At 44.2% G+C, this 134,675-nt stretch overlaps 5 protein-coding genes across 5 annotated transcripts; 1 reads left to right on the forward strand and 4 right to left on the reverse strand.

The window, feature by feature from the left end:
• Positions 1–4,093: 4,093 nt before the first annotated feature.
• Positions 4,094–14,827, forward strand: LOC149273300 (bcl-2-like protein 13). The gene is made up of 7 exons (XM_089506483.1): positions 4,094–4,218; positions 4,800–4,839; positions 5,687–5,756; positions 6,275–6,431; positions 6,896–6,965; positions 7,760–7,903; positions 14,072–14,827. The coding sequence occupies exons 1-7, from the start codon at positions 4,094–4,096 to the stop codon at positions 14,825–14,827; spliced, it is 1,362 nt and encodes a 453-aa protein (XP_089362609.1).
• A 4,015-nt stretch (positions 14,828–18,842) lies between these two features.
• LOC149273301 (BH3-interacting domain death agonist-like) lies at positions 18,843–21,720 on the reverse strand. The gene is made up of 4 exons (XM_089506461.1): positions 21,555–21,720; positions 21,084–21,238; positions 20,473–20,673; positions 18,843–18,848 (listed from the first exon to the last, which is right to left on the reverse strand). Exons 1-4 carry the CDS (start codon positions 21,718–21,720, stop codon positions 18,843–18,845), a joined length of 528 nt encoding a protein of 175 aa, XP_089362587.1.
• Positions 21,721–31,904: 10,184 nt separating this feature from the next.
• On the reverse strand, positions 31,905–74,417 carry LOC149273302 (F-actin-monooxygenase MICAL3-like). The gene is made up of 30 exons (XM_089506462.1): positions 74,154–74,417; positions 72,922–73,129; positions 72,301–72,417; positions 71,611–71,712; positions 71,364–71,519; positions 70,697–70,797; positions 70,361–70,618; positions 70,076–70,191; positions 69,392–69,518; positions 68,829–68,922; positions 68,461–68,608; positions 67,123–67,316; positions 66,774–66,886; positions 65,638–65,694; positions 65,190–65,363; positions 60,069–60,255; positions 58,936–59,024; positions 58,226–58,316; positions 53,340–53,535; positions 52,096–52,319; positions 48,835–48,987; positions 46,047–46,148; positions 45,633–45,743; positions 42,806–44,533; positions 42,580–42,674; positions 39,174–39,281; positions 38,956–39,049; positions 32,917–33,016; positions 32,479–32,552; positions 31,905–32,089 (listed from the first exon to the last, which is right to left on the reverse strand). Exons 1-30 carry the CDS (start codon positions 74,415–74,417, stop codon positions 31,905–31,907), a joined length of 5,766 nt encoding a protein of 1,921 aa, XP_089362588.1.
• Positions 74,418–74,420: 3 nt separating this feature from the next.
• LOC149273303 (putative ubiquitin carboxyl-terminal hydrolase 41) lies at positions 74,421–116,026 on the reverse strand. Its single transcript, XM_089506463.1, has 9 exons — positions 115,900–116,026; positions 115,636–115,732; positions 113,776–113,921; positions 113,138–113,217; positions 111,916–112,062; positions 111,475–111,573; positions 111,112–111,282; positions 110,769–110,900; positions 74,421–74,492 (listed from the first exon to the last, which is right to left on the reverse strand). Exons 1-9 carry the CDS (start codon positions 116,024–116,026, stop codon positions 74,421–74,423), a joined length of 1,071 nt encoding a protein of 356 aa, XP_089362589.1.
• A 5,775-nt stretch (positions 116,027–121,801) lies between these two features.
• LOC149273304 (tubulin alpha-8 chain-like) lies at positions 121,802–124,529 on the reverse strand. The gene is made up of 5 exons (XM_089506476.1): positions 124,508–124,529; positions 123,630–123,860; positions 123,186–123,334; positions 122,282–122,962; positions 121,802–122,095 (listed from the first exon to the last, which is right to left on the reverse strand). The coding sequence occupies exons 2-5, from the start codon at positions 123,745–123,747 to the stop codon at positions 121,802–121,804; spliced, it is 1,242 nt and encodes a 413-aa protein (XP_089362602.1). The 5' UTR covers positions 123,748–123,860; positions 124,508–124,529.
• Between the last annotated feature and the right edge of the window lie 10,146 nt (positions 124,530–134,675).

Genomic DNA, 134,675 nt, shown 5'->3' on the forward strand with positions numbered 1-134,675 from the left:
AGTCTTTACAGCAAAAGAAACGGGCAGACTAGACGGGGGCCGATCTGCCGGCAGATTCTATGTATTTTCAAAGTTTTCCAGAAGAAAAACAGGTATTGTCGTATTAGCGCAGGAGAAAATAAAATATTTACACACAGGCCTATACCTTTCTTTGTGTAGCTACATAGTTTAAGAACCTCAGAGGTCTCTTCTTCAGATGGAACCTGTTGGCCTGATAAAAGTAATACAGGAAGCTATACCTAAATGCATTGTGTACATGTATGTAATGTATGGGTATATTTACATATTAAGGTTATTTATATAAAGGCCTTTTTGTCCATTTACGTGACAGCAGCTGCTGAGAGAATAAAATTTATTTAAAAATTTATATATTTCTTAAAAATCACATTAGGTGACAGTCAAAGGTGACACTGACAGGCAAAGGACGTGCCCCTTTAACATCTCAAGCCCTTGCTGCCTAAGTCACAATGCCCGGCCAATCATATGAGAATATACTGGTTTTTGCGTTCCACGCCTCTTCTAGAACCTCAGCACCGCCCTTTAACTGGTCTTCTGGTTCTTTGTAACACGCCCACTTTGCGCCTTCTGAGAGGTGATTGGCTTCTGCTGCCAAGGTCACAGGACATATACAACAAAGTAGGTGGGGACCGACGTGAGGGCGTGGGTGAGTCGCTGGCGTTATGACGTTTTCAGGCACGCCGTCGCGGTTGGCTCCGCCCCCTTTCATGGCTGCTGCTCCTGTGTAGAGCGGGAGCCGGGAGGGAAGGACCCGCTTAACCCGAGCTGCAGCCGCAGGTGAGAGGGGGCAGGGGCCGTCCTGTGGGTCCTTGGTGTAGCCATAGTTATGCACCTCATAGGGGCTTTTATGTGTTATATACCCCACTGGCCACTAAGGGTGCTGCTGAGGTACCCCACAGCCCAAATTTTACCTCAAGTTGCTCTTCCTCACATTTACCCCCTTTGCATGGTCCTGAGTGCCTCTCCCCTCTAGTGCGGGACACTTGTGGTTCTGTTAAAGGGTTGGGGCAGTTTATTTTACATACTCACAGACCCCCATGGTACTTATTTGCACTTGCCCTCGCCCTCTTTGGCCCCCCCATGGACAGCCTGTATCCTGCATCCCGAGACTCCCATCCACACCCAGCACTTAACCCAGTGCCCAGGGTCCTGCCAGTCTGCATTGTGTAGGGCAGGGAATTTTTTCTGAAAAGTACTTACTCTTCCACACAATGTTATAAATGCAAATACAGCTCGTGCATTTTAAGATTATATATATATATATATATATAATTATATCATATAATAAATTCAGATTTTTTAAATATTTTAAATATAAAATGTTTAAATATATATTATAATTTTTAAATATTTGCATTTGATATATATATTATACAATTATGACTAAGTATTTGTGCATTTTTATATACTATATATAATAAAATATTATGGCAAAATATTTAAAATTATATTTTAAAAATATGTACATTTTTCTTATAGGTATATATTGGTCCTGTGTGTGTGTGTGTATATATATATATATATATATATATATATTATTTTTTTATTTTTTTTTGTCTATCTTTTTATGGCTTATTCAGAACTTTTCGGAATTCAAAGTGCTCTTAATGTATACGTTTAGCTACATCTCGGAACGCCGGTTCCATCCAATAAAGACGCCGTGATGGAAAGAACCGGGCTCTGTAAATGAATATAAATCTGTCCTTTGTGATCTTATTTCTCCAAGCCTGTTCTGTATATTGTTTGTTACATTTCGAGAAATTAAATATAATTGCAAGCAAGTTTTCTTTACTGAGAGGGTGGTAGATAAGTGGAAGAGCCTCCCAGCAGAAGTGGAAGAGGTTAATACATTTACACTGGTTATCGCTTTCTCTATGTATAGAACCTATATGCGCTCCTGATTAGGTATGTTCCTTGGTGAGAGTTTCGTGACGAGCCGCTACGTGATGGCAGTGTAAGCAGCGCTTTGTTATCTCGCACAAATCCAGCTCTTTTTTTTTTTTTTGCCGACAGTAGCGAAACTCTCTGTCCGGAGTAACATAAAGCATTTTACGCTCTGTCTCTCTCTAGATGTCATCCCAGTAGATCTTTTCGAGGGAGCCGGGGGCTGCACCCAGCTTTGGGACTCCCTCCGGTAACGCCTCGCACATTCCAGCCCCGCGTTTACATTCAAGGCCCATTTATAACCCGCAGCCAGAATGTAATCGACTGCTGGCTGTTTGTGGCTTCTCGCCTGGGCATGACTTTAAAGCGTTACACAGCAGTTTTTTTTTTTATTATCCGTCTGCACTATAACCCAGAACAATAAAGACGACGGAGAGACAATCGCTTATAGAATGTAATAAACTATATTGATCCCTTATGGAGAAAAAAATGCTTAACGCTTTTATCAGGACTGAGTCTCCTTTAAGGATTGCCGTGCTAGTTGTCGGGTATCGCAGCCCCTTTGTGTGCGTTGATCATATGGTGTTTACATGGACCCCCCCCCCCCAAAGAGTTGTAGCCAGATGACTAATTTCACTCCATTGCTTCTGTGCTGGAAGATAACAAATATATATTTTTATATATATATATCGATGCGACACGTGTTCTGCACGTATTCTGGAATATCGCTAAAAGTGGTGCAAAGATAAGCCTTCATTCCCATCCGTGTTATGACATCACATGCGGTGCCGTATGCAAATTCACCACACGTGCATAGAGTGCCATGTGATGTCACAGACGGACCCTACAGGTTTTGAATAGATATTCAGTATATTGATCCAGTGACCGATCAGGTGACTGGATCTGCTTTATGACCGAGTTATTAGAGTTGACTCTCTAAACAGAGGAGACTAGGTGTGGAAGGCTGTCATGTGCGGGGGGCCAAAGGGTCCTTAGGTCTCTCTAGCCTTGTGGGGTGGCTTCCACGTGACCACGGTGAGGGGTCTTAAGTGTTTAGGGTTCAGTTGCTGAAGGTCACGTGGTCATTGAAGCCTAATGTCTTTGCTCACGTTGGGGTTCCCTAGTCTGCCATGAGACAAAAAAAAAAAAGTTTCAAAACTATGGATTATCTGTCCGGTATAAATAAATTTGCAACATGATAGCACAAACCAGACCACAGGCTTTATTTTTAGCCTCTCTTAAAACCCCACCGGACCGTTGTAGCGTTGGCTTTTGTCTGCTTTGGCATTTATAAAGTTAATTGCCTCTTTAGCATCGAGTAGCTGGTAACGGGCAATTAAAAAAAAAAAAAAAACTTGGCGCTGCAAACAGCTTCAATATTCCGTGACGGAACGGCCATATTTTGAATTCTAGCCGTTTAGTTACAGTCACGATAGGGAATTGTATGGAAGAAATCTGAGCCGGCGTGGACTTCAGCCAGGGATGGGACTCTAGGGGCCGGAATGATTCTTCTTTTTTAGAGACGGGAAGGTATAGAATTCTATATGGGAAGATTTGGGCCACCGTGGCTAGCTTGCTTTCAGAATATGTCCAACCTCAGCATCTTGGCCCTCAAGGACTGAGCTGGACATCACGGCAGTTGTGAGAATTTATGATTCCAACATTTTATGATTCTTTATTTAAAAAGAAGGTTCATTAAAACCTGTATATGGTATTGATTTGAAGAAATGTACGCTTTCCTGCTGACCTCAAGGTCACTGTTGTAGTCGATCATGTGATAGAACTTTCTAATAAACCGAAGTTGATCGCTTTATGGCAGTGTTTAAGAAGTCCTCATGACGTTCTTCCCTGTAGACCTTCAGCAGTTGGACGAAGATTGGAAGTCTCGGTAGGAAAAGGATTTAACCAAAAAATACCTGTTTGAAACATTGTACGTTAAAGCGGGAGGGATACTGTATCTACGGATTGTACAGTACCTCAGGAAACAATTGTATCAAGTAGGACTAGTAAAATAACGAAGGACTTATTTTAGGACATCCTCTTTTAACCAATTTCTGCCTCTTTCGTGGTGTGTTTTGTTTGTTTATCTGTATTCATTTAATTCCTGCGAACCAATAATTCTGATTGAGATTTTTCCGTTTCCTTCCCAGGAACACTGTCTGATCTTCCCTGGTATCGCCTAAAGAGGCTAATGGCGTCATCAGCTACCGTGCCTACCGGCTTTCACTATGAAACACAGTATGTCGTGCTCAGTTATTTGGGGTTCCCCCCGCTAGAGAGGACGGCGGGACAGCCCCAAGCAGCCAGCGCTGGTGAGTAACGGGACGAAATCCATGGGAAGGGGGCTTCCCGCTGCTGTATGCTTCTGAATCGAATATGGACATTTAAGAAACGCCCCAGGACAGGCAGGCGTTTGCTGTGAAAACATCTGAACTGGATTCCTCCTTTTAAAGCTGCTGTTCCACTAAGACAAGCCATCGATTGCAAATAAACCTCATCAGATCTGAAGTTTTAATTCCTTCCCCTAATTGTTTAATCACATAAACTAAATTTTTAAGAAGCTTTTTCGGTTACTATGGCAACAATCAGTGGCTGCTTTTTGTGTCAAAAGTGGACCAGTCAGTGGGAACGTTCCACGGGTTGCTTTGGAGATTGCACGTCTTTTACTGCTGCTCCTTATGCCAGTCTCTCTGGCTCTTAATTGCCCCTGCCTTCCAATGGTCTAGATACAGTGTGGGTAGATATTGTCACCCCCTCCAAAGCGTTGTGCAAGAACGTTACGCCGCCCTGGCGTTTGGAAATCCTCTGCGCATGCACAGATGCGACAGCAGAATTAGTTCATGCTTTGCGGCTGCTTGTAGATCGCAGGTCGCTGTTTGGTGTTCTCCAGCCTATAGAGACCTGCGTTTATGCCCACGCAGTGCGTCTCTGGCTCGTGTTACTAACTGAAATTGAGGGCGTTCAGGGTTTTCTTTAGCCAACCGCAAACAAGGCTCTTTATATTCGGTGTGGCGGGGGCTTCTGTTCTCCCTGCGTTTTCTGCTTGGCTTCTTATTCTGTCTGACAGGCTGTCGAGTGAAATCAGGCTCTCCCGGCTCGTTGAGCAGTGGCACACAAAGGCTTCCCAGCCTCGCAGAGAGCTGCTTACTTCTTTACCGATGCTCAGGTTTCAAGCCGTCCTCCATCCATGAAACATGGCATGCAGTGTATGCGGACATGTCCTCCTTAGAACGGAGTGACGGCAAGAGGTCGTGGCTATACAATATATTATAATCTGCGACCCTTCATTCACATCTGCCTTTGTTAGACTCCCTCCATTTCTTCAAATGTGCATATATTGTGACGCAGAGGACAATGAATGTTGGAAGAGAAGGGGTTAAAGTAACAGGTTGTGTTTAGTTACTAAACTGAGTGTTTGAACATTCTTGGATTCAACTCGGGCCTAATAATCCTAATAGAAAACAAATCCTGTTGAGCTCCCTCTGCCAAAGGGGCTGTGTTGGCCCCGTACAATGCATAGATCAATTAGAGTTCTTAACCTAACTAGACATTATACAGGGCCAGCCTGGTTCTCATTGCTCACTGGGGTTCTCAACGCAAAAGGGTTCAAGTGCACAATCTCCAGCTTTAGTGCGTAAACCTCACAATGTAATGTTTAACCCCCTCAATACTGTTTGTTTTTTAATTTTATTATTTTTATATATTTAAGTTTTATGTTTTTTTAGGTAATGTCGATGCTTCCATTGCAGGAGCTGCGCACCCACCAGTCCCTCCTGCAGCCAAGGAGGAGCTGGAGAAGATTAAGACAGCGGTAGAAGAGGAGCTGAAACGTCTGGAGGACGAAATAGCTGCCGGTAGGTGAAAGGACACACGGGACCGGTCATGCCTGACATTTTATACAGTATATGAAACATATATCCTTATTGTGTTTATAATAACAGCCTCGGGTGGAAAATGTTATACATTAAAAGGCATTTTATTTTAAAATCTCTTGCCTTTTAAGAGACAGCTGTCTACATATCGCAACCTTCCTGTAAGTGCCAGACTTTGAGTATTAAGCGTTTGGGTTAGATTATATATATATATATATATATATATATATATATATATATATATATATATATATATATATATATATATTTGCAGCAGATGTATAGATCAGAGGTTAAACGTAAAAGTGTATTAGGTGAATAGGTTGGGTTGTATGACTACCATTTGTATTAAGGTGTATCGAACAATTAACTTCTGCACTCAGAGAGCGAGTTTGGTCTTAGCCCAAGCTTTCGGAAACCAGTATTGAGTTTAATTTATTTATTTTAATGTGCGCCGAGCCAATTCCTTAAGTTGCTTTGTTTCTCGGCTTGTCATCCAGCCTTCCCGACCACAGGGTTTGACATGCACACCTCCCCCGTCTTTAGCCCAGCAAGTCCGGAAAGCTCCATCGAGGAATGTTTGTCCCAACTTTCTGAGAAACTGAGTCTGGAAATCCGCGATCCGCTGGACAAAGCCACCGATGCGCTCCTGAACACGTAGGTTCCTACAGCATGAGTGCCTGTTCTGTACCTTGTGCAAAATATCCCGCGCTCGGACTCCTTGTATGCATAGTAAACTCTCAGAATATACACTTCACGCATCTTGTTAGCTGGGCATTGTATCCGTTACAGATGATTAAAATAATGGCTAATTTTTTTTTAAGAAAAGACACAATTATGGTGAAAATCCAACCTGCAGTTTGTCACACCCAAGCATGCTTGAGTTGCGCCAGACAACAATAATCCGAATCATGACGTGATCCACATGACACACTCAAAACTACATAAAACTCTGTACCCCTATACATATTTCTTCATAATTTGTTTTTTTGTCATGTAGATAATTTCTAATGCAGAACTGTTATTTTTAATGAATAAAAAAAATACATTTCAAGCTATAACGGCTGTCCTAAGTTTATTAGCAATGAGCTCAATCAAACGGTGTCCTAATCTCTTTACAGGAGTCTGAGCTACAAAGTGTTCAAGAAGGAAACGGAGGACGCTGCCGCGCTAACCGCCGGGTGGAATAAGGTACCGCGCCATCTTGGGACACTTAATCCCCCTTTTACTTTTGTCCCTACGAGCAGTGACATTAAGTTTCTGCCTCTATCAGGAGGTCACTTAAGTTTGCAGACTGGGAGGGGGGGGGTGTTATGGCCTCAAGGTAACTTTATTGGGTCCCTTCCAATGGGTACGTACACTCTTGGCAGTTTAACCACAGGGTTAATATTGATTAATGCATGGTACCTGGTGCAATACTAATTTACAGTACCTATAAACCACTGGCTAGTTAGACAGCAGGATTAAAATTTATAACCCAAATACCTGTAATAATTTTTTTATTTTCACTTGACGTGCGCATTCTTCCATGCCAGTGATTACTGACCGTGCCTTTCCCTCTGGTGATAGAAGTATAATCGCTGTCCTGGGGCTAAGGAGGTGCGCGCGTTCGGCTCATAATTAATTGGATTAATAAGAAAAATCAGTTCTCTCTCAACCTAGAAACACATCACACACACAGCAGTCCTAGTTACTTTTCTGTTAAAAATTAGCTTTATTAATGGGTTTAGCTTACGTTTGCTTTTTTCCCACTTATGATAATATAGTGTTTGCGTCAACGAAATACAATATATATATATATGAGATAATAGCATAATCTTCTGGCGTGTTGCCACGTCGGCTATATCATGGTTAAAAGCGTTGGCTCCAGAGGCAGCAAAGCTATTTGCAGTTCTTTTGGATAGTTTGTTTTGTGTGGCATTCTGTATAGCCGGTGCTTTTGATTCATGTGAAGATGCCGCCGTCCCCCTTCTTTTCCCGCGTAGGTTCTGGTCCCGCTTGTCCTCTCGCAAAGACTTCTCCTGGAGCTCACAAGACGAGGCAAGCCGTGCCTGGAAACCCTGGTGCAGCTCAACGTTACGTACATAGAGGAGCTGTGCGCGGACTTCGTTATACAGCAGGGAGGATGGGTACGTGCTGCTACTCAAACTAATCAACGTGAAAAGTAGACTGGGGGGGGGGCGGTTATTACTTGATTTTTTATAGACAAACCCCTTAAAAACAAATTGCAGACCTTAGTGTGAGTGGTGGAGGCTACGGTTTAACAGTGAGTGTGAACGATACAGAAGCCATGTCTGCTTTTGATGCATACAACATGCAGCGCGGTGCAGGTTTCATGAACGGTATAAGACATCGGTCATCTTCCCCCAGTATGGGGCGACGCATGTCGTTACTAAGGTTACTGGTTATTTTTTCTTTGGTTATATTGCTTGCTGTAAAAGGGAAAAGGTGGAAAAAGCCTCCCCCGTTCAGAGGCTGTCTGCTGGGAGCACGCATGTGACATGTTAGCGTGTTCTCCAGCCGTGACTGTACGTACGCCGCCGGCTTCACCTTCATCCCCTGCAGATTATACCGGAGGATTAGGGCAGCGATTCCAGCAATCTGGCTTTCACTGCGCAGAAGGTAAAGCCCCAGATGCGAGGCAGTCATTCCCTGATGGATTAAGCTGCGAGCATTTGATTTTTGAGATACTCGGTAGCGCTGTCTCTTGCGCAGACCCTCTGCTTACACCAATGCGCTTCGGGGCATCCCTTCTTCGGACTGCGCTATAGACACTCTCACCTCATCCGTACCAATCGCCAGGTTAGGCTACGGCATGCCGAGGGTTAAGTGCAGCAGAAGACACTTTATATATAATATGGGCTGTTTGATAGTTTGAACTCTTAATTCCATAAAGAAAATGTTTTGTTTACTTCCAGAAAGAGAATTCCCTCTGAATATAAAAAGTGAAGCAGGGAAGGAATTGGCAGAAATGGCATTGCGGGTTCATCGGGTTGTTGGGGGTTAAGAAGCCCCTATGACTTATTTATACGACTAGACTAGAATGATGAAAATTGGAGAGTTGCAGCAAAAAAAAATCCTATTTTAAGCTTTGTACACACTTAGGAAAGATTTTATTTAAAATGCTTGAGAAATGCGTTGGGGTTTGGCCTGAAAGGCGTGAGGTTCATCAATTAATCAGAGATTGTGCGGCTTAAACGGGGCAATTCCTTCTTATCTGGCGTTTTTAATCTACAGCCACGCGTTTCGACTTCAGCGGCAACTTCCCGTAAAAGACTTCAGGTTATTGCGGGTTCTTCGTCTGCCGCCATCGGCTCAGAGAAGGCAAATTATCTTAGCGTTTCCTATTTTTTTTCTTTTCTTCTAATGGTCTAATTTTGCTTTAATGTATTCCGAAGGGTTCCAGTCTTGCGCATGTTCAGTGCTGCGATTACCATCATTCTCGGCCAGCAGCTGATATAGAAAAAAAATTCAGACATTATGTGACAGTTTTTTTTTTTGTTGTTGTTTAATTTTTATTTCTGGCTGGCCGGTGCTTGCTCTCTAAACGCCGCTTCCCAGCACTGCTTTGGCATCCGCTCGTTGTTTGCCCTGTAGCTGAGTCACATCTTAAACAAAAGTGGGTCGCCGTGCACGTGCCTGCGCGCGCTCGCCTCCCGCACTCCGCTGCTCCCGGGTGCAGAGCAGACGTATTGCTGCTTCTTACACTTCCACTGGAAGCCACAGCCGCCTGACCTGGTAAGAGAACACTTACTACCGACTGTCAGCTCTTGTGCTCCAGTCTCATGGTATGATAAAGAGGAAAGAATTCAACACCAGCCAAGGAAATATTAAATCCGCCGCGTTCTCCGACCTTTTACGTTTTCGGTAACGCGGTAACTCTTTAAATGCCGGATGGCATTTCCTCTACAGCTTCAAGCTATGAAGCGGTTAAAGGCTTGTTGACTAACTTCACGTCGGTGCCTCAGAGCTGCCGTTCGCATTAATTAACCCTTGCTGCATGTTTTTGTACATAAAGTTTTTTAAACGGATTTCATTTTTTTATTTAGACCAATGTTTTTTTGTTGGTTTTTTTTTTTTGTATTTTTTTTTTTTTTTTGGCTGCTTTAGGTTTTTAGAATGTTTCCGCGTTTCGTCTGCCCGGGTGTTTTTATTAGGATCCGGTCACATGCATTAAAACTGTGACCGCGTCAAGGTTGGATACGACGTTTTCCCGTATAGAAAGGTTAAGCCCGTTTTTTTTATCTGTTATCTCCCAAAATATTACTTTATTGTTAAGGCGACTTCACACCCCGGCCCAAAACTCTGCTTTATTTCTGCTGCTGTGTTGCTCCTTAAACACCCTGCGTAGCTCTTTAAACCGGTGGGTAATGAATACATTTGGTGACGTTAAGAAAGCTCTTCTGTGTTTGCGTCGGGTCTGTCCGAGCGATTTATTTATTTATTTATTTTCATGGCGTGTAGATCTGCAAATACAACACGGATAAGCAGAAATAACATGTGAGACTTCCCGTGGAGGCAGCGTGTACACAAGCCTCAAGGTTAACTAAGGGAAATTGCCTTTTAATGGTAATGTAACCCCCCCCCCGTTTAACATTTTTACCGCCTCTAGAGTGTACACGGATTCGCTTAATCACCCTTCTTCCCATAAAAGGGTTAATTTTTCCTTCATTTCATTTAGTTTTTTTGCTTTTAATACTTCCTTGACCTTCAGAGAGTTTTCTCACGGTTGGGCGGCAGAAATAATGTGACATCCCAACGGTTGCTGCATTATAGCCCGACAGAGCTAAACAACTACTCCTTTAGCCAGTTCGCGAAACGCGTTGCCGTTATACGCGGAGAGAAGTTTAACCCTTTAGCTGTTGCGTATTTTGCAGACTAACGGCAGGTCCGAGATCCGGGCTCTGGTTTTAACACGGTCGGCATGTGCGTCTCAAGCAAAAAAAAAATGACGGTGTGGCTGTTATCCGTATAAAATATTTATTTGCCCCCGATTTGGGGGGGGGGGGGGGGAGTACAGTCACATGGAAACAGATTGGCACAGATTGAAAATCCTTACCTGGGTCAAGGATGCAAAGAAACTCTGACCACCACCGATCAATCAATTAAGTCAAGGCCTGCAAAGTTGTCTGAGTGGCGTACGAGCCATGCGTGTACTACATACCAAATACTGCAGCTTCAGTACACGGGAGGAAGGACCTCTATATATTTCTTTACAGTGAGTTCCCAAATATTAAATCTGCAGGTAGATCCGCGACCTTTTATCCGAAGTTATACAGGATAGGTGAGTAGATCTCTAGGTGTTGTCTGCGGATCCTGACCCGGCAGGCTCTGGTTTAGAACTCTTTACTATCTGCCCCGTTGGATCCTGACCCGGCAGGCTCTGGTTTAGAACTCTTTACTATCTGCCCCGTTGGATCCTGACCCGGCAGGCTCTGGTTTAGAACTCTTTACTATCTGCCCCGTTGGATCCTGACCCGGCAGGCTCTGGTTTAGAACTCTTTACTATCTGCCCCGTTGGATCCTGACCCGGCAGGCTCTGGTTTAGAACTCTTTACTATCTGCCCCGTTGGATCCTGACCCGGCAGGCTCTGGTTTAGAACTCTTTACTATCTGCCCCGTTGGATCCTGACCTGGCAGGCTCTGGTTTAGAACTCTTTACTATCTGCCCCGTTGGATCCTGACCCGGCAGGCTCTGGGTTAGAACTCTTTACTATCTGCCCCGTTGGATCCTGACCCGGCAGGCTCTGGGTTAGAACTCTTTACTATCTGCCCCGTTGCGGCCGTTCGGGAAGCCTGTACAGGGTTTGGTTACCATGTAAGGCTGCTGGCAGCGAGCGGCGCTCACATTCCCGACACATCTGCTCCCCTTCGCGTTCAGACGGCTGCGGGGACCCCGTCCCTCCCGTCCAATCCCTTCCGCTCCATCGCGCTGCTGAAAACGCACTTTGCCTCGATGGCGCTCTGGGGTCTCGATAAACACAGCCTGGGGGGGTAGAAACATTTAAATACATTAAATTACAGGAGAGACGTTTATTTCGAAGGATGAGATCTGTTGGAACAAGAAGCCGTTCTCTAAAACGAGAGGGTCGGGGGCTATGTATGAAAGCTTTACTTTGCTGAGGAGATGGTAGGTAAGTGGAACGGCTTCCCAGTTGAAGTGGTAGGGGTTAAGGTTTGATTCTTTACAGTAGGAGATAATGTGGATGTGGGCCAAATGGGGCCGATCTGCCGGCTGTGGGTTCTGTGTTTCTTTTGTCATTGAAAAATGTGAAGTTTACTAAAGCAGCGGATTGTGATGATTCGGCTCCTGTATAGTTATCTGGTTTCCATATGAGGCCCTTTGGAAGTTTGTGGATGGAATCTGGATATTTATCGTAGATTCGGCAGGGCTTGTGTCCGTCACATTTTGTTTTAATCCCCCCCCCCCCATAGTTGAGCCAGAGCCCCTCTCTGACCTTGGGGCTTAAATAACTAAATGGTGCTTGTGTTACCAGCTGAAGCCATGACTGTATCTCTACAGGTAGATATTTAAAAAGATGAAGCGGGTGCCCCCCGCGTCGAACTGTTAGAACGTATAAAAGTGAAATGCCCGGTTCACGCCAACCCCCCAGCTTCCTGGGATTTAGTGATACTGCGTGTTATGTAACGGGCTGGACGTCTGCGGCCCCCGCGGGGTAAGCAGGACATTAACTGTTATTGCAAAAAAAATTCCAACGATTTAAGCAAAATTTCCAGATAAGAGAAAAAAAAAAAACCCACCTCTGGATTCTTTAAGCCTTCTCCGTATACTTTCACCGACCCAAACCCCCCCCCCCATCACGGAATATTCCAAAACTTTTCCATTGTTGAAATCATGGCTGGGAATGTTTTTTTTGGCAGAACAGATTGGGTTCAATTTGCATCTATATTGAGGGTTTTGTTTTTGGTCTGAAGGCTCTGGGCGCGTGTGATTTGGGCTGGGAGTAGGGCGCGGGGCAGTTATTTAACCTTCCCGGAGCGTAAGACGAGGTCGAGGACCAAGGTGGGTGGAAAAAATGGGCAGGTTGGATGAGCCGATGGCTTTATCTGCTGTCAGAAGCAGTATAATTATATATATATATATATATATATATATATATCCGCCAAGCCCTAAGCTTTAATGCCCGCTATCTAGGTAAATGCTAAAGCTCAGGGCAATAAAGGTGCACTTGGGGCAGAATCCAGCCTCGCGCGTTCACCATTGATAAATTGGATGGCAGATTGTAAACGTAATATGGAATATTGGGCATTTGTGGCAATCGTTCAAATCTATGGAAACTATGCAAGATTACGGGCTGTGTTACTGGGTCTTTAGGGGCCACGTTTTCGCGTAGGTGATCTTGGGCGAGATCTTCAGAAGAGGTACTTGGGTGGCGCGTTCTTCAAAGTGCGTTTTTATTGTCTCTATTTTATTGCCATTAAATTATTAGTTTTATGGAACAAAAATGTTGTTTTACCTGTATTTCAGTCATAGATAGAGCTGGATCCCTTACTATGCAACTCCCCGCCGGTGATCCAGGCAGCGATTCCAGGGAGCTGCGCAAGCACAGACCGGACCGTATATTAACTGAGAACGTGTTTACAGATTAAGGATGCAGTGTAAGGGTTTAGCCCTACGGCGCGATGTTCTTCGTCGAACGTAATACTTTGTTGCAGGGAAATTTTCCGCTCTCGCCGCTGCTGCACCGTAAGCCAACGGAGCCGCCTCTGCCAGCGCCAACGGGGGGCATTGCTGGTAATTCTCAGCTCCGTCGAGAGGCGCTTTCTCGCTTACTGACTGCGCAAGTAGAGAGTACTGGAGCCAGTAACTGACGTCAAAACATCTCTGGAGTCGGTGGAAACGCATCGTTTCCGAGACCCGGGTCCTGGGAGGAAACTATCGCATCTTAAACCCGTCCTAATATTACGAATCGGCAGCCTCTTGGTGTCTGGAATTGCTTGGCTGTCATAACGAAACCCCACTATAGACTTTCCGTTGTAGCCAAGAGTCTGGTGGGATGTAAATTAATATTTTTTTTTTTTATTATTTGGGTTACTTCTAAAGCATGCTGATGATCGTGAGAGCTCCACAGCTGGTTGTGGAAGCCCGGCAGATGTTGGGGCGCGAGCCCTTTCAGATGTTGTGAGGAGTGTAGTTGTATTCTCCACGTGTCCCCGAGCTGCTGTTCGGTTACAATATTTAGAGAGATTCTCTAATCCTCATTAAAGAATAACAGGTCTCTCAAAAATGAGAATGAGCGTCCACCTCTGATCCAACGTTTCGTGTTGTTTTCCAGGGCACGGTCTTCAGTCTGGAATCTGAGGAAGAGGACGCCCCGGGGCTAATCGCCGAAGACAGCAACGACATCTACATCCTGACCAGCGACAACTCTGAGCAAGTAAGCCCGCCGGAGAGCCTCGCCGTCTCCACCTGGCACACAGAGAGCTTGCCAACCTCCTTGGGTCCCGAGTCCTGGCAACAGGTGACCATGGACCCCGAGGAGCTGAAAAGCCTGGACAGCAACGGAGGGGCCGAAGAACGGAGCGAGAACAACTCTTCTAATTCGGACATAGTCCACGTGGAGAAAGAGGAGATCGCCGCGGTGATCGAAGAGGCAGCGGTGGTGGAAGGTAGAGAAGAGGAAGAGGTCGAAGTTGAGGAAGAAGAAAGGGAGGTTCTTGCAGCAACTTCAGCTTTGACTGAGGAGCCCTCAGCGCCGTTGGTGTCTGCGCCAATGGAGTCGAGGAGGAGCCCCTCTCCAGCAGTAGATCACCCGGAGCCACCAAAAGTAGACATATCGGTCAAAGGGGTATCGGAAAAAGAATCCCTACCCGTTCCTCAGGAGGCCAAAGAAGAGAGTCACGTGTCGTCTTCACTAGAAGCTGAGAAGCTGGAGCGCCCGATCTCTCCCGTAATCCCCCCTTCTCCCCAAGCAGAAGAGAAACCGATCCTCATCCCAGAAGGCAAATCCATTCTGATGTTCGGAGGTGCGGCCGCTGTTGCCGTGTTGGCGATAGCCATAGGAATAGTTGTGGTGTTGAGAAAGAAGTAGACGTGGCTTCTCTGGGTAGTTCACTTTTTTTTTTTTTTTTTTTTTTTCCCCTCAGTTCCCCCCCAATATGTGATGAAGCCCCCCTCTTTGTATGCTGGATGTCCCTCATACCCCCCAACCAGGTCTGCTTCGTAGGTGATATTTAAAGTTAACCACTCTTATTCTAAAACAGGTTTATTTTTTTCGTTTATTTTTTTTTTAATTAGTTTTTTTGTGGTTGGCTGTCAGGAACCACAAAGACGGACGATCGTCGTGTTGTGGAGGGGAGGTGGCAGCCTGAAAGTAAAGCCGTTTTGTAGCACCTGCTTGGCTAGGCTGTCGAAATTGTTGCCACTATTACTGCCGTTGCCCCAACGCAATACTGAATTTGCAGGAAAGCACTATAAAAGCACCTTGCAAATAATAATTAATAATAATAAAAGACACGACTGATCAGGCTACGATAAACCAGGTGTTAATTTTAAATAATCGGGGAGGCCTTAGTTAGCTTTGCAAAGAATGTAGCATTTTAATTTTCATTCTTTTTTTTCTTGTTTGCAAGAGGGCGACTTGGGCCCTGCCGCACCGGATTATGTTTTCAGGGCCTTTATAGAAGAATTTTACTACTTTTTGTTCATTTTTAAAAAAACAGCAATATCTATGGAAATATCCAAATGATCAAAAAAAATATATAGAAAGCGCTTTATGGGTTAACCTGCGAGAGCAGAGAATTAGTTGATATTTTTCCAAACGGGAGATTATTTTTATTTTATGAATAGAAAGCACTTATTTTGGGGGGGAAGTTAAACCAATTAAAGGAAAAGCACCACGGGTCGCCGGACTCTGCTGCAGCTTAATTGAGGGCCGCGATGTAAGCTTTCCAGGGAGCAAAAACACTACTTGGTGGTCTAACGGGGTAACTGTATCCACACACAGCCCCAGGAGCTTTGGCCGCTTGCTGTTTTCTTCTTCTTCCCTTTAATAATTAATTCCTAGGACGTCTGTAATAGATGCCAGTTAGCTTTAATAAAATAAGGGGCCAGGTTAGACCACCCGGTTGGCGTAAGACAGAGTCAGGGCAAACAAATGTTCACCCATTTGTCGCTTAGACGTGATGATGCGGCTTCTTACAAACAAAGGATGCTGGCTTATGATGTCATATCAAAAAGCCCTGCATGACGTAAGAGCATGTGAGGTCATCTCCCACACTGACTACATGCCTTTGACTGCCTGGGGAGGCAAAAATTCCTCTGCCCACCCACCGTTTTATGTCATTTTTTTTTACACGTGGCGTCTGTCCGGATGGCGATCATTTTGATTTGCTTGTAACTAGAATGAAATTTTTACCCATTTACTTCTCCGTTGTGTTTTTTTTTGTTTTTGCTGCACTGTTTCCTATTAACCCTTAGATGTAATTAATGTATTAGAAAATACATTAATATATATTTAAAAAGCATTTTTTAACAGTGATAAAGGAGCATGTTAAAGGTGCTTTTCCGCCTACGTTGTGGAATTTACTCCTCCAAGTATTCTTTAATCAAGAGAAATTTAGCGTTGTATAAAGTTGTTTTTTTTTAGGGAAAAGCAGATACAGATAGGCTGTTGCCATAGAAACTGGAAAACCATTTGTGTTTAAGACGTCAAGGGACAGTATAAAATGACAGATCGTTTACAGGCATGCCGAGCAAATAAACCTTAATGTTTGTCTTGGTGGAACAGCACCTTTAACAAACAGGAGTAACAATTCCACAAAGAATTTTCCGTAATTATCATGTATTTGGCTTAAATATTTTGCGATTCGAAGAGTATTTAGTCTCTTATAAGAGCTATAAAGGCATTAGGAGCAGGGCCGGGACTGCAACCCCTATAACAGACAGACAGCCACCATAGCTTTGGCCAGAAGAGTCCGACTGTGGCCCCTTATTTGGACCATATATCACGGGTTGTGTTAAAATAATTTCTGTCTCGCAGAACATCTTTAAAAAGGTTTTTTTTTTTTTTTCTCTGATTACTTTAACACTTGGCAACCTCCAGCCTGTCGGAGGGCAATGAGAGTCACAGGAACCACCACTCCTATCTCGCTCAGCTGTTACCCTGCCCTGGGCTGTTACCCTGATGAGAGCGACAGCTGAAAATATACTGTGTACAAATAATTCTAAAAATAAAATACTTTATTAATGAAGACTGAATCCTTTTCATAGTTTGAAATAACATTTTTTTTAACGAGGCTGTCGTTGGGCTTTTGTAAAACAGTTGGCTGAGAGTGATGTGATCCGGGAAGCCCCAAAGAGCAGTCTTATGAGCTGGGGGTCTAGTCTGCCCGTTTCTCCTGCTGTAAAGACTCAAACCTTAATCAGTCGTTGGTCTCGTCTTAGATTCGGGAGCCGTATGTCTATCCCGCGCATGTTTGAAGGGAAGTTTCCTATAATTTACTTTATTGCTACACTTTTATCGACCGGCAGTAATTTACATTCGTATATTCAGTTTGTGTGCAATCTTTTTCACGTTGTTTAGGATTTTATGTAAATTTAGATTTATCTAAAGTTATAGAAATCCCTGGAACCGGAGAGCCGTGGTTCCTATAAATAGTTATATATACATGCACGAGATACATTTATAATGTGTGTGTGTGTGTATATATATATATATATATATATATATGTGTGTGTGTATATATATATATATGTGTGTGTGTGTGTCTGTGTGTGTGTATATATATTATACATACATACTCTCCCTCTTCCTCTCTGTAGGTGCATAGAGGGGCCGGATCTCAGTAACGCCAGACACAAAGTTTATTAAAGTAAGCGGGATTTGTTTAAATTCAGCAAAGCGCCACAGAAAAGTGAAAAATAAGGAATTGTTAAACATTGGCAGTTTAAAAAACAACAAATTACATTTTGCTATTTGTACAAACACACAAAAGCAGCGAGAGGCGCAATACATCGAGAGCATTTGGCTTTGGCCTGTATAAAAAAAAACAAACAACTTAAATTTACATTGCCTTAAGTGTACAAAAACAGCTTATATGATACCTCTTTAAACAGTTCAGCAGTTTTTAAGATGATTTAATAACATTCTAGCATCTGTGTAAAAACCGGTGCAGGAATCGGGGTAGAGGAGAGTAATAACCCCCCCCTAGCTCTGTATACAGTAATAACCACCAACTCCCCCCCCCCCCCACGGGCGCTGTATACAGTAATGTCGGTCGGTGACAAAAACCTGGTTTTATCTTTTCTCCCAATAAACCCCCTTTATCTGCAGACCTGGAGGCGCCATTGTCGTCAGTCATGTGATATTTTGGGTGACTTTCCTTCTCAAACCCCACACTGAGCTGATGCTTTATGGCAGTTCTAATGAAGTCTGTTCCTCCATAGACTTTCATTAGTCTGGTGGGGTGATTAAGACTGAGCCATTCTATTGTTTCCCACAGGAAGCATGATAAGGAGTCGGGCTGTTTGGTAGATTTGGCTCAGATAGCAGATCAAAAACTCATACAAACGGCTAATATGCAGCTGCCTGAAAACATATTACGGGGCAAAAACTGTTTTATAAACGGAAACCGCGTAATATTTTAAATCTAGCAATTAATAAAAAAAAGGTGGGAGGTTCCCTTTAAGAACCCAGTCATCCTGTTAAATCGTAATATATATCATTTATAATTATATATATAAAAGAACACAGATGGCATTTCCCTGCCTCCTTTCACATTATATGGAGCTCGGAGGAAGCCGGACTGAAACGTCATTAAGTTACCTTCACAACTGCTGAGTATTTCTCGAGATCCTTTATTAATATAAAACGTTTCACGCCATCGAGCACCGGTACGGCAAAGCAGCCACAAAACAACGGATACAAAGACTTCTAAAAACATCAACATTGGGGGAAATTGTAGAAATGACCCCCCCCCCTGCATTTACGTGACCCCCCCCCCCCACCCCCGAGTCACTTAAATATTTTACATCACAATCGATGTCGTTGCTGGCCGGGAACAATCGCGATAAATTCATCCTCCTTAAATCTGTCAGCTCGGCGTTCACCTCTGCGAAGGGAGAAGAATTAACATTCAGCGTCCGCCCTGATATTATCTATCCATCGCTAAGACAATGTTTCGCTTATTTGAGGATTTTTTTTTCAGAATTGTGTTTTTAGAAAAAGTTACGTTTTTAGATTTGTTAATCCTGTTGCTGTAAAATAATCACCATAATCACCTTAAATAACAACAAATATTCTATTTATAAAAAATGTTTCATTCTAAAAAATATTCCTCTCCTTAATCATAAACCCCCAGTGCAGTAATAACCCCCCCAGTGCTATATACAGTAATCTAACCCCCAGCGCTGTATACAGTAATAACCCCCAGCGCTGTATACAGTAATCTAACCCCCCAGCGCTGTATACAGTAATATAACCCCCAGCGCTGTATACAGTAATCTAACCCCCCAGCGCTGTATACAGTAATCTAACCCCCCAGCGCTGTATACAGTAATATAACCCCAGCGCTGTATACAGTAATATAACCCCCCAGTGCTATATACAGTAATCTAACCCCCAGCGCTGTATACAGTAATATAACCCCCAGCGCTGTATACAGTAATCTAACCCCCCAGCGCTGTATACAGTAATATAACCCCCAGCGCTGTATACAGTAATCTAACCCCCCAGCGCTGTATACAGTAATATAACCCCCAGCGCTGTATACAGTAATCTAACCCCCCAGCGCTGTATACAGTAATATAACCCCCAGCGCTGTATACAGTAATCTAACCCCCCAGCGCTGTATACAGTAATATAACCCCCAGCGCTGTATACAGTAATATAACCCCCCAGCGCTGTATACAGTAATACCCCCAGCGCTGTATACAGTAATATAACCCCCCCAGCGCTGTATACAGTAATACCCCCCAGCGCTATATACAGTAATACCCCCCCAGCGCTATATACAGTAATATAACCCCCCAGCGCTATATACACTAATATAACCCCCAGCACTGTATACAGTAATCTAACCCCCAGCGCTGTATACAGTAATATAACCCCCCAGCGCTGTATACAGTAATACCCCCAGCGCTGTATACAGTAATACCCCCCCAGCGCTGTATACAGTAATATAACCCCCCAGCACTGTATACAGTAATATAACCCCCCAGCGCTGTATACAGTAATATAACCCCCCAGCGCTCTATACAGTAATATAACCCCCCAGCGCTCTATACAGTAATATAACCCCCCAGCGCTCTATACAGTAATATAACCCCCAGCGCTGTATAGAGTAACAACCCCCAGCGCTGTATACAGTAATATAACCCCCAGCGCTGTATATAGTAACAACCCCCAGCGCTGTATAGAGTAATATAACCCCCCTAGCGCTGTATAGAGTAATATAACCCCCCAGCGCTATATACAGTAATATAACCCCCAGCACTGTATACAGTAATATTATAACCCCCCCAGCGCTGTATACAGTAATATAACCCCCCAGGGCTGTACCAGCTTGGCCATTATTCTAGAATGGATTGCTGGGGGAAGATGCATTCGGACGGAGTGATCCCTGTGCATTCACTGCGCACGCTTGGAAGATCCTGAGTGAACAGGCATGGACTGGTGGGCCGCTAGCCGACGGTGCCCCAAACTACACTAATGTACAGTTACAAAAAAGAACTCACCTGCTGAGAGAGTTGTTGTAAATAGGCGACGTAGTTTGATTGGATGAAGTCGGCCGTGTAACGGAAGAAGTTCTGCAGGAGGTTGGGAACGTTGCACCCGACCTTCTTGGTCAGGGTCATGGTGACGGCGAGGATGGCCTTTTCCTTCTCGATACCAGGGGGCAGGTTTGGGAGGGCAGAATTGATCACCTCCTGAAACCGCTGCAATAAAACACATGGAGTGAGGTGGGGCGCGGGCAGAGGAGAGGGGCAAATCACCAGATACGGACAACGCTAACTCATAATCAATGAGTGGTGACATCGCACGCACATTCACGCTCACACCCCAGGTTCTACAAGCCCTCTTTAATCTGCATTAAGCGATGCCTAAAGAAAGGACCTTAGTATCCAGGAAGGATGCGTCCCTTCTCCCAACTAGTAAAATCAGTGGATAAAGAGTGTGAGTTTGTCTCTTTTATGATTAATTTCCCCCAAAACCACTTTTACACCCAATAAATTTTCATTTTGAAATCATTCTGTCGAGCCTGCAGTGACAATTACAAGCACAAGGGGGCGCATTTCTCTACTTGTGTATTATTTTTTGTGTATTATGTTTTTTTTACGTGACCTACCGTCTCGGAAAGCGAGTCACTGAGGAGACCTTCGACCACGCTCTCCACCATCTCCTTCTTTATTCTCCCCTCGCGGTCGAATTTGTCCCCCAGCTCAGCCAGCTGAGCCGCGATCCTCCGACACAATTCTTCGTCCACTTCTGTATCGGATGGGCCTGAGAAGAAGAAGGAGAAGAACATATGGTGTCCTTAGACCAGGTGACGACCTCGGCTTCATGACCTCAAAGAAGAACTACTGTTCTTCAAACCACCCAATAGTTTTGGAGTGATTTACTAATCGGTGGCTAAAGGTGGCACAACTAGAATCATCTAATCAACTTCCCATCTTAAAGTCCCCCCCCCCCCTGAACCAATCAACAGCAGTCAGCAAGCAGGTTCCGAAGACACAGCTGCCCTATCAATAAAGGAGAACCTGGCGTGTAACCTTTCTGGGTTCTTTAAGGTGATTAAGACGGCTTCTTGCCGACCCACCTTGCAAATGGAACACCGGGGAATGTCCGTCGGTCTGGAGCTCCCCATCGGAGCTCCGCTTGTTCACCTCCAGCTCCAGCATGTTGAGGGCGTAATTGTATTCATTATCCGGAATTTGCCCCTCTTTCAGGAAGCTGAGGAGGATCAGATCCACGTTCACTCGCATTTTGCGGATTTCTGGAGGAGGAGATAGACCCAGAGAGTTAGTTCGGGCGAGAACCCACCACTGAATTACTCTACCGGGCAACAAGGACACTTAACCAATAGGAACGAGGGTTTATTGTGGAGAACAACAACCATCCAGTTAAAAAACATTTAAAAAGAAATAATAATAATAGCAGGATGCGTTAAACTAAGCCGACCCGTTACACCTATTCGGCGGTCGTTACCTTACCTGCATTGGACCAAGCGCCGCCCACCTCGCGTGCATTTCACCAAGCCCCACCCATATTTCACCAAGCCCCACCCACCTTACACACACATTTCATCAAGCCCCACCCACCTTAACTGCATCTAACCAAGCTCCACCCATTTTCACACATCCACCATCCCCCTTTGCTCATGTTCTGCCAATCTTTTGTCCCACCTAAAAAGGTGCCCATGCGGGGGTACTAGCGGTTGCGGGGGTACTAGCGGTTGCGGGGGTACTAGCGGTTGCGGGGGTACTAGCGGTTGCATGCAGCCCCTTTTGCACTTTGAAACCTGAACAGATGCAGGACTCCAGAGAGATAACCCCATTAAAATAACGCAAACTAGATGGGGGGGGTCACGCGTGTGCCTCTACACGCCATCTGCGTGGCTTAAGACACAACTTCCGATTTCTAAAACTGCAGAATATGCTGCCAATTTTCTATTATTTTTTTTTGTTCCCTCTACAAATATTGGTGATTTTATTAAGAATTTACTGAAAACATTTTTTATAAACTATTTTGGCGGCAAAAGCGGGTAAACTCGGTTTGAAGCATCGAGCCGACGCGGGGAGCACTACTAGAGTTTGTAAAAAGGGAATTTCCACCAATATAAAAAAAGACAAAAACATTTTTTTTTAAATTATCATTATTAAAAGGGAAATTCTCCAGGAAAGCGGCTGAACGCGTCGTAACAGATGTTCCGCGGGTTTTTTTTCTTCCACTGCGGTCTAGAATTGTCTAGAACTTCTGCATCCGGTGGGGATCACAGACCACAAAGGGAGATCCTCTGAGCACTTCCCTGCCATTGATTGGCTGCTTTAAGAAACCAATCGGTGGCGAGAATCCTCATTTTTATTATTACATTTTTATTATTATTATTTAAAAAAAAATACATTTGCCCTGAAAAATGATTTATCGGTGAATTGTACTGCGCTGAGGAATAGGACAGCGCTATATGTATCAATAAATAATAATAATTTATATCTAAGGGGATTAAGCACGGAGCGTGAGCCCCCCCCTGAAATATATATTTATTCATTTATTTTTTTTATTATACAAAACAGAAAAAAAAACAATAAATTTCAGTTAATATACAATTATTTGAGTGATACATAAAACGACGGATCATTCATTCACACACACATTATATATATATATTTATTTTTTATTTTTTTTACATTTATTTAAAATTACATTAAAAGGAATATAAAAAAAAATAAATAAATGCAGGGATACAAAAGCGACAAATAAAAAAAAAAATCACGAAATTTAAAAAAAAACACAAAACCACCACAAAATGATGCTTTTTTTTTTCTTACCTTTGCTGGGAAGAGAGTTCGGTTTTTACGTGGGCGGTGGAAGCGGTTTAATGCGTCAACTACTACTAGCACTCAGCCCAAGATATATATACCTTGTGAGACGTGGGCAGATTAATCATCATCCGCAGAAGCGCCGATTGAGGTTTCCCCGGGGAAGGGAAATCCCCCCCCCCCGCTGCCTGTTCTAACTCATTTAATACATAAATAAGTAAATTGTGGCTTTTTACCCCGGAGAGATGTCCAGGGTGGCCCCGGAGTCTCAGGGGTCTTCACCCCAATCTCAGGGTCTCCGGGTGAATTCTCACGGCCACACAGTCGGGAGCCGATCCCTTCGTAATCTACTGATTTCCGAGCGTCCTGATGGTGGGGTTTCTCACTGCTATATCACAGCTGGAATCCCTGCTTTACTACAGGTGACTTACTCCTGTACCTAATTTAACCTATGCTTACCTAGGAACCCTCAGGGTTCATCTCCTGCACAGCAAGCAGCTGTATAGATTAGCCTGGGACGAGAATGCGCCACCGCTGGCCCTTTAAAATTAACAGCGCCCCCCCCAACGGAAAATACATCCGCTTTTAATTATTTTTCACCAGAAAAGAAAATGGCTATTTTGGGATTTCCTAGCCACAGAATATGCAAATTTGGCTACAATATGGGATGGCCGCAGTGTACTACAGAGCCATTACGCGATCCACCACCCCCCCCCTCCGCCTGTGCCCCTGCTGGAAACCAGGGAGATCCCCCCCAACCGGCTCATTACCACCATATCCGCACCATACCGGGGAACTCTCAGGGGGGTAAGGGGCAGATTCTGGGGGTCACACACGCTGCGATCATATAGAAGACTCCCAGTTGGTGCTTTGGCTCCCAGTATGTTATTGGTTGATATCCCTGCTTGAATGCAGGGGACTCAATTAAATGCATCTTAAAAGAATGATCAAGGTTTCCATGACGACCGGTATTGGAGCCATTTGGGTAACAATTTTAGCGAGTCGCTACATAGAGTCTCCAGAGAAAGAAAATGATGATTATTATATTATATTAATATGCGCTACAAATACAAATATCTGACATTTTTTGTAACTAAATCCAGCATTTGAAATTTTTTTCCTGTTTGATCATTTCTGTCGGGAACACCTAATTGTCATGTGACACCCAAGCAGGCGCTGATAGGTTGAGGTGTGCGCGGTTAACGTGCTGAGTGGAACAGCAGCTTTTATTTTTAGAATGCTGTGACGTCATTTAAAGGGCCGGTAAACGATGTCACACGGAGGCGGGGATCGGGTCGTGGGCACCGCGGGCACCCGTTCTGCCAATAAGAGAAAGTGGGTGGCGAGCTGTGATTGGACGCTTAAGATAACGACCGCAGAAACCTTAAAATTAAGGTTTATTAGGTGGGAGAAGTTAAATCTGCCGCCTCCTTTATACAGCTTCTCATGTTGGTTAATAAACCCCCGATTCGCCTGTAGTGCCAACCTAGGCAGTGGGGGCGCAAAAACATTACATAGAAACACAGATCGGCCCCCATTCGGCCCCCGTCTAATCGCCAGTTTCTCAAACCTTAATCAGTTGTTGGTCTCGTCTTAGATTCAGGAGCCGTATGTTTAATATCCTCACTGTATTACCCTCTACCACTTCTGCTGGGAGGCTGTTCTACTTAATCCACCACCCCCTCTATAAACTAAAGCTTCCTTACATTCCTTACAAACGGTTCTAATAGTGACTCGGAAGGCAAAGATATTCTGAATGAAGTCACCTGTATTCAATCAGGGATTCCAGTTGTGATATAAGGCGAGAAACGCGCCAATCACGATGCTCAGATATCATTAAATCAGAGGAGAACATGAAGAAGTCGCTCCAGAACGCGTGACCCCCCGAGACTTGGGGTAAAAACCGGGGGACTCAGGGGGGGCAACACACAGGTATGGAGACGATAAAGCCGCCCGGCCCGACAGGAGACTCGAGTCTCATACATGAGCTCCAGGGACCGGCGTGTATAATACGTGGCCCCGTCCAACACGTGCGGCTAGCGTGTGCGAAAACACGGAATGCCCCCCCTGCCGGTACCCCGAAGCGTTAAAGGCGCAGACATCCCCCCTCGTTTGCCAGCAAATAACGCACTCACTGTGTATGGAGGCAGCCGGTCCGACTCCCGCTGCCCGCTCTGTTCCAGGTCTTCTTCCTGCTTCCTACCCGGCCCCCTTTTATGTCCACACACTCCCAGGCCCCGCCTCTTAAAGGAACAGTAACACTCCAACCTCCCCCCTGTGTATAAAAGCTCTGCTCTCCAGGACTCAGGGGGTTAATTACCCCTGTGAAATGCCCCCTGTGGAGCGTGATGGCAAGGGATCCGGGTATAACCGGTATAGAAAGCAGGGCAGGATGGATTTAAAACCGTAACCGCGCCACGTGGCGCCTCCGGGTTTACCGGCAATTCACGTTTTTCCTAAAAACCTCAATACTTTCTAAATGACTTCGAGACACCGGAGATATTAACCCTTTAATAGCCCGTCACAAAGATTCTATTGCCTCTAGAGCCAAAGACATTCTGAACGACGTCACCTGTGCTCAAGGAGAGATTTCCGCTGTGATATAGCAACCAGGGGATATGCGACATCATAATGTGTTAACCTCGAAACAAGTGATGTCACATCGTGCAGCGGTTACTATGGGGTTAATGTATGTCTATGAAATCCACAGCGGCTGCTGGGATTGACGGGAGTGCATACAGCGTCCGGTGTGAACCGATTGTTATTATTATATAGCCCCACAAATTCCCGCAGCGCTTCTTACAGTCCCTACGTTCGAAGGGTCTGAGAAAACTAGAACCGGCAGACCAAGACGGGCCGACACATTGGGCAGAGAGGATCCTGCTCCCAGGAGCTTACAATCAGATTTTTAAAATGAAAAGCAGGGAATTTTTTTAAAGCTCTACTTTAAAAAGGAGCAGAAAACGATGGAATGAAAAGAATCATCAGAAATAAATCTTTGCCAGAAATATATATATTATATAATTTTCTTCAGTATTATTCTTTTATCACTAATATCACATTTAAGCAGCTTACGAGAAATATAGTTCTTTATTATCTGATCCCCAATATACTAAACCAACACCCCGACTCATTATCATACTCTGCCTGTGGGGAACAATAGAATGGCTCAGTCTTAATCACCCAGCCGGACTCTCTGACTAATGAAAGTCTATGGAGGAACTGACTTCATTAGCATTGCCATAAAGCATCAGCTCAGTGTGGTGTTTGAGCCGGGAAAGTCACCCAAAATATCACATGACTGACAGCAACGGTCTGCAGATAAAGGGGGTTTATTGGGAGAAAATAAGATAAAACCAGGTTAATTTTTATATAAAGTACATTACATTTTGGTGTAAAATGTTGTGAAATTGTGAATCTCGGATTACACCACGGAGGAAGCGCGGGGGCTGTTGCTTCACTTCCACCCCGAGAAAGAGCCTGGAAGCTGCCTCTGCACTGATATAGTGCTTTCTTCATATTATGACATAGTTGCCAGCAGTCTCAACGTGTCCGGGACAGTCCTGACAAACTGATTTGTGACCTGCTCACCAGCTGGCTAAGCTAAAGTCCTACATCTAATGCTCACAACTGCGCATGCTTAAAGGGGCTTACACAGGGATGTAGCATATCGCAATGCGCCTGCTATGACATCACATCACACTAAGGTTTAGCGGACATGGATGTGATATCATCTGCTGTTAGACGCCAAACTTAAAGGAACTCAAGTATTGTACGTTGTAAGACCACAAAGTATCTTACAAGCACGTACACACACACACACACACACACACACACGCACACACACACGCACTCATGCATACACACACACACACACACACACACACTTTATTTGGGAACATCACCCCATTTATATCGTTTATTCGTATGTGAAAATAAGACTCAACGTACATTACTTCAGCCTACTGCCTCGTCTAGATGGTATGAAGTTAGAAGGAATGCGAGAAAGTATTTATAAAGGGGTGGTAGGTAAGTGGAACAGCCTCCCAGCAGAGGTGGTAGAGGGTAATACAGCGAGGGGATTTAAACATGCATGGGATAGACATACAGCTCCTGAATCTAAGACGAGACCAAGTAAGGTACGAGGTGTTATGGGAGGTTATGGGGTTTCCTGGAAGTTATGACAGTTTTATGACTATTTTTTTAACGGCTGCCAGTAAATCAGCTGAGACGATTAATCGGGATCATAAAATCACGCTGTTTGTTTGTTTTGTTCGGGTCGCGCTCCTTCACGCTGTTTGTTTGTTTTGTTCGCGCTCCTTCGCCGGCGCAGAGTCCACGAAGCCAAACTGTGATATCCGAGCCTCGACGTCCCGTGGAAATTCCACCAGCGTCGGTCCGTCAGGGGATGACTAAGCGGTTGATTAACTGTTTATACTGATGCAAGGTGTGGCTGCACACCGCGGGGCCCGACCTGCTGCTGGAGCGCAGGGACCGGCAAGTACAACCCTCTAACGGCCAATGGCAAACTGACAACTTGCCCGGTGATCCAAATACCACCCCAGACAAGAAGCCACTTTGTTACCCCCACGTCATACTTAATGTGTTGGCAGAGATATCTTGTTCATGCCTCCCTCACGATGTGGAGGCTTCCATGTACTTTACAGAGGGGTTAGTAGGTAAGTGGAACAGCCTCCCAGCAGAGGTGGTAGAGGGTAATCCAGTGAGGGTATTAAACATGCATGGGGTAGACATACGGCTCCTGAATCTAAGACGAGACCAACGACTGATTAAGGTTTGAGTCTTTACAGCAGGAGAAATGGACGACTAGATGGGGGCCGAATGGGGCCGATCTGCCACCAGATTCTGTTTCTGTAGTGTCCTGCCCGCAGGTTAAAGGTCCGCCGGGTGACCTGGTTGCCCACCGCCTGTGCTGCTAAAACAACAGCCGTTTTTATCTTATGTTGCAATTTTGCAGATAATGTTAAGCGGACCTTCGCCTCGCGGGGTCAGCGGGAGCCGCCGGGTTCTTACACAACCGGCCGAGCGTCTGACAAAGGGAAACTCAAGCGTAGAAAACGTGACGACAGACGAGCGATCGCCGTCTACAGAAACCAGAATATCGAGGGACGTTTTATTGCCCAGGTTTATCACCCAAGTCCTTCACATCTTTAGCCTTTTTAGGCATTTAGGGTAACAGCCGGTAACATACAGCAATAACATATATATATACACAGCGATCAGCCATATTATATATATACACAGCGATCAGCCATAACATATATCCATATATTACACATATAGCAATAACACACATATATCTATATATATATACAGCGATCAACCATAACATATATCTATATATTACACATACAGCAATAACACATATATATATATACAGTGATCAGCCATAACATATATCTATATATTAAACATACAGCAATAACACATATATATATATATACAGCGATCAGCCATAACATTATATATATATATATATATATATATATATATATATATACACAGCGATCAGCCATAACATATATCTATATATTACACATATAGCAATAACACATATATATATGATGAAAGTCAGTAATGACTGAAACGTCGACTTGACTTTGAATAAAATGAAATTGTCAATTTAAAGACCTAGAGTGCTGACCATCTTTTTGAAAGTGTTTTATATGGAAACTGCTGGTTACTAGCACCGGGCTTGGAATATTTGGAATGGTGTGCAATGGACTCTGTGAGTAAATATATATATATATATATATACATATACAGCGATCAGCCATAACATTATATATATATATATTACACATACAGCGATAGAAAGGAGTCAGAACACGCAGAGCATTGCAGTTTGGGGCTGCTGAGACCGGTCGGGGTGCCGATGCGCTGGATTTCTGATCCATTTCATGTTATTTTAATAGACAAAACTGCCTATTTTTATTTTTTTTAACTGACCTCGTTAGAGCCGGATTAGGAATTTCCAGCATAAAAGAGAATATCAGAAGGAAAGTACGTGCCATCAGAAGGTACGCGAGTACCACGTGCCAGCTGTACACCCGAGGTCTGACTCCTGGATCCATCAGCAAGTTGGATCACATTCTGGGATCGGAGCCAAGAACATCCCAGCCGATCAGACACCCAAACATACAGACACTCATCCAACGCACGCTCACACTCACACACACTTTTCCCTGGGACACACTGACCAGTTACCCCCCCTTAATTATTCCCATTGTCACAGGAGAGTGGGGCTTATTGCCCAAGTCCAGAAATAAAGACAAAACACGCAGATACATTCTTCTGAACCTTTATGTATAAAACAGCAACTCTTCTTTCAAGTATTAAAAAATAAGTTAATCGACAAAAAAAAAAAAGTGAAAACAGTGTTTTGAGCAAACTCTCGGGAGTGTAGGAGTTCGGGAAAAACGGACGGAGGGGGAAGATTCATACAGAGACGGGTCCCACGAAACAACTGGGACAGAGAAAAATCACATTTAAATGGACCATGTCACCTAAACAGCGCGCACACAGTGTCAATATAAGCGTAAAAGCAATTTATAGATAATTTTTAGGCAAATTAGGTACAGAGGAAGTGGGAAGAAACAATGTTAATTTGTTTGACCTCATCCCCTGTGACATCACAGCATATCATGGCAGTTGATTAGCATATGTGGGCGCACGATGATGTCACACAGAGGCAAGACACAAAAAAAGAGGTTCCTTTTGATCCATACAATGCATTGCGGGAGCCCAACGTGCACTTTATTCACACTGATACACGAGGAACGCTTAGGCGACAGAATCCCTTTAAACGCGATGGTTACGTGGCTTCTGAAATGTGTGGATGGATGAGCAACAATTCACATCACCCCCAGCCATGGCCGATGGGGCAGAGGAGACGCAGCAATGAGTTAAATGGTTTAAAAAAAAACAAAAAACATCGTGTCCATCAGAATGAGTAACCGGCGATGAAAGCACTACATTAATATTCATACAGAAATGTGATATTCGTAGAATTCTAAATTAAAACAGCTGGTCTTTGCAGCACAGAAAGGGTTAACATTCAGTCTTATCCTATTATATATATATATATATTATAAAAGAAACGCAGAACTGCCCCGGAGGCTATTGGTGTCCATTGCTTCCAGCGGCGCTAACTTAACCACCCCTAAAGTTCACAGATGCCCCCCTTAGGGGTTAATTAGATTACTTTTGTAAATCGGGGTATTTATTTCTAGCTTCTCCGTTCCTCGGCGTCACGCACGGAGTCGGGGGACGCGAACGCCACTAAAACCACCCCCTGCACTAATTCAGGGCTGTCTGGGAGAGGGTCGGCTTGACTTGCGCCTTTCACCGAGACTGTTGTGACCAAGTCGGCAACCAGCAGCAGCAAACGTACAATCCTACTTAACAATTTGCTGCAAAGACCACTGTGCAGTGAGGGGTTAAAAAAAAAACCAAAAACCACACACAAACACACACGTTATCTGTGAAATCAGTCACTTTGGAGCCACAATCACGACACTGTCTGTGCCAGGACATATTACATTTTTTTTTTTGCCCTTAACCCCCCGCAGTGCCGATAGGGTCTGCTACACACATGATGCTTGTGGCCTTTCAGCATTGCAGGGGTTAAGGCCTACGATAAAAAAATAATAATAATGGAAGAACAAAATCGGTACAATCTGCGGCTGCGAGTAGCCACGTTTTCTTCTTACAAATCCTTCAGGAAATCTCCTCCATTGATACATCGTCCCTGGTGGGGTTTTTTGTTGTTTTTTTTTTTAAAGGCAAATGTTAACCCCACGATTGCAAGCGGATTGTGATCGCAATCCGTCCTGTGATCAAAAGGGTTAAAAAGAAATCCCATTTAAAACAAGGGGCACACTAGCCGGATACTGTTAGCTGAGGGTGCTGGGTGTGGGGGTCCGTATATCAGGAGGCAGTGAAGACGGCTTTGCGTTGCACTTCTGATCACATAGATCTCAACAATGTCTCCGGCTCATAGGTCAGAAATAAAATCCTCTTAAAATATTTTTATATTTTTTGGGGGTTAAATAAATTATTCAGGTTAGAAAATAAAGTGAATAATAAATTATTTTTTTTGTCTTGGAGAGGCTTATAATTTTTCACTATTGTGTGATCTTAAAAAAAAATAAAAATTAAAAAAAACAAACAAAAAAAATAAAAAATCAAATCAAACTAAAACAAAACTATATATAAAAAAAATATATATAATTTTTCCCAAGCAGGTCACGGCAGCCTGAAAAACAGTCTGGTTGCCACCTAGTGGCCAAAAGCATCTCGACAGTTCCCAGGCGAAAGTCAAACGTGGTCATACCCAGCACCACTAGAAATGGCAGCATAATGTAAACCTGAGTTAGAACCGCGGCTTGAGCCCGTTCTCCGACATTCTGGAGGGCGGTTTCGTTTTACGATATGGCTCGTGTAACAGTATCTCCTTTCTGTAACGTACGGCAGCTGCCGGGGCCCGCCACGCACCGATATCCGCTCTGGAAGTGCCGCTCGACCCACGCCACGCGAGCAAAACGCCGTCGGGACGTCAGGAGCTCCTGATGTTGTCTCGGCAGTAAGAGGAGGATGACGAGGAGTTTTCAGGACCAATTCAAGTTGAAACCTTTAGATAACATGACTTCCTCGAGGTCTTTGTCCTCTTCCTTCTCGCGAAGTCTCTGCTCCTCCAACAAAGCCACCAAGGCGTCCCTCTGCTCCACCACGTCCAGCATCTCGTTCAAAATTCTCTTCTCGTCCGCCAGCTCCTGTTCGGTCTTTAAATGATCTGCGGAGGAGAGTAAGTGGCTTTCAGTATCTGGCAGCCCTATCTACGCCTCGTACAACATATCTTAACTCATTGCCCCTGTCTCATATCCTTAATGCCCTCCGCACACCCCCTGTCCTTACATCATGAAGGGAGCTTTGTATAAAAAATGACGACATCATTTCTCATAGACTTAACTTTTCCCATTCTTGTAGCGTTTAGCGGATAAATGCATTTTAGTGCTTCTATTTCCACGTGGGGCTAAACTAAACTATTATATTGGAAAAACACCATATATTTATAACCCTGGGTCAAAATGTCTTATTTTTGTGAGACCGGGTGTGATGAGGATGATGGGAGATGTAGTCTGATGATCCTGGCTACGAGCGGATGGCAGCCGTCGCACGTACCTTCCACGGCCATGCGTTCGCGCAGCTCCTGCTGCAGGCGGCTCTGCCGGTCTTCAAGCTCCAGCTCGCGGGCGCTGCGGACAGAAGGAAAACACATCTCAGCGACTCTCTGATCCGTGACCTCGGCTACCTGCGTTATCCAACGGCTCAAGTAGCCCATCGCCGGATCAAACGCCCGACGCTACTCTGTGGTCTGGCCTGGCCGTCGGCAGATTACAGAAGACATTATATATATATATATATATATATATATATATATAAAAAAACTGCTTCACTTTAACTGCTGGGATTTGAATGCCTTTGTAATGATGGGCGGTGAAGGGACTTTTAAACATTTAAAGGGACTGAAGTATTAGGGCTTCTTAATTTCCTCCTGGACCCGGAGAGAAAACCAAACATTTTTGGAACTGTACACTGTCCTCCCCCCGAAAAACTTACAATATCATAAGCTCAGATTCGTAGCGCACGAGTGTGTTTTTCTCCTGCACCAGGCGGAACCATTCTTGCATCAGTTTGGGATCATCTTTCTTACTCATGCCTGTAACACATACTGAAGGTTAATAAAGAAAGAAAAAATGGTGTGGGTATGTGGGGTATTTAATGCACGGGATGGAGCAAATAATAAACACAAAGCACAACATGATGAAAGATGAGCACACGGAACACGGCCAACAGCGGAACACGGCCAACAGGGGAACACGGCCAACAGGGGAACACGGCCAACAGGGGAACACGGCCAACAGGGGAACACGGCCAACAGGGGAACACGGCCAACAGGGGAACACGGCCAACAGGGGAACACGGCCAACAGGGGAACACGGCCAACAGGGGAACACGGCCAACAGGGGAACACGGCCAACAGGGGAACACGGCCAACAGGGGAGGAAGGGGCTCCATGTACAAACACAGGGGGTCCGATGCTGCATGACGCGGCTATGACTCAATGCGGTAGTTAATACCTTCTTTGCTTGGGCTACGGTGCAGACTGGATAAGGATTTTGCAGCTATTTGCATAGTAAGAAATACAGAAAAATACAAATTTGATTTTGGGGGGGGGGGCATGAAATTATGTACCCTCTTGATCTATTAATTCTCCAGCAGAAAATATCTAATTAAACTACAAATTTCATGGCTCTAAGGATCTGGTTTTCCACGTCTAAGTCTAAATCCATACGCTATTCCTATTGTTTCCTACATAGCTATTACTACTCAATAAAACAAGTTCCTTTAGCATGTCCTACTGCTCCATATACCCCAAGTAAGCTCCTTCTATAGCTCCATACAGTCTTACGCCATACAACCCCTCCTTTGGTTTCATAACCCAAGACCCTTGGATGGTCTAGAATACTTCCAACTATGAACAAGCGGCGTCTCTAGAAACAGTGGCATTATAATTAACAGATAATGGAGATCTCACTCTCCGTCCGTGACACCCTCATACATCACACAATATAACATATGCCCAGATTCAAGTCTATGGTCAAGTCTAAGTCTCATCTCCAACCCTACCATCCTCAGCATATGGAAGTAGTCTTAATGTTTATTATAAGATATTAATCAGTTTAAGGTACAATAGAAATCCGTGGCCGGAACCCTAATGGTCTAGTGAAAGGTAGCACAAGCCTTAATCAGGGGCGTGTACATTCGTTCCTCATGGGCAGAACCACAGTCCCCTAAGGGGACTGGATGAAAAGTTTACTGGGGCTAAATGTTGGCTACACCCATTTTTAGGAAGCCCCACCCAGTTGCTACCTACAGCCCTTTTACAAAGCCCGTTAAATCTGTCTTCATATGTGCTATTCCCTCCCTACGGGTTGGATATTATTTCCTAATTCCATGCGAGTGCCAGGGCAACACGTCTATCTCTTATATTCAGGAGGTTCAGACTTTGCTATTGTATAATTCACGGGTCACATGTAGCGCGCGGAGTCGCTCAGAGGATGGTAGGTAAAGCAGGAGTTGCATGTATGTAACGTCGGGTGTTATGCGACAATCACATGCCACGGGGCAGCGCGCGCTGGGAAGGCGATCTTGCGCAAAGCTACATTACCTTCGTGTGCACAGCAAGGGCAGAAGGAGAGAGGTCTACGGCGTGGAGTCCCAGCAAAGGGATCGACTTGAAAGAATAAGAATGGGACGGAGGAGGAAAGTGCGGGGCAGGCGTGAAACAGGTACAAGGGGAAGGGAAGAAAACAGAGAAGAGAAAGCAAAAAAGGACAGAGAGTGAGAGAGAAAACCGGAAACAACAAGAAGAAGGTTGGAAAATAAAACACGATACGAAGAAGTACAAGCATTTGCTCGGAGAAGGAGGAGGAGGAGGAGCCTCGAGTCGCTCGGATCCGGTGGGAAGTTTGCCGGTACAGTTTAATACCGCATTAAAGGTAACCTCCACTGGCTGATTATCCCTGTTGCTGCCGCAGCAGGGATCCCTGTAGATCTCCAATAGACTACAATTCCTATCACTTTACTGGAGATGAGGATAGGGGCTGCTCACACCAAGTGGCTGGCTGAGAGTCACTGAAGCCCACCAACTGCCTTAGCAAAAAAGGGTTACATTTGTATCAGCCTCCCTATGTTTTGCGCTTAACCATTTAAGAGTCTAATGACCCTCTAACGCCCTCGAATGATGAACCATCTTTGGAAGTCCTGACCCCTCATCAGTCTGGCAATCCCATGCGCGAAGCACCTGCCGACCACATAAAGAGCAGCGTGATGGTCTACGGACCCCGCCGCTGCTTAACACAAAGGGTCTGACGCAAGATGAACCGTTAAGCTTCCCTCCACACCTATCCATTTCATAGCTTGTGCTTAATTGATGTCAATGGATAATAAAAATAACAGGGGGGGGGGAGTGCAGTATGGGGTAATATACCTGTGTCTGCATTATAATTTAAAAACATAATAAAATACGAATCTATTATAAAGTATACAAATTTTAAAAACATATTAACCCCTTCCCCATTAAGGATCATATTTTAGCACTCCACAGCACAAAACATACATTATTCATGCACATTGATTTGGAGAGCTAAAATATAATTTAGCCCCTCCTGGCTGATGCCTCCTTGGATTCAGGTGACAAACATATCTCTCGACAGAGGATTCCTTATAATGACTTTAAATACGCGGCTTATTTCCCAGCCTCCATATGACGGCGGCAAAGGAGATCCTGATGGCTTATTATTCATTCGCTTCTTCTTTTTGAAGCCAACATAAAATGCCATATGTACGCAAAAGGGCATTTTATTCCTCCCCAGAAGTAAGATACATCGGTAAAAATACTGTTACGACAATATAAGAGAGAGATCTAATAAGGTGTGATAAAAATTGCAGGGGGTTTCACTCTATGAATACAAAGTTCTCCCATTCCCATGCTCCAAAACAAGCATTAACACGCAGGAAATATTTCAGATATTATATTAAATGTGTTATTAAACTGCTCGTCTTGCAAGGGTTGATGGGAGTTATGGTTCATTAAAAGCCGGAGACTTGTTCCTCTTCAGCCATTCTTACTAGAAAAGGGACAAGGCAACCCCTAGCACCAAGGAATCATAGGGCTGCATCAACTAAACCTGCAAGTAACTGGTCCTGTTAGGACTGAGGAGGTCATGTAATGACCGGTCTTCCTCTATTACCTATACATTATACAGGGCCAGTTCAGCCCTCACCAGAGAAGCCAACCGGGTCAGCCCATTTATAAATGTTTGAAAACATTGTTCTCCTGTAAGCTCCGCGTTTAGTTAATCGATCCCATTCTGGAGTGTCGGAGGCTGCCTATTCCTGCCTCTATTCCTCCCCGCACGGCACGTGGGAACACAGATTAATACACGGCACAGAATCACAGCATGCGTTGGTTTAGTAGCCAATTCACTGCGCATGTATGTCCGTGTAAACCTTTTCCGGGGTTCTAAAAGTACCTGTGATATTATCCAAACCAACATTAAACCCCATACCTATCTTAGCGCTATTTTGGCCAAAAATTTTGGCCAAAACTAACATTTTTTTATTAGCAGAATAAATTAGTCACCCTACATGACATCACGTAAGGCAGCATATGCAAATTAATCACTCTAGTTCATTTGCATGTAAGGACCTGTGGACTGTACCAGGACTTCTCAGAAGAACTTGGTGTGTAATTGGACTATCGGATTAATTCTTCTTGTTGTTTCATGATTAGGGGGGATTAGAGGGGAGAGGATTTTTGGGGAAGGAGGGAGTAAAGTAATATTTGGGGGAGTTTGCTGGTTAGTACTGGGGTGTGATTTGGCCATACGTACCACCCAGATGCAAATCGATGAGGTCACTGTAACATGACTCTCCCCAATAGTCTACAATAAGGAATCGGGAAGAACATTATAGAAATCCGCCAACCAGACAGACAGCAAGCATTGAATTCCAGAGATAAAAGTTAAAAGCAGGAGGAAAAAAACCAAGGTGGAGAAAAAAAATAAATAAATACAATCAAGAGAGACCATGCGCGAAATGAAGATAAAGTGGGAGAGGGAAAGTAATAATTGGGGAGATATGTTGAGAATTTTGAAAACAATGAAAATAACACATCAAGACAAGCACCAAAGTAGTAGTAGAGACAGAGATCAATGAACAGGCAAAAACACATGCAAGATAAACTGTGCACAGGGGTCTGGGCAACTAGTGGCACCTCCGGCCATTAAGACTTCAATTCCCATCATTCTCTCTCTGAGTAAGGCCGGATGGGCGCTGTTGTCCAACCTGGAATGCCGCAAGATGGAGAGGAAGCAGACAGGCCCCGCTCCGAATTGGCCAGGGCCCCGGGGGGTATTATGGCAGCAGCTTTTGGGCTTGGGGGACTGAGATAACGGAGGTTACCCAAGCGGATTACCTTAATGGGGCCGTGACGCAAAAATAAATAAATAAAATTACAGAAATTGGCACATTTGTGAAAAATGTAAAAGTGGCAGAAAAAAAAAAGCCCACCGCTGTCAGGGGAACCCCCCCCCAACCGGCTGGGAACTCCCAGAGCAGGGTATGCTTATCAATACATACATCAATAAGTATGTTTACGCAGGTACACGGAACATCGACCTAATAATCCCATTATACAGTGTTTTCTTTACAAATATTTTTTTTTTTTTTATATAAAACAAAAATAATAAATAAAAGGGTGAAGTTCCTATTTATGGACGATAAATATCAGCAGAATTCGGTTAAATAATGCTAGAAATCCATATAGATTATTCAAAGAGGGATAAGAATTTTCCATCAAGTAAGCAAAATCTAAACAAACAGAACAAAAAAAAAAAAAGACATAAAACCATTAATTAATTTAATCTCTTAAATTTAATCTCGCAACTAAAGCGCTCACGCATGGGATTGTCAGAGCAGAGGGATCCGCGGACGGTTCAGTGAGGTTACAGGGTTAGGTTGTTATTGACTAAGACAGTAAATCGCATTAAAAAAATACAGAAAATAAAAAATGATTATTTTTATTATTGATGATGATGATGATGATGATGATGATGATATCAGTGTGTCTGACTTTCCAAGACACCTCAAACACCCCTGTGAATTTCAGACAAATGTAACTGGCCAGGATCTTCTTTAAAAGGATTGGCTCAGAACGCTTCCATAGTAACTACCAAGCCATTCGAATCCTTCGAGTATATATCCACCTTATAGATCGATACCAGGGAGGTTTCTGATTGGTTGATACATTTTACTTTTTAGTCAATTAGAAAACTATAACTAAGATAAAATGCACAGGAATATCCTAACGATGACCGCTATAAGCAAGTGACCATATAAAAATACTTGGGTTGTACCAACACCAGGGGAAGGGGGGGGAAGTCTGGGGTGTTATTAAGCATTGAAGATTAAAGATGCCCCATTTGTAGGCTTTACAGAGTAGTTAACGTAATTAGTATCACAACACAGATTTATGGAAGGGTAATTTTAAAAAAAAAGGCTAATTGAAATTGTTAAAAAGTGCAAATTAGTGCATTTTTCACCCCTATGACAATTTTTTTCCTTGTTTCTGCCTTTTATATTTTTCCCCACACATTTTAACTTCAAAGTGGAAGAGCGAGAACCTGAAGGTAGTATTGGTTCGGAATAAAAAGGAACGAGTTCTGCCTAAGCAGCGGGGTTTCCTTCTTTGCCTCTGACCTCTAGAATTCCGATACACGCCATAGCTGTCTATAAACGCTTTGAGCTGCGCGGCCCTGTATCTCTGTCGCTCTTTTTTTCTTCTTTGTTTTCACAAGTTATGTGGATCCAAGTTCTCTCTAAGCCCGTTGATGGGACTGATGTCTCGTGACCTACTGGTTTTAGGAATAAATACGTAGGACGCGTCCAACCTCCATGACGGAACACAACGAAAGCCAAATCAGACCAAGACTTGTTGGATATATATATATATATATATATATATATATATATATATATATATATATATATATATATATATATATATAATGACCGCTATAGGGGGACAAATACCTGCTTCTCCGCGGAGGGCTTTCTCAACCGCCACACCTCGTTCTTCAAGCTGCCTCTGCTTCTCCTCTACTTGTTCTAATTGACGCTGAATAATCTATAGAAAAAGTGAAACCCGACAAAAATGTCTGTAAATCCCATGGGATATGAGAGCGAACGAGTACCATATATTGTGATATACATAAAGAATGCTTTAATCCCATCGCCCCGAGGTCTCGTACCTGTGCTCTGTGTAATCTCTTCAGCTCCTCTTGCTTCGCCTGCCGGCGGGCGGCCTTCTGAACTCGTTTTGTAAGCTTGGCGTTTAGTTCTTCTTCAGTGTAGGTTTTCTAACGGGAAAGGAGGAGAGTCACAAATCCTACGTTACATACGGAATAAAGAATCAGGGGTTCTGTCCTCGCTTACACTACCAATCAAAAGTTTGGGGTCACTCAAGGACAAGGACATTTAAATAATAAAAAAAAAATAATTAAAAAATATTTCAAATTAGTTTGCAATGTCTTCTAGAGAGAATAACACCATATGCAAATAAATGACCTGCAATGATAAATGGCTAATTTACAAATCAGGGACGTGATCTATTTTCCTTTTTCTTCACAGTTTTGCAATGCATGGGCTGTTTTCCAGGTTATTACACTCTAGCTATAGCCCTGTTTAGGTGGCGGTGCCCCTTTAATGCCAAAGGCAATTAGAACTAATAGAGGTTTGGAATGGATTGGCCCCGTTATCATCTTAGGCGCCAATTAGGCAGGTGACAAAAATGTACATTAACCAAAAACTACATAAATAGACAGCGGAACGATTTAGCATGCTCTAGAACTTAGAACATAGAAATGATTTGAATGTAGTAGTCATCGAATAGGGTTATACCAGTTAGACGACAACGAGAAGGGGAACGGAAGCTGCAGAACCCACCGCTCAAAGGCAGCGGAAAAGCAGGAGGAGGAATAAAAGATCCAGAGTTAAAAAGTGACAGCGAGGAAATTAAAATGATGTCACTACCTTTGATGAGTACGATCTCCTGAAAGCCAAGGCATGAGGCACATACACCGACTAACACAACACGGGGCGGAAGGGGTTGGGAGAAATGAAGCAAAATGAAATGAATACACATGAATTATTAATAAGGCATAAAACGCCTGCTTTGCGTCTGGAGCCCGCCGCGCGTGCGCGGGGGGGGGGGGTTACGAACCCATAGCTGGTTATACCATGCAAGAGACACGCATTGTATGACGCCATTTACGTTAATAGCAGGGAATATTCTGCGTGTCCCTCCGGTTTCTAAAGTACATTTCTGTTAGATTTAGATTTGAAAATATTAATTTCCGGTTGTTTGGTAAGCAGCACTCCGCGCGCGGACTCCGAGACAGCAAAGATGGTAAAAACGTATACATAAATAAATTAGAACAAAAAGACAGAAGCCGAGACGGTCGCTGGGTTAAGGGCCGGTATAGGGTATCTAGTATGGAAACGCAATATGGCAACCTACGGAATGGCCTTTGCCGGGATGTGTGGGGGTATCTATGGTAAGAACACCCGACGCATTGGTATTATATTGAATCAGCGTGGGGAGAACGTCAGGCTCGGGAATCGGGGTCCTGGTTAGTACATGCGCGGGTCACAAACACTATGTTAGCCACGGAATGAGCAATCACTATGATACAGAATCTAATCTAATCACATTAAGGATATTTATCTAGAAGCAGGTCCTAAAAAATGGAGCTATTCTGGTGCAAAGTGGGTTTATTACCGTAGCAACAAAAAACAATGGTCCAATCGACCGGAACATTCGATTGGCTGCTGCAGTCGTAGGATCCCTTTTAGAACTTTGCACGGGAATTGTGGTTTATAAATAAGCTACGAAGAATCCGATGCCTATACATCCAGGGGAAAGTAATTAAATAGACGGGGGGGAATAGGGGGGTATACAGAGCGAGAGGTCCCACGGAGCGTGAAAAAATATTTAATTGCGTTATGGTTAAAAAAGTGACTTTTCCAGCGGCTCTGTGAGACCATACATTAAAGGGAAGAATGCTAATGCTTTGATTAATCTACCTCTTCTCTGTACGGCTGAAACTCGAAGGGGTCAGGATAATACTGAGAGAATCGGAGGAGGAAAACAAAGAAAGAAGCATTACGTGATTTTAAATTAGTAGAAGAAAGAATGATAAAATAAAAAATTAAACACACAAATTATATATATATATATATATATATATATATATATATATATATATATATATATATATTACATACACATACATGCAGTTATTTCTATAAGGAAGGTCGGGGGGGGGGGTGATATTAACACAACGGCATCTGTTTCGCTGTAAAAGTCATCTGATGGAAACATCCACGGAAATCCTGGCCAGAAACTTTCTTTTTCTGTTTTTAAAATATGGCCATTTCTAGCTGGGAGGCAGAATGACAAGATGGCCAAGACCACAGAAGAGGACACCAGAAGCCATGCCGGGGGTAATTATGCACTATCCAGAGGACAGGGGCAGAGGTCATCCGGGGAAAGAGGCACGATACCAGAGTCACAGAAATCAAAAAGAACAGGGGAGGAAAAGGGAATTCTGAGGGCAGAATGCTCCATGATGTCACTGCATTAATCTCTGTGCATGACATCATACAGTATTATGTTGAGTGTGAGTAAGGGAAAGGGTGGGGGCCATTGCCCAACAGCATCCTTAATCCCACTCCCTAGGAAGGGACCGTCTGCACTCAACAGTGCCGCGCAGTCCTATCCGCGTTGAAATAATCTGCCAGACTACCCAAATGCATAACATTACATTTATTAACACTGAATCTCATCAGTCCCTTCTCTGACCATTCTCCCAATTTAATAAGATCACTCCTGATGAGCTGAATTTATAACGCTTAACTATTTGGTGTCATCACAAACATAATAATAAAAAAAAGGAGAAGACACTTTCTCATTATTATTCCTTTAATCGGTTCTCTGTCCATGTAAAATTATCCCTTACAGATCCTTTAAAGCTGAGCCTCCCTTGGAGACAATGCATCAAAAGCTGCAAAATCTATAGACTATTTAAATCTTATCTAAATCCATAATCAGATCTAAACCTCTGCTTACTACCAGCAACGATGCCCCGGAGGATTTGACCATGAAAGCAAACGAATTGGCTTAATGTCAAACAACGTATTAGCGTACATGGCTCCATGGTGATGTCCAAATGACTTTCCCCCTATAATAATTACGACTCCATTTTATTTCGAGAGCTTCAGTGGATTCCGTAGCGTTGTTACAATTAAGGTGAAATACAGCACTAGCAATGATGTGGATGATCATAAGACAGAGACAGAGGAGAAAGCCTTGCTCTTGCGAGTATACATTCTGTTAGGAGGTCGCAGTCGATCCATACAGTCACGCACACAGACACAACGATAATTTTAATGCATCTGTTCCTCTTGATCTATACCGTGATACCCGTCTCATTTTGCTACTGTACTTAAAAGTAGAATGGCGATCCTTAGAAGAGGTAGAATGGGGGGGGGGGGGGTTCTAATCTTAAGAGCAGAGTTCCACGTTCTTCCACAGAATATTTTAAGAGGCTATTATCAAGAAGCTCTGAAAGTGTGTGTTAGTGAATACTATCTTACCTCCCTCTTGGATTTCTGGGATGATTTCTCAAGAACGTCGTCGCTGGACACATCAGAGTCCTCTGAGAAGCTCAGGTGACGTCTAAAGGCAAGATCTAAGAAACAAGAAGCAGAGTTTAACGTCAAGATCTAAACAAACATATGCGATCGGATATTTTGAAAAGCATGTCGATGCCTCCTACAAGAGAAGGTCATAGATTGGAATAAAAACGCCAGTGAATAATACCTGCTCCGCGAGCCATATTGGCCACTTTGCCTTTCCCCGAGTCCACAGTGGTGCTGCTAGAAGGGGTACTCGGAGAAGACTTGTCCTCTGCCGTCTTCTTCTTCTTCTCCTTCTTATATCCAGAGAAGACAGACTTCCATAATGACTTGGGCTTAGTGCCATCTTCCTGCTTATCGGAAAGTTGACTGGCTTCTCCCTTTGATTTTTTCTCCTTCTTACGCGGAGAGAAGATTGAAGGTCTCTTTTTGGGTTTGCCACCCGAACCTTCTGATGAGGTGACGGAGCCTTCGGCAGCTGGAGAAGAAAGCAGCGTCTCATTTGGGCTCTCTAGTTTCAAAGTGGGTGCATCAGGTTTAACTCTGGTCTTGGGCACATCTGAGTAGAGTTCGCTGGCAAGGATGGTGGATGACCCTTTAGATGACGTGGCAGCTGATGTAGTTGGAAGATGCTTCATCTTGTCCAACTGCTGTGCCATTGCGTCCCGCAGGGCCTGACTCTTTACAGACTTCTCCCTTGCCCTCATCCTCTCCTCGGCTCGTTCCTTGGCCTCTGGAGTGACCTGTGGGAGTTCTCTCTTTCTGTGATGCCCCCTCTCCAGTGAGGACGGAAGTCCGCCATTTTCCTTACCAACGCCTTTTCTCATTGGTTTTATGAGGCTGGTCGGAGGGGTAAAAAATCTCTCCTGGAGGCTGGAGTTATCTGTCCTTTCATCGTACGTGTCCTCGACATCATCTGCAAACGGGATCTCGTCTACACTCTCGACAAAAGACTTTCGCACATCTTCAACCGTCGATGCGGGCTGTGGAGTTTCAGGAGACTTGGCCTTGGTGTGGACAGGCGGTGGAAGCGACTCGGGCGCATTCTGCCAAGATGCCCGGTTTCGGCGGAGAGTAGCCGGTTCTTCCCCTTGTGGTGGAGGAGGAGGAGGGCTTGAGGGAGGCGTAAGCATGGCCGAGTCTGAAGTGTTGAAGCTTTCACTGCCTGCAGTGCGGGTGTTTGAGTGGCTACCATTGAGACCCAAGCCAGAACTGGTTGAAATGTCCTTCCTCTCCCCTTCTGAGCTCTTCAGCTCCTTATCAGAAGGTGATATTGGGGTCAGAGGCGAAAGTAAATCAATATCTAGCCTGTTTGGATTGAGTTTCCTGGGAATAAGTTGTGGCTTCACAGGAGACTTCAGTTCTTCAGCACTGGGCTTCGAAAGCTCTGTTTTAGGAGTAGTGGACACAACAGCAGGGAAGCTGACTTCTGGCGTCTGACTTCTATCAATAGGGGTCAGCCCTAGACTGCGTCGGATCTCTGCGCTCTTCATCCAGAACTCCTCGATGAGGTCAATGCGTTTGAGCGCCTCTTCTGCGTTGGGGCTGGTCGGTTTCTCAGCTTCCATGACAGCGTCTGTAAAGGGCAGTTTAGCCAGAGGAGTAGACGTGATAACAGGAGTTGGTTGGAGACATACAGGTGGCTTGGCAGGAGTGGTGATGGCTACATCTGTGGATGGCAAAGGCTGCGAGCAAATAGGGACGGTCGGTGACTGAAGTGACCTTGCAGGAGGTAAGACAGATGGAGATTTCACGGGTGACACGGGTACAAGCTCTTGTGACGCTATCGGCTGGGAGCGAACTGGAGAAAGAGGGGTCTTCTTATTAACCTCAACCGGAGACTCTGCTTTGGCGCTGGTGGTTTCCGGCAAGAGGAGATCTTGAAAGAATCTCTCCCGAGCAGACTTTGGTTCTAGAGGAGACACCAGAGGAACCTGCGAATTTAAAACGATCCCCTATTAACACTTGCCCCCTTCGGCAAAATACAGAACGGAAACAAAGAATTTGCCGACACATAAACGCCGTTCGTGGCATCAAGCCTAGCACAGTCCTATGGCCGTCCCATGCTTAGAAAAAAAGAGAAGAACCGACAAAGAAAGAACAGATTCTAGAGAAGAATATTACGCACGCATCACTATAATGACTATTTGGTCAGAGATCTCATTGTCTTCTTTTGGGAGGAGCAGACATTATTCTCTGATTACTTGAACCATTCTTTCTCCTTTCTATTTAAATGGCCTAAATAGTTTTTGCTACCTTTTCATTTATTTAAAAAGCCGAGGCTAATAATAATAATAATAATAATAATAATAATAATAAAAGCTGCCAAAAAACAAACAATGGTCATATTGTCTGTCCGTTAACAAGGACAGGCTGCTTCCTGAAGAAGGCCGACAAGTATTCAAACATGTTGGGTCTTGGCTTGCAGCTTTTACTATGAACTCGTTCATAATAATAAAACACAGTTTAAATTAAATGGGTCGTTGCAGCGAAACGGAATGTAAGTGCGCTCCCTGCGCTCTTCAATTGGATAATTAGCAACATTTTACAAGCTGTTTTAATCGGATGTGGTGTAGTAACAAATTAACAAAGACCGATCCCCAGAGAGGAAAACTAAGTCTTTCTTTCACGATCGGTCAAGTGCATTAAAATGTTATAGCAATCCTTTCCTACTGCCCGGGGAGCCATGTGAAGAAAAGGTCTGGAACCTCACAACACCCCGCCATAAAGCGAGGATGAACATAAAACAGAAAGGTCGGAGGCTGGAAGGGAGAGAACACACCCTAGCCATAATTCATTCTTTTGTACTCTTACCTTTTCTTTTTCCTCCCTTGGAGTTTGGATCACGGACCTTATACCGTCATCTGGAGTTGTTGTGACCGGGCCAAAAAATTTGTCTGGAATTGCAGATGCACAAACAAAAACAACGTATTGCTCAAAATACTGAGTATTTGTAATAGTTTATAAGGCAGATATAGATAGAGCTGTGGAATCTTCTGAAAAGTCCATACCCTGCTTCGGCAGCACAAACGGTGGTTCGTCGTCTAAATCCAGTTTCAACGTCATCTTCTCGGACTGCGGGAATCTCTCAGCAGCCTCGGCGTCCGACGGAATATCATCATCTGACGAAACGGGGAGGTAGAGGAGCAGAAATCCACGAGGTTAGGTCATGGTCATGGTCATGGTCAGGTTCTTGAAGGGCTATGCTATCAACTTAGAAGACCTTTGGAGTTGGACATTTTTATTGAGTTACTACTGTTATATTTGTTCAGTAACTGGCACTTAGTGTGTAGAAACAAAAACGATATGCAGATAATATGAGAGAAGGACATTAGAGCCAAATCGGAGTATTCAGTGGTACTCTGGTCAGGGATCGCTTACAGTTTAGCTCATAACCGCGTTCCCGAAGCAAGAAGCCCACATACCATCACCAAGATCTGCAGAGGTATCCCCATCCATTCCTGCTTCAGCTTCTGCAGGACCTGTGCCCAACTCGTCCTCCTCTGCTTCTCCTTCCTCACATGGAGCTGAGGGAGCAGAACGAGGAGGAGAGAAGAACGTGAAAAACAAGGAGTTGCCATAATAAATAGCGGGACATGGCGCAGAGAGAGCAAGATCAGGAGGTGGGAGGAGAAGACGGCAGGGCCCATGGGTTCGGTGGGGAAAGGTGCAAGGACCAGACGTGGAAGAGGAGGACAAGATTCTAGGGATGGGGTTGGAAAAGAGGACAACATGGCCCAGGGGTGGGGTGGTAGAAGAGGACAACATGGCCCAGGGGTGGGGTGGTAGAAGAGGACAACATGTCCCAGGAGTGGGGTGGTAGGAGAGGACAACATGGCCCAGGGGTAAGGTGGGGGTGGGGAGGGTGCAGGGTGGCAGAAGACAACAGGGTCCAAAGAAAGAAAGGGCAAAGATTGGGGGATAAGAACAAAAGGGAGCAGGGGATTGGAAGCAGAAGGCTTAGAGTTAAGGGATAAAGAAAGAGAGACGGGGTAAAGGGAAAAGCGGGGCAAACAGGTATGAAAGGGAAAAACCATGCTAAGGAGCAAGGGAAGGAAATCAGGAACAGCGAAGATCTTGCAATGACCGAAAATAACACGGAAGCAAACCCAGCGCAAACTCAGTTAGTACTGCAGAGTATCACCTTTCTCTCGTCCCACCGCGGGGGGGGTTTAAAACGCACTGCAAAGTCCGCCTTGTGCAGCCGTATTATATTATACGGGCTTTTAAAGTATATTACTGATTAGTTGTTTTTTTTTGCTGTTGGTAAGGGATCTATCCCAAGGCTGCCTAATGCAAGCCTCCCATTAAAAAGACCCCTTATTGAAATATTAACCTGTAAGACACCTATAATATTTTTTTTTGTTTTGGAGTTTTACAAAAGTAAAAAAAAAAATTAAATCATTAACAGGAAGCTAGGATTTTAAAACAAAGAAAAGTTAATTTTTCACAACAGTTCACAAAGTGTCTCGAGTTTACAGGGACTTCATCACCTACTGAGTTAATGAACATAGAGTCTCAGTCTATACGCGACACCAGCAGGTTATTGGTTAAAGTATAGATCAATAAATGTAAAGCACAAAATAAAAGACGTGAATCCCTACTCGTCGCCAGACATGGAGACGCGGCAGCCAAAGGTTAGTAAGATAGTAACGGATTAACACAAGCAATCGATCAGCTCCAATGGCCAGAGATTCCAAAGTGAACTTAACGCTGTATTTATCAGATGTGCTCGTCGGCTTCGATCGGACATTATCTACGGCACGGCGATATATATCGGCTAGCAAAGCCTTCCCCATGCAGCCAGAAAAGGCCACGGAACTTATGGACGTGTATTTGTAGTCTGTACCAAAATTCCAAAAATGTGGATTCTCTGTAAGATTCTTTTATTGTTCTTAATGACGTAAAAGGAAATAATAAAAAAAAAAAAAAAAAAAAAAAAACTAAAATCGGTTCACTTTAAATATTATGTGGATGAAAAACGCGTCGGTCACCCAAAATTATTTTATAAATCATCCAGAATTAGACGTTTTCTGGCCACTTGAACCCGGAACAGTCGCAAGGAGGACTGGAGCAGCGTTTTAGAAGCGTTACGAGGAAGCGACAAATACGTGCGAGGCGTTTTATCGAGACTGCGATGCCCCCCAAAAAACTGCTGAAAAATCCCCCCTTCAGCACGGGAGCGGACGGATATTTTTATCATGCACTATGAGGACAGAAACGTGGCGGGAGCTGCAGCCAGCGTGGACACAAATAAGCAAATTGCAGATTTTGTCTAAAAATATATCCACAAAAGCTTTTAACAGGATGCAGCAGAAAAGGAAAGTGGGGGGGTTTTTTCATATTTTTTTTTCTGTCTCTACCTCCAGAAATGGATTCCAGCCACGCTCTTACGGGATCATGATGGTGGGAGGGAAGATTAAGCTCTATGGCAAATTAAAAAAAAATGTTTATTTTTGTTGGCAAATTAAAAAAAAAAATGTTTATTTTTTTTATCATTTTTTTTATTATTATTTTTTTTATTTCATAAGCCATACAAAAAAATAAAATAAAAATAATAAAATAATAGATTTATATATGTATACACTAACTAAACACATATACAGTTTCCCTAAATTTATTTTTCGGTGTGTTGAAGGTTTCTCTCTTAGGGGGAAAAAAATACATTAAAACGACGACGAAGAACTAAAACAGAAAAACAACGATTAAAAATAATTCACACGTGGAAGAAACGTTAACGGAAAATGATGGATGTGGCTTTCAAAGAGCAACTTTCTGCAAATAAAGCTCTAGACAGCACTTAAAGGGCACCCTCTTTAAATAACGGGTTATAAAGCATTAAAGAAATACATAGACGGATCGTTTGTGGCGCCACAACAGCAACTGGACTACAACTCCCAGCATGCTCAACCTGTCGTTGACTGTGCATGATAGGGGGTCGTTGTGTCAGAGGTGTTAGAGCATCGTTGGGAAAACGTTTAAAACAAAATACAGATTTAAAGACAAAACGTGGAATTTAAAGGGCCAAAGAAGCATGAGTAAGGGCCGCATTCTAGGTGGTGCATGCGCAACTCTTGTAGTCAATGGTTTGATTCTAGAACTTTAGGATGTCGGATGCGGAATTCAAGCCGTGCCTACGGTCTATTATCGTGGGCTCACATCCCCCCTCCCTGCGGGGGACCCTATTACCGGGTGGTCCGGTGGGAGAGTTACCTTTAGAAGGGGAAGACACACTCAGATCTCCTCCCTCCGCATTAACCCCTTCCCGCTCCTCCTGAACACTGAGGACATGTGTCCAGTGGACGTCCGCCTTAATCTCCAAGGGGTCCATGGGGCACAAGGCTTGTTGAAGCTTGAGGTTCCCGGCTGCAGAACGGGCAAATGATACGGGGTGCGAAAGACAAAGGACAGGGCAGGTAGGGCAGAAAACAGAGAAAGGGTTAAAGATTAAAAGGGGCAGAAGGAAGCAGATACAGAAAACGCAAAGTAGATTCAGTAGATCCAAGAGAGCAGACCACCAGATTTTACAAGATCAAACCCCGCTGACTGGCATTAAACATTTTAATTAGAATTCCTCCGTTGTGCTCACAACTCTGTCATTCCTGCTGAAAAAAATGGGGTATGTATGAAAAATTATTCTGATTCTCACTTCAAATGTGTTATCACCATGGCAACCCATCACATCCAGTGATGCCACGACAAATTTCCAAAAGACTAACTTTTTATACATAACCCCAGCGACTCAGAGGTGGCCGCACACACCAGTTAGTGCATGCGCGGGTTTAATAACTCACAGCAAAAAAATCCATACTAATAAATTGCTTAATAAAAGGTGCAATCCAACGGCATTCAGAGCAGTATGTCCCATGGGAATAAAAAATCCCGTATACAATAATACCCCCCCAGCGCTGTATACAGTAATATAACCCCCCCAGCGGTGTATACAGTAATATACACCCCCAGCGCTGTATACAGTAATATAACCCCCCCCAGCGCTGTATACAGTAATATAACCCCCCGCAGCGCTGTATACAGTAATATAACCCCCCCAGCGCTGTATACAGTAATATAACCCCCCCAGCGCTGTATACAGTAATATAACCCCCCAGCACTGCATACAGTAATATAACCCCCCAAGTGCTGTATACAGTAATATAACCCCCCCAGCGCTGTATACAGTAATATAACCCCCAGCGCTGTATACAGTAATATAACCCCCCAGCGCTGTATACAGTAATATAACCCCCCAGCGCTGTATACAGTAATATAACCCCCCCAGTGGTGTATACAGTAATATAAACCCCCAGCGGTGTATACAGTAATATAACCCCCCCAGCGCTGTATACAGTAATATAACCCCCCCCAGCGCTGTATACAGTAATATAACCCCCCAGCGCTGTATACAGTAATATAACCCCCCCTCCCGAGCGCTGTATACAGTAATATAACCCCCCCCAGCGCTGTATACAGTAATGCCGGGTGGTGACAAAAACCTGGTTTTATATAATTTTGCCCCATTTATCTGCAGACCTGGAGGCCCAACTTGTTAACAGTCATGTGATATTTTGGGTGACTTTCTCTGTACTGAGCCGACGCTTTATGGCAGTGCTAATGAAGTCCGTTCCTCTATAGACTTTCATTAGTCAGAGTCTCCAGTTAGTAGATTAAGACCGAGTCATTCTATTGTTCCCCACCGTCAGTATGATAAGGAGCCGGGGGGTTCTTTTAGTAGATCAGAGTATCAGATAACAGAGCGAGAACTCATATATATACATATATATATATATATATACACATTGTTTTTCTTTATATATTATTATTAATATATATATTATTTATAATATATAATAAAGAAAGTGTCTTATCAGAGGGTCTGTTTAATATTCAAATTATCTACGCTAACAGTAAATTTGCATATGGGGCTGGTGTGACATCACAAGGTATCGTGAAAATGTAAAAACCACTAATGTAAAGCCTTGGATTGCACCTTTACAAGCTCAGAGAAACAGATTAACCATTTCAGTGCTGGAAGTCCAGAGCGCTGCGACCTCTTGCAAAGCCATTGCCCAGTTACATGCGCGGGGGAACTCGGGAGCAGATCCAGGAATTGCCGGCGAGGTCCCTTCACAAAGGCCGACGCACGTCTAGCCTCCGGTTTCAAGGAGCGTTATTTTCCAGGGTAGGCAACAAGGGATTGCCCCTCCTTTTTCCTTTACTGTTTGCCATGACCCAAGCGTGTAAAATAAGTTTCGGGTTGAAGGGACCGGTATTCCATGCACACGCAGAATCGTCCTACACCCCTGAAAGACTTCTCTGCGGTGCTCTTAGACATGTAAGAATGAGCGGCCATCAAAACTCATGGAGTCTCGCCATAGCAATATACCTCACTGTATAAGCCTCTACCACTGCTGCTGGGAGGCTGCTCCACTTATCTCACACCCTCTCCGTAAAGTAAAACGTCCTTCCATTCTGTCCTTCTCCTCCTCTGAAATAAACTTCCCTCCTGCACAGAATCCCTTTATGTACATACATGCCTCTCTCCCATCTCCTCTCTCCTCGTCCCAGGGGTGTAGGACCATCTAAGGTGTTAATGTATCGTGGCAGGAGTTTTGGGGGGCAAAAGGGACCGGGAGGGATACCTTTAAATGTACCAACTGTATCTTCATCTGAGAGACGCTGGAGCCACAAACCCTGCTGGAGTTCTCTCTCCCAAGGGCAATACTCACCCTCTGAAGAAGAGGTAACGGAATCACCCCTCCATGCCCCGACAGAGAGAGAAGGGAAGGGAGAAGGACAGAGAAGCAGATATGAGAGAGTGAACGGAAACAGACCATCCGGCCCCCGGCCCCCGGCGGGATTCTGAAATGGTTTTGATTCTGGAAACGAGACACTTAATGGGACCTCTCACTACAGCTTGGATTTTCTCGCAATTTGTTAATCTTCTTTGCTGTAGAATAACGCCCCACCCCTGCTGGGAACAGACCGTGGCGGAGTTCTAGACTACATCTTTATTTAATGCGCTGTGTGTAACACCCAATCACAGCGATAGAATCATCGTTTTGGACAATCCATCCCTATCGTAAAGGCGCAACAGAACGCGTCCCTTTAATATTTTCCCGGGGACATCTTAATTGTATCCTTCTGTCATGTGACTATGTGACATGCAAGTGATTGGCTGACATTTCCGTACTGACTTAATATTTAAAGGTGTTTAAGACGGAATAAAATGAGATGACCCAGATGGAACAATACATTAAAGAAAACTAATGATGTCACTATACAGACGCCAATAAAGGGAGTGGGGGGGGGGGGTCTGGTTGGGGTTGGTAAAGGGTTAATTCCCTAGCATTTTAACATTGAGTTAAATCAGATTGCAATTCAAAAGAGGACGGAGAACGTTCTTCATAAATCAAATGATCCTCAAAGCGTTTATCGGGGAGGAATAATCCCAAGGCGCTGCAGAAAAAAACTAACCTTCACTAGAACCTTCCTCATCATCATCCTCCTCCTCCTCCTCCTCGCTTTCCTCTTCTTCTCCGGGTTCCTTTTCCTCCATCTGCTCCGTGCTCTTCCCCTTCAGCTTGGCGTGAATCTTGACAGCCTCCTTCCAAGGCACTCCACCCAAGTCCGAGGAAGGCAAGTGTCCCTCAGCCTCCTCTTCCTCTTCCTCGTCTTCGTCCATCTCAGACTCGGAGCTGCTACAGTAAGAGACGGAATATCTGCGAGTGAGCGACACCTTAAAGTATGTATATAATGCAAAGAGGACCCGTCATACACACACACACACACACACACACACACACACACACACACACACACACACACACACACACACACACACACACACACACACACACTACCATTCAAAGGTTTGTGGTCACTCAGCTGTTTTCATGGAAAACAAGGAAATAACTAACATAATTACAAAAGGGTTTTCTAACCATAAATTAGCCTTTTAAACTAAAACTTGGATCAGCGAACACAGCGTGCCATTGGAACACAGGAGCGATGGGAGTGATAAAGGGCTGTTGGGACACAGGCGTGATGGGAGTGATAAAGGGCCATTGGAAAACAGGAGTGATGGGAGTGATAAAGGGCCATTGGAACCCAGGAGTGATGGGATTGATAAAGGGCCATTGGGACACAGGAGTGATGGGAGTGATAAAGGGCCATTGGAACCCAGGAGTGATGCGAGTGATAAAGGGCCATTGGGACACAGGAGTGATGGGAGTGATAAAGGGCCATTGGAAAACAGGAGTGATGGGAGTGATAAAGGGCCATTGGAACCCAGGAGTGATGGGATTGATAAAGGGCCATTGGGACACAGGAGTGATGGGAGTGATAAAGGGTCATTGGGACACAGGAGTGATGGGAGTGATAAAGGGCCATTGGAACCCAAGAGTGATGCGAGTGATAAAGGGCCATTGGGACACAGGAGTGATGGGAGTGATAAAGGGCGATTGGAGCACAGGAGTGATGGGAGTGATAAAGGGCCATTGGAACCCAAGAGTGATGCGAGTGATAAAGGGCCACTGGGACACAGGAGTGATGCGAGTGATAAAGGGCCTATGTAAACGGCTTCGTGAAATAAAAAGGTTACGGATCGATACCGGCTTATACGAAGCAAGATACCTATTAGTAACAGTTTAACCCATGAAGCGCTGGCCTCTCCGTGAATATATAATTATAATAAGAGGAATTACAGTCCTGCCGAGTACCTGCTGGCTGCTTCCGCTTCCTCCCCTTCTTTATCCATAAGGCTGCTCAGATTATGCTCCGCCAGGGTCTCCTCGGGCACTTCTTCCAGCTCCTCGCGCTGCAGGCACACGCGGTAGTTCTCCAGCTCGATGCGCTCCGGCGTGGCTCGCAGGCGTTTGCTTAGATTGTGATCCTCGACGCCATTCATGCTGGGGCCTGCAAGTCAAGTGACAGTATGAAACCATGGGTATTTCTAATAAAAGCGCAAGCTCCTGGGGACAAATTCCTTACGGCTCTGCCAGCAGAACGTTTCAGCTTCCTTTCTACTACTCTTATTGCCTGTAGGGGATATATATTTTTTTTTAATATTATAAATTTTAAAATTAATGTTTGTGGCATCGATATTTGTAACACCTTTAATCATATTAATTATGTTATAATAATTAAATGTATCTTTAATGTGATTATCACTGGTGGGTAAAATCCCCCCGTATATATATATATATATATATATATATATATATATATATATTTATTAACCCAATTTACATCCAAGTTGTCGAGGAAAGGGTCTTTAACGCGGCTTGTGATATGAGAGCCGTTGTATTTAGCGACGTCCGCAACCATATTTTGGGTTCAAAAAGCCAATGTTCCGTCATCTAAAAATGAGTGTTCTGTTAGGGGTCCTTTTTGCTGTGCGAGTTGCATCCCATTAATAGCCGTGGGTAGAGGAATTTACCCAATGCCCCTGTGGGAGGCAGATTTAATATATCTGGGGCAAATAAAAAGATTGATGTACGGAGCTGAAAAGTCAAGGAATATTCACTACAAAAGAGTTTGGAGCGTAGAAATATTGTTTCAATGTTTCTGTATTTCAAAAGAAGTAATGCTACAAATAGTAATAATAATAATAATAGTTTTAATACTATTATAACTAATACCACCAATCACAATAATAATTATAAAAATACTAACACCACCAATAAATAACACTAATAATAGTAGTATTAAAAATACCAATATAATAATGCTATTATTAAATGAAAAAAATAATCAAAATATAGAAAATTACTATCCTTGGTGACCGTTTACTTGTCACTCATGGTCCAATTAACTAGGTTAATTCCTTAGGTACTACGAGCCATTGGCTATTTTATCAGGCGCTACATAGTATGTTACAGCATACGATAAAATCGATCATTTCCATTTTAAAAGAATTTTGGCAATAGTCATAAATTCTGTTTATTTCACTCATGTGGAACCTAAGCAAGATATTTCATGATATTCAGAGGAATTTTATATCGTTTAGTGATCGTGAATTGGTTTTCTCGGTTGCGTGAAGGATGTTTGAGGTTTCAGCTTGGAAACCGAGGCAGTGCTGCTCCTCTATACAGCCGTATGATCTAAACTTAAAGCCATTGGCATCTTAAAAGATGGCGGATATCGTGGAACTTCCCAAAGCAGGTCTATAGTCTGACATTTCTTCTCCGATGAACTTTATCCTAAAGAAACCTTCAGCAAACATTCTACACAAGACTACGAGACATTTTTAAGACGAATTAATATAGAAAGGGTAAAAGAATGACTTAGACAAGACCACAAGACAAAAGGGACAAGAGGTGATTAGAAGGATCCGTTGGGTTAACGTTTCTAGTATTCCGTAATGGGCTTTGTCATAGATCTGGACTGTCAAGACGGAAGCTGTGGGTTGGATGTTGGGTACAAACTGGATAAAAGCAAAATCCCATTGGTTCTTAGTGAATGACAATGATCAACTAATGTCACCCAACCCAACAATGATCAACTAAGGTCACCCAACCCAACAATTATCTCTTCCATGGTCCACTCCACCAGCAGACGAGCAGAGCTAAGAGATAATGTATCCAGTTACCGGTCCAACCGCTACATTTAGGGTTGTAGAGGTTGTAGTTACTTAATTCACCTATAAAGACGGTAAAATGTCAAATAAAAAAATAAGGAACTCGGAATCCATCAAAAAAAAGGACAACATTTATTTGCTTAAAAGTGCAACAGTGAAATTTTCCAACATAAAAAGCAAGTACAGAGTCAAAAACGGGAAAGAAAAACAAACAAAAAAAAAAAAGCAGTAACAAAGCAACAAACAGCCACAGGAAAAAAGTAACAAAGAGTATCACAGAATGTTTTAATACGCCTTCTATAAGCCGTGTGTGTAATAAAGAGACGTGGCCGGCTCAGCTGATGAAAAAGGGTACTGGGCTTGAACTTACAAGTCCTAAACGGGTGGAAAAACCATGAAAAACAGACAAAGGGGGGAAGCACATACAATGAAAACAGAAAGAACAGTCATAGGACAAAGTATCTGTAATTGAAGGGACGGGGGAGGAAGCAGATGTCTTCTTCTGGGCTTCAGGATCTTCTAGCTAATAATCCTGGCTACAATTCTAACACCAGGGCAATAAACCTCCCCGTCCGATCTATAGAGGCAGCCACGTCGCAGAGCTCTTTGTAAAGAGTCAGAAAGTAAGTGGAATGGGAAACTTTGGGTTCTGATGAAGTCCATCTCAAGAAAGATGGGTTCTGAGAACGATTGGACTTTAGGAAGTTCACTTAAAAAAAAACCCCAAACCTCTACAGCAGCAACCAAGGCCAAATCTGTCCGCAGTGCCCTAATATTTAAATTGTGCAGGGGGCCTATTAAAAAAAAAAATGTAAAAAAAAAAATATATATATATATTTTTTTTAGGGGGGGTACAGAGGGGAGATGGTGCCGTGAAAATCCACGGAGAACCAAATTTATAAACTCAAATTTTACTGATCTTGCACATTGCGTAAAGTCACTTGGACTTCTTAAAATAACACCCCCCCCCAAAATAATAATAATAATAATAATATATATATATATATATTTAATTAAAAAAAGGTAAGGAGGTATTAAGGAAAAAGATAATACTTCAACAACTTTTCCATGATTATACTGTTCCGTCTCCTAAGAAATTAGCAGGAATATCAGTGGAAATAGGACAAAACTTATGTATTTAAAAAACAACTGGCTTAAGGTAATGGGAGTTGTATTTTGGCAATGTTAGGGCTGCTGCTGTCGAAATCCCATTTCCGCACCAGTATGCGATTCGTCATTGAAATGGGAAAACGGAGGAATTCTGGTCCTTGCTAAAAAGGTGAAGTTTATACGCTTGATATATGGGGATTTCTGGCTGTAATGTGTTGCTTATTATTGCACGACACACAGAATACATACAATCACGTCACACACAATAAAGCTTAACACAAATTCACCGCAATCATAGAGAATAAAGGAAACAGTACCATAAATGTAAAAGTGCTCTGAACACCGTTTGTCTGCAGCGGAATAACACTCTTCATCGCCTAAAGCACCCCCTGTGCCGCTCCCTTTAGGTCCTATTGCATTATTAGGCTATCCAGTCTCCAGGGCTGGCACAGCCCTGTTTTCAGCAGTCATGTTTTTGGCAGCAACAAAGAAATCTGCAACATATGTTAGTTTTTCTCCCCCAATTAAATGCTAATTGATAATACTGTTCTTTCCAGCAGGAACACATTTGTCATATTATATATCTATATATATATATATATAGATATATATATATATATAGATATATTATATATATATATATATGTATGATATAGGTATATAGATAGAGATATAAAATTACACAGCGTGCGGTAGATAATAGGGGTGAGATAATTCGGGTGTAAACCCGCAGCTGCTGTGTGGCAGGGAACATTATTAATGTATAATAATTAAATGTATTAAGTTTAACGTGTTAGCAGCCCTCGCAGAGCTGAACTGGCCTAAACGGCTTTGCATTTAAACAAACAGCGCAGTGTCGCCGTGCCTATACTGAACTTATTTTATTATACTTTTTGGTTGCAATTTTGAAAAATGAAAGAAAAAAAAAAATACATATATATTTTTTTAAATATCTTTGCTCTCCCCCCCTGGAAAAAATATTCTTGAAAACACAATCCTAAACGTTTAGACGGGTGTATTCGCTAGCCCATCCCCTCATCGGCCCCAGAGAGCTTCTCCTCCAAGAGGAGCTGAGCTGGCCCTGTATAATGCATAGTTCAATCAGTGAGATTACGTTTTGGAAGCTTCACCACATTAGCTATGCATTATACAGGGTCGGCTGAATCGTTCCTGCAGAAGAAGCTCCCTGGGGTCGGCTATTCGTAATGCATGACGTTGGGGACACAGAACGTTGGGGTTAGTGAATACACTCCGGCGGGGTTCAGGGATTATAACGGCGTCTGTGTCTCATAATAACGAACCCACACATGACTGCGCTGGACAGAACAACAAGGCTGGGTTCATCCATCTCGGCCAGGGATAAAAATACCCCGGTTAGGTGCATAACACGGGCCGGGGTGGGCTGTATAGCTGTGGATGGAACCAAATTCTACGGCTATTCTCCAAAAAGATTGGCTTTCATGGCCACAGTTAGCCAGCCTTGGGGCAGATTATCAAAGTTAGAACCAGCAAGGATCAGGCACATTGATTCTGCGTGACGCGCCATGGGGTTCTAGACACGCATTACATGCGTTATCCTAATAACAGCTTTTGCTTGTAAATGAATGGATTGATCCGTTCCACGGAATGTTAACACGTTGTTTATTGATGGGGGGGGGTTGGACCCTCGGATCCCTTAACCCTTTCTTTCCTATAGAATTGCATCTTAAGCCTTGTTGGCAATTTCTCCCAGGATCTGCCATAGGATTTCTGACTGAACGTACAGAAACGGGAACCCAAACGCGGTCAGCTGACACATGAAAAAACAGTCCAGGGGGTCTTGGGCGACCAGGCGCCTCAGAGAGGACACCACGCTCTGCACACGCCGCGCCGCGGACCAGAGGCCCTGAGCACGTTGGAAGAAGGAAGAGCGTGTACCTGGGGTCTTCTCGGCGGCAGTCGGGGGCAACGATGAAGCTCGTCCTGGTTCTTCTGCATCTGGGATATCCTTGTCTACCCCTTTAGCCTCCTGAAGAGTCAAGAAACATGGGTCAAGCTAAGCGAATCGGACACAGAGGCCGAGCGTATCTAATCCTTTACAGATGTTCCAGAGACAAAATGATATTTCTTCTCACAGGAAATAGTTCTAGCTTTCCCTAATTTCATCTGATATCACAGAGAATCCCGAATAATATAAAAAGGCAATTGTAAATTTTTTTGCAGTATATGCTGGTTCTGTAATACCCCTACCACCTCTCCAGGGAGTCAAAGCTATGAATCCATTTTTGTTTTTTTAATTAAATCTGCTATGTAGGCTACCAACCTGTAACCATCACCCCTTCCCCGACAAATAAAATGACTTTTGCTGATTCTTGAGTATTTTTCTGGCAAGTCTTTCAGTGCCAGAATTGCGGGCATCGCGCATGTAATGAAAAAGAATTAACCGGTTTGATGCCGGCCAGCGGTTAAGTTTTAAAGTCTCATAATTAATACTTTTCTCGGACGATTAATAATATATTGATCTAGGCAATATTAACAAAGCTCTGCAAGAGGTGCTTACACGTCTAGCAGTTAAAGAGTTAAATGATCTACTGATGAGCACATTGATCGGGTAGATCCCCCTGTTTTCTTTGCCCCGATGTACTCACTTTGCAGGGAAGCGCCGGGGCGACCGGCTTCTTGAGTTGGCTGAATCCGGAACGCCGGTAACAGTAATGAGGTTTGCAGTAAAATTTTCCTGGAAGGCGGTAGGAAAAAAAAATAAAAAAAATGAATGCAAATAATAAACTCGGATCTCTGGCAGGGGTAACCTATCCCCCTGAATACCCCTTTCTGGGGCAGCGAACCCACCACCCCTCTGAAAGGGCAGTTTCAATGTCGTGGGCTTTGTAGAAGGGATGGGCTACAAAGTCGGAGGGCAACAATGTGACAGTGTGTGAGGAACAAAAGGAGGACAAAATGTCACATGAGCCGGAGGAGTTGGTCCACAACATTAACCATATGAGGACTGTGGCCCTGGAGTGCAGGCCTGAAGAGGTTAACATTACACTTTGCTTTCCAAAGGATGGTCTAGGACACCCCTGCCGGACCACCAAAACTTACAGCTATGTGGCAACTCTACGGATATTTGTAGCTCCAGCTGGAGGGTCCATGGACTCTTCTCCGTATAACCCGGGCAAAGACCAGACCTATTTTTAAATCCTAAAATCAGACACCCTCTGATCCCTGCTCCGGTCCCTTCGTGACGTTCTTGATCTAAACATAGCCATGAAAAGTACGCTCTGAAACACAACCTCTCTGGGTCCGCGATTTACTACAGAAGACCACGAAAACCTATGAAGTCTCCTTAATAAAACAACCTCAAAAATAAGAGGGGGGCATGCCACCAAAACAATCATAGCTATGCATAGGTCCAAAGGTCTTGCCCCCTACCCACCCGGCCTAAACAGAAGTGCCCCTCGCCGGTCATTTCCAGTTCTGCAATCTTTAAAACAGACACAAGTACGGTATTGGACATCAGTGGTTGGGGGAACACAATTCAAGCTGCGCGTACCCATGTCCCACTTCCTGGAAGCCTGCATTATATTAAATACCGTTAAAGAGACATTAATGTTTCAACGTAACCTCAGCTTGGATGAAAGACCACTGTGTATATTTAGGTCTATTTGTTCCAGTGCACGGGGGGCACTGTTCGCTTCTGATTGTTGTCTGGCCAGTGACCATGACTCCACCACCCAAAAGCAGACAACTTGCGGCGGTCGCAGTCGTCTCCGTTGCTCACCATCTTCCAGGTCGTAGGCGTAGCTGGACAGGCGCAGCATCGTGCCGCAGTAGTCGCATTTGAAGCAGGTGCGGTGGAAGAACTTCCCCTCGGCGCTCAGCCGCTCCATCACGTAGACACGGCAGCCGCAGAAGTAACACACGTCGCTTCCACCCACGTTCTGCGGGAACTCCTTCCTGAAGGACGCCTGCCGGGCGACAAAAGAGAGGCAGAAGGGGAAGGTTAAAACGAGGGTCTCAGTGCTCCCGCGTTACGGCGAGTGCCCAGGGTGTCCGCGGCTCCCGAAGACGATGACCAGACATCTTCCGGTATAGTCTACAGCAGACGAGGACCAACCAGCATCCTTCACACACTCCTTTTTATTGAAGACCCTTAAAAGGTGAGAAACGCGTCGTACACCACGTATATAACCCCACCGTGCTTACCACTTTCTTCCCAAACAGGGGTTTGGGTTGCTCCTTCTTTTGAAGCTGATTTGTTATCTGCTCAGCTAATGAACTCACTCCAGTCGTATACATCTTTATATACCTCTGAGGAAGGGGAGAAGCGGAAAAGGAGGAAGGGTGAGTGAAGAATGAAAGGCGACAGATAAAATAGGACGTGTCAAGGTCACACGCGGCCTCCGGACAGAAGAGCGGAGTGAGCAGCAGTGCAGGGTCTCCCAGCATGGCATGGGGGGCAGGTGGTATTAGCCATCGGTCGGCCCGGCGCAGCGACCCGTTGTTAGCACGGACGGGTCAAAAATCACCAATTTTAGGAAAGAAAAAAAAAAAATGAATGTCTCTGGTTTCAAGCATTCTATCTCCTGTAACAAAAGACATCAGGACCCGAGGGTGAATCACAAGATTCTATTCTCTAAACAACTATAAAGTTAGCACTGGGGTTACGGACATTGGAATTATCCAGAGAAACGCTGTCTAAGGAGCCGAGTAACCGTGACAACCGTACGGCAGATAACCCTAACCTGGGCAGAATCCGACCGGTGCCCGTAGGTAAACGCAGCTCAATTACTGGATGTGTCTATCGACACGGATGCAGATATACATGAAACACGCTTGGCCCACACATTCCTCCGCGTGCCAAGACTGAAATGGGAAGACTCGGACAAGGCCACTAGAAGAATGACATCCTACCCTAAAAACTCTCTCCAGCCACCGCTAGCGGAGACGTAAGCACCGGCAGATCGGCCCCATTCGGCCCCCGTATAGTCTGCCCCTTTGTCCTGCTGCAAAGACTGAAAACAGTCATTGGTCTCCTCTTCGATTCAGGAGCCATATGCATGCTTAACCCCCCCCCCCCACTCTATTACCCTCTACCACTTCTGCCAGGAACCTGTTCCACTTATCTACCCCCTCTTTAACAAGTCATGTGTTTATAGAGAAGCAGCTTGTGGATTTCCTATACAGCAAAAGTCACACGATACACCAAACCTCTGAGAGCCTCGGGCAAACGGAGGGCAGATATAAAGACCATGGACTATGTCTTATTCTTTGGAGCCAGGGCTACCGCTCATTCGTTTGGTTCTCTTAGCATATAGATGTTAGTCTGCGCTGCCTATATGGTTTGTGTGACAGCGGAACAGCGCGGATGCTGGGCGGGGGTGGTATTCGAAGCCAATTAACGATGAGATTTATTGGAATTAGTGTTCCATTCCTACAAACGAATGCCAACGTTAGAGGAGCCCAACGCCAGCGAGCAGACGATGCCAAAGCCAACACACTCAAAACCCAGCACACGCGTGATTAAAGCCACAAACCCCGCAGTGTGCGCGGCGAACATGCTACCTGTCGAAGGGAGTCTGACGAGGGGGAGGCGGGTCGTTCTGCGGCGCGCAGGGCGGAGCTCTGCTGCCATTGGTTGACTGGAGAGCGAGGGGAAGGCTCATAGTCAAGCTGGAGAAGGGAGAGAGATATTTAAGACGGAAGATGGCTATGAGGTCAGGGGGGCTAGCAGGGTGCATTCCGATATCGGCCACTAGGGGCCGCCACACCACAAAGACGGATAAGTTATGACACGAACACATGAAACGAGTTAAAAGGTGGGGTTCTTGAAAAGATTGCTTGAATCTGATACATTTAATGGGTTAATAGGCCACTTCCATGTTAATTAGGTCTTTTTGCACCTGGGGGGGGGATTCCTTATATTTGGATACCCAGCTTTGCCATTAAGATAGGAAACACTAAACTTATCATTATTATTTATTGTTTTATATAGCGCCATCAAATTCCGTAGCGCTGTACAATGGGATAAGGTAGGTATGATTCTTTACCGGTCCCTTTAAAAGACGGGACACGTGTGAAAGTAAAACATCTTGGTGGCTCTAAGGAGGGGGCTTCATAAACTTTCTTCAAAGCAGAACGCTGCCCGGTTCTTAATTCTTATAAACACAAAATTTGGGGAATCTTTATTTTATTCATGAAGTACGAGCTCAAGTTTGACCTATAGGGAAGGATTCTAAGATGCCGCGAAGGGCAAAAAGTATCGTACGGTGATCAGCTTTTCTTATGGTGAGGAAATCTGTCCCAATTACGTGGTGAGCAAGCATGCCAAACCCATGCCAATTACCCTCTCCGGGGGGCAGCACGGCTCCCAACGGATACTGGAAGACACCGGGATAGTCTGCGAACAGGAGGGAAAGAAAAAAAAGAGAGAGAGGGTGAAACAAAGGGTAAACTTGGTAGAAAAGGATCCACGGATAGAGGCAAGAAGCTGGTACTGCCACATACGGTGGCATAGGCTGGCATCCGTGGCACACAGGTAACCGCTATAAAAGAGTAAGTGTTCAGCCAAAGCGTTGGGCGCTTGTGAGTGTCTGCGTTGTGAGGGTACATTCCAAGATAATATTTGGAGCTGTGCCGCTAAGCATTCACGGAGTGAAGTCATTACAAGCCGCGTGAGTTATGGTGTAACGCAACGTAGGCAGAAGCGGAGTTATGAAGAACACCGCTGGTGAAAAGTGATGTATCCGCTGTAGCAACCAATAGAATGATCGGCAGGAAAATCCGGCCGGCGGCTACAGCGACAAGACCACTTTTACAAATGTGCGCTAGAATCATTCTTTATAAACAATCCTATATATAAGAAAGCCCGCTCTTCCAGGGGGTCACTGGCGGTTCTCGTGGCAGGGGTGCTCTTTCTGTGCCAACACAGAGTATAATACACGGCAACAGTATCTTCAATAGAATACTTTGGGATAGATTATATATATATATATATATATATGTATGTGTGTGTGTGTCACAGCAGCTTGCCCCGGGCTTAGGTGGTAACAAACACATAAAAAACGGTGTGTCACACTTAGTAGGGCTGTGGACCCGGTGCCAGCCGCAGGCAGGTGAGCCACTCGTACCATGCAGCGAGTCACCTTAACACGGCGAGGAGCAGGCGAGGATCCCGTGTACAGAGTGATGATCTTTTTAGGGCAGGTTCGCGAACGCTCGCTATCCCTGGGCTTCGTAGGGCGAGGAAAGGAGAAAAGGGCACAGGAGGGAGCGCAGTCAACTACCGGCACGATGCAGACAGAGCCACAATCAACACCCCCAGAACTAAAAGAACCCACCATGACCGAACTACAACTCATGGGACCCCAAGCACAGATTTTAGAAAGAAAAGGGATGGGAATGGGATTTGTCCATCCTGGCAGTGAGAGGTGTCAAGGTACCCCAAATACACCATGAAATCTTGCTAGAGGGTATCCTTTGGCCTCAAAGGACCTTCATCAGCTCACTCATTTGGCTTTTCCCATCAAGTGACCGCTTAGGCCATTTACTGTACATATATTTTAGGAGGTTCCATCCCAAACCCATTAAAGCTATCCTGAATATAAGACAAGATCAAGGCCTGAGTCTTACATCGGGAACAATGGACAGGCTGGCTGGGCCGAACGGTCCTTATGTGCCGTCAAATTCTATGTTCAAAGCCTTCAGAACACTGTTGGACGTCCCAGCGGTTAAAGGCACAGTAAGAGTCTATATCGCACACAGAAGCTGGGGAGACCTGGATCTGTCCACCAACCCCCTAAAAACATGCCGCCCGTAACGGGTCTCGTTACCTGTTTCCACTGAGGCTCTGCCTTTCTGTGAATGGGCTGGTTTTGCAAACGCAGCTGATAGGGTAAGAGAGGCTTCTTAAGGGGAGTCAGGAGGATCATGGGAGAAAACAAAGAATGAGAAATTCAGAGTAAAAGAAACAAAACAAAAAAAGTCTTAAACTGGGGTTAAAGGATGAAACAGGAGAGCGGAAAAAAAAACACACAAGGAAAAAAAGAAATAGACCAGAACAAAAATATATAGAATATTACTGGAAAAATTAGGTTCCAATTTATAAACTGGGTAATCTATCCACCCCATCATCCTCAGGCAGCATGCAAGAGTGTGGCCTTAAACTAAGATCCTAGATCTATTAAAAATTGGGAAATGGGGTAAAATGATAGCTTTAAACAACCTATTCTCTATACTCGGGGGTTCTCTCCACAAGATCTGCTAATGCAGATAGGGATAGAGTTTTACCCTAAGACACTTGTGGATGCTCCTGGCAAGTTATAAGAAGACAGGCCGGCTGTAACAAACTTTATGAAGCCGGACATTGCCTTCCGTAAGTTTAGGTCACTCACGCGAATTGCAGGATCCCCGATTTCCCCTAGTATTTATTAGCTGTAGCGGATCCGGCTCCAATTCCCTATGGGGATTACTATATACGTTTATAGGGAATTAGCAGTGAGATGGCAGGCTGTGGCAAGGAGTGCCAGACCAGTGTGGGGGGGGGGGGGGGTGTCTTTTTTTTTTAATCCAAAAGGGCAGGGGGCATTTAAACTCTCGAACTCCCTGTCTGGTTCTGCCCTCACCCCAAATACGTTGCATCCACTATTTTTTTTATTTTTTTTTATACATAAATCCTAATAATTAGAACCCTTTTTGAGAAAGAGGACTTCAGCATCATTAAAGATTCATTTTTTCATGGTTTTCATGAGATATTTGCGACCCTGTTCATCCCCAATTCACATTCATTTCATTGTAACTGTATCTGAAATGTATTTTTCAGCGTGTTGAATACCGGCGACATATTATAATCGTTTCGGAAATTCTCGATCAGATCTCGCTACGCAAAAGATGCTTCTCTTACCTGCTTGCGAAGAACGGCGTTGGGGGCCGGGGCATTCTCTTCAAACTTGGCCAGGAGCTGCGTTGCCATAGATTTCACCTTGTTCTGGTTGCCTACGGCGGCGTCTATACGGCGTTCAGTTGACGCGCTCGCTACCGAAGGCCGCTCGTCCTGCTGTGTCCACAGAGCGTCCTCCTGAGAGTAAAGAGGGTTAGGATTTACTAAAAAGACTCTTTAAACTCTTTAAGGAGTTACATTAAACTTTAGCAGCTCTTTAAAATAATTCCTTATTTTAAATATGGAATTCGGCATTACTTTTCCAGCCACATAAGTATACTAATCTCTATACTCAGGTTTTCAAGATTAGACTTTACTTGTATGAAATCAAAAAGGATAAGGTTCTAGTATGACGTTTTTGAATGTATTTATACTCTTTAACACAAAACATGCAACATTTGTCCCCACTTACGTCTTCTGACTGGCTTGTTTTTCTTCTTTTTCCATCCATTTCCTTCTCCTTTTTGTCCTGAGGAGGAAACAAAAATGTGATTCCAAGTGAGGTGAAAAAGTTGGGAAGCCTACACTGTGCTCTCCTGGCGGAACAGCTGCTTAGAGATGGCGGCCAAGCCAAGGCTTTTTGGATTTTATCTAAGACCTGAAATGGGGTAAGGAGAACAAACCGTGAAGACCAACGGCCCCAAATCTCAAAGCTAATCAATTTCTTTTCGCCAACTCCAGACTTGCACCAAGAGTTTCGATAATTGCAATGCGGTGACAGCGACAGACAACTCGCTACTTGGCAACTGCAGGCAAACGCCACCGAGCTTGACTTGACCCAATGTTTGGGGCAAAACAGTATAAATATAACCCAATTACTATTTAGGTCCAATAACGAAGGACAATGTTCCAGGGACGCAACCTCATGGAGGGCACCAAAACAGAAGAATCAAAAAGCAAAGCACAAATAAAACTCTTGATAATAAAACGGCGGACGGAAGATACTCTTGCACCTTTAGGAGATCTGGTGAGCAGAGTTTTAGGAGATTGATAGAATCACAGATGGTGAATAAAATCTGAGAAGTCCTGAAGACGAGGGTTCATCCGACAGCCCACAAACAAACTTGTTTAAGAGAAAGACGCAGGATGTCCCATGAAGCTGGATCAAGTACATACTACATTCTGAAGTGGATCTCAATTCCCCTCCACCAGAGATGTTATTTATTGTGTATGTAAATACACATATACATCCATACACACACACATATATATATATATATATATATATATATATACACACACACACACCGTATATATATAAAACTAAACCGAGACAGAAACTGCAGCCCTGCAGCTGCCTTCCCCCTCCTTGATGCAGATGATTCTTGCCACTGATTTACTGCCCAAAGCAGCCAATCAATAGCAGGAAAGCATATGCTGTCTGGGGTGTCCTTTTAACAGTAACCTAAAAAATCCCTTCAAACCAGAGGACGCTTATAGTTCTACTAGTATCGGAAGCGTTCGCCAACCTTTATTCGGCTATAAGTTAACAATAATTACGCAGCTGCACAGAGGTGAAGCATTGCCAGGACAGAGCGCCGGGCCTACCTTAGGAGTGCGTTTCCGAGATATGGTTTGTCCCAGCTTACTCAGAAAGTACATGGGGGACTTTGTGTTGGACAGGAGGGCCGCTTTCTCGTCCGGACCATGAGCGGCATCTTCTGCACGGGGAGGAGGAGGAGAAAGACAGTATTTCAAAGAATTAGAAGAAGCGACACGTTCTTGTGTGTTCTATGCGTTCTGAGCGAACCAAAGAAAGCGTTAAATTGACTCCCACATTTAAACGTCCCAACAATGGCACCCATGGAAGGCAAACCTCCGATCAGGACAGCTTCAATCAATGAAACACAGGCTATTATGATGTATGCCGAGCTGGGAAATCTGCACTCTTACATACCAGAGTTGGGGGTTTCCTTGAACATCTCGTAGAACTGGCTGAGATAGACAACCATGGACAGCTTGTCCGGGTCGCCAACGGAAGCCATCTCCTTCCCGGTCATGATGGGGGAGATTCCCAGCTCCCGCTCAGCGATATCAAAGGCCAGTTGGTTGTTCTTTTCGACATTGCGCTCATCAAGAGAGTCGAAGTCTCTGCGCAGAGAAGAAGGGCCATGTATTAGCAAGTCGGGGAGAGGCGATCAATCACCCCAAATAACTGGACCAGATCACTTTGGGGAACACTCGTGGAGGTTAATAGAAGAATAGATCAGTGAATTATGCTTTTGCGTGTTTACAGCCTAAAAGTTCAAATAAATAATCATCTCGATACCAGTACAAAGCGGAGGCTTTGGAGCTTTTGTTCCAAACACGGCCCTATAGAAAGGGTTTGGCCAAAGATTACAAGCGACAGCAACTTAAAACGTTTAATTCACACGCTTGGCTGACAGACAAGCCTGCCAAGGATCTTAAACCTCTTGAAACAAAGGGAAGGAGCCCGGGTTTCTCGAGCTCAATGACTTTTAAAGAGTTCTAGGACTTCTATAAAGGCACTTTATGCACATTTTGTTTCTTCATTAGAACATGGTTGTGACACTTCCTGGATTCCGTAACATAAACTTTGCGTAAAAACATAATAAACAATACAAAAAACGTGGACAAAATATTAAGAAAACACCTTTTCTTTTACAGGCTTTCCCAACAGAGCTGCGTTGCTCATTCCTCCCGGTTCAATTCATTAAGCCATATTAACAAGTCGGAACGTTATAGCGTCACCGTGATAAAGCCCGCAGTGGGATATTTTAAAAAGCTTTGGAAAGACAATAGAACGAGGCTCGCTCATTCCCCGTCGGAAAGTCGGACTTGGCTGAACACGTTCCGAGACTCGCAGCACAAAGCCCTCTGGTAACAATCAGTTGTGTAACGCAGGCGGTTTGCGTGACAGTGCGGCAGCCGGCTGTTGGGTAACACAGAGGTTTACAGCTCAGATTACAAAAGGAGATGGAAGCGGAGACGGGAAGTCGTATTTTCACGACCAGGGGGCATGGCAGACAAAGTTATCGATTGGTAAAAAGCCCAAGGAAATAAACACTTGAGGAGTCCTCATCTAGAGTAACCACGTGAACGTTTCACGAGATTCCCCCAGCTCAAAACAAGAGAAGAAAGGAGACTGGAGACCTAAAGGCAGTCGTGGTGACTGCCGGCAATAACTTTAAAATAGCCGTTTCCTGCAATAATATATATATATTATTTTTTATTTTTTTTTAAAGGCAGATTTTAGGATTGTATTGCTACTCACATGAGCTCTGGACGGAAGCGGTGGATTATGGCACACAGGGCTAGACCACTCTTCCAGGAGATGGTGAGATCCGTAACATTCACTCCTGAATATCCTTCTGTTTGCTTCTGACACCAACCAAGGAGCTTGCTGGAGCGGGCAACGGATTCTTCAAGAGGCGAGAACATTAGCCGTTAATCAGAGACCCCAAAATACAAAGGAACGCTAACTCTAGTATACTCCCATTAGAGGATATCGGATATATTTGGGATATTTAGACACTTATTCCTTAGTTTCCCTTTTAGTTTGTATAAAAATAAAAAGTTGTCAACTGAAAGAATGCATTTTTCCCTTATATGCCCAGAAATATATTTCTATTGGTCGCTCACCATTCCTCCCCAGTTTGGGCGTGCGCGAGTTTACAAGGCACCCATTCTGTATGTTCAGATCCTTCAATTCGCTGGTAGCATACAGGTGACGCACCTGAGTACAGAGAAGATTTTAAAACTAAATTTTACAAGTCCACATCAAATTATTTCGGGTGAAAAAGAAGCTGTGGGGGTGTCCAAGCAGGGCCGGGAAGCACTACGGCTCGTACACCTGGGGGTCTCCAATGATCTTACTTTTCGTACCCCTGCCAACCAGCAAGGGATATTATTTCTAAATTTCTAAATGGTTGGGGAGCATTGGGGGGGCCACATCCCATCTGCTCCCCCACCAGATTAGCCGGGTACAGACCTGTAATGCAAAGTTAAATGGCTCTAAATATATTCCTAATACAGGCTAGCACTGGATGTGAATATGGAATATCTAACCACAGGTGGTCATCATACTTCTGAAATTAATTCCTATGGTGGGTAACAAGCTTGCCAACCTGAAGATCTAAGGGAATAAATAAACCCCGGACACACAAAATCTATCCATAGGCCTCCCTGGTTGCCCCACTTTGTACCTGGTTGGGGCGAAGGAACTGCAGGTTGACGTTTGGGTACCGAGTGGTCGGGTCGATGCTGTATTGGTTGAAGTTTTTGCTCACGTTCTGCGGGGTGGTCTGCGGGAGAAGACGGTAAATACTTTCCCTGGAACCAAAAGAGATGCGTCAGCCAGGACAGCGGGATTTACTTTGCCATACACCAAGTTCTGTACCCTAAGCAGACAGACATTTACTGTGTAGCTATCAATGCCTGCTCTGTGTCGTAAGACAATGAAATGTTCCTAGCCTAAAAAATAAGCACACGCAAACAATAATGGGGTATAAACTTTACATAATTATTTCTGGGAAGGTTGTTTCTGATGCTACATTTAATTGCAGCAAAGTTACAATAACCTGAATCATTGGAAAAGCTTTCCCCCCCCCAAGACGCAAACAAGTCTGGGGCCAAAACAGATAATGCAGGAGGAAGAGCTTTACCATAAGGCTCCAAAAGCATGGCTTTCTAATAAGCGAATACATCTATTTTATTACTTTAAATATCATTACTGAACTTAACACCCCAAGTTTTTCACTATGGGCACCCAAAAATCCTAACAGGGTACTTTCAGATGAGAAGACTAGTCTTTGGAGTGCGAGAGGGCACTCAGCGGCAGCCGATAGCTCAACAAATAATTCCAGGGCGAGCGGTAACCGGTATCTCACCTTTCTGCCAACACCTCCAGCGGGCTAGCACCCTGAGCCCAGCTTCGTACCATCCAAGCCGTGTCCATGGCGGCCAGAAAGCCACGTGCTATGCCAGTTCCCATGGGCCAGAAAGGCTAAAAACAAGCAGAGGAAAGAATTTCAATAGAGAAAAAAAAAAAGACTGGAAGCTTGAGCTTAGTATGAGAATACCTTCATGAGCAAGGAGCTGGCATGAGAATACCTTCTGTAGAGCTAAATATTTTGGGAACAAACAAAGCACCCGCAGTTCTTGTGTAGACTGACCTCCAAAAGACTGTCTCCAACCAAGGACACCAGCAGCCGGTGACTGTTCCTCTCACGAACAAGCGCCGCGTTCTCAGATGCGTACATGCAGGTGAAATCAAACATGGCCACGTCTGGCTGCCCGTAGTGATTGATGGCATAATCGAGGGAAGGTAGCTGATGGTTGGTTGAGAATGTAGCGGCCTCTTTGGCGTAGCTGAGCAGCGCCTTCTGGTCCACGTTGGCGCGGGACAACAGCATCTCGGTGTCGGCATAATCCTACAAAAGCAGTAAGAACAGGTTAGCGTCATCTGTATGATGCTCGGAGACATTACCTTACTCGCCTCATCAACTTACCTGCAAGATGACCCCCTTCTCCAGCAAACTATGCTTCTTGGCCGTCATGACAAAATAGTGAGTGTCGTCTTTATAGTAGACAATGTTTTCCAGGTCAATTCCTGGAGAAGAACAAAAACAGAGAGAGAAAGTGAGGTCTCCTCAACAGGGCAGGAGGACATCAAGAATACAAACATATACTCAATGCACAACAGTTTGTGATAGTTACTGGATGAAGAAAAGCAGCATTTGGCCAACGCTTGAATGACTCGAATGTTCACGTTATACTTTACAGAGCACAGAATTCTACCTATGCAAGTACTCGGGAACGTCTTGGGGATCTAGCCCTCCTTTACCTTAAGAGTTGCAAGGCAGGTTGGGAAAGGGGGTTGGAAGAACAAAGACAAGGAGCAGACAGAGCCAAAAGCCAAGAGTTACACCGAATGCTTGATAATCGGCAACAAATTCCCGGACCCTCATTGGAAACCCAGGGAGACCACCAGAATGTCTTTATATTACATTTTATTCATAGAGATTACGTAGCGCCATTGCAACGAGAAGAGTAAAAATTAACAATGACACGCGTGAGACATACTGCTACAGAGGGAGAAGACAGTCCTGCTCTTGTGAGCTTACAATCTATTAAGCTCTTGGAGATGAATTAAGGACACATTTAGAGGACACTGACCTGTTGCCTCTCTTAACTCCTGAAAGAACTTCTGGTTGAATATGAAGGCCACGCCACTGATCTCCTCCACCTTGGCATCTGCTGTTGTGTGCCGGTTGATGAAATTGGCAGTGATGGCGATCGCCAGCTTACCACGGAACTCTTTGCGCCGGAAACCTGGAGGCACGCCAAGCGATCAGACAATGTTTAATGGCCTGTGCGTGTTACAAACCAATTGCCAGTAATGTATCCTTAAATCTACGTTTACCTGCCAGCGTGTTCCTTCGTCCATCAGCTCCAATAATGACATCAAAGTCATATTCTGACACCGGGTGGTCTTTGGGATGAACTTTTGCTCTCCAACCAATACCTAGGGGGAAAACGAAAAATTATGCTTTTCCACCATAAATATAACCCATCGCATTCATACAACTCAAGCCAAGGACCAAAACTGAGCCGAGGGATGTCCCCAACTTTAAAGATACAGCCATTTGGCCTGGACTAACTGTGGTAATCCCGATAACAGATTGAGATCTGATGTGGAACATGATACAATCATCATCATCTAGTGACGGGGTGACTTTAAATTAAACAACATGAAATGGATGAGAAATCCAGCGCAGACGGGGTTAATGTTGTAAATGAATCTCTAAACAGGCGTACAGAGGCCCTTTATCACTCCCATCACTCCTGTGTTCCAATGGCCCTTTATCACTCCCATCACTCCTGTGTTCCAATGGCCCTTTATCACTCCCATCACTCCTGTGTTCCAATGGCCCTTTATCACTCCCATCACTCCTGGGTTCCAATGGCCCTTTATCACTCCCATCACTCCTGGGTTCCAATGGCCCTTTATCACTCCCATCCCTCCTGTGTCCCAATGGCCCTTTATCACTCCCATCCCTCCTGTGTCCCAATGGCCCTTTATCACTCCCATCACTCCTGGGTTCCAGCTTACGCTTGTTTTCCTGGTCTTCTGGCGGCTCAATCAGACCCTGGAACTCTACATTCACGTGAATCTCGATGCCGAGGATCAAACAGACTTTCAGGAGCATAAGCTGCAGCTGCCGGATACCTGGGAGGAGAGAGGGCATTGGGGGGGGGGGGGGGGTTAAGACTCCAGAACCCGGGTTTTTTATTAAAAGGAGCAGAACATATTTTCCGTAATAAAAAGGGATCTGATTATTTCATGTTTTTACAGCGACCGGCGACCGGTTGTTAGACAGATAACCAGAAGCGGCGGATATGGGGGAAAAGGAAACGCTTTAACGGTGATTAATTCCAGAGGAAGCCGGGTATTTAGTACAAAAAAAGCATTAAACGGGTCATTTCCCAGACCTTTAACCCGCTCGCTTCCAGGCTACGTGGTATATATTTGTGGCCAAGAGTTGCATATAAGGTCTGGGCAGAGAGCAAAATAGTAGTGAATGCATAGAACAGCCAGCCGGCAGAGGTGGTGGCGGTCAATATAGGGGCTTCGATAACAAGAGAACGGTTCAAATCAGAATTCAAATTCTAAGCTTTAATAGCTGTAGTGGATTGCTGTTTTTTTTTGTACACGAATAGCTTAAATACTTACTGATGTGATCAATTGCTCCGGCACAGAATTTTCCATAAAACTTCTTGGCCCCGAGGCCACGCAAGTCATGGATAGTGAAGGGCCACAGGTGCAGGACGTTATTCCGAGAGAAGGCATCTCTCTTTTCCAAGACCACCACCCTGGCCCCCAGAAGGCTGAGCTCGATCGCTGTGCGCAGGCCGCAGGGGCCGGCCCCGATTATAACGCACTGCGGGACAGGAGACAAAAAAAAAGGGAAGATTATTATTTTTCCAATTACACCAGAAATCAAGCCACCTGCTGCTGGATGAGACGGTGCGAACCGACCAGACCCGGGACTGAGCACACCATTTAAATTTAAGTTACACGGGAAGACAATAAAACAACAAAGTCAATTAGTTTTTATTTAGGTTTTTGGGTAATTGTTTTGGGAGATTTTTGGTTTAAAAAGGAATGCAAAATAAACCAACCCCCTGCTTCAGATTCGCGGAGCAGGGGGCTGCCGGACGATTCGTCACCCCATAACGTGCGTTATCCTGTGGCCGTCGCCAGCCCGGCTGGGGTTATAAATTTCGGGGGGTTTTTTTTCCCTTCACATTAGTCGAAGTAGGGACTAGTAGGGAATAGATGCGTGAGCGCTGATGAACGGTGCGAGCCGCACACGTCCACGTTAAAAGACTTATTATAGACGAGCGCTATTAGAAAACGGCACAATGACATTTAAAAGCCTTTAACGATCTAAAAAGCCTCTTAAAAGCATTCGATCAGAGTTATTATCAACAATGATGAACATCAAAGACCTGGACAGCACATGGCATCAGTAACAAAACCGGAGAGGTTTTGGGTCATATAGTCTCGTGCTGTAATGGGTTAATTTCAACATGGCAGGCATGGTCGGGTTCGAAACAAAGCCAAAGGACTGCAGCCAGTTGGCCGCGATCCGATGACCATCAGAGGCAGGTCTGCTGTCTGAATCTCGGAGGAAAAGGACGATTCAATGCGCTTCGGAAAACTAACCCGGTTGCTCGTCATCGACCTCTTTAGAGATAAAGCCCCCCCCCCACCCCACGGGGGTAACGCCGGGAAGCTTTTCTCCGACACTCCCCGGCGGCCAAACACTCTGCTCATTGTCATCAGACACCCAACGAGGGAAAAGGGGGCATATTGCGACATGACAATGGGGGCAACGGGGGCTCCCTGGAAGTTATCACTAAACGGATCTTCCCCGGAATTAAGCATCGGCTTCGGCTCACCTTGCTGTTGGCACAAGCTTTCCCCTTCTTGTAATCTCGGTGACAGCCCCTCTTGTCTATTTTAGCCCACAGGGCTTTGGCTTTCCAGTAGTTCAGACTCGACTTTAACTTGCAGTAGAAGGTGCGATACTCCTGAGGCTTCAGCTCCAAGTAGTCGCAGAGCTCCTGGAAGCTCTTCAAGGTCCCCTTGCAGGTGGAGGCTTGGACAAAGCGGTCGAACAGGCCATGGGCCCGGTTGGCCCGATCGTTACAGCTCTCCTCCATGCTTCAGGCTGGGCTGGACCCTCGCCCGCCTGACGTCCGTCCAGGGAGACGCTTTAATTGCCCATCGTAATTAACCTAGAAAACAGAGAGCATGGTTCATGAAAAATGGACACATCCCAGTCTGTCACCATCACAGCATCCAGTTATTAAACCATTTATTCACTGGGATTCCTTGGTTACAAAGTGGAGGGGGGGGGGGGACCTGAATTGTCCTCGGGATTTGCATGATTATTCCTCCCCATTAAGCGACCTTTCCCCCAGTTGGTTGCCGATTGTACTCAATTGGCTCAGACAGTCCTTGGAAAGAGTTGGGAGAGGAGAAGGAGGAGATCTTTAGGACAGTAAGTTCTTATGTGAGCTCTGCCACCCTTTGCCACGGATCGTACATGTTTGATACCCAACAAGCATGGGGTATAGCAACAAGTTACCAACGCCGTCAAGGCAAAAATAGACTACTTTCTATTAATGACAGAATCCTTTCCAAGGCCGAGGCCATCGCAACCAGTAACGGTAACCAGTCCGAGCTGGAGTGACTCCCAACGCTCCCGGGGGGGGGGGTCTGGAGCAGAAAGACAATTAATGTGCGTCCCATCAGTTAAGGGGTCTCGATAAAGCAAGCCCTTAAGCGCCTGATCCTTTGCAGCCCGCTGCCGCCGAGCACGATGATTATTTTTGGCAGAAAATCAGACGCTTTTGGAAAGTGGAATAAAAGAGTCACATAACCCCCCCCCCCACCTTAAAAGAAAACATTAGGCACTTAATAAAACAAGAAATGTTATTTTCTGTACCCCTAAAGCTGCAGTTTTTTTGGTGCGCGGTCAAGAGAAAGCGCGAGTGAACAGGGATTCTTACAGAGAGGGGGTCAGTGGCTACAGTGAGTAACCACCTAGCAGAGACGGTAATGCCTAGCAGAAAGTGAATTCAAAGAGCTTGGGGGGGCTGCAACTCCTATAACTCTCAGCCCGCAACAGGTTAATTCTAATTTTTAAAACAGTGAATGAAACGTTTTTCCATTCTAACGCAGAAGAGAGGAAACAAATGGACTGCGCATGTTCAGAATAATGATTTCAAAGCCTGACAGCGAACAATGTACAAGAACAAAGGGGTTAAAAGCCATCAGAAAGGGACACCTTGCATGTGACCTCAAAAGCCCCAAAACAGGAAGCGCCAGGATCCGGGGGCGGGGGGGGGGGTGTTGAGACTTGCAGGTCTGTATTCACCAGTCCTTTCCGCCATCAACAGAACCAGCCGGCCCTTTACCGATTTTATTGTTTTCAACAAACATTCAAACAGAAAAAAAAAAAAAAAAAAGATTTAAATGTACGTTAACGGCAGCCAATCAGCAGAAGAGGTCAGTTACGCTGCGGGAAACGTGTCCTAAGCACAAGAGACCGAATACCCCAAGCGGAAATGGGTTGCCGGGCCTGAAAAAAAATCAGTTTATAAGGCCAGATATTTTTTTTTTTTTTAATTAGTATCAGGGTCCACGTTAATTGTAAGACCCTCAGCCAATAATTGCATAAACAAACATAATGGTATAGACCTGAAACATAATAATGTAGTCATGAGATTGTAAGCTTGTGAGCCGAGTCTCTCCACCTAATGTATCGGTTTGTCAGACCCCTTGATTTTATGGATTGTATTAAGCGCTGCGTAAATGGCTGGCGTTATATGAATAAAAGATAATAATAATAATAAATAATAATATGGTGGGTATATGATATACCGTATTTTTCGCTCCATAAGACGCAGTTTTTTTCCTCCCAAAGTAGGATGAAAAATCAGCCGCGTCTTATGGAGCGAAGATGCAGGCAGGGGGGGGGGGGGGGCAACGATATACCGTATTGGCTCGAATATAGGCCGCACTTTTTCCCCCCACTTTAAGACTTTAAAGTGGGGGTGCGGCCTATATTCGGGGTCTAGCGCCCGACGCCGGGCAGGCAGCGGGGTTAGGATACAGATCCCCCTGCCAGCACTTCCCACGGGGGGGGGGGGGTGCCGGCACGGGAGGTTGTCTAAGCGCATCGTGCGGATGCGTTTTACCTCTGCACCCCCCGCGGACTTACCGGAGCAGACTCCCGGGTGTCTTGCGGGGTCGGCGGGGGACGTCTACGCAATACAACTTCCGGTGCCGGATGTGCCGCACCAGAAGTTGTATTGCGTAGATGTCCCCCGCCGGCCCCGCAAGACACCCGGGAGTCTGCTCCGGTAAGTTGGGGAGGGGGGGGCAGAGGGGGACAGTGGCAGCGTATCTCGGGGAGGGAGGACAGTGGCAGCGTATCTCGGGGAGGGAGGACAGTGGCAGCGTATCTCGGGGAGGGAGGACAGTGGCAGCGTATCTCGGGGAGGGAGGACAGTGGCAGCGTATCTCGGGGAGGGAGGACAGTGGCAGCGTATCTCGGGGAGGGAGGACAGTGGCAGCGTATCTCGGGGAGGGAGGACAGTGGCAGCGTATCTCGGGGAGGGAGGACAGTGGCAGCGTATCTCGGGGAGGGAGGACAGTGGCAGCATATCTCGGGGGGCGGGGGGGGGCAGAGTGGCAGTATGTTTTTTGGTGCTTTTTTAAAGAAAAAAACTTTTTCTTTAAAAAAGCACCAAACTTTTAGGGTGCGGCCTATATACGGGGGCGGCCTATATCCGAGCCAATACGGTACTCACCAAAAGTGTCCCGGACAGTCTCTGTCTCGCTTCGCCGTCCAGGGGAGGTCTTCATCTGGAGACCGCCGCCTCTGTCGCCGCCTCTCCTCTTCTCTGGTCCGTTGCGACGGCTAAGGGCGGACTGGATGGAGAGGACGGGGGGATTTGACGCAAGCGCCGTGTCACGTATGGCGCCGGCGCATGCCCAGTACGGCGCTTGTAGTCCAACTACACTTCCCATCATGTCTGACCAGCTTTTTTCTGTGCAGGCATGACGGGAGGATGATGTCCTTTTTTTATAGCCCATTTTTTAGCTCAAAATATTTTTTCCTTTTTTTTCTCCTCTAAAATCTAGGTGCGTCTTATCAGCAGGTGCGTCTTATAGAGCGAAAAATACGGTAATTAAATTGATGAATAATTTTGGGTAGTTAGAGAACGGGAAAAGGGAGGGTCGCAAAAATTCTAAAAAAATTAAATATTAGAATATATGAAATGAAGAAATGATGCCCCCCAAAAAACGAATTTGACTATTTTGGGGAAGAGGGCGTACAAGTGAAAAAAAGCCTATTTTATGACTTGCGGCATCGCTGCCAACACACAGATCTATAAAAAGGCCTCGTGTAACGGCCTCCCCGGGGAAGAGAGCCGCGGGTTCCCGAAATAGCGACACCAAATTACAAGCCTCATCCCAAACCCCGAGCGAGAGGAAATCTGTGGGGTGGATCTGCTCGGCAGCGGGAGGTCGCAGTATCCCCCCCCACGTAGCGGCGGCCAGAGGGGGCTTCTTCAGGGCAACATTAAACCGGTCAAGGAAACTGGTTAAAAGAAGCACATTGTTCTAGCACCGAAGAGGTTAACAAGGACTTGTGTATTACGGGAAAAACATGCGCCCAATGCCTTCGCTCACCAGAGACATCAATTTGACACGTATGATGTAATATCCCCGGCTCGTTAATTGAGATTATTAAAGGAAAGGGATAATTAAAACTTCACGGGTCTGAAAAATAATCCTAAACAAAGAAAGCGGTGGGCTGCGGAGCGACAGACTAGCGCTCGGCCCCCCGCAGTCTTCTCGCCACAGGAGATCTGAACCAGGGTCTGCAGGCTGTGGGGGGAACAGAGGAAGGGACGGAGCCGAAGGGGAGAGAGACATTTAGATACATAAAGGGATTTAAAAGTACAGGAGAGAACAAGACACCATCATCTAAAACTAGAGGGTCAGAGGCTTAGATTAAAAGTAAGTTTCACTTTACTGAAGTAAAGGTAGGTAAGTGGAACAGCTTCCCAGCAGAGCTGGTAGAGGGTAATACAGGGAGGGTATTAAACACGCGCGGGATAGACATACGGCTCCTGAATCTAAGACGAGACCAACGACTGATTAAGGTTTGAATCTTTACAGCAGGAACAACTGTCAGACTGGACGGGGGTCCGAATGGGGGCCGATCTGCCGGTAGATTCTGTAGTCATCCGCGATAAAGAGGCGGCACCTTTGGAACGCTAGAATCTGATTTTAGTGCATTGTAGCGTTTTATCGTTTGGCAGAAAAGCAGAGAATTTTTCACAAATTCTACAAACTTCGTCCTAAAATGATATAGATAGAGAGATATATATATATATCGTATTGGCTCGAATATAGGCCGCACTTTTTTCCCCCACTTTAAGTCTTTAAAGTGGGGGTGCGGCCTATATTCGGGGTCTAGCGCCCGACGCCAGGGACATGCAGTTCCGGGTGCCGGGCAGGCAGCGGGGTTAGGATACAGATCCCCCGCAGCGGTGCAGGGGACCCGCATCCTACTCCCCGATACGCTCAGACAGCCTCCCCTGCCAGCACTTCCCACGGGGGGGGGGGGGGGGTGTGCCGGCACGGGAGGTTGTCTAAGCGCATCGTGCGGATGGTCACCGGCTGCGGAGGTTGTTTACCCGCATCGCCGCAGCCGGTGACCGTCCGCACGATGCGTTTTACCTCTGCCCCCAAGACTTACCAGAGGAGACTCCCGGGTGTCTTGCGGGGCCGGCGGGGGACATCTACGCAATACGGGTATACAACTCCCCCCCCCCCCCCCGTGGAAAGTGCTGGCAGGGGAGGCTGTCTAAGCGTATCGGGGAGTAGGATGCAGGTCCCCTGCACCGGAAGTTGTGTACGCGTATTGCGTAGATGTCCCCCGCCGGCCCCGCAAGACACCCGGGAGTCTCCTCTGGTAAGTCGGGGGGGCAGAGTGGCAGCATATCTCGGGGGGGGGACAGTGGCAGCATATCTCGGGGGGGGGGACACAGTGGCAGCATATCTCGGGGGGGAGGACAGTGGCAGCATATCTCGGGGGGGGGGGGAGACAGAGTGGCAGCATGTTTTTTTGGTGCTTTTTTAAAGAAAAAAACCTTTTTCTTTAAAAAAGCTCCAAACTTTTAGGGTGCGGCCTATATACGGGGGCGGCCTATATCCGAGCCAATACGGTATATAACCGCAGGAAGCTGAAGCCACAAACATTTCTCCTAAAGAGACGAGCGGTCGGGTTATCAAGAAGGTCAAATACATTAAAATTTTAACAGTGGAATTCTCTGTATAACCAGAAAACAGATTCGGACCTTAAAATTCTGATTAGTAAATTAACTTTTCAGAAAGTTTGTATCCATTCAGCCTGGAAATGATATAAAATGACACAATCTAATGTTGTCCGCGGTCCTCTACATGAAGACCAGACAACATTGTGATTATTGTGATGTTGTTGTGATAGGACATCTCATAAACTCAACCTCGTGGCTGTAGGGATATGGAAAAAGTGTTCCGTTTATACGTGTGCATGCGCGAGCTCCACGCACAGCACAGAGTATGTGTGGGAACAAGGAGACTGGTTGACACTTACAATAATAATACGACAGATCTAAAAATATCATTACGGCAGAGCTTTCGAGGTGATACGAGGTAACACCTTGAGTCAAGCAGGCGTGAAATAATAAAACAGAAGAGGACATTACCACTAAGTATGGAGAGGGGGTATTTGATGACTTGATGGGTCAATGAGATCTTGACCCTTTTGTTTTTGGTGGAGTAGGGGGGGGGATGGTTCAGTCCATATAACCCAACTCCGTTTACAGCACTTGGCCACTGAGGATGGTGAGGGCCACCTATGACTTGGTGGGTCTCGAACTTGGTCCTATTGTTTGGTTCAGAGTTGGGGGGAGTCAGACTGGTCCGTATAACCCAACCACTTTTATGGCACTTGGCCACCGAGATGTCCCTCTAGTCCGCCACACTTGGTGTGAAGAAGGGTCTTGGCCTCTCTGAATTGTAGGCGGGTTGACCAGTTTGAAAACAACCTTGATCCAGCCTGGTAGGACTCCAGAACATGCAGAAATAGCTACAATGTTGCCCGTATAAAAAGAAAAAAAACCATTCCTGCTGGTTTTCCATTGGTTGTTATCAGGATCTTCCCTCTGCATACAGGCTGCCATTATATCTCTCAAACGTCCCCAACATTCCATTCGTGAAAGAAGCATGTCCCAAGAAACGCTCAAACACCGTCAAACACATGCCAAGTTCCTCATACTCACGCGTACGCAGAGCAACCGACCACTCAAGCCACAATGAAACTGTAATCTCGACGGATAAAGAGGGTTTTTGTGCAACTTTAGACATTCTAATCCCTTTTGGAAAAAGCCAAAACGTGTCCAGATATCGGCCGCCCCTGCCGGCTCACGTCGGACGCGTTAAACACGAGGTTGGTTTCTGGCCGTAAGACACCTTTCATTTTTACTAATGCAACAAAGCAGCCCCGTTAAAACCTAAACCTGTTAAAATGATAGGCTTTGGTAAAGCAAACGTTCCAAGGAACCCGCGGGAACGAACGTTCAGAGTCTGATGATTAGCAGCACGGAATGAGCGAGTTTTATATTGGCCAATAAATGGGTTATTATTCACATTCCTTTCGAGGCTTCCACGTTCTCTTTCGTAAATCACAAACAACGACACCCCAGATCTGATGGCAACACAAGAGGAGAAACATGAGGGGCTTAATGCCCCCCCCCCCCGGGACACGGCTAATTTTGTTCATTCCTTCCACATTCTATGCATTGCCTACAAAGATGTTCAATTTTGGTTCTTTAGCATGTAAATTGGCTTCAATGGCTTTTTTGGCCTAAGGGCCCCTGCACTGTAATTCTGGCCCTGAAAGTAAAGTTGGCTTTACAACCCTGATCTCACCCCAACGCAATATTTAATGATTCCACGGGCTGAGAAAACGTTGTGTTGGCAGTAAGATGCAGCTGTTACGAGCGGTTGGAGACCCTTTTTTTTTTGGCCTGTTGGAGATCCTTGGCATGGAAAGGGTGCTTAAAAAACAGGCTGTCGGGAAGTCTGACTGCTGCGCTCCACGTTATGCGTTGCGCAAGCTCAAGACATACCGTCCATGTGCTAAATTCTACACGTGAGCGATAAATATAACTTCTTGGCCTGAAGCATAGCCAGGTCCTACTGCAGGTTGGGGAGCCACGGAGGAGCACGTGAGCCCAGAAGCCTTCAGAGATTCTTCCAAATCCATCACAGACACTGTCAAACATCACCCCCCGACGTGCAAGCTCCAGCCCCTCACCTCGCACGGTCCCGCTGCCTGTTTAGATGATGCCTCTAAGACTTCTAAGTGTGAAAACTGAACATCGAGACTCAAAACAAGGGTTGGCCGACGTCCTCACCCGGCAGCTTCTTCTTCTGTGTGGCTCTGGAGTCGGAGAGATTAAACCCATTGCCATGTTTGGTGATTTAAACCTGGTCGGAGGGGCACGGGGTAGATTTCTGTCCGCACTCTCTAGGTGTGATGTGATCCCATATAAACCCCGCTCGTGTCTCTCGCTCCAGGAGGGCCAACAGGGATTCTGACCTTGCTTTAAAAAAAGAACGTCGTAAGGGAACAAGATACGAGAGTCTGGCTGGGCAGCGCAGGAACGTAGCAGCAAATCTACTTATCAACTCATGCTGGGCCAAGGGACCCCGCGAGGCAGAGGAAAAGTCCAAGTGTTTTAAATACAGAAATGAGAGAAAGACAGATAATTAACAGGCAAATACTGGCTAATGTGGACCAGGAACATTACGAGAGGGAAAAAAAAAGCCAAAATATATAAAATAATATAAATGTATCGGTTTATAAAATACCATGTGATTTCTTACATAAACCGACGCATCTGAAAAGGGACCACCCAGTGCCCCAGGGAGCCCCCTAAACAATCAATGCATATTAAAGTACTGTAAATACCTTCATACGCATTGCTTAAAGAAAACGTACTTACCTTAGGGAGAAGCTGCAGAGCTGTAGCTCCACGCCCCCCTTCTAGGACCACCCCTGAGGGACACCATCTATAACATGCATTAAAGTTAAAGATAAAGTCTGGATTTCAAGGGTACTTGTGAGGTCCAAACTTCTTCAGATTCTGTTTACAGAACCGGAATTACAATCCGCCTGTCTCTAAAGAGTTAAACGGGTGCCTGTCATAAGGATCAGTTTCACCGATGGAAAAAGGGTCCTTTGCATTTGTAGCAATGGGATTGGGGTTACCGGCCCTTTAAAGCCCGTAATACCCGCAGCTTTCCTTCCCTGTCACCCGTGAAAACCCCCCTCTGTCTTTCAGATACCAGAACATTAACATAGGAGCGCATTCAGTACAACATACAACACGCTACAAAACACGGCCGTAACCTTTTCACGCCCCAGCTGTGTGAATTTATTCATATCGGACACAGAGAAAAGCAGCTTTATGCATCAGCATCGGCAGCACAAACCGTCCTTTCAGTTGGGAACATTAAGTATTATTTATTCCGGCGCGGAGCTTCACGGGGAGGGAGCAGGCGGAGGACACATCACAACCCCCTGGTGCCTTGGCATAGCCGCCAACTGTCCCGAATCGATAGGCTAAGTAATGGAGACATCAAAGCCACAATCTGGTTCCAAAAGACAAGGGCAGGATGACAGTAAATACGCCTTAGAGCGGGGTGTACTGAAACAGTGGTCTGCCCTATATCCAGATGATATAAGGAGACAAATTATGTCACTTCCCATCTCCGGATATAAATCACAATGCAAGACGGCTGATTAAGTAACTTTTTTCCATTTGAGACGCACAGGTGATGCGGGGGTTAAATCGTTTTCTTCGTGGCATATAACAAACGCAAGCCCTGAAGACACTCGCATGAGAAGCCAGTGAGGTCATTGCAATCTGCGTTCACTCATCTCGTTCCAAGGAACGGCAGAGCCTCCTCATGTGACATCAGTACGGCGAAAAAAGGACCGGCGCAAACCGACCCCCGGATCCGGCTACAAGCGACACGGAAGGGTTACCGTTAACCCCGTACAGCTGAAATACGACCGAACAGCTTGCCCTCCCCAGGCTGCCTAATTACAATGCGCAGATAAACACAGCATAGACATCAGATTTACCAAACACCGACCTGAAAAGTGATACTTTGTACGACTATACTTTGGCAGCACACACTACCGTTCAACGGTTTGGGGTCACAGCATACATTTTGTCCATTAAAACAACTTAAAATAGATTAGAAATCCAGCGCAGACGGGGTTAATGCTGGAAATGACTATTGTAGCTGGAAACGGCCCTTTATCACTCCCATGTTCCAATGGCCCTTTATCACTCCCATCACTCCTGTGTTCCAATGGCCCTTTATCACTCCCATCACTCCTGTGTTCCAATGGCCCTTTATCACTCCCATCACTCCTGTGTTCCAATGGCCCTTTATCACTCCCATCACTCCTGTGTTCCAATGGCCCTTTATCACTCCCATTACTCCTGTGCTCCAACGGCCCTTTATCACTCCCATTACTCCTGTGCTCCAACGGCCCTTTATCACTCCCATCACTCCTGTGCTCCAATGGCCCTTTATCACACTCATCACTCCTGTGCTCCAATCGCACGTTGTGTTCGCTGATCCATGTTTAAATTTAAAAGGCTAATTGATGGTTAGAAAACCCTTTTGTAATTATGTTGTCAGAAATTTCCTTGTTTTCCCACGAGTGACCCCAAACTTTTGACAGTGGCGGGTGTTACATGGAAAGTCCGAGTCAGTGCCAGAGTTTATACGTACAGTGTGTATAGTGATTGAGTAAGTGTGATATAAATATACTGGTATATATGAAAACATGACCGGGGGGGGGGGGGGACTGGCTCCTAGATCCAAACCAAATTTTTTGACCCCTGCTTTAATGTATATGAAAGATCCATGGTCCCTTTAAAATTTATGGTTGAGTCTGCCTTGTAAATGCATAAGGGGGAATTCTGCATCCCGTACAGTACGGACAGTAATCCGTCGCTTTAAATTACACACTAAAATTCTAACCTGATTTTAGTGCCTGTCAGAGAGTCCTGGTCTTATTCAGGGGAGGAAATACTTAGCGTGTTAAGAACGGGGGCCAACAGTACAGGCGAGTTTTCCTCCTGCAAAACAGAGTGTTCATTCAGAGTTCACACATACGCAGCATCTTCGCCACCCACCCTCCGTGCCGGGCCTGAGAGCAGGGATCGGCTTGGAGCACCGAGGGGTCAAAGAGGGGGTGCGAGAACACAAAGCCGGGACTGTTTATAAACACAAGGAAATAGGCCATGGATTACCGCGCCGTCTTAAAATAAACTCGGCCCCGGGATCTAAATCTATCCTGGGTGGGCACAAGGCAGGGACAGATGCCAGCTCCCAAACCTGGCAATGCCCGCTGTGTATATACTGTATATCACCAGCATTTAACCGTTCGCTGGCAGCGCCGGCAGACTAAGCAGTATATCGCGCCACCATGCAGTTTCTATTCAATGAAAATCCGATATGCCGATTCCGCTAAGAAGATTCCACCAAGAGACTACGGAGCCATGAACAAAAGGATTTAACCCCTGCAGTGCCTGGGAGTGCCCTGCTTTTAATGTTATAAATTGTGGCAAAATGTTGCATTAAGAATCAGGCATCTTGTTCTATGATTTATATGGCGATAAAAGTGACATCGTCTTGTGGCATCTGAACCCCCCCAATGTCATTTTGAAACATGCTGGGGTTTAGGGCAGACCACTGTTCCAAGGCATAATCGCTGACATTCTGTCTGGAATGGGGCTTTGATGTAGAAGAAAATCTGCCCTAAATATTGCTAGCAAGTGTATAGATCAAATGATAGCTTATGGAAAGCTTTTTTGCTTGTGTGTCAAGATGTGATTACATTGTAAGAAGCCTCGCAATAAGTCACAGGTCTGCGTGGCTCCTGGAAAAACAAGGAAGACAAAACCATGATCTCTTGATCCATGCATTCCGCTAGCATGATGTACAGATCAAAAAAGGCATATAACTAGGCAACTGTGGATTTTTTTTTTCATAATATACTGAGCTGTGGGAAACATTATTTTAACTAGAAACATATATATTTGTTTGGGAGGTCTCCTTGGCAACCAAATAACATTGCATATCTAAGGAAATAGGAAGGAAAATGTAAATTTATTGCATTACTGCACATGGCATCGACCACTTACATGTTAGGAGGATGGGGAGCCAACGAGACGGAAAAATTCCAACGATCTCACAAAATACCCTAAATTCTTTACGCATGTATGTAATATCTCCTCTCCGAAATAATTATGCTGGGGCAATTAGGGCATGTGTCTAATACCCCTCCCCCACCCGTGGCATCTAAAGCATCTAAGAGTTTTAAGGCAAAAGATATCAAATGCTAAAAACCTGGCAGCCAATCAGGAAATGGATATTAGATGCATGATGGGATATTATTTTAAATAGGAACCTGTCCCTTTAAAAGATTTTATCATAAATGAATTAAATTGTTAAATTTACCTATAACTTGTGTTTTCGCAACAGGGGCACGGGGGTGCTATTTACAGAGTACGGTGTATGCCAAAAAAAAAAAATACAGAAGAGTGAAAATTTTATTTTTATTACTTAAACAAGTTCTTAATAGAATATTACTTTTATGCTGCTGATAAAGTTGCTTTTAAGCAAAGGGTTAATGCAGAGACTTGCCCATGGATTTGGGGCAGATGGGTGGATATCAGGGGTTGGGAGACACGGAGATGAAGTTCACCGTCTCTTCGTGCTCGTCGGGATGCAGAGCTTTGTGTCCTTGTAAGGATAAGGTGTGTGTCACCTCGCTGGCATCGCCACAACGGGGCGCGGGGACAAAGAGACAAACACAGCAACGATACACAACTGTGCGTGCCAACCTGAAACAGGATCTGCCAGGGCACACGCAACAAAGCCCGCCGCGCCCTGCATGCATGATACGCATCCCGTGTAATAACCGGGACCTGCGGATCACGGAGTGCACGTCGGGGTCACTACATGCATGACGCACATCCCGTGTAATTACCGGGACCAGCAGATCATGGGGTGCACGTCGGGGTGACTACATGCATGATACGCATCCCGTGTAATAACCGGGCGCTGCGGATCATGGGGTGCACGTCGGGGTCACTACATGTGTGACATCCATAGACTTTCATTGGTCGGTGGGCCAGGTTGGGTGATTAAGACTGATCCAGTCTATCGTATTCTACAGGCAGGGTACTATTCGGGGGGGTTTTGTAGATCGGGGCTCAAATAACTCAGAACTCACAGAAATGGCTAATATGCAGCTGCCTGAAAAATATTTTTGAAACTTACGATTGTCGTAACAAAAGCTGTAAGCAGGCGCAGTTACTGATAAACCGGGACGTCGGCTGCAGAGACAGATAACGGAGGGCAGGCGGCCATCGCATCGGCGCAGGATGCGCAGCAGGGAAGGGACTGCGTATATGGGTATATAGACACTAATTTATAGTATATATAACGCGAAATTAGACCGCAGAAAGTAATTTCACTAAAGGAACAGCCAACGCGAAGCCATTCATTACACTAATCAAATGTATAGATTCGATGTCTTCCATGTATAGATCAAAACGCTCTGGTGCAAGGCGTACATTTTTATTTATGACGAATGGCAAGTTAGTGTTTTTTTCTTGTAGACTTTGTGTGGTCAGCTGGCACGGGAGAGAATATCAGGAAAAGAAATTAATTCTGTGGGGTAAATTTTTTTTTTTTTTTTTTTTTTATTGGTTCTTTAATGTATGGGTTAAGTTGTAAGAGGCGACGTCCCCTTTAAGGCTCTATTTAATTCCCAGCTTCGCACTCGCAATGCCCTCTCACCCAGTTGCATTTATATCCTGGTTTTAAGCTGGGGGTATAAATATTTCTGCTTGCATCATAGAGCCACAAATTTAGGTCAAAGAGCAACCTACTGTAAATGCCACGTTACCGCATCCACGTGCCAGAGGGGGCTTCCTTCAACTGGTCAGTATAATAATACATATATATATATACACACACAATGGTCGGAATGTCCTTCTGCCCACTTTGCCACCCAGGAATCAGAATATGTATATGCCTTCTCTGTCTTTAAGGTTGTGCGCTCCACCATTTTGCACCATTTTTGTTTTCTATTAGGTACATGGTCCTCAAGGTCCAAATCCAGAACCGTCATGATTTTCTAGCTAGCACGCGATTAAACAATGAAAAACACGCACTGGTGAGCAGGTGCTGAACATTATCCTGAAAGCCTTCTTGGTTTCCAACCCGTGGGGAGCGTCAGCCGAACCTCTGTTTGTTTTCCCCAAGAAGCCACACTTGTTGATCACTGGAGAGGAGAAGGCCTTTAAATACCACAGGCGAGGCTCGTGGGCCACCAAGGAAAAGGCAGGTCAGGCTCCAGTCTGCAGCAAATTACTGGATCAACATAACGGGAAGAGACGCTGCCAACGTGTAAACAGCGCGAGACGCTCAGGGAACTCTCCCCAAGCAGACCAGATAGAGTTTCGCGGCCCGACCGGATTCCGAAATAGTCCTCTCGGCAAACTAACGGGTTCTTCTGAACTGAGAAAGGGGGCAGGAGTAACTTGGAACCCACAGAACTTTTAGGGAAATTAATTTTGCCAATGAGAAGGGAAATACAAATCTGTGACCATAAAGTTTACTTGGTGGGACTTTTAGTTCGATTTTCCCACGGGAAACAAAATGTTAATAAAGGTCTTTATGAATAATAAGAAACTTTTCTGGTATTATACCCTATTCTCACAAGGAGGCCACGTTCTCGGGGCCACATCTGAGATACTTGTGCAAGTCACACCGGCCATATTAATAAATCCTTCCAAAAAGGGGACTCGATGGGTCACAGGACCAAACCCCAGAGTTTGGGGCAGATAACGACAAGAACGAGCTGAGGGCCAAGAGAGTCTTTCTGGTTTCTGTATTGTTGGCCACGACTCGGGGGCGGTGGGAGGATTGGCCAATTTGCAAAGGAAAGCCAGAAGTGCGGCTGTGTTTCGAGGCATCTGCCCCCGTCACTCAGCCCGGGCCTGGCCACCTAAGGACCAAGAGCAAGTAGGGTAATAAGCTGCAGCCAGCAATTAAAGGGACCCTACAGCCGATATAACGCGGTGGAATTATTTCTCCGGCTGACTCAGCTACAGCCTCGCGATGGAGTCGTAACAATAAAGAAGAATGTAAGAACCTTTTCAGATTCCGACTGTAAAAGCCGACAGCATTTATCACCCCTATAAACATCATCCCGTAACCAGCGAGAAGAGTAACAAACATTAGAAGAGGATACTAAAGCAGCCAGTTCTAGAACAGTTTATGAGTTAAAGGTTTGGGGGGGGGGGGGGTTCTAACACTAAAACTATGTTTTCCGCACCAGCAAAGTTTTTCCCTTTAAAAAAAAATAAATAATAATAACAATAATTACTTCAATCCGAGGAGGCAGCAGAAGGTTTCATACATTATTATTATTATTATTATTATTAAACACTAATATGGCCAACTATAGGCTTCTTGCTATAAAGCAGACGGTTAAATATATTTCAGTTAAAAAAAAAATAAAAAAATTCAAACAGAAAATCTGGTATAATAAAACCTCTTCGATGCTTCTGCTTCCGGCGTGACGGACCCCGAGATGTCTGGTTTTCCCCAGGTGGGCTTATTCCCGATTCTGAATGAAGTGGAACATTCCCACCCCACAATGCTGTTTTAAACAATAGAAATGACAGGTTTAATCAGCACTTTAAGGGTTACCCAGCAGTCACGGCGCGTGTTGGTGCAATAATCCCCGGCTTTCAATGGCCGCACAGCTGAGAAGCGAAAGGGGGGGGGGGGCTCGGTGGCGGCTAATCTTGTGCCGTAAACACACAGATCTACAGAGCCAAGAACGCTGGATTGGCGCTGGGTGCGGGCCGATGATCTCTGGCCTACAGGGTCTCCCACGCAAAAGATTCCATGATGCACCGCAGGGCACCCTGAACGTCACAAAGGCGATGCGTGGACGGCGAGAGGAGCCGTGACCGCAAAAAACAAAAACAAAAAAAAAACACCTGTGTGCCGAAGCGATAGCCCACGACTCGTTTAGTGATGCAGATCCAGAAATAAAAGTGCAAGGTGTGAATTCCTGAACGTTACAGGCTTATGAGGTCATAGCGACACGGACCGCAGGTGTCACGTTAAAGGAGAAGTTACAAGAAAATAGACATTTTCACACTATTCTTACTTTATCAACAGTATGCGCTACATGCCCATATACAATATGTCATGGAGTAGCCAATGGGAGCCGGATCTTATGCCAATGTATAGGGGGTACACAGTTTGATCACAGAAGTTAGCCCACCATAGAGTAGCAATACAAATGCCAGCTAGCCAGTCGAATAAAGAAACTCTATGGTAGAGCCCATTGGAACCAGTTCCACCTGAGCATGCACGGGCACAGTACAATAACCCAAGAGAACCAGCGGAGCATTTTGATTGGTGGAGATGGGGGACCGTGGCAGACAGCAAAGGGTTAATAAAAAATTTCCATTAGCACAGGAAACGAGAGATGTATAGAGCTCAGCGAGCGATCGGTTAAAAATGTACCCTGCGGGAAAACGGAAGGGCGATGCAGTTTAAAGGGACAGTCCCGCGCCTGATTTGTCCCGACAAAGAAGCAATCGATCTCGTTTAACCCAATGGGCGCGCTTTCTGGGTTCTCACTAGACACTATCGAACTCTCGAGCGAGACAGCAGGATGCACCCCTCCATGGACTGTAACGGGGGAAACGTTAGTCTAGAGGGGGGCGATCGGCTATCCCGCGCATTACAGAGCATATGACGGCCGGAGTGTCCCTTTAAGTGCCTTCTCTGCACCCACTGGGGTAGGAGTGGAAAAAAAAAAAAAAAAAAGAGAAAAACATGACGTTTCACACACAAGAAGAGAGATGACGGCTGTAATTAGCATGCCGAGACATCTCTTTATCCAGCCTCCGGAGAGAGACTGCCTATTTAAGTCATTACTGCAGAATTATCCTTAAACTTCATGTCTCTGCCTGATTCTAAACATAGGGTGGGGAGCACACGAGACATTATCCGTCTACCAAATACCCACGAGAGTATTTTCCAGCCGAGACATTTATCCTCCTTAAACCGGATCCGTCACTTTCCCAAATCCTACGCTTTGACGCTCTATATGCTAAACAAACCTAAATAACGCGCTTACAGATTAAAAAGAGCAACACGTAGCGAGGCACCGCACATAGGCCACGCCACGGAAACACCACCAGCACCCAACACACAGATTCCAGAACAAAAGTCCTTTATCCAAAATCAATCTTTTCAGGCCAATCAGTATGTATAGAGTTAAAGGGACGCTCCGGCCATCAAATGTACTAAATATGGCAGCTGAGAGCTCCCTATGTAAATGCCCCCGCGTAATCCATCTGCCCCTTTTACCTCCCCCGCAGGAGATGCTTGGACAGAACAAGTCTCCTCGCCCCGGGATATAGTTACGACCAGTCAGTGCCAGCGATGGCTCGGCGAAGGTCGTCCAATGGGGGCTCTAATAAGACCCCTGTGCAGAAAGCACCCCCATTGATTCCAATGGGAGCACTTTCCTGCCACTGATTGGCTGCTTGATCAAGCAGCCAATCAACGGCAGAAAACTTCAAATTATGGAAGGGCTGGGGAGCTGCAGCTTCTCACCAAGGTATTACTATTGGGTTTTTACAATGAAGCCCCCCACCCCCACCCCTTTAAGCAGCTTAAAATTTAGTGCTACAGAGACGTTTTGTGCAAATAAATTGTAATGAAAGTTTTATTGGAGGCTGTAAACGTCTTTATAAAAATAACTAAAAATATCCCCTTATAAACATTAACCTAAAAACAAGTCGTTTGCGCAGACCTTATCCGACGCGGACATCAGCTGCTTGTCTGCACTGCGATCAGGGAACACAATATGTGGTTTGTATCCATACCATGGGCTGGGTGAACAATATGGAAGGGTGATAAATGCCATGCAGAAAATAGATCTACTTGATCCTTAAAGGGGGATTTCTCGCCAAATTTGTTGAAAAAAAAAAAGTTGTAGTTTTTGCCCCATAACATAATGTTTTCAGGCAGCATATCAGCCATTTGTATGAGTTCTTGCTCTTATCATACTGCCTGTGGAAAACAATAGAATGGCTCGGTCTTAATCACCCAGTCGGACCCTCTGACTAATGAAAGTCTATGGAGGAAAGGACTTCATTAGCATTGCCATAAAGCATCAGCTCAGTGTTTGAGCCTGTATACAGCGCGAAGGGGGGGGTATTCCTGTACAATATTTTCAAGGTCCTCTCCCTGGACTATGTGCTGTCAGGCTCTCCTCTAAAGTTATCAGGAATGCATGAATCTGAATTAATATCGGAACAATCTCATGCAAAATGACCTCACATATCTCTCCCAAACCGCTCACGGGCTCAGCATTACTTCAAATAAAAGGAATAAAAAACAGTCCATGTTTTGAAGAGCTGCCCTCCAGCTTAGAGATTACGGAAGGGGGGGGGGGGGGCTGGAGGACACGTCGCTGCCAGAACACGGATCCAATGTGTATTCTTAGATTAAGAAAATAAATTACACTTTCTGTGCTTTCTGATCTCAAAACGCTTTCATGTGCAAAGTGTAACCTGAACGACCCGTGGAAACGTACATCTCCCACCAGCTGCGACCCGTACGTTTTTGGATATTTTAGTTCATCAGGAAAGATACCGTTTCTGTCGAAGCAAATCGCGCCCGTGAAAATAACTCGTACCTTTAACATTTAAAGGGACACTGTCATATTTATACCCTGGGGCAACTGACCGCAGCATTTTCACTTTCGGTAAACCTGAGACAAAAATTGGATAATATAAGATATACCGGTAAATGATGTCTGCTCACAAAAGAATGTTTTCCGCTGCAGCTTCTTCTGAAGTTTACACCCCCCCAAGGTTAGATGAACGCATATTAAAGAGCTTACAAAGTACTTTCACGGGCCTTCTTTGCTCACGAGGCTGCCCGAGACGACTGGAGTATCCCTTTAAAACGCTAAGAAAACGTCTAAAAAGCGACATGAAGGTCATGAGATTATAAAGTAACCAATTAGAATAAAAGTTTTTGCAGAAAATGTCTTAAGGTCACGGCTGCAGGACACTGAATATCAGGCGACACCACGAATACTTTATACTTCCACGGGGCAAGATAACGTAAGAAAAGGGCAAACAAAGAGCCGTGGCTCGCAAGTCACCTTCTTCTAAGTAAATCACCTGCCCGCCGGGAACACAAGTCACGTTTCCGTTTTCGATGTACCGCATCCTGTCGCAATAGGCTGGGAGGTCACATCTATTTACAGCACTACAACTCCCACAATCCCCTTTTAATAAGGTACATGCAACCTCCAGTGGCTTTAAATGACACAAAGAGCTAATCAGAGACCAATGACCCCCATATCGAATATAAGAGGGGGAAATTCTGTCGTCCGTCAGTGTGCCCTTTGCTGTGCTGTCCTTTTAAAAACGGAGGCGGCGAGATGAGCCTAAACCCATCAGTGCTGATTACGCTTTATGTTCACGCGGGGATATCTATAGTCAATGAGCACGAATATCAGCAACCCGCACATAATCCGCCGCCGTGTCATGTGACGCGTGGCACATCATCTGCTGGAGCTCCAGTTGTTCTTGATAAAGGTTTGGCACCGCCCGGCCCGCAGAGCGTTTCAGCGCTGATAACGCTCCCCGGCTTCGCGCTCTCGCTGAGCTGTCACACTGGGAATCTCGCGGATACTTAATGTAAGACACATGCGTTCCCGGATCAGCAGTCAGGAGGAGCTCCAAGCAACTCGGTATTCAAAGCTTTGGCTCTGTCAGCGAACGCCCGCTGTCCAAAAAGCTTCCAGCCAAATGCGTGTTCAGGATCATAGGAGTTGCAGTTTCTCAATAGCTGGATGGTAGCTCTCCAGCATTCCCATGATCATCAGCCACAGTCACGTTTAAGAGGTTTTTAAAAGGTAATAACCCCCCAGCGCTGTATACAGTAATATAACCCCCCCCAGCGCCGTATACAGTAATATAACCCCCAGCGCCGTATACAGTAATATAACCCCCCAGCGCTGTATACAGTAATATAACCCCCCCAGCGCCGTATACAGTAATATAACCCCCAGCGCCGTATACAGTAATATAACCCCCAGCGCTGTATACAGTAATATAACCCCCAGCGCCGTATACAGTAATATAACCCCCAGCGCCGTATACAATAATATAACCCCCCAGCGCTGTATACAGTAATATAACCCCCAGCGCTGTATACAGTTATATAACCCCAGCGCTGTATACAGTAATATAACCCCCAGTGCTGTATACAGTAATATAACCCCCAGCGCTGTATACAGTAATATAACCCCCCAGCGCTGTATACAGTAATATAACCCCCCAGCGCTGTATACAGTAATATAACCCCCAGCGCTGTATACAGTAATATAACCCCCAGCGCCGTATACAGTAATATAACCCCCAGCGCCGTATACAGTAATATAACCCCCCAGCGCTGTATACAGTAATATAACCCCCCAGCGCTGTATACAGTAATATAACCCCCCAGCACTGTATACAGTAATATAACCCCCAGCACTGTATACAGTAATATAACCCCCCAGCGCCGTATACAGTAATATAACCCCCAGCGCTGTATACAGTAATATAACCCCCAGCGCTGTATACAGTAATATAACCCCCCAGCGCTGTATACAGTAATATAACCCCCCAGCGCTGTATACAGTAATATAACCCCCAGCGCTGTATACAGTAATATAACCCCCAGCGCTGTATACAGTAATATAACCCCCCAGCACTGTATACAGTAATATAACCCCCCAGCACTGTATACAGTAATATAACCCCCCAGCACTGTATACAGTAATATAACCCCCAGCGCTGTATACAGTAATATAACCCCCCAGCGCTGTATACAGTAATATAACCCCCAGCGCTGTATACAGTAATATAACCCCCAGCGCTGTATACAGTAATATAACCCCCAGCGCTGTATACAGTAATATAACCCCCCAGCGCTGTATACAGTAATATAACCCCCAACGCTGTATACAGTAATATAACCCCCCAGCACTGTATACAGTAATATAACCCCCCAGCACTGTATACAGTAATATAACCCCCCAGCACTGTATACAGTAATATAACCCCCAGCGCCGTATACAGTAATCTAACCCCCAGCGCTGTATACAGTAATATAACCCCCAGCGCCGTATACAGTAATATAACCCCCAGCGCCGTATACAGTAATATAACCCCCCAGCGCCGTATACAGTAATATAACCCCCCAGCGCTGTATACAGTAATATAACCCCCAGCACTGTATACAGTAATATAACCCCCAGCGCCGTATACAGTAATATAACCCCCAGCGCCGTATACAGTAATATAACCCCCAGCGCTGTATACAGTAATATAACCCCCCAGCGCTGTATACAGTAATATAACCCCCAGCGCTGTATACAGTAATATAACCCCCAGCGCTGTATACAGTAATATAACCCCCCAGCGCTGTATACAATAATATAACCCCCCAGCGCTGTATACAGTAATATAACCCCCAGCGCTGTATACAGTAATATAACCCCCAGCGCTGTATACAGTAATATAACCCCCAGCGCTGTATACAGTAATATAACCCCCAGTGCTGTATACAGTAATATAACCCCCAGCGCTGTATACAGTAATATAACCCCCCAGCGCTGTATACAGTAATATAACCCCCAGCGCTGTATACAGTAATATAACCCCCAGCGCTGTATACAGTAATATAACCCCCAGCGCTGTATACAGTAATATAACCCCCAGTGCTGTATACAGTAATATAACCCCCAGCGCTGTATACAGTAATGTCAGTCAGTGACCAAAAACCTGGTTTTATCTTATTTTCTCCCAATAAACCCCCTTTATCTGCAGACCTGGAGCCGCCATTGCTGTCAGTCATGTGATATTTTGGGTGACTTTACACAGTAATAAATGGGATGTTGGCTGGATAGATAAGGATTGCAAATGAAGGCACAGAAAGAAGTTTTATTAACCATTTGGGTGCCAGAAAGGGGTGTTTGGCCCACCCGGCAAACCAATAAAGGAGACTCATTACAGTAACAGAGTATAAACTCTGATGGCACTCAGCGTCTGCCTTCGGGTTAACCGTCATTATTTGCAGTTCTTGGATCTTTCCAGTGTATGCAAAGCTGGCTGAAAGTGCTGAGAGTTTCAGTGCGGCCCTATCCGGACCAAACGCAGTCCTATTCTATACGGAAGAGTCTCCCTCCGGCTTCCATTCACCAAGAAAACCACACAAAACTATTAGCGAAAACAGCAGAAACCACAAATGGCACAAGTGAAAGCGCCAGGCACACTACTCCATACCCATTACAACAGCGGCTTATGAGCGAAAACATGCGATAACGTCTGGAACAATAAAAAAATATCATTTCTGACGTAACTGGGGAGGAAAAACAAACTCAGCAAAGACAAAACATGCCTGATACAATACATTTTCTTCTCAAAATCCGTAATGACGGATGAATGGGGCAGCGTGCGTGCCGTGTACCCAGCGATAAGACTTAAAGGGGGTCAGTCCCATTACAGGTTATCCCCCCCCAAATCCTAATACCTACGTACCGTCCATTAATCACGACTGAGTCCAGGAAACATCTAACAACTTCCTACCCGCGCTGAGAAGAAGGTCTCTTGTGTAAAATTTAGTAATGGGAAACGCAGGAGACTTACAACGCACCACCGGCGAGCGAGACGCCGGGGCCGAAATACAAGAATCTGAATAATTTAATATAAAATACCACGACGACGACACGGCAACAGCGCCAAAGACCACATTATAGGTTTCAGTTCCTGTTTAGCGTCATGTAATCGGGTCACGTCTCCCCGTAAAAACAATTAAAAAAGATGTGTATTTTTAAAATGGGAAAAACTACCGACGTAACCATTCACCGAAATCTATATTTTTTATCTGTATACAAACCCATAGAGCATCCCAAATTTTAATTGTTTCCCTATTTAAACAATGGAATTGTTACCTAAGCGCCCCTGGGTGACTTCCCCAAGCGCCCCCCCCCCACGCCTTTTTACATCTGTGGAGGCACCTTGTGTAATCACGGGGTTAAAAATAGCTTGAGTGACAGGAGGAATGTGTAACTACAGGCAGGGTGCCACCTGAGTCAGAGGGCAGGCGAGACCCAAGCAAGGAGATGAATCATTTAGAAGTCGGGTCTGACGCGGCTGCACACATTACCCCTTAACGGGCACGGCTGTCAGAAAGTCGAAAGCCAAGATGATTACCTTTTTGGGGGGGTAATTAACCAAAAATGGTTCTCAGGTGGCACGAGGGGCAGATCCGTGGCACCATTGACAATATAACCCCTTCTATCACAAAGAAGCCATATAAGGAAGCCACTGGCAGCTGAAGGGTTAATAATGCAGAAATTTAGAATCAACATTCTATCTTCTATCTCACCAATCTCAAGGGCCTACTATTGCCCCATCTGTCAAGGGGGGCATTAGCGGTAGGGCAGGAGGTGGAAATCCTACAGAAACCCTGTACACTGTTCTAAAGAGCTTGCAATCTATGACACGAGGGTCTGTTGTAGATTTTGCCCAGGGCCACATTTGCCATAACAAGACCCAGGACCCTATGTAATGAAACCCAGTTAGATTGTAAGCTCTTTTGGCGCAGCAACATGTTAGGTAATGGTAAACGGGCAACGACAGGCCGGGAACAAGGGGCTGGCTATATTAAGAGCCGGGCACACCGACAACTACATAAACAGCAAAGGATACAGCAGCTGACATCCGGCAGACTGATATCTGAGTCACAAGGGACTTCAGACATAACACTTTAACAGACCTGCAGCATCTGAGCTGGCGGGGTAAATACCGCAGGGGGGGGGGGCATTTACAGTCCGCAACGGGCACAAAACATTTCTGCCTAGATTTTTAACCATGTCAGTGCCAGGGCTGTGGGTAACTTACTAGTCCTTAAGGGTTAATCAGAGGTGTTTACCTTGATAAAGAAACAACTTGTTACCAACAACTAAATCTTTATTTAAAATAAAAAATAAAGAAAAAAACATAATTGTCCAGTAGTAGTAGTTTACAGGGTATCCACCCAGAGAGGGTCAACCAGGACATCTCCATGTCAGATGCTAGATTACAACACGCATTTCTAAATATAGGCCAAAGATAAGCACAGGGAGTGATCCATGATGCATCACTAAGCTCAAGAGCTGACAATCTAAAGCGACTGTAAGGCTCAAGAATGTACCAATTATGCCAACAGAAGACAAGAAAAGCAGGCCAAGGTCACAGGGAGCCCCACATGACAGCTCAGAAGAAATGGGGGCAGATCAGCATTCGAAACACCACATTCCTTTACATAGCCCTAGAGGGGGCTAAACTGCCCCTGATCTGCCCCGGGAAAGGGAGGAGTTAATATCTGTCATTAACCCCTCTACTGCTGGAATGGCTGATAATACCTGTCACTATTGCTGCTGCTACCAATGTCTGCTTATTATTAATGAAAAGGTGCCATGGGGCAGTTTCCCCCAAAAAACTGCAGGGAAGCAGACCTACCAGTTACACGGTAGACCCTCCAGCAGGCTGTTTCCCTACATGCTTCCAGCGCCGCCGAACGCGAAACAGAAATCCGGCCGCTTATTCGGTTACTTCACGACACGACGTCCTCCGCGTCTTGTAGCATTCCAAGAAATACGTTTCTCCGTCCGCCTCAACGTACTCGGTACGTCCGCGAGACAATCACCGCAGCAACACTGTATACAGCACGAGAGCCGCAGCGCTCTGAGGTGAAAACACCGCCCACCACTCAGCGGAGCGAACCACTAAAGTGTAGGGGGAGACGTCGGCGCTTCTACACGAAACTACCCTAGACACAGACTGCTTCTCGTCCCACGCGGGTTTTTGTCATTGATTAGTTGGATTCTCAGCTTTTGGACCTACCGGGAACATAAGGCGCCGGCTTAAAATATACCAAGGTCAGTATCCCCATGAGGAGACTCATGGTACATTCCGCACTTTGATGCGATTGGCTAAACCAAGATGTGTAAGAATAATAAGTAAAATGGGGCGGGTAGCTTAAAGGTGGATAAACTAACCAATGAGAACCGGGGAATTAAAATGGACCTCCGCCCACATGTGTGCGCAAAAAGCTTAAAGGCGCAGCACTCTACTTTAGTAATAGCGAGTAAGGGTGAGGGAGGCTATTGGCTATTGGCTATTGCCTATTGCCTATTGCCTATTGGCTGTTGGCTGTTGACTATTAGCTATTGGCTGTTGGCTATTGGCTATTGGCTGTTGGCTGTTGGCTATTGGCTATTGGCTGTTGGCTATTGGCTATTGGCTAAGATGAGCACCTGTGAGGGAAGAAAAGCTTGGGCCTTCGGAGCCTGGGGTGTGTCCGGTCCCACCTGGGCGCTTCCTGCTTATGGGGTTTTGGGTGGCACACAGTGGTTGGACTGGTGCAAATAGCCTTCTTCTGCACTTTTTGTGTGTTACCCTTGCCATTTTATGCATGTGTGACACCACTGTGTTAACCACTGAAGCTGCCCCAGATGGACCCAGGCCCCTGACGACCCTAGTTTCTGGAGGCTGAGGTACTTTGACGTTTTGACTCCAAGGTCCCCTTGAAGGCTTAAGTGGTTCTTCTTTTTCAATGGGCACCAAGGAAATCCATCCCTCCCTTTTTTACCAAGAAGTGAATGAAGCGGCTACTACGTATCCCTTTGGTGAGCGTAGCCCCAAAAGAAGAATGCTGGTGGCGAGGCGTTGCAATGTTAGATCGCCATATTGGGCAACCAGGCTTGCCGGTGCGCCACTGCTTCATGGGCTGGTTGCAAGAGATCCCCCTGGCCTACCTGGTTGACTAAGCCTCCCTAATATGCAGGACCTCTCTAAGAGAGGGCATATGATGTCCTATTCAGGCATTTGGACATGAGCCCCTAGGGGTGCTGACCTTGGCTAGTCCTAGGGCAGCATCCAAAGTAACTGTTGCTTGATACCAGGGCAGAACTGTAGGGTGGGCTCTACTACATGTCCATCAAGTCGACCTTTTGTAGTTAATATGCAAAGTAGAGGAGAATTGTCAAAAATGTCTGTTCTCCGTCATTCCTTAACACTTTCTGAGCTGGGCAGGTCACGCTCCCAAGGGCGTAACTGGGTATTGGCCGCCGTCGCCCTCTAGGAAAGGCTGGGAGGCTTGTGTGCGTCTGTCGGCCAAGGGCAATCACCAGCTCTTACACATAATGAGATTAGCCCGTGTGAGAGGCCATCTGACGCCTTCATCTAAACTCCAAATCCCAGCCAAGATCAGGGCAATCAGATTCCCTTTATCCAGACCAAAAGACTGCTCCAGCTGCCTGCGTCGCTCGCCCGCTAGACGCCCAACATCCGTTACTTGGCAGAACCACAGAACACAATTACCTAAAGTTCCATTTAGAATGTATTTTATCAAAAACAAACAAACTACATGATACTTTCTCAACGCCAGTCCTCTGTATCTGCTGCTGATTCACAAATCTACTTAAAACATACAACTCCGGAAGTCTCCCAACTGGGCTGAGTTTTGGGGACACCCTTAATTAGCGTTCTCCACTCTATTATTAAGTAGGTGCAGTTGCTTGTGATTGGGAAACCGGAGAACGTCAGCATTTCTCCACCCTGATATTTTTGTATCGGTCCATCCCATCCTAATTACCAATTAGAGCTGATCACTCTGCATTCATGTTATAGATCCAGCGGGAGATCAGGCATTGGATTAAATGCTCAATGTTTAGGGGAAGTAGAAAAACTGTTAATCAAAAAACATTTTTTTTTTTACTTATGTTTAACATAAAAAGCCTTTTTTTGTTTCTTTGGTTTTTTTTATAGCCTAATTCAGAAATTAAGAAAAGCACATGAGAAATAGAAAATATTACTTGAAAATAAATCCTCTGTAACATACCAATTTTCTTGCATCCAATAAAATAATAGTAGTTTAAACCTGTCATTTAAATCAGTATTTTTCCTGTGGTATATGAGCTTTTTGTGTTTTTATTATTTTTGTTGTTTGGTTTTCCTTTAGGTCATACTGTTTGTAAACCTACCTGAACAAGTTCCCCCGCCATACTAACGTACGTTTGAACACAAATGTGTCAAATTATATCTATATAATGACTAAATATGCCATGAGCAAAAAAACTTGCAAATCATACCATTATTCATTATCCATTAGTCATTTAGACTGAGAAGTATCAGTGTTGACAGCCACCCAAAAGGAAATGCCCGATCGCATGGTCAGGCATTCGCATAGTAGTGGTGTACCGGCGCTCACATCAAGGACGTTGACGGTCGCTGACAGAAAAGACGACACGAAAACTGCTGCAAAACTTTTTTTTTTTTTCCCCAAGTTCCATGGCAACAACCTGTGTTCCATGGTTTAAAGATTTATTTCTGAAACGGGTTTGGACATTCACCAGTACTGGAAATTATGTTTCTAATGCTGCATTTAGTTATCAATATGTGAAATACAATAGGGTAGGTGGAACAGCACCTTAATAGTACATGGAACCCCAAAAGTCATCGTTTTACGTATATTTGTAAAGTTTGTAATTGAATCAATTATCATTTTTACTTGCCATTTATTGATCCATAAAATACTGCTCTATGGGGGGGGGGTAATCAAAAAAGGCTGAATTTGGAAATCAGTTATCTTGGCAATGCCAATTTCGTTATTGCATGAAATAAATTAAGATTCTTACCTAAATGGAGCTCTCATCTGGTGCCCTCCCCAAGTAACCACAATAAAGTTCAATAATTAAGGCCCCACCAGGGTCCCTCACCCATTCCTGTACACCAGCAAGTCATTTGTATGCCCCAACCATATGTTTTGGTTTCCAGGAAGAAGAATTGCCCCAAGGAACCCTTGTCTCCTTTTTACACCCATCTGCAGAACCCCTATCCCCCCCCCCCATCCATCCTCCGTCTGTGGTCCAACTTAATGAGCTTGCAACTCGTCACTGTTTCCATGGTAACGGAGATGGAGCCGGCAGCTCATCTCCCTCCTCTGTATCCTCTGGGACCCCTTGTCTGTGTCTCCACCAGGAAAACCATCCTTAACCACTTGGGTGCCAGAGAATTGACTAACGTATCACTTTGTTATTGTAATGAAGCTCGGGTTGGCGCTCAAAGGGTTTCCTGGTGAATCATGATTCGGCGGCCCTGCTGTCTGGGGTCTAGACGTTCTCTGTAGTTTTCTACATACATCGCACTTTGCTTGTTTGTCAGCGATGGAAAGAGCTCAGTAAGAATACTGAATACTTTGTGTTTTACGCAGATATGAGGTCAGCCCCACAAAATCAGGTCGTATGAGACAGGGAGGTAATCAAATACCTAAACAAAGCCGTGTATTTACCCTACAGCCAGTGGAGTCACTAAGTAGGTTCCTGTCTAAGGCCTCTCTATTATCTAACCCTGTGTTCTCTTGCCTACCTACCGGGCAGTAGGTATGTGTGTCTGCCTGTTTGTGAGTGTTTCTGTCTGCGTATAAGCTTCTGTCACTGTCTATCAGTGTGTGTGTGTGTGTACGAATGTTGGTGTCGTGCGTGTGTGTGGATGAATGTTGGTGTTGTGCGTGTATGTGTATGACTGTCGGTGTCGTGCGTGTATGTGTATAACTGTTGGTGTCGTGCATGTATGTGCATGAATGTCGGTGTTGTGCGTGTGTGTACGAATGTCGGTGTCGTGCGTGTGTGTGCGAATGTCGGTGTCGTGCATGTGTGTGTGGACGAATGTCGGTGTCGTGCATGTATGTGTAAGAGTCCATGTATACATTTGAACTATTATCAGCGTCTGTGTGTATGAATGACTGTTATTATCGATATGCATATGAATGACAACAGCATCTGTATATAAGCGTCTGTTCCTGTTCATGGGCGTCAGTCTCTTGTGCGCCCCCTTTTTCTGGACAGGTGTTTAAACTGGGGTTGGGTTATATCATCAAACAGCTTTACGTGCTGACCTGGGGTAGGGTAACTTAATGCAAGTTGTACTTGCGCAGCTGACAGCTCTGCCTGGGGCTTCTTGTAACATGTGGCTTTTTTTATATGACTGCCTACAACAGTGTCGTTTCCCCTCACTCAACCACAAACACCCATCTCCCGCTGATTATGTCATGAAGCCGCATACTTTGTATTAAAGGGCCCCAAAAAAACCTAAGAATTATCTTAAAGCGATCCCGTTACTTTTCTTTTTTTTCTTTTCAAATATTTTTACTTAGGGTGCAGTGAGTGCCCCAGACCTCAGTAATACAGACGGGCGAGATGTAAGCCCAGCTCAGTCTCTCTCTCTCAATAAGCTGATGCCAAATGAGCCGTCAGGGTCTTCACGGCTTCCCACATGGTTTATTGGTGTCACGGCTGATGATCCAGATTATAAAAGGCAGTTACATTAGTCGCTGGCGATTTAATGGCCTGCGCTCATCGATGATGTACACTTGGGTATCTACATTACACACATGGCTGATCCTGGAGCAGACAGACCATCTAATGGTAGAGGAACACAATTTCACCCGACCAGTCCATTCATTCGTTGCGTAGGTTCATATATCGACCGGTCTGTGGCTTGACCATGCCTTGGTGGCCATTGCGGACCATCACGTCTGGTATGTCGCCTCTCACCAAGCCAACCGCAGAGCGGAAACGCTGGATACGTGGACAACGGTTTCTGGAAAAGACCTGCAAAGGCTTTGAAGACACCTGCTCTCTTTAATTGTACTACTTTGTTAAGCAAATAACCCGTAGCAGATTTGCCTTTTTTATTCTTTTCTCCAAAGGTTTTATTTTTACGAAGCTTTCACAGAGCCTGCTGAAGAATTATGAATGAAGTGAAATAGTGCATGATTGGATTTCTGGGAAGAGTTTTTGGTGTGATATTTCTGGATTAAGTGGTGGAACAGAATTTTCAAAGCATTCTATCTTCCATAGATTCCTCCTGAAACCCTCCTGGTACTTGGCTTTTTTCCCATTTTCGACTTTTGCTTTGATGGCCTTGCGACCAACCTTTTCATGAGTTTCTGGATGTTCGGTCTCCCCCCTAGTTGCATATACATCAACCATAGCCTCAAAAATGTTGTGTCTTCGCTCAAACCCTTGAAAATCCTCGGACTAAACCACAGCGTGGGGCAGCTCTTGGTACCCAGATCCACACCTCAACTCCTATGTGACATCTGGTAGAGTTTAGGCCCGAGCTCATTATCCTGATTACATGTTGGAAACAATCCCAAAAAAGCCTCTGGTCACTTCTATAGTCAGCTGCTATAGTATAGTCGCTTTTAAGGTCCTTTTATTCTATTTTAATGTTTAATACAAAGAAAAATTTCTACATTCCGAGCCCGTATTCCATAGTTTCTTGGAAATACGTGGATTAAGGTAATAACTCCTGCTTTGTCAGACCATCCTAAAGTACATGCTTTTATCAGCACATGTTTCACATTAAAAGCCCGTGAAAGGTTCGCTATGGTATCAGCTGGCCAATCAGATGCAGCCCAGATGATGTCATTGTTTGTGTGCGCGGGCACTCAGCGGGGGCCACATGGAGATGAAATCCAGAGCAACGTATTACATAGTGAATCCGCGAGAGAGACGGTACATGGGGGGGGGGATCCTGAAACTAGGACATCTAATGCTGTAATTCTAGAAAAACTCTCAGAAACAGATGAAAGAAAATGCGCATATATATAATATATATATATATGCACAGTGTGTATATATGTGTATATATTATATATATATATATATATATATATATGTTGTATGTAACATTTGCAGAAACACCCAAACAAGGCTGAAGTAAATGAATGTTTGAATTTGTTACAAAGTTTTACTGATTTGTTACTTATTGGCCTTTTTCAGTTAGGTGGGTTTATTGTTTTTTTTGTTTTTGTTTTTTTAACTTTCTATCAATTAGATCCTGTCCCTGTATTCAAGAAGCTCAGATTGCTGTAAAAAGTATAATAATGACATGATACTCCATCTACTGTACAGCGCTAGGGAATATGATGGGGCTTTATAAAACAAAAAAAATATTAATAATCTACTGTATATTGGGCAAGGGAAAGTAGCTGATTACCAGCAATCATAAATACAGATGACTGTCAGCAAAAATACTGGATATGGGTCATTTTACTGATTTTTGGGTAACTTTTCTTGGTGTTTTGTTTTTTTTTTGGTATGATATCCTTCCTTTTTAGAGCATTGCTGAAATACATATTTAGGATATTTTCAGAACGAGCTGGAGAGCTTCTTGTTGGCCAGGCCTGAATAAGAACATATTTTTTTTTGCAGCGGCCGTGGCGCTTCATGGTTTACCCACGAGGCTATGGGCATGGCGGACAGTTATCAGGACTTTCGACCCGCTCCCCACCTCGTTCTCCCAAATTAGCCGTTAAAGAGAAAGATGAATAAATAGCACATCTTCTCTCTTAAAATAACTAGATTTTAACTTCTCTGAAGCCGATCGAGATTTGCCGGAAAGGCCAGTCTAACGATGGACCAAAACCCTGCAAGAGGAACATGGCGCGATTTCCTCCTATCGGTGCTCAGTTCCTAATTTTAATGTGTCTCCACTTATTGACCATGAAATGGAACTGAAGCACACGGATTAACCACTTCACCTCCAGGGGATGTTAGATGTCCCGCCAGATCCTGTCTGAAAGCAGATGGTTTATGAGGTCACGCGTGGCTCTATAATACTATGGGTTATTGAGTTGGATGGTTCAATAACCACTAATTGGTTACATCATGTTATTGATTCATGATAAGTAGGGTCCTTCCCGTAGAAACTGTTTTAGTCCGAGCCCCTCGATGAATCTTGATTTATCCCATTACCGCTTCCGACAATGTCTGCTTTTAATCAATGTCCTTAAGAATACTGAAATATAATCAAAAAAATTATTCTCATGCAGAATTATTTCTTCCGAGCAGTGCAAGCAAACATGTGATGAGTCAGCTGAGACGTTCTGTTATAACGATTGAAGGAAATGATCTTTCCATGCAAAGACTGGCAGGTTTATGGAATGGAGGAAAAAAAGAAAACTGTATCCGTGAAGGACAAATAAACTGAGCATTAACAACAGTTAAAGGTCCTGTTTAATGTCGTTTGAGAATTGTTGGTGCCGTATTATCCTCACACATTTCTCCTATGATGAAGTTCGAGCGGGGGAGAGTTTATTTAAAAATATCTCGTGACACCACTCCACATCTGGACCGGGACCAAAGAATCTACTTAACTCCTAAATGTTGCATTAAAGTATCCAGTATGGACCCCTTTAATGCCCTTCAGCCACTTGGGGTAATCATCTCTTCACGGTGTCCTGCATCTGGTTTGTTTTAGGAGCTGCTGTTTCGGATAAGCAGATTTTATGAATGTCTTCGTGTACAAGTGATGGCGTCAGCTTTTATGCACACAGATAACGCTCTCAGCTCCGGGGATACATTTACATTCTATGTGCATTTTATCCTTTTTTTTGGTGTGTAGCCACCAGTCGCCCCCCTCCGCGCTGCCCTCCTAACCGCCGATGACATCATATCCCGGCGCTCTGCCTTTAAAATGGTGCCGGGCGGAAATTAACTATGGAGTCGGATCTCAAACAAGGAATTCCTCCATCGGGACTCCCAACGAATTCCAAAACCCAGATCCATAATGCTTGCTGGGGACCGCACATGTGACCCCAGTAAGACGTTCTTCCTGCTGTTTCTATTGGTTGCTCTGGAGATAAGATCACTTTTCATACTTTGCACTAGAGTCCCCTTTTGTACAGAACCCTCAGTGTAGCTTCGGGAACTAACATTGGGTAGGATTCAGGCCACGTTCTGAGAGCCACAGCCCTAGACCGCAGCATTTTATGTTCAAAATCTCTTTTTATGCTCATAACCATTGGGTCAGATAGAGAGAGGGACTCTTCTCACTGGAACTTGGGCAGCTGCGGCTTCCTGGGCTTATCTGAACGAATGGCTTTAGCGTAACGCTGACTGTAGAATATGCAGGGAGTCGATAAATCCAAAAAACAGATTATAAACTACACTCTTAACCTTTTGTTCCTGTAAGTCAACATTTTTATGGGCTGCACTACTTGTTATGTCCTGTTTGCCCATTGTACAGCGCTACGGAATATGATGGTGCTATATAGATCAATGCGTAAGAAGAATGTATAGGCTGGGTATTGATCTCCACCTCTAAGTCTGTAGGTGTATAGTCACAGCACCATCTACTGGACAAGTAAGAAACTGCATAAAAACACATTGGATGATAATGTACAATAATATAATTTATCTAGTGAAAGCAGGAATATAAATATTTTTTAGAAAATACAAGTAATTGTTGGCAGGATTTTTTGGCATGTATAAGAAACAAAAATATTGCAGATTGCACATACCTTGCAACTGTCCGGTTTTGCACAGAACAGTCCTGATTTTACCACTCTATCCCAGGGTTGTGCCAAGAGCTTGGTGGGACTGCTAGATTCGGGACAATAATCCCACAGTCCTGTATACAGTAATAACCCCCCCCCCAGTGCTATATGCAATAATACCCCCATCGCTGTATACAGTCATAACCAACATCGCTGTATACAGTAATTTTTTGTTTTTTTTAAGATCTGTTTTTAGCTCATTTTGTCCCAATAAACCCCCTTTATCTGCAGACCTGGAGCCGCCGTTGCTGTCAGTCATGTGATATTTTGGGTGACTTTCCTGGCTCAAACACCACACTGAGCTGACGCTTTATGGCACTGCTTATGAAGTCCGTCCCTCCATAGACTTTCATTAGTCTGGCTGGGTGATTAAGACTGAGCCATTCTTTTTGCCACAAGGCTGTATGATAAGAAGTCAGGGCGTTTGTCTAGTAGATTGGACTCAAATAACAGAGCTCTTAAATACTTAAATATAACTAAACAAAATAAAAACACTTCCGGCTTTGATACACAATATACTTATTTCACGCATTTCACTTTATTGACAGTTTTCACATTTTTAAAAGCAAGATCTTATGTGTGGACATAAATATGGTATGGATGTCATATATGTACATGGAGCGGGATATATATGGTTTATGTGGTTTTTGTGCTACATTATCACAAAATTAAATATATTTTGCTTTTGAACACATTCATGTTAGAGAGGTATTCAAAGCCAGTAGGAGGTATGGTGTTTTGCAAAACTGGATACAGAGTGTTTTTATCTTTTAAAAATACAGCAATTTTAACCATTTATATCCAGAATTATTGTGCAAATAACCAGTGATTAGCGATTGGAAAGCATTGGCTGGCTGGTTTGCCAGAAGGCGCTGAATCCTTCTACCTCTGGACTGTTTAATATACAACATGATTTTTTATGGCTCCTGAATCTAAGACGAGACCGACGACTGATTAAGGTTTGAGTATTATGAAGAACTAAGCAAAATTTCCTCAAAAAAAGTAATGAGTTAATATCCAGTGTGCTGGTTTAGAATTTTCTGTAGTCTTGAAAATAAAAAATGAATATCACCACAAAACATGCTAAATAGTTTCAATATAATCAATATTTGTATAGTTGCTATATAAGTACAGCGCTACAGAATATGATGGCGCTATATAAAACAATAAATGCATAGATGTATACAGGGGCGATTGGTGGCTCATGGAGGTTACTGGGGACTCTCTGTTTCTAATTATTATTATTAAGCATGAAAGTGTGAGCCATAAACCCCCGGAAATCAGATTTACCGCCTTACGTTGCGTTGGAATGATCGCCGTATTGCTGCTGCAGATGGTTACCATTAAAAATAGAACCGTCTTAAAGTGCATTGTTTTTGTACAAGAAAAAAGCTGTATTTAGTAGATAAGGAACCTGTATATTCACGCCATTACTTGCTCCGGGTAACAGGTAATAACCCGGGGCTCTGTTCATTCAAATCGGGTCAGTAACTTGTTAAAAATGGGATTCTTGGGGGGGGAAATGGTAAACCTCGGAGAGTGGAAACTCTCAGGGTTTTACCTGGAGTCTCAGGGCTTTTTGTCCCGATCTTAGGGTGAAGGGGTAGATTCTCCGGGTCACACCGTCTGGATCTGACGCCTTCCTATTCTACCCTGCTGTGATCATATAGAATTTGCTATCAGTATGTTATGGTTGATATTCCCGCTTGAATTCAGGTGTTTTCATTAAGTGTATCTTTAAATACTGACAAGTCGAGGCTCCCTTGAGTCTCAGGGGCCACTCATTTAATAAGCGCCATTCATCGCACCCTCTAGCATGTTAAACAAATAAACCTTATTAGATCCCTCGTTATTAACCTTTTCAGATGTTCTTTTTCGATTTCCATGGCGACAGCCTATCAGTGCCTGCTTTGGTGTCACATGACAATTAAGTATTCCCTGAAAAATGATGAATGTCATTGCATTTAGTTATAAAAAGTGTAACATTCAAACACTGAGGCCATTCACTGCTCTTAAGTGTAACGTTGATTCATTGCACCCTGTGCTATAGAAAAGTATTGAAGTACTGACGACTGTGCCAATTAGGGGTCCAGGCAGTGGCTGTCCTTGCGCCCCCTTACCAGGGGCAGATCTTACTATTGGGTGATCGTACTCCCCGGACACAGCCTCCGCAGCATCTTCCCCCCCATGTCCTTCTGAGACAGACCCCCGGGTTTCACCTGGACTGCTGCACAATATCCCCTTTTGTTGGCTCAGATGTTTCGGATCCAAACCAAAGGCTGCAGGTGTGTCCCAACACGGTTCCTCTGTGGCCAGAACCAGGGAGCCATTGGCCCTCATCTCACACCAGTCTGCTCTCGTGGATTTGAGAGTACACCAAACGATCAGGTAATCAGAGAAATGGTTTGTATCACCTTCCTGCGCATGTCCAGGAGCAAGTGTTGATGTGAATTCTGCATGGTGGTCAATTGTGTTCCGGTTGAATGGACTTCCATGACCAATGAAGGTCACGAGCGCCCCAGAAATTATGTGAAGTTAAGTTTCACAGCAGAAACAAATTTACTTTCCGTCCGACTGTATATAGATGAGCAGGCAGGCAGTTACACCCCTGAAATAAAACGCAAAGATACGGAGGGTTTAGCGCTAACAAGACGCCTGCTGCAGTACCCCTGATGGCCAGCAGGTGTGCTACTACTGGCCCCCCTTTTGCTGGACTGGGGACTCGGTCAATAATAATTGGCTAATAATAATCTTTTTAATAATCTATTTATTAGTGTCAAGAATAGACTAGTAAAAGAGGATTGTGACAATGGGCCCGGAACATATGAATCAACATAAATCCGCCGTGATACATGGCCGCTTAATCTGTCCTTTGTTAAATCATTTGTGTGGCTTTGAGTTGATTGCCTCACCCGCTTGGTGATAAGTAAAGATAGGTCGCGTTGTGGTGGGGTTTTAAAAATGGTAGCCACGCTGGAAAGTCAGCAAGCCGTGCACGGAATCACTACGGCTGGTGATGCGGAGCAAAAGCCACCATTTGGGCAACTCTATTCTGTGTATAGTTATGTCGGTAACCTTACCAGTGGAAGATCGTGTTTCCGTATGCACATTTCACATCATCCCACGATACCTAAAACACACGCCATGAGGCTCAATTAATATCACCAAAGATTTTAGTTCTGAACAAGGTATATCTTTGTACTCGGGTGCTTCCCAAATTGGCTGACCCCCAAAAACTCCCCCCCTTCTCGGTTGCATGTGGATGCTGGGAAGGGGGAATTAGGCTCTCAATAGTATTTTTTAGTGAAATCAGAATGGGTCAGATTTAGGGGTAACAGGGGTATTTGTTTTAGGGGAGTAGAAAAAGTCCCTGTTGGTGTAATGGTCAGGTGTCCCAATACTTTTGTCCATATAGTGTCCGTCAACCCAACATCAAGAGTTGAGCCAAGTTGGAAAGGGCTGTTGGCAGTCGAGTCAAGTTAAGTAAATAAGCGAGTTGGTCTTTAACATCCAGCTTCAGAGCTGACTCGATTTACAGAGTCTTTCGTTTATCTTTGGCAGAAATTCTTAAGCTTCTTTTTAACCCAAACACTTCATGTTTAAATTCTATGCATATTGCCAAAATTCTATTACGTCTAATTGGTAACAGTCTCCTCACCGCTTCCTTTACCTTTAGGTTGTGTCCAATTCCCACAGCAGATTAAAGCGGACCACCTTAGCATGAGACACCCCCTCCAGTGATTTATTCTGAATATTGGCCATTAAAAACGACTTTATGATGAAGTTGTTATTCCCGTTAGCGAGGGGTGATGGAGAAACCCAGCCACTTTTATTCCCACACTGCGGCGACTTACCCGGCACACACTGGAGTCATTGAAACAATACCACTTCTGGTCCTTCGAGCTTTTGATGTAGGTGCAGAAGTGGCCAGAGTTGGGTGTCCCTGAATGGGCCACTACTGCAAAAATATTATAAATGTATTGGGACTGCAAGAGAGAAAACATGAATAGAGGTTAGTGCAGAAATCATCCTCATCCGGAGCTTGTGATACATAAAGGACTCCTGTCTCGTCTAGCACCATTTTCAGAAGACCAGGTTCCATTGAGGTAGATACCCGATCCAAGGCTAAGCCGGTCCGCCTGCAGAAGATGTACGTAGGCTTCTTCTTGTGCTCAGAAGAGATAATTGGACTCCTACCTGTGCATATTCCTGCTCTGGGAGATGCTCTGGTTCCAACACTTCACTCAGGTCTAGCGTAGGTGGAAAGGTTAATGTCCTATTTATCTTCTGTAGCTGGGAAGATTTTCTTTGTCTGATACGTTTCAGATCAACCGTGAGAGTCCGGGGTAGAGATCTCAACCGTTCATCCTGCAAAACAAGAGGTCCACCTTGTGACACGGGTCATGCTTTTCCAAAACTGCCTACGTTCTTTTTAGTTTGTGCCTAAAAAGCAGGCAGTAAGTAAAATGTGATCCAAAAAGAGCCCATTGGCCCTTCACTGCCATCACTATCTATGTATCTATAAGGTTACCCGAGACATAGGACGTTTCAGCCGGTTACCTTCACTGACTTGCTGTCCTCTCCACATTTCGGACAGATGCACCAAGTCTCGCCACCACTAGCTTTCTTGGTTTTGAAGAACCTCCGGAGACCTCGTTCCTAATCGGTAACAGCAAAAATAATTCTAAGTTAGGTTTTCTAAGACACTCCAGTCCTTACGGTAAGGATCTAAGATTCTTGTTGAATGGAACGATGGATTTTTAGCTTTAAAGGGCTTGAATTACTAAAGTCTAATTTAATGGTAGACGCAGGATCTCCAGGATGGACCTTAAAGGCCTGTGATCAATATGTAATTAACTTTTTAAACTTTTTTTAGGTAGCCTGTAATACGACTGTCCCATTACGGACTCGTAGTCCCATAAATCATCCTCGATCTTTGGTTGATAGAATTATAGAATGAGCGCAAGTAGTCGAAAATATAACCAGAATGTCCCTACTCACCAGCGTCATTGTCCTATGATACCTGGAGTGATACACTTGCAAGTGGATGGTTAACAGATTCGTGTCACTGGACCTCTGATTGGAACACTTGAGACATGTCATGGATTCTTCTAGCCTGATGGTGTACAGGTTTCTTAGCTTCTCTTCCTGTCCCATGAAAAATACAAGAATTTCACCAACAACCACAGCAGTATCAGGACAGAAATACAACAGAAACAGATCAGTATAACTTAAATTCAGTCTTTTCCAAAATACTGTGACCAGGGTTCCCACTTAACCAGGGCTGATACTCAGTGGGTAAGGAAAGTGACTATTGTGCTGTTCTAGAACACCACCAACGCTTTTATTCCAAATATGTTGAAGGTTGGGTGTTGAGAAGGGATCATTGATCTTAACCCTAACCATGACCAAGATTAACCACTCGTTTTAACCTTATGGCTCTGAAGTTATTCCTGCTAGAGGTTCTCATGGCTAGAAAATAAAAAGATTTAGTAAACCATTTTCTGCACGACCCAAGGATTTCCCATCTATTGGATATCCAAACTCTACCAGTGAATGAGAACGTCTGTACCTTGTCCTCTGACTCGCCAAGGATGGTCAGATGGTCCTTCAGCTACATTAATCTTTACCTTATCTGCCGCTCCTCTGTACCCTCCATAATCAAATTCAAACTTCTAACCTACAGAGCCCCCCTATATCTCTTCGCACCCCCCCATATCTCTACCCTCCTATGCAAATACACCCCTAACTGCCCTCTTTGTATCTCTCATGACCTTCTTCTCCCATTTTAAGAATTTGCCCCGTGCTGCACCCTCTTCTCTGAAATTCCCCATTCTTTCAGATTTTCTGTCTTGTTCTAAAGCTTTCTGAAAACCCACCTCTTTTGAAAAGCGTACAAATTTTCCTCATAACACTCTCAGCCTGACTCAACCAACTCATCCCCATCCAAGTCGTCCTCTCCTACTGTTTCACTTCCCCATCAACCGACTAGATTGTAAGCTCACAGGAGCAAGACCCTCTTCTCCATTTGTACCAGTTTGTTATTGTTTGTGATTGTACAGCACTACGGAATCTGCTGGCGCCAGATAAACAAATGTAATGTAATATGTAAAAGGGACACCCAAGGGACACCCAATTAAAAAGAAAGAGGAGCGCTTAAGTGGTCCAAAAGGCAATCACAGAACACTTTACCACCACTACTCTCGGGTACGGTGATACCCACCAGATATGGGTGAGGCATCTGTTCAAGTAATAGGTTCACGAGGGTAGAGAAGAGCTCGGCAACATCATATGGGCTAAATACTGCAAAACAGAAGTGAGACATGAGAACACATTAGGACTTGTAGAAGAACGCATGGAATAAGTAGAGGTAGCGATCCCACCATCCGCAGAGGATAGTCTTTTGGAGGCGCTACCTCTCGTGATGCTCAGTTAGTTGGACCACTGGCTGAAGGTGACCTAGGATTTAGGGTCCCTATTAGCAGAAGTGGCAGGCGTCTATCCCTGCTTCCCAAATGACTCCCTTTTTGGGGACATTAATGTAACCGGAAGGGTTTATTCAATAAGCTGGCTTCTTGACTTCTCTGTGGATTATGAAGGGCCAACCCTTCCAACAAGAAGAGCTTGAAGATTAGTAATGTCTCCTAATCGACCTATACATTTTGCAGGGCCATCTCACTCCATCTTGCAGAGTTGGCCCTTCATAATGCTGAAGCTACAGCTCTCCTGCAGACCCACACGCACATCCCACTTATGGAACAAACTCCTGTCATTTGTATGTTCGACCTCATGGGCTGCGTGTCCGCGGTTTTCCTCCCACCGCCCGTGTTCTGATATGTTCTCAGTATGTTTGATTCTCACATCTCACTTTGTGTGTCCTCAGGCAGCTCAGGATACGGTACGGGGACACAGCGTCTTCTTCACTATCCTGCATTTCTTCAAACAGGGCGAGCAGCTCATAAGGAAAACTCCTCTCGAGGGGCACATTATTGGTTGCCTCTCGAATCCTGCAGGAAGAAAGTGCAAGGTCCATAGACTATATTTATTGCTATGTATATTATTACATATTATGGATATTATTTATATTTACCGCTGAATAACCCAATCTGCCACTCCAGCAGGTGCTGAAGTGTGCGCCTACCGGCTGGATATGCCCCGGCCACACACACTGCGTGAACATAAACACACTCAGGCATACCCGAGCGTCAGCCACACGTAAGTCATCAGGCAGCCGCTGGCCTTAAAGTGCCAGGGCCACCTCGTCATCGCCAGTCCGGGAGCTGACTTTATAATTATGTTTTCAGTAAATTTTACATAAAGATCATGTTAGTTTGAGTTTGTGAATAATATTCACTCCTTGTCCTAAAAAGACACCATTCTACAGTAACAAATGCCATTTGTGAGCATGAGTTAAACAAGACAAGGACGCCCACTTCACCCTCTACACACATTGTTTCCAAGGAGAACTTGGCTATAAATTACCAGCCACACAATAGCCTATTCTTTGACTACTGGGGCTCTTTGACCTTACGGAAAACTGTACCTTCCAGCGCATACAAAATAACAAAAAGGGTAAGGTCACCAAAACCAGAGAAAATAGGGGGGGGGGGACAACAATATATATATATATATTTTTAAATTTAAAAATATATATTTATATATATTTTTTTTATATTTAAAAAATGCAAAAACATCTTGTAGAGCTTTGATTGATTCACTTCTCAGCTTGAAACATATGTTTCCACAGTTATCGTTGACAATTTCATTCTATTATTATTTCTTGTTTTATATAGCGCCATCATATTCCATAGCGCTGTACAATGGGTAGACAGGACATAACAAGTAGTATATAAAATAACAATTTGACTTACAGAACACATCAGTTGCCTCTGGAGGTTTTCATCACATACAAACCAAGCAGAAACGTTTAGGAAGCTTATTCACTGTCTACGGCAACAACCTATCAGAGCCTGCTTTTTGTGTGTCACGCGGCAATTAAGCCTTCCTGGCAAAAATTATGAATAATGAAAAATGTCATTTTAGGGGTTCGTACATTGCAACAAAACTTGGACAAAGGCTTGTAATGTTGCATTTACACTTTTTTTTATTTCTTAGCAAGTGTTTTTGTAAAGCAATGCAGGGGATCTGTCTACAGGACGGAATGAGGATATTAAAGCAGGCCTGGCACTTTTCCAAAATCCCACATTTTACAGTTTTATAGACCCAAAAAAACATATTAAATAGTGTTTAAAGACATTATGCATGTCTTAGAAGCCAATCTCATGCATATACAAGACAAATGCACTATAAGTACCCGACTGCCGCCATCTTTAGTGTGGGACCACAGACAAGTTTTCTTATACTTTTGAACCTCCGAGGTTCAGAGCTTTGATGTAAAAAATATATATGCAGCCCCTTCCTTCGCTCCCCTGCCACAAAGACTCGCAGGAGGGATGGATCTTCTTGGTCCTTCCCCGCAAGAGGACCAAAGAAGACTGGGGCTAGTGATAGCAAAAAACAAAAGTACTCAAAAGGTCCAGAGGTGGATGACGTGCTAGCGTGTCGGTCTCATAGACATACATTTTTGCACACACCAAGACCAATAACCTGGGTGCAACAACACCTGGGGGCATCAGACACTTTCGACATTAAGACCAGAGGACCAAGTCCTTCTACTCACTTAATCCTTAATGATTTCTCTATCGTTATATATAGACCCACCTGCATAGAATGTCTGCAAAGTCTTCATTCATATAGAAAGTCTGAAGCAATGAATTGAGGCAGCTCTTCACCCCAATATTGCTTAGCCCAATGGCTCCTGCGGGAAGAAGAATGAAAACAGGGGCTCAGAGACAGGGGAACAAGTCTTCTTATCCATTACATTTGGGGGTATTGTCTTTTTTATCTACATATAATGAACTTTCTAAAGCTTCGGAATTCTACGTTCTTGGTGCGGAATGTAGGACCTTTTTCGTTGGTACTGACCATTCTTAAATGTGCCGGTAGAATAAGACAAAGGCTTTCCGGGATGCCAGGATGAGGAGGCATCTTCTTCGGTTTCTGGGTCCTCCAATAACTTGGCTTCATTCAAATACCCGTCTTCTTCACACATTTTTCTCTTAAAGTCATCGTAATTCCTACAAAGCAGAACACATCTCAGTCCCATGCAGCCATTAGCGACTACGACAAACATTGGCTTTGCTTTTGGGTGTAAGTTTGGGTAAAAAAAACAGTAAAATTATGAATAACAAAAGATTGATACGTATGGTAGGATGGAAGCAGATAAAAAAATACCCCTTCCGATAACCCTGACCTGTAGGGCTCAGGGGAAGTCAGGGCAAATCGAAGCATCTACTCAAAGCAGCATTGATGCTGGATTTTCATATAAGTATTTTAGGCAGGGTAGGGGTTCTAAGGAAAAATACAGGAATTGTCCCAAACAGGGCTAATCTGAGGGCCACTTACAGAGATTGGGCTTTATGGGGGTCACATAATACAGCGTTACACGGCCCCCGTGGTACTCGTGTGCTGCTCTGAAGACAGGCTCAGGGCTCTGAATGAGGTGAGTGTGTGGGTGTTAGAGTGAGTGTGTATGTAAAAGTAAGTGTGTTTGTGTGTAAGCGTGTTAAAGTTTGTGTGTTGTGTGTTAGTTACCGTGGGACTTTACATGCCGCCCTGGCAATAAGGTGCCAGCCCTGCCCCGTAACTATACAGCTGGGGTGTTCAAATACCCTGCGCAAAACAAGGAATAGCAGTAATAATTTAGTATATATTCTATTTACTGGGCTCCTATAGACTAGAATAGACTTATATAGACTATTTATATAACTATATTTACTTTTATCAGGCAGCTGATATACGGACCGCCACAGGGAGGAAGTAATGCGATATTATTATACGTTTGGCTTTGCTCGAATGAGTCGTTTCCATTCGCTTTTAGACTCTTTTCCTTTCGCTGGCTTAATTGTGGTTTTTGTCTTATTTGATCGTGTCACAATGTGTTTGCTTATTTGGGTTGGGCCGGTAAGAGTGGGAAGTACAGACACTTACAGCGTGTCCTTTGATATTTATCTGCTTTTATGTGCCAACCGCAGGAATTACGAAAAGAAACACTGTATTACATTTCCTATGACATTGTGACATCTATCTCAGGGTTAGATACAGTTTGCAAACGCAAACATTTGGCTCCTCCCCCCAGCTGCCTTTTCTGAAAGCAGGAAGTGTACTGAAGTACATTCCTTGCGCATGCGCTCCCCTTTCTAGTGTTGTGCTTGCTGCCTGCTTGGATGGATGACATCGGCTTCCGTACAAGCGTGATGTCATCAACTGGGCGGAGCTGGCAGGTACATAAAAAGACAGTTGACAGTTGTTTTTCTTGGTAATAAAATACTGACTCTTCCGAATGCCCCTGGGAATACAAATGGCGCTCCGTATGTTCAGAGTACGAATGGAAAATGTTGTTACTGATCCATAACCAGACCCATTGGGGCAAGGAGGTTAAATACAGGAATTAATATAACACCCGACTGGGGTTATAAAGTGTGTTCTGCCCTTTCATCTTGTAATATGTATTTATGTTCCTGTAATTGCTATTATTCTACCCCCCCCCCCCGGGTTCCTGCACTCCTGCTCTTGTCTGCGTTATGTTTGTTACCTCCGTTTATTTGGGGTAATTATATAGATTTCAAATTTTTTTAAACCATTATACATTAATGGTACCATAGCTAACAAAACAAACAATTGTTTGGGGGGAATTAAAGAGATTCCACACCCCCGACTATGTTTTTATTTTATGTATCTGGTGAAGCAAATGTGTTGAAAGGTAAGGCGATGAGATCTCCCTTATAAGGGAGGACAGTTAAAAGCGCAACACCCAATATATCTGTATACAATACAACCCATTGTATATATTTTATATCACCCTGCCTACCATAAAAGGTAGGTGTGGTAACCCTCTATAAAATTAGCCAATAGCATTTACCGGAGAGGAATCACTTCTGCTATCCATAGTATTATTACGCCTAATTTACATAAAGGGTTAATAATCTGTGGATTTTGTCGTAGTCGTGTATTTAAAGCCTCATCAGAATCTTAATACTAACCGGGGACATAGCTGCAGAGAAAAAATATGGTGTTTTTACAGGAACAGCACACAAAAAAATCCTAAAAAAATAACAAAAATAAAAATAACTAATAATACTAAATGCTTAGAATTAAGATTCTAAATTGTATGTAATTTCGTGTCCTAATATTTTTTCTTGATAATATTTTTATTCCCATAATTTGTTTCGAAATAAAAAAATAAAATAAAATTATTTTGACACAAATATAAAAAATGACATTTTGGCAGTAGATTTTTTTACATTAATGTTTCATGTGAATGGTATACAGTTAACAGACAAAGCCGGGCACAGAAATCTAATTAAACAAAGGAAAATAAAGATGAACTATTACATCATTCTGATGTAAGATTTATATATATGTAATTAAATGAATAATTAAATAATTCTGAATATTATAATTTATCCCGTTTTAGATTATTTTGAATATTTCAGAGGTGTGTAGATTTACATAATAAATGCTGTTTTTTTAAATAATTATGCATATCTATCTATCCATCCATCCATCCATCTATCTATCTATCTATTATATTTTAATGTAATTTATATTTATATATATATATATAAATATATAATATAATATATAATATATATAATATATTATTATATATATATGTATATAATATAATAAATATATATATAAAATATATAATATATATACCGTATATGAAATAATAACAGAGATGAATACTCACAGAGCCGCGGATATGATATCGGTTGTAAAGGTTCTAATTTCTGCGCTGAAAATGTTGGATCTGAGTATCTGCTGCAGCTTATATATAGCATGCGCAGCCACAGACACCTAGAGGCGGACGCAAAAACCTGCAGTCAGACTTTAGTTTCATTTCCCCACATTCGAGAGGGTAAAATGAAACTCCTACAGCTGATCCGCAGCTGAGTTGCACACTAGGGGGGCTTCTTGGACAAGACCAGCCTTTTACATATATATATATCATCCAAGGAATTAACTGTTTTAATACATTGTATTGAAGATTTAAGAAAAAATACAAATTTTATTTAACATTTCAAAAAGAAATAATTTAAAAAGCAAACATTTCAGGAATGCAGATTGGGAGCCTGGGCAAGTGGATAGAGGGTGAAAGGGCACTAGGAGGGGAAGGAGGGCCGGTGGTCAAGTTCTCCCTCTAAAAAAATAAAAATAATAATTTTAGGTAACATTGTATAGTTTTATTACTGAAATAATGATTTTGTTGCAGTTTACAAAAATATTATGCACGTTCTGCGGACAGAGAGAAACATTAATAATATTATTTGGGGCGATGGGCGAGTGGTAAATTGGTTTGGAGGGAGATATAATGAATTGGCAGAAATTAAAGGTGCTGTTCCACTTAGACAAAACGTTAATTCCACTCTGTAGTATGTTACGCAAATAAACCTGAACAGATCTGGAACTTTAGGTTTAACCGCATAAGAACAACCCAAAGACATGTAAGAAGCTTTTTCGTCGTCTGCGGCAATAACCTGTCAGTGCCGGCTTTTGTGTTACATGACGTTTCCAGCAAAAATACATTTTTTTGTACATTTCAAGAACTTAGAAAGGGGTTTGGGCAATTAACAACGTCGTTTCTAATGCTGTATTTAGAACTTAGACAGGGGTTTGGGCAATCAACAACGTCGTTTCTAATGCTGTATTTAGTTACAAAAGTGCCAAGTTCAGCGGAGTAGGTGGAGAAGCATATTTACTGTGGAAAAGCACCGTGTTTTTCTCCTAAGAGGTTACTATGAAGCAATGAGGCATCCTTGTGAGACCATCCAGAAGGTCATGTGGCGTACCATGAGGGGTAATAAGGAGTTTTGGAGTTATAGCCAGTGGCTTTTTTTTGCCTAAGCTGACAATAACTGGGGTGGTGGGTCTGAGGGGGTGGCAGCCCATGGGCCACTTTACTAAGAGCCTATGGTACAATGGGCAGATTGGGCAAATTAAAGATGTCAACCCAGTTATACTGGAGAAGTTTATTAGACATCCATGGTAGCTCTTCAGCGCCATCTACTGCACGGTGCCGGGGGGGGGGCCACATACCAGCACTCTGCATAAAAAACAAGATGAGAAGATAGTTGGGGGCTCTGTCTGGTGCAGCGACCCCCTAAATACCGGTATATCATTGAGTAAAGCTGGTATATAGAGTAATAGGACGCGTTATAATGAGTGAAAGATGTAGGTATGCGGAGTATTTTGAGGGGGTTATCGGGAGGGTTACGGTATATATAGAGAGATATATACAAAGTTATAGGGGCATTAGGGTTAGTTATAGAGGACAAAAGGATGAGTTATAGGGGCATTAGGGTGAGATATAGGGGATTAGGATGAGTTATGGGGGGCATAAGGATTAGTTATAGGGGGGGCATTAGGATTAGTTATAGGGGGGCATTAGGGTGAGTTGTAGAGGGATTGTGTATGAGTTATAGGGGGCATTAGGTTGAGTTATGGGGTCATTAGGGTGAGTTATAGGGGGCATTGGGATGAGTTATAGAGGCGTTAGGATTGTTGCATTTAGCTGTTACATTTAGTAGAAAGGAAGGGTCGCAGGATACTAATGTATAGGGGCCATACGGAGAGCAGAGAAATGTTTCTGGTTCAGTTTCTTTTCTCCTGGAGTCACTCCACGGGAGCAGACATATTCGTTAAACAGGAAGGGGATATATAAAGGGTGGGCTTCTGTCCGTGCAGGGAGCCGCGTGAGCTTCCCATACGCTTTCTAAAATCCCCGGAAAATAAATCCAAATATATGACATTCCCAACAGCTGACATTCCCATTACCCATTCACCCTTTCTGCGCCGTGTCCCAATATCCCACCTCCATAGAAAACACCAAACCCAGAGGAATTATCCATTATCAGCTGGTTACAGAAAAATCTGAGCCTTCTTTTGTATCCGGCATTAGACTTGCCATGAGATAAATGTTTAATCACTCATTGAAACCATATTATTTACTTTTATTGTGAAAAGGAGGTGATGGGGTTAAACTCTTAAAGAAAAAGAAGCTATAAACCTTCCTCCAAATATAGAATTTAACGCACGCAATGTATCTTTATACACATTGGTTATATTAGATCTCCGCGGCTATTATATTGCGTATAGAATGTATTATTACCTACGTTCTGTGATAAAAATTCATGTTATTTATACCAAATAATTAATGGTTGCTATGCCGATGTCACGTGAATCACCGTATAGTGGCATTTGGACAAGTTCACAAAAGGTTTGAGATGGGCTGGAACTTTGCCTTTAATTGAAATGACATAAAAGCATTATGCGTAATTAACTTAATGAATAAATCTCTCTACAAGTCCTTTCATATACTAAGGGACATATATATATATATATAATATATGTATATATATATAATATATGAATATATGTATATATATATAATATATATATATATATATATATAAATCTATTCAACAAGTGAAGCGTTATTTTATTTAATCTGGGCTAAAAAAGAAAGAAGGGGCTTCAGGGAGAGGGCTCTGGCAACAACAAGGCTATCCTGGCACTTTAAGGTTAACCAGATGACCTATGGGCACTGGTTCGGCGGATCGAGTGAGTGTGTTTGGTTCTGAAGGTTCCGACGGCCAGCAGCCCACCCGGCATTCGCCCGTTGAGCCAGGTGGCCAGTCTGGTGGTACGTGGAGATCGAGGTCTTGTGAAGAGACCTCCTATGAAGAAAGATTGTCCCCTGTTGAGATTTTTGGGAGTATTTTATTTAAGATTAGTCTCCACGACTAGCCTGGAGTCTCCCCACTCAATATTCTTCCGCTCCGTTCTCTTCCTCAAAGGAGTCCATTCCCACCTCCTCGTAGTCTTTCTCCAGTGCTGCCAGGTCTTCTCGAGCCTCGGTGAACTCCCCTTCCTCCATGCCCTCGCCCACGTACCAGTGCACGAAGGCGCGTTTCGCGTACATCAGATCGAACTTATGGTCCAGCCTGGACCAGGCCTCCGCGATGGCGGTTGTATTACTGAGCATGCAGACGGCACGCTGGACTTTTGCCAGGTTCCCTCCGGGCACCGCGGTCGGGGGCTGGTAATTAATGCCAACCTAGGAACAGGTAGGTAAAAGAGACAAGGTAAAAGAGATGGCTGTTCTTCAATGCTCAGAAACAAAACTAATAATTCTCCAAAGACCGTCCAATAAATGGTTAGTTACCTCAATAAACCAGAGGCTATACAGACGGGTTGGAGCCGTGGTACCTTACCGACAGTCATATATACGTTTACTCCTTACCTTGAACCCAGTAGGGCACCAGTCAACAAACTGGATACTCCTCTTTGTCTTGATGTTGGCTATAGCCACGTTGACATCTTTGGGAACGACGTCTCCCCTATATAGCATGCAGCAGGCCATGTATTTCCCGTGCCGTGGATCACATTTGACCATCTGATTGGATGGCTCAAAGCAGGCGTTGGTAATTTCTGCCACAGAAAGCTGCTCGTGATGTGCCTTCTCGGCCGAGATTATGGGTGCGTAGGTGACCAGCGGGAAGTGGATGCGCGGGTAAGGGACCAAGTTGGTCTGAAACTCCGTTAGGTCTACGTTGAGAGCACCATCAAAACGCAGCGAGGCTGTGATGGAAGACACTATCTGGCCGATGAGCCTATTAAGATCTATATAATTTGGACGCTCAATGTCGAGGTTTCTCCGGCAAATGTCATAAATGGCCTCGTTATCCACCATAAAAGCACAGTCGGAGTGTTCCAGCGTAGTGTGTGTTGTTAGGATAGAGTTGTACGGCTCCACCACCGCCGTGGAAATCTGTGGTGCGGGGTAAATAGCAAATTCCAGCTTGGACTTCTTGCCGTAGTCCAAGGAGAGTCGTTCCATGAGAAGGGAGGTAAACCCAGAGCCCGTGCCACCTCCAAAGCTGTGGAAAATAAGAAATCCTTGCAGTCCTGAGCAGGCATCACTCTAAAAATATGGGGAGAAAAACAAAGTGATAAAAAATTAGCTTTCCAAGAATGAATTAAATGTACTAAATGGGCAGAGACCATATTATTGTATCAGTATTCTAAATTGGAACGCTGTGAAGCCAGCGAGAACGCAAGAATTGGGGAGATTCCATCACCTATTGGCTGCAGGCATTGGTCAATCCAAAACCTGACATCATTAAACGGATAAAGCTAACACATACCAACTTGCGAATACGATCCAGTACCAGGTCAATAATTTCTTTGCCAATAGTATAGTGACCGCGGGCGTAGTTGTTAGCGGCGTCTTCTTTGCCCGTAATGAGTTGGTCTGGATGATATAGTTGGCGGTAGGTTCCACTGCGGATTTCATCTGGTTGAAGAGAGTTTGGGTAAAGACGACTCAAAGAAAGAGATTTTTAAAAAATTGACATTTCCATTAACGCAAAACCCAGTAAGAAAGTTATGAAACCACTGATACCCTCATACTATGCATAAGGGGGACGCAATATGTTAACGATTTTGCCGCAATGGTTATGGTGCACAGTATAAAGCGTAACGCGCATCTTAGAATGAATGGCGCAGAACTGTTGGGAATGAGTGGACGTTTGGACTGAGTACTGACTGGCAACCTGGGATACAAAGATCACGGGAAAATGCCAACTTACCCACTACAGATGTCTCCAGGTCCACCATGACCGCCCGGGGCACGTGTTTGCCGTTACCCGTCTCACTGAAGAAAGTGGCGAACGAGTCGTCGGTGCAGCCTGGTCCTGCCTTCTCCATCAATACGCCGTCTGGCTGGATACCATGCTCCAAGCAGAAGAGCTCCCAACAGGCATTTCCAATCTGTACACCGGCTTGGCCCACGTGAATGGAGATGCACTCTCTCTGCGTGCGGCAAAAAGTGTTACACAATCCAGATATATGGTATATATGTATATATATATATATATATATATATATATATACATCTAATAGATCTTTGGATGAAGTGCAATCCCACCGGCCACTTAAATAATCCAAAATGTGCACAATATAAAGGCTGTTTCTGTGACCGTAAAGGAGATTTTAACTCTTTATGACAGTAGAGTCGCTAAAGGGGGCTACTGGGGCTGAAGCCCCGGATCTCAACTTCTCCCTCTAACTGGCCCAAAATAAAGGGAGAAATCAGAGAGATGGGGAGAAAGAGAGCAATAACAAGAAAGGAACATTGATCAAAGAGAGGGGGAGAGAAAAAAAAAAAAGACAAGAGAAAAGGAGAAAAGGCAGAGATAAAAAGAAAGGGGGAAGTGAGAGGAGGAGAGATAAAGTAGAGGGGTGGGGAGAAAATGAGTGGAAGGAAGAGATAAAGAGGAGAGATCACGAGATAGGGAAGAAAATATGAGAAAGGGGAGAGAAACAGCGTGTTTGTGTTTTGAAAGCGGTTGTATGTAAGAACATGCTAGTGTGTGCATGCAAAGGCAAGTGTACATGTGTGTGTATATATTTATACGTGTGTGTGTATGTATATATATTTATATGTGTGTGTGTGTGTCTATTTATGTGTGCCGTGTGTGCAGCAACCACTCCCAAAGAAGACTCCAGTGCTATCAAATCTGCTTTGGGCTCTAGCCCCAGATCTTTTGGAGACCCTGGGCCGCACTTCAACCTACCCATCAAGACTTATTTCCCTTACAAACCCATTCCCCACAAGAACTAATGCACCTAGTTTAACGGGGGCCACCATTAATTATGCATCGTGGCGGGTCAACCACATGGAGTATCTAGATTGTAAGCTTCCCTCTAGATTGTAAGCTTGCGAGCAGGGCTCTCTCCACCAAATGTATCGGTTTGTCTTAGTCTGTCAATTCTTGTCTTGTCATATCCCTTGAATTTATGTATTGTATTAAGCGCTGCGTAAACTGTTGGCGCTATATAAATAAAGGATAATAATAATAATAATAATATTTCTTGCAAGAAAGCCAGAGTGGATTCTGGGTAACGTATAGTTAAATTGCTACTATACAAATCATAAAAAGCTTTGGCGAGCTATCCCCTTTTCTCATTGGGGTCTCTAGGCACCCCTTTCCACCCACCCGTCCACGCATGACGTACTGATTTGGTTTTGATCCCCCACATGGTGGGTGTAGAAGGGTCTCCTTTCCTCTCCTAAATCCAGGCACAGGACAGACTGTCCGTCAGGTCGCTGCAGGGGGAAAGAACTGGAGGGCAAAGGCTGGATATAGTTACAAGGCTGAGAGCTATAAACAGCCACCAGTTAAATGGGAGGGACAGCCTGGCACGCATACACGCTAACACCGAAACATGACAGCCGCACGCAGGGAAACATGGAGCAAGAAACTTACAGGGGATCTCACACCTTATTTATTCCTCGTATCGGATTAAAAATAAGTTTCCACAAATCTAGCTGTTTCCTTTTTTAACCGTTCTAGTTTTTGCCCCCATAATATAATGTTTTCGGGGCAGCTGCATATTAGCCGCTTGTATGCGTTCTCGCTCTGTTGTCTGAGCCCCGATCTACTAAACAAACCCCCCGACTCGTTATCATACTGCCCGCGGAATAAAATGACATTTATTATTATTGGTGACATCAAATGTAAAAGGCTCATCCAAAACGGGTGCGTTTATTGTGAATGAGTCACAGTGAGTTTTATTGACACAGCAGTGAACGCAGAGACCCCCCCCTTACACATGCCCCCCCAACGTACCCAATGTCTTAATCAGGATGTTTGTGTTGGAGGTGTGGCATGAGCCGAGAAGGGGTGGGGCTAGTACAAGACGTAACCACCCACCTTACCCAAGCACGCAGGATCCCCAATGGGGTCCATCTGGTCAGGGAGGTCAAAGGATCTCCCCAACTGGTCAACTCTCCAACTGGTCCCCTCTATGGGGGGATTGGACAGCTTTCCCAATATTAATATATATCGGCAGCAGGGGCTAATATTAACCCCTTAAGGACAATGGACGGTCCCTAAACCCATGTACGGGCTTTGTCATTAAGGGGTTAATATACATCGGCAGCAGGGGCTAGTATTAAAGAATGAAAAATAACTGCCAGTTCAGCTGTTATTTTTAAATCATATTTTAATCACGATCTTTACTTCAAAGACACAAGCACATATTATGTAGTTACAAACGCACGTCTAACGCATATATATATATATATACACACAGACGCATGTATATATATATATATATAGTGTATATGTAGCATTTTAAAATGCTGCTGCACCTCCTCTGCGGATCTGACAATCATACTTATGTAAACTAAACTATTTATTTATAACGGTGCATAAATCTTTGCGATGTACTTTATAAATATTGTAAAGGTAGAACTCAGATATATATAATTGTATATTACCGGTAATATTGTACATCCAGATTCTAGGAGGTTTGGAAAGACGGCAACGATAATGTTTCCCGCACACAACATAAAAAAAACAAAAAGTATATAAGTCGCCCTTTGGGTATAATCAAGAGAAACCGGGAACAAATTCTGGCGTCAATCAAATGTTTTTATTACAATGGGAAGAGTTCTCCGTAGTAGAGTAGAGTAGGTTGGAAATAGACTTCAGTCAATTAAGTTCAGCCGTTCACACCTACTGACCCAAAAGAAGGCGAAAAAAACCCTACTTGTGGCAATTCCCAATTATACCACAACAGGGAAAAAATTCCTTCTTGACTCCATAGTGGCAATCAGATTACTCCTTGGATCTACTCGCTAATACTCGGTTCATTCTTCCTCATCGAGATCTTCGCCTTCCTCACGGATCTGTTGTGGCCTCTCTGTTGGAGAGAAATAGAATGGAAATTGGTTAATGCCCATGTTTCCCGTCTTCTACAAGTCTCTACAAACTAGAACCGTCCAAAGCAACCAATAACCGGCCACGAGGCCAGAGGGTGGATAAGTAGTTGGGGTAGAAGCAGGTGACTGAAAGCAGCGATGAAAATGATTGCGAGTTCAAGTCTATTAAATTATACCCGTCTCCAGTAGCGTACCTAGCGGGGGGCGGGGGGGGGCGGTCCGCACCGGGTGGCGCTCATCAGGGGGGTGCCAACTTGCCGGCACCCGGCACCCCTCCAGAGACGGACAGCAATGTCCGCCGCTGGAGGAGCAGGCTCGCAAGGGAGCGGTATCGGAGGTCTTTAGCAGACCTCCGGCTCCCTTGAGTGATTTTAAGCCGGGTTCAACCCTTGAGAATGGTGTATGTGTGCTAGAATGTGATTTCTGAAGCTGAAAGTGGTGTGTGTGCTAGAATGTGATTTCTGAAGCTGAAAGTGGTGTATGTGTTAGAATGTGATTTCTGAGGCTGAAAGTGGTGTGTGGCGGCTAGCAGTCTATGTGAGGGAAGAGGGCCTGAAGCTATTTATACACATTACAGTTAAAACATAGATTCCATTTTAAAATATATTATTCATGCAAATTATAGATATTTCCATGTTTTGAAAAAAATGAAAACATCATATGTTGGGTTTTTTAATATCACTGTAGACAAATAATATAAATGGTGTTCAATGCATTTGCAAAATGTAATCTGTAACTTGTTAGTTATTTTACAGTTTTAGGAACGCACTTTGGTCCAATAAAAGGTATCACCGTCCACCAAAGACTCCATCTTCCCTTGGAATAATACGGCTATAGCCGTACCTAGAGGCTGACCTGAACCCTCAACCCCACTTTGCGAAGCAAATCTGGTGACCTGTCATTGGATCACTGGTTTATTTTTTATGTATTTTTCACTTGGAAGGGCACAGAAAAAGATTTGTATGTTTTTTTAATAACGTTAATATTATTTTATATTTCCTTGAAAATTTATATAAAAGATGGAAAGATAAACATGCACCTCTTTTAAAAAGTATATAGAAATAGTTATATACAAGTTTCCAGCTGTCATCTCCTTTCACGGATTTACTGTTAAAAAGTAAGCAGAAAAACTAAAAAAAATGTAATGACAAGATGAAAACTTGTCATTTCGAAAGAGAAGAAACAAAATCAAGTATCGCTTATCTTTGGCTTTAATTCCTTCGCGTCCTTATGACGATTAACCAATCACAGCAATCCCTGACGATCACATGACAACGTCAAAGTTGTAAAACATTTACTTGGACTCGGCATCACTATCGGTACCTCTTAAACTGATCGTGAGGTAGAGACTGACAGAAGTACAGGTACAGATATATTTTATTACAAAGGTTTACAATTTATTAAAATTAACCCTTCCCATCCCTTCCGGATCACAGAAATAAACTGTGATCAGAGTTCATTTACAAGATCGAAAAGAAATTTAAATTTAATTCAACCCTCACAACTCAGTGCGATTGCTCTGATTGGTACACAAAACCCAAACCACACATATGTACTATTATTATTATTATTATTATTATTTTCTTAACTTATCTTTTTTTGACTCTATATATTTTTATTAGCTATTACATTATAAATTATCAAAAAACACTTATATATATATATATGTTACAGTATATATTTTTATTAGTAATCGCTTGAGAGTAATTACCTATTACATCACACACTATAACTAAACTTTATTCATTATGCTTTACTCACATCATTCATTTTTTTAAAAAGTTTAACTCATTATTTTAGGGCTGCAACTAACGATTATTTTAATAATCGATTAGTTGGCCGATTATTTTTTCGATTAATCGATTAATCGGATAAAAAAAAACAATATGCAAATTTTTAGTTTATTTAAAATAATTTAATGAACTGGATGTTAAAAAACAACTTAAAATTTACATTAACATTCTTATTTTGTTATGATGTAATAAAAAAACAATATTTTCAAAGTACAAAAACCCAAACACAATATTTATGAAACAAAATAACCCCAAACATTCTGAAAAGAGGTGGACTATTACTGTTCAAGAAACTTTGCCCCAGCCCTGGCACTTTGCACCCAGCACTTTGCACCCAGCCCTGGCACTTTGCACCCAGCACTTTGCCCCACCCCTGGCACTTTGCACCCAGCACTTTGCACCCGGCACTTTGCACCCAGCCCTGGCACTTTGCACTCAGCACTTTGCCCAGGCCTGGCACTTTGCACCCAGCACTTTTCACCCAGAACTTTGCACCCAGCCCTGGCACTTTGCACCCAGCCCTGGCACTTTGCACCCAGCACTTTGCACCCAGCCCTGGCACTTTGCACCCAGCACTGTGCCCCTGCACCCAGTCTCCAACTCTGCCCTGCCCCCACACTCACACCCTGCCCCCACACTCACACCCTGCACCCAGTCTGCCCTGCACCCACACTCACACCCTGCCCTGCATCCACACCCCCACTCTGCCCTGCACCCAGTCTCCCACTCTGCCCTGCACCCCCACCCCCACTCTGCCCTGCACCCAGTCTCCTGCCCTGCCCCCACACTCACACCCTGCCCTGCATCCCCACCCCCACTCTGCCCTGCACCCAGTCTCCCACTCTGCCCTGCACCCCCACCCCCACTCTGCCCTGCACCCAGTCTCCTGCCCTGCCCCCACACTCACACCCTGCCCTGCATCCCCACCCCCACTCTGCCCTGCACTCAGTCTCCTACCCTGGCCTGCCCCCCCACCCCCACTCTGCCCTGCATCCCCTGAAACCCCACCCCCACCCCCGCGAAGCGCTCTGTGCGAATGGAGCCACACGCACAGAGCGATTCGCACAGACATGAAGAATACTTACCTCCGGAACGCGTCACATCCGTCACGCAACTAAAAGAAGGCGGAGAGTGCAGAGCGTGTAGCGGAAGCGGGGAACGCTCGCGGAGGTAAGTAAAAGGAGCCAACAACGAATCGATCACTCGATTAATCGATAACGGAAATCGTCGACAACGATTTCCGTTATCGATTATTATCGATTTTATCGATTCGTTGTTTCAGCCCTACATTATTTAAACGCTTTTATTAGTTATCACGTATTACACTGCAAATAACTTCAGACATGTATCATTCTTATTATTTCATTCATAATATTTTCTCTTTTCTTCTTCTTTTTATCCCTGATTTTGTTTTTACTTTTCATAATCACTTTCGTTTATATTTATTTACTTTTATACTATCATCTTTTACATTTCTATTTTCATAACATACACCAGCACTTTAATAATAAGATCATTTATATAATATATAAATGCAAACGGAGATCACATCGAGTATGTCCAAGATAGAGTAAAGTTACCATTAATAATACCTTTGTCTTCAAAAGAGATGTCACAAAGGAACATAAATGACGGAAGGACGTTCCGCAACTGGATAAAGCGGAAGTAATGGACTATAAATAAACATCACGGAAGCGGCGTCCTCACTCACGGTTTTCCTCCTGAAGAAGCCAGTGGCGAAATGCGTCGAGGAGAGTGGACTTTATTTGAGGACAGTGGACTTTATTCGAAGCGAGCTTCGTTTTATTGTATCGATTTAATTTATTATTTCTATTGGGTGACCCTATGTTTTTAAATTAAAGCACCCAGCACTTTAACTGCAGTAAATGACTTTTATATAGTGCCTTATGGATGCACACAGCACTTTAGAAGAGTATTTCAGCATTTTCATATACCATCATAGGGATCTACCCCGCACTTTAAGAAGCATCAAGCACTTAATGACAAAGCCGGTACATGTACGGGCTCAAAATGCATTGTTTTCAATGGGTTTAGGGACTTCCCATTGTCCTTAAGGGGTTAAAGGAACATTTAGAGATCAGCAAGAGGGTCTGAAGGACCTGTGTGTGCTATCTTTGCACATTCAATCTAAGTGCATGCTCCCTTGTGAGTAATTTGGATTTCATTAATCTTCTTTTTGCCTTTATGATACTGTACGATTGGGTGTGTTTCCGTTTAAGGATCACGGAAGGAAAGATATGGTTTTATGAAAAGACCTTTTCGTATTGGAAGCTTTGGGAGTGCATAGATACACATTCTTCTTTTTAATCCCATCAGCCTGGATATTCTACACTATGTATATTTTTTCTTTTCCTCGTATGATATTGTACGAAGTTAGCAGTATGTTGTAGTGGTCAAATGTTTTTTTCTCATAAAACTCATAAAATATTTTATTGATGTCCACTAAAATAATGAAAAGATGTCTGCAATAAATACCCCAATTAACCACTTAAAGTGGTAATTAAATTACTCTTATATACTAAATAGCAATGCAAAATGTAAGTAAAAGAACACCAGAACTCACATGGTACTCCTATATCCGTCATCTGTCTGTTGTATATTCGCAAGTGAGATAATAAAAACTCCCTGTATCTCCCCTCATTCTTATAGTATGTATCTAACGGGAAGAACCTGGAGACCTTTGGGATCTGCTAGATTAGGCGTTTGTTCTGAAATGATTGCTAAACAAAGCGGTCGTTGCTCTAAGGCCGTTCAGAACTGGACACTAATGTGTTGGCAGATGTCCTGTGTAGATACATTCATTTTTAATATTTCCTTTTTATGATTTTAGTGTTTAGTGATATGGGTTACCCCGAGATTCTTTAGACATTCAGGTAAGTCTTTTCGTTTAGAAGGCACAGCCTTTGATTTATTAGAATCTTGTTTTTTTATTAGTTAGTAAGGTGTGCATTTAGTTGGGATAAGTGTTTCAGTGTTATGTTGGGAGTTCGAAATATATATTGTTTTATTATTTTTATTATTTTAAAAAATTAAGCCCCATACCTCTAGTGTGGATGAATTTTGGCTTCCAGTTCAGACACCGCATTTGAAAAAACATGGGGTATCTAGTTTTCAAAAATCTGTGGTTTGACAGGGGTAAAACCAACAGCTTCAAAGATATCCTAAATATGATATGGGTGCAATATGACAAGATGTCAAAATTCCAATTTAAAGAACTGAAATGGACATGTCCCAAGTGTGTCCTTTTAGTCCCAACTTGACAAAGCTATGCCACTGTACTCAGGAGATGTTGCTCAATACATATTGGGGTTTGGCAGAGACATTGAGCAGGAGCTGCAAATTCATAACTGAAGTAAAATGTGTATGGAAAATATATATATATTACTACCGCAAACTTTGTACTGGAGGTAGAATGAATGCATGGAAAGTGTTATATTGCCACCATCTGAAATACCCTGGGGTGTTTTGTTTTCAAACATATATGATTTGATGAGGTTAAATTAAATTGGCTGACTTCACAGATATCCCAATGGACATGGGCGCAGGATGACTAAATGTAAAAAAAAACAGATGAGGGCATTGACCAAATGTGGTCTTTTAGTCCCAGACAAATTGACAAACTTATGTATGGGTGACATCACTGTACTCTGGAGATGTTGCTGAACAAAAATTGGGGTATTTTCTTGCAGCATCACACAGCAGACTGACAAAATAAATGGGAAAAGATGTTTCTATTGTTTTTTTTTTTAATTTTTATATTTATTTTTAACACTAAAATGCAGTTATACATATGTATGTGGTATGGGGGTGTGAAATGACAGAATAAAATTACATTTAAACAACCACTGTGAAGGTTAATATTCTTAATGAGCCCCATGTGGACATTGGTACATAAGGAGAAGGACTTCCTACCAGTATGCCCCTTGAGGAAGCCTTCAGGCAAAACGTGTTGTGCTATTCGTGTAATAGACGGTCGCGTGTGATTTATTATGTTGCTGCAACGCTATCCAGGGATGCCAGGGACGCAAGGATCAGAAGTAACAAAATTAAAATATGTCCAATGATGAGAAATTGTGATACACAAAGCATTTGTTTGTGAGTAACTGGAAACCGACTCACAGACTGTTTCTGTAAGCTTGAAATGTATTTACTGATTAAAGACTTTGTAAACATTAAAAGGAGAACTACATGTGTTGCCTAAGTGTCTTTGAAGGCTTTCATCTGGAAGCGATTTTTGAAGTGCCTATTAGACAAGCGAAATCAATTCTGATCAAATCGCATTCGTTTTCGGACAACGAACTTCGTTTCATGGCCATTCGACTCAGATGAAATGTGGGGGGGAGTCAGGAGGCTGACATGGCAACAGCAGTAGTAGCAGGGCACAGGGAGTGGGTAGGCATATATCCAGCCCTACCATACAGGACAATAAATCCCCCCCCCAAAAAAAAAAAAAAGCCTCAGAGTAAAGAAGGAAATTGAGCTGCAGCAGAAGCAGAGCAGGGCACAGGGCAGGCACTGGTACACAAGACTGTATCCCCCATTCTAGAGAAAAAGAACAAGAATTCATCCACCAGGGTAAGGAAGGGCGTTCAGGGACAGGGCACAGGCCAGGCACTGGTAGACAGACAAGTCCATCCACAAGATGCATCAGAGTAAGGAGACAAGAGCAGAAAATACTAAACCTCACTCACTAGTTTGAATACTGAGTGCTGGGTAACCTAATTTGGGAAGATTGACTGTCAAGAAAGCCAACTGGTCCACCAGCTGTGCATTGGTGCTAGGTATTGGAGAAGTGGCTGGGACTACTGCCACTCCAGCATCTCTCCTTCGCTTAGCATGCACGCTTGGTACTGCATCTCCCTCCAAGTTTTACATTTATTTTTAAGGGCCAACTTGCCCTTAGCCTTTGGCTCACAGAGGATGGCCAGCATGTACTCTGGGCTATCCATGATGGTTTGCATGCCGCCTTTCAGCTCCTCTATCAGCCTTCGGATTAGCTTTTCAAACTCCATGTGTAATCTCTCGCCTCGGAAGACTTCATTGTCTTCCAGCAGGTCATTTATGGGTTGTTTAAGGTACCTGGGTCAAAGTGCTTTTGTCCTGGCATAAAAGCGGTTGTGGTTATACTGGTAGTGGCGGTTTTATTCAATGCTTCACCATAAAAAAAGCTTGCAAGCTATCTTCACCCTGGATCCCACTCATTCACCTGCACATGTTCAAACTACTTAGGAACAGGCTTTAAATTTTAAACAACTGAAAGACAGTCACACTGTGCGCAAGCCCGGCGGAATGGAGGATTTTGTCACCAATATTTCTCAATGAAGAATAACAGATAATAGAAAGATAGAAATTTGAACAGGTTTTCCATTTTAAAGGACTGAATCGCACTGTACGCAAGCCCATTAGAATGTCTGGATTTGTCACCAATATTTATCAATGAAAAATAATATACGATAATATAGAAAGATAAAAAAATAATTTTGTGTTGTCCAGAATTAAGAAGATTGGCTAGTAGCGTAAATGGGCAACTGTCTTAAAACTAAAGTCACACTGTGCACAAGCCCAGGAGAATTTCTTTATTTGTCCCCAATATTTATTTATCAATAAAGAATAATATATATGATAGAAAGATAATAAAATAAAAATAAAATAACTTGTCCATAATAACTAGGTTTGGCTAGTAGCGTAAATGGGCAACTGTCTAAAATTAAGTCAAAATCAGGTTTTACATTTTAAAACAACTTAAAAAGAGACTCACAATGCCTAGAAAGAGCATTAAAAAAATAATTTTTGCAAAATTAGAGGTTTGGCTAGCAGTGTAAATGGGCAACTGTCTTAAATCTATTTAGGATCAGGTTTTAAATTTTAAGCAACTTAAAAAGAGACTCACATTGTGCGCAAGCCCAGCAGAATACTTGGATTTGTCACCAATTAATTTATTAATAAAGAATAATATAGGATATGATAGAAATGTAATTTAAAAAAATTAATTTGCCCAAAATTAGAGGCTCGGCTGGTAGCGTAAATGTCCTAAACTACTACAAATTTTAAACAACTGGAAGTCCCAATGTGCGCAGGCCCATTAGAACGCC

The sequence above is a fragment of the Sceloporus occidentalis genome, unplaced genomic scaffold (assembly GCF_023333645.1).
Source record: "Sceloporus occidentalis isolate IW3139 unplaced genomic scaffold, rSceOcc1.0.p SCAF_386, whole genome shotgun sequence".
NCBI classification, from domain to species: Eukaryota; Metazoa; Chordata; class Lepidosauria; order Squamata; family Phrynosomatidae; genus Sceloporus; species Sceloporus occidentalis.

Bases quoted from the DNA above. Each gene is read 5' to 3' on its own strand.
- LOC149273301 (XM_089506461.1), bottom strand. From the start codon at position 21,720: ATGCGAGTGAACGTGGATCTGATCCTCCTCAGCTTCCTGAAAGAGGGG. The intron at 21,239-21,554 runs GTGGGTCGGCAA...TCTTCTTCTCAG, and splicing joins CCCGGTGTTCCATTTGCAAG to GCCCATCCGATACAGAAGTG. The intron at 20,674-21,083 runs GTAGGTCACGTA...GTTTTATTGCAG, and splicing joins GTGACTCGCTTTCCGAGACG to CGGTTTCAGGAGGTGATCAA.
- LOC149273302 (XM_089506462.1), bottom strand. From the start codon at position 74,417: ATGGAGGAGAGCTGTAACGATCGGGCCAACCGGGCCCATGGCCTGTTC. The intron at 53,536-58,225 runs GTACACGCTCTT...CTTGACTTGCAG, and splicing joins TGCCGCCGAGAAGACCCCAG to GCCCCAGCATGAATGGCGTC. The intron at 45,744-46,046 runs GTATGTGGGCTT...CCGTTTCGTCAG, and splicing joins CTCTGCAGATCTTGGTGATG to ATGATGATATTCCGTCGGAC.
- LOC149273304 (XM_089506476.1), bottom strand. From the start codon at position 123,747: ATGGAGAAGGCAGGACCAGGCTGCACCGACGACTCGTTCGCCACTTTC. The intron at 123,335-123,629 runs GTAAGTTGGCAT...CTCTTCAACCAG, and splicing joins CCTGGAGACATCTGTAGTGG to ATGAAATCCGCAGTGGAACC. The intron at 122,963-123,185 runs GTATGTGTTAGC...CCATATTTTTAG, and splicing joins TGGATCGTATTCGCAAGTTG to AGTGATGCCTGCTCAGGACT.
- LOC149273300 (XM_089506483.1), top strand. From the start codon at position 4,094: ATGGCGTCATCAGCTACCGTGCCTACCGGCTTTCACTATGAAACACAG. The intron at 6,432-6,895 runs GTAGGTTCCTAC...ATCTCTTTACAG, and splicing joins ACCGATGCGCTCCTGAACAC to GAGTCTGAGCTACAAAGTGT. The intron at 6,966-7,759 runs GTACCGCGCCAT...TTTCCCGCGTAG, and splicing joins TAACCGCCGGGTGGAATAAG to GTTCTGGTCCCGCTTGTCCT.
- LOC149273303 (XM_089506463.1), bottom strand. From the start codon at position 116,026: ATGTGTGAAGAAGACGGGTATTTGAATGAAGCCAAGTTATTGGAGGAC. The intron at 113,922-115,635 runs GTGGGTCTATAT...TTCTTCCTGCAG, and splicing joins TTTGCAGACATTCTATGCAG to GATTCGAGAGGCAACCAATA. The intron at 110,901-111,111 runs GTAGGAGTCCAA...TCTCTCTTGCAG, and splicing joins CAGAGCAGGAATATGCACAG to TCCCAATACATTTATAATAT.